Here is a 144,179-nt window from a genome sequence, read left to right on the forward strand (position 1 = left end):
ATAGAGAAAGAAAGAAGGAAGAAGGAGGAAAGGGAATATGGAGGAAGGAGAGAGAAAGCACATTATAAATGAGATTAGAAATTCACAGAATTTAGAAATGCTCTGTAATGATGCTGATTCCAAGAAGACCAGGGTGCGGCTGATATCAAATCAGTGTTGCTAGGATTTGGGGAATGATGAACTGAAAAAAAGAAAAAGAAAAAAAGAAAAGGTGATGAACTGAAAAAAGGTTGTACCATCAACTGGATTGTAAATCTGTAAGGGAAAACAGTTCAACAGAAGGAAAGATGTCTATCCATCTAGAAGAAGGTAAGCCAAAGGGATTTATCCAATATTTTAGACCTACCCAGGCTATCCAAAGGTGTCAATGGTAGCCTATCTGTTTGTGGAGAGAGGAATTGAAGGTTGGCATAAAAGATGGCTACATGCCTTAATGGACCTTCAATTATTTTTTGCTAAAGCTATATGCTCACCATTTATTTCTTCATTTGCCAATCCACTCCCTCCTCTAGAGTCTTGCTATACAAATTACAGTATGTGCAGTAGCCTGGCCATTACCTGCAAGCTTGCTTGAAACGCAGAATTTGAGGACCTATTCCAGACCTCTTGAATGTGAACTTACATTTTAACGAGACATCCAGGAGATTCTATAGGCATGTGAAATGCCGGGGAGGGCCTGGGGAGGAAGGGGCCACAGGACAGAAAAGGTCCCTGTCCAACCCCTATACCATTGTATTCTCAGGGCCTAGTCCAGATCTTCACACAAAAGCCTGCCACCTTTTTTAAAAATAAATCATGGCTACTATTAGTCACACATCAAGTCTGAAAACCAGCACTGGCTTTTTACCTGTCTCTGTCAACTTTGAGCTCTTCCCTACTAAACTCCTGCAGAGTTACTGAATGTGCATCTCCACTGGCACTGATGAGTATTATGTCATGTTTTGTTGGCTACCTTTCCATGTGCATGTGGCATTGTACGCAGGACATCTTTCAAGCTATCTAGAACATGCATATCCATGAAGGGCTATAAAACAAACTGAAAAGACTTACATACTGCAGGGTATGGTAATGAAGTAGGAGCTTAGATGCTAAACTAACCTGAGGTCAATTCTGACTTCTGCTATTTCTCCACGGAACACGTCATATACTCAAGCCCACTAAGCCTCAGGTTTCCATCTTTAGGATGGTGGTAGTGGCACATTTCAGAGAGTAGATCTTCTATATACACATAGGCAAAACAGCTAGTGCTACAATTAATCGGTTACTCCTACTCTACTACCTTTGGAGCTTTTAGCCCAAGGTGAGAAAAAGTAATGTAGAAAAGTATTATTATGCCATAAACCAGACAAGAAAATTAAATATTTTTGTTTTGGCCATGTGTAGGCAAGAGGAAAAATCAGAGGCTGCTATTGTATCTGATCACTTGTTTTTTGCAGAGAGTTTAATAGTTCAGCTAAGACTTCCTTTACATTGACAGAGACACGATTTACACTGTAATGTATCTACCAGTTCTCTTCAAGGGCCGGCCTTTTGTTTTTATGAATATGTATGTACAAAGGTTAAAGGTTGGTGCTGTGCAGATGTAACATCAACCACATATATTTAATTCATTGGAAAGGGTTTCTTGTGACTGGACAGACAGAAGACAGCATTTGAAATGAGCAAATTACAAAGGAAGGAAGAGATTGCAAAATTTCTTTCCATATAAGAGGACTACACTATTATTCTAATAAAATATTTTAATATTTTTTCCTCTTAGAGCATCAATTAGTTAGGGACTCTCTGGAGTTGATTATTTCCTCTTTTGAAATGTAAATGAACACTTGAAAGTTGAGTTTTATTCAATCTGTCTGCAATAACTTTTACCAGCTAATCAGATCCACACCTAGTTGAGAGATACAGCCCTCATGGGGGAAATGACTGAAAAAGAAGAGGAAATACATGGAACCAGATGATGGGCTCTCAGTGTTTCTCAATGGTGAAGCAACTCATTCTGGGTAGGTCATTTTTTTATCATGCAGGATCTTCCTTGTGCAACACCATGTTTAGTACCCTGGGCTCCTCTCCTTCATATGGTCGTGATGCCGCCCAGTCATTATGGCAACCCGAAGGACTCCTCTTGGGACCCACCTTTTGCTTTATCAAGAGAAAATAAGTACATCAAAAATTAACCTTGTTTATTATATTTTGCAATTTTGTCTAGGCTGGCCCTAAACCATCTCTTGGACCCCTGAAATAGCTCATTGACATGTAAATTCCCTAGTTGAGATACAAAGGATGTATGGGGACTGTCCTGAGCCTGATTTTCCTCCATTCCAGTCAAGCTAAAGTGGTTCCAACTTTCAATATCCCATATCTTTCCTTCCTGATCTCATTGCCTTTTTCGCCATTCACATACTCACCCTCTAACTCAACACTAGGAGGGAAAAGGAATGGAGAGAAGAGAAGAAACATTTCCTTTGTTACCTCTTTTGATCATCATGGTGCAATACACTTTGTCTTTCCTATGCAGGATATGTTCTCTGCCATCAGCCTTTCTCTTGTGGTTCAATATCTTCTGAGAAGTGCTGGAATGAATTACACTGCATATCAGGACACACTGTTCTTCACTATATTCTTATTATCACATCCTCTTTTGCATTTAATTTTGACAGCCTATACAGGATTTTAAAATACATTAACTCTGTCCTCAGATGGCACTTAGAAATGATGAGAGCCAAATGATAAATAACTGATATTATCAGAATGTATCCCAGTGTTTCTCAAAGGTGGTTTGTAGACCACTAGGTCCAAGGCTATGCTAACAGACACTACCGAGAAAATAATTCTGTTGTCAAGTAAGTTTGAAGAAGGCTGGGCTGAACAAATTACTTTAGTGCATGCACAGCTTTATAGAGTCTTTACTGTGTGAGTGTGGTCGGCTCTCAACGCAGAGATACAGAGTGATTTCAGTGTTTTCCAAATGTATTTGGCCAGGGAGCCAACTTTCCCACCTATTACTAGAACAATAAACAAGAAACAAATGATTCTAGTCTCTATGCCATTTAAGCTATGGGAATGCAGACTTTCAGGGCTGCTGAGGCAGCCTCCAGGCCGTGCACTACATGACTACAGGAGGTGGTGCCTTTTATACGATGCAATGTAAAGGATGCTATCTTTCAGTCAGAGATCAACCAAGGAGGAGAACTGCCAGGAGGCTCATATAGTAAGGAATCTGTCTCCAGGATTTGACCTTACACAATCTGGTGAGCTGGTTAAACTCTAGAAAGCTACTGGTTTTGCTTCTCACGTAGCTTGAAGTTGGAAGAGAGAGTAGCTGGGAAGAGAAGGGTCCATGTGAAGTAGAGGAGGACAGGATAAGCTGGAGTACCTGTGTCCGTTCTCACTCCCTCCTGATGAAGGGGCTGTCCTACAGGAAAAGTTAGTGCCCCTGACCATCAGTGGTCACTGATGAACACACAACCACCCAGGACATGGTGGAGCCGCAGGAAGATGTAGGGGAAAATGGAATGTTGCAGAATGGCGGCTGTCCACACCAAGGAAGTGAGCCAGCAGGTACGGAGGAACAAACAGGTACAAACAGTACCAGTCGCTACTCTAACCTTCCCAGTGAAAGGTGGTCTTTCAAATCTCCCACAAAAATATCTTCTGTGGCCCATTCTAACTGGAAATACACAAGGAAAGGAGTTCTAGGACACAGAGTGCAGCATAGCTAAGCTGACATATTTACACAGTCACCTCAGGCACCCTGAAGTTCTAAAGTGCCCAGCTTGCAGAACTGCATGGACCGGCCTGAGGCCATCAACCCTACAATGGTTTCATTCCGACCGTGATAAGAGCTGCAAAGAGGAAGTACACTGGGATGGAACAGACCATCCTAATGACACCATGCACTCATAGTGGGCCAGTTGGCAACTGGGAGAAATGAGCTGGTAGTGATGAAAGTTTTCCTTTCAGTGATCCTACTTAAAGATCCATGAGGCCTGAATGTAAATCCCAACCCTGCCGCTTATTAGTATGAAATGAACAAATTCATAATGATTTTGTTTCCTTCCACCTTTCACAATAACAAAAAATCTCAGGGTTTTTTTCTTAAATATGTGACTTACAATTCAAGAAGAAGAACCTGGTACTTTTTATTTCCCCCCAAAGCAAAGAAGATGACATCTTCAATCTACTCAGTGAAAGAAGAAATCTCCCCCTTTGTCACCTTCACCTATTCCTTCCCATATGCAACCATTGTTTTTGTAGGTCTCTGCCCACTAAAATTTTCTTATCTCTTGTCTGGAAAACCCATTTTCCCCCTTAGAATTTGTACATTAACAATTATGTGTTCTTAGATCACTGTGGCATTACCTATGGAGGACCTGTGTGGTTTTAACTTTATTAATTTCCTAATTCATGGATATACTGATATTCTTTTCCAATTAGTCTCTACGGCTCTTCAAAGAATTATTTTATCTGAGATAACATCAAATAAAACAGCTTACAATTTTTTATTTGCTTTATAGTTCTTTAAAGGATACAAAGACATCATTTGTGAATAGCTGATCAAATGTCAGAATTTCTCTTTGGATCCAAAAGTCCTGTTAAACTGAAATTGTATTTGAAGTTCAGTTTATTTAAATGTCCTGCTTTAAGACTGACCCATGAGAGGTGGTCTAGAGAAAAGACTGATCAAGATAAGATTTTTTTTTCTTTCTCTCTATTGGGTTTAAAAAAAAAGTGTCCCTCACTGATGTAGGTAGAAGACCAAGTACAGTATGAAAGAAATTATAGTTGTCTGCCCTACTTGGCAGAGAATATCTTGGAACTACAAAAGCAGAGACATAACCAAAAGATGACAAAGAATGGGGCAAAACAGGAGGAAAAGAACTGCATGCAAAAAAAAGAAACATTTCCAGATGTTAACATTTAGGGTAAATTTTACTGACATAATGTATTGATTACAGAGGACTTCGTTTTAAGCATCGTCATACCTCCATCAATAATATCTATTAGTTTGCATAATCATTTTAAATAATTACTAAGAATTTAGCAAAAGCTACTGTACTGTAAGAATCAATAAATCAATATCTTCTTATTAATAAATAATTTTAAAGTAATTTCTAATACAAACTCAGTAAACAATATTACTATATTACTGCAATCACTGTCATCCAAGTATCTCAAAATATCTAGGTTTTGAGTGAGAGAGCAACGCTGCCATTCCTGTAATTGATTTTTTAAATAAAATAAACTGAGTTTGCAAATGTACTAAAAGTTCACTATCTTTTAAAAAAAACAATAGTCTACATTTACAGGAAGGCAGTATGCCTCTTCATTTCTACAATATAATTTTGAGAGGTTAAGGGGGTAGTGTCTTGTCTTACTGTCTTTTTCTCCTTTAGAGGGTTTTCCAGCAGATTTTAGTTGATCAGAGACCTCATAGTAGTCAAATATAAAGATGAGACAGTTGTAAACTCCATCTGGATACCAACTAGTCCTTCAAAGGTAAATTTGTATGTTACAGGATAAAATTGACTCTGCAAGCTAATGGGTGGTATTTTTTTTTTAAAGTTGTATTTTCTTTTCCTTTTTTTTTTTTTTAAGATTTTATTTATTTATTTGAGAGAAAGGGAGCTCACAAGCTGGGAGGGAGGTATCAGAGGGAATAAGACAAGCAGACTCTGCACTAAGTTTAGAGTCCAACATGGGGCCAATCCCAGGACCCTGAGATCATGACCTGAGCTGAAACCAAGAGTCAGACACTCAACCAACTGAGCCACCCAAGTGCCTCCAAATTTTATGTTATTTTATTTAAGATTTTATTTATTTATTTTCTGAGAGAGAGAGAGAGTGAAACAAGCAGGGGGAGTGGCAGAGGGAATGGGAGAAGCAGAGTCCTCACTAAGCAGGGAGCCAGATGCAGGGCTCAATCCCAGGACCCCAAGATCATGATCCAAGCAGAAGGAAGATGCTTAACCAACTGAGTCATCCAGGCACCCCATATATATTCTAATCACAGTTTTATTTAAGATCTTTCTCATTTTTCCCTTAAAATGCTTAAATTTGATAAAGGCTAAACCCACAAATGGTGAAATCACAAACTTGCATACAACGGTTTCTAACAGCTTTATCTGTGCTATCCATAATGGAAAACCACTCCAATACCCATACAGGTGAACAGATCAACACACTTTGTTATGTCCAGACAATGGAAAGCAATAAAAATAAATGCACTATTGATACAACAATAGGAATAAATCTCAAGATCATTGAACTGAACAAAAAGGAGTTAGCAAAATAGAATACACTCTGTAAGCTTCTATTTAGATTGAGTTCTAGAAAATGAAAACTCATCTGCAGGGAATAAGAAAAAGAAGATCAGTGTTTGTGTGGCGATAGCGGTGAAGGGAGGGTTGGATTACAAAGGAAAGAGTAAACTTCCGGGTTGTTGCAGATGTTGGTTATTTTGATTCCAGTGATAGTTTTATGGGTAAATATGTAGTCAAAACTGACTACCACATGTTTTAAATATGTGCCATGTGTTGTAAACTTCAGCTATATCTCAATAAAGTTGAAGAACAAATTACTCAAAATAAACATACTTGCTAAGTCTTCATTCAACATTTACTATAGCCCAGGCTCCTTTCCAAGTTCTTTATATTCTTAAACATTTACCCCCCACCCCACACAACTCTGAGGTACATAACATTATTATTACCTCTATAATGCAGAGGAGGAAAATGGGATGGAGAAGTTGCCCGCTTTGCTCTCCCTCAGCTGCCCAATTTCTCCACTTTCCTACAAGCCAAACAGGCCTCCCTATATGATTCAGACAACCCTCACTGACTTAAACAGCAAAATCCTAATGACTGGATCCTAATTCAAATTTTGGGAGTGAGGATAGTGGATTGACCAGATTGAATCACCTATTTCTGACATAATCCATTATGGCCAAGGAACAAGGTCACCGAGTGCTGCTAGACCCACCCCTGCGAGTGATGGAGGTCATTATCTAGGAAGAAAGCCATTCTAAACAGGGCTCCCAAAGTACAGACTACATTGGTAAACTAACTCATCTTACAGCTCTCAGGAGAGTAGAGGGAATGGAGGTATAGAGCAAGGCTATGTGTTCAGAACAACAAAACACATAACGTTCCTATTTTTCTATCACTGATATTAACTAGGCCTTTGGGCCCACATTTATGATGACAATGAAAAACAAACTTACAAATTCAAGTTAGCTCAGTCTCTTCCAGCTTCAAAGAGAGGCTTTCAGGCTATATACAATTCCCTTTGGCTTTCCCTCTGAGAGCAAATACAGTACAAGATAGTCCTCTGTCATTGCTGCTCTTCACTTAGCTAATACTTCCTGATTGCCTTTGGGGATCATCTCATTTTTCACTATTTCTTCTCCCAAAGTTAGTAACCCCTCCATTGCCACTAGCTTGTATTGTCCATGCAGCATCCACTAATGGCACCACTTACTGTGATTAAGGGCTTTGCTCCTATTTGCTGGCCCTTGGCACTTCTCTCAGACTTGGAGGAAGTTAGGGATTCTCTCCAGGTTGTCCTCCAAATACATCATAGGATGAAAAATACTCGAGTCTTTCCACCTAGTTCTCCATCTGCTATTGATACTTAGATGGCACGTTGGATGCAGAGATTTTTTTCCTAAGTCTTGAAAACCACTAGAGTGCTTCTAGTAGAGTGGGCAAAAATCTATTCTGCTACTATTCTCCAGATCACCTGGAGATCCTACGGTCCCTATCTTTCTAGGACTATCTAAGACAATAATGCTCCAAATTCCTTTTTAATGAACTTTCAGCATCTAAACCATAGTCACACATTCTCTTCAAACTTCCTTCCTACTCACTTGTCAAAATTTAATTTGGTGGGGTGATTAGCTCAAGCACTACTTTTAAGCAATTTTGTATTTTTACCTAATATGTGATTTATGGCTTAAATGTGATCTTAATTCTTTGGTACTTATCATAAAAAGGACTTGCTTTCAAAACTACTGATTCTTCTATGAACTTAAAATAAAGTGAAATTTGAATCACAAAGATAAGTCACCCTTTATTCTAGGTTCATCTGCCCCGTACCAGGAGATGAGAAAGAAAGTTATCTCTGATGTCTTCTTGATTAGAAGGACAGAGGTAAAGGAATTTTTTAAATTCTTTCTACTTTTGGTCACAATGGAATAAATGATACTGTACTTTCATTACTTCATATATAGTTATAAAACCAGACAAAATAAATGAGGAAGCTATTTTTCAACATTGGACAACAGGCAGAATTATACTATAATTCTTGAGAGTAGGAAAACACAAAAAATAAACTATACATTTGCTCTATCTCTTGCCTTAGCAGCCCTTTCCCTACCATAGTGCAAGTAGGTGGAATGCACATAGAGTAGCAGATGTGCTCAACTAAATAGGCAGAGACTGAAGTTTGGACTGTTGAAGTGCCTAGAATTTTCAGGGCAGGATTCTGGAGATGAGTGAGCAGCATAAAGTAGGGAAGGGACAGAGTTCAACACTAGTACTCTTGGCTAAGGTCCTGGCTATGCATGCACAGGATAAGACACTGAATATCTTGCAAAAAGTAACTTTTATGGGGCTGAGCAATTAATGTGGCTACCATGGTTAATATAGCATTAGAAGGCCCCTGGCTCAACTAGAATGGACATATCTCACTGACCACTTTGGACATTTAGTTAAGACCTAGGAAAGCACATAACTGGCCATAACAACCAGATCTTTTAGCATGAGCTATATCATGAAACTAAGAAGAGAACTGAAATTGACCCACCCTAACAAAACATAAAACCAAGCCTGTAGAATACAAAATATGTGTCAGGAATTTAACTGTTTGTTAGAATAAAATTCAACATTCTCTCACAGAATACAGCATAGTGTAAGACTCTCTCATATTATCTAAAATGTCAAGGGTATAATAAAAAATTATTGCACACTTAAAGAATCAAGAAAGTGTAACCTATAACCAAGAAAACAGTCATTAGAAGTTACAGATGTCGGAGTTACCAGATAACGACTTTAAACTGGCTCTAACAGATACAATCGAGAAATTGAAGGAAAAGATGGTGATAATGACAGATAGGTGTTATCAGGAAAGAAGTGGAAGCTGTTAGAAATGACCAAATAGAATGTAAATTCTAGTATATCTAAAATGAAGATATACCTATAATTTAAAATATATCAAATTGCCTTAAGAGTAGATTAAGGACTATAGAAGAAAGTGTTACTGACCTTGAAGGCAAATCTACAGAAATTATTCAATCGGAAGAATAGGGAGCAAAAACTGGGAAAACATGAGCAGAGCTTCTGTGACCTGTGTGAAAATATTAAGAAGTCTAACATAAGCTAGACTTATGGGAATGTTAGAGAGAAAGAAAAGAGGGAAGAGGGCAGAAAAATATCTGAAGAAATAATGGCCCCAATTAACCATCATAGTCAGTCTGCTGAAAACCAAAGAAAAAGAAAAGAAAATTAAAGTGATCAGAGAGGGGAAAAGGCATGTTAGATGTAGGAAGGAAGGAAAGGAAAGGAGGGAGGAAGTTGGGGAGGAAAAAACTGGCAGTCAAGAATTCTATGTCTAGGATAAATATCCTTCACAAAAGGGAGTAAACTGAAAGGTTTCTATATAAAGCTGAGTCTGTCACCAGTTGAGCTGAACTTCAAGGAATGGTTAAAAAACAACAACAACAATGACAAAAACAAACCGAAACCAAAAAAAAAAAAAAAGGCAAACCAAAACCAAAACAACAACAAAATAGCTCTATAGGCTGAAGAAGAATGAAATCAAATGAAAACTAAGGTCTACTGAAAGACAAAAATGACAACTGCATGGGTTAACATTAAAAGAATCATCTTTTTTTTTCTTTTCCTAATTTCTTTAAAAGACAACTGACCATTTAAACACACACACACACACACACACACACACACTGCCTATCAGTTCATCACATTTGTAGAGTACAATATATGAAAATAATAGTTTAAAGGAGTGTGTAAGCAGAATTATGCAGTTATAAATTTGTTACATTTAACATGAAGTGGAACAATATTTACACTAAGTGGGCTGCATTAAGTTAAAGATGCATATCATAATTCTGAGGAACCAAAAATCTTCATAATAAACCCACTAGTGAGTGTCATTGACATATTTGAATCTTTTCTCAATGCTAGACAACATCTAAGTCAGTAGAAAGAACTCTGTAAGGTATAAAAATAATTTGGTAAAGGTAAACAGCTCTTTTTAATGATCTGGCATAAATCGAGGATAAAACTTAATGTATTTTATATCCCTGAGTGTTATTTCTTAAACCTTAACTTTTGATGAGATGTAACATCTAATAAATCCATGAATTGGTATGCCTGTGGTGTTAGCTCTAACCTTCTCTGGAAAAGTCTGTGTTTCAAATATGGAACTTTCTTCTTGTTTTATTTACCTTGCCTCTGATGTTTTGAACCAGTGTTTATTTACTCCATGTGCATTTTTGTACTGAGGCCAAAAAATCCCAAAGAGAATGTTAAAAACACAAAATATTTGATGGCATATATTGATCATTAGAATAGTTATTGAAAACATTTTAAGTAACTGTATAAATAATATAGAGATTCTAAATTAGATTATTAATTATAAATTAGAGTATTTAGATTCTCTAAATAATATAGAGATTCCATTCTATAGCAGAAAACATACTGCCAAAGAATAGCACAACTTCCTATCACATTTCTATTTGGATCCAATCCACTAATCCTTCAGTAAAACTCTGCTCTACAAATTATATACCTTAAATCCAAAAATCTGCATTGGTGACTTCTCTCCACATTGATTAATATCATAGTGATCCATTGAACATACAATTTCATTGTTTTAGAAAAAACAGCAAGTAACAATATAGTGATCTCAGAGACAACAAAAAAGACTAACCTGACAGCACATAATTATTTGGTAGTTTGTAAGTTTCTAGGAATTTGCCCATTTTTTCCAGGTTGGGCAGTTTGTTGGCATATAATTTTTCATAGTATTGTCTTATAATTATTTGTATTTCTGTGGTGTTGATTGTAATCTCTCTTCCTTCATTCACGATTTCATCAATTAGGGTCCTTTCTCTTTTCTTTTTGGTAAGGCTGGCTAGGGCATTATCAATAATTTTAATTCTTTTGAAGAACAAACTCCTAGTTTTGTTAATCCATTCTACTGATTTTTGTTTGCTTGTTTGTTTTTATATTATTTATTTCTGCTGGCTTTAGGCTTTATTTGTTGTTCCTTAAGGTGTAAAGTTAGGCTGTGCATTTGAGACTTTTTCTTGCTTCTTGAGATAGGCCTGTGTGGTAATATACTTCCCTCTTAGGACTGCCTTTGCTGCTGATAACACATAATTATTCGTCTGTTAAGGAAGTCTCCAGCTTCATACATTCAATTTTACTGTTTTATTTTTACAGAAACAAGAACATGAAACTTACAATGATTATAGGTTTTTCTCTTGGCAAAGATTGCCTTTTGCTGGATAGTTTGTCCTTTAAGTTTCTTCCTTTAATCAGATTTTGACCAGGAACCAGAAATACTGATGCACGATCAAAATAAAAGGAATGGAATTACAAGAAGAGCACATTCACACTCTCCTTATTTAGAAAAGAAAACCCAAACAGATTTTAACAAGACAACTTGAGCCTCAAAATCACATCCTTCGGTTTGAATTGTTTAGCTCGTTATTTTAAGTGGACACAATGAACACAATGGGGGGGGGTTCTTTTTCAAATACATTCTCTTTGAATTCTAGATAAACCAGCCCATCTTCTGAGGCTGGTATGTCACTTCTACCTTCATTTTGGACTACCTATTGTTTCCATGCCAGGACCGAGATTCATTAGACTTGGTCTCTCTTCACTTCCTACCATCAATTATGATTCATTCCATTCATCCTAAGGCTCAGTCCAGCTCAAGAGACTGTTTTGTGGCCCAAGGACATCTCTAGGTGAATGAATGAATAAATGGTTTGAAGGTTGGCATGGGTATGCACTACCCCTAATGCAACGTCTTGCTCTCACGGACACTAGGGATACACAGTTTGACACAGAAAAAGAGCTGCTTATTCTTACCATCTTTACTGATAAAGTAGAGGAAGGAAATTGAATATGATACTTATTAACATCTACAGGTCTCATGATGATGGCTGAAACAAAGACAAGAATAGAATTTGAAATGAGCTGTCTGATTTCAAAAAAAGGGTGCTCCTCCAAATAAAACAAAATTCCACACAGAAAATTCAAGTAACGTCAAACACTCTTTAAGATCAAAGCCAACTGAAAAGACAAAGGCAATATCGGAGGGCAGTGAGAGGCTCAGCAAAGAAAATGGAAAAAAACAAAATAGTACATATTCTAAGCATTAGAACATGTTGAAAATAAAATTGGCCAAAATTAGGTAATTCCAAATTAGAAATGGATTTTATCTTCATAAAAATTCCCTCCTCAGGACAACTCTTGCAAAGGGATTTTAAAGTTTGCAATTTACGTAACACTGGCTCTCAAATAATTGTATCACAGTAACCACAAAAATGAAGTGAGTAGAAAGGATGTAGATAGCAAGGATAATCAGAGAATAAACCAGAAGCAAGAGTAATCTGTAATCTCCAAAGTAAGAAACATAGACAGGAGTTTGAGTTATAGACTGCCCTTGGGAGAGATAACTAGAAAGTAGTTTAGATGAAATTAAATAAAATACATAAAGATGACCACAGAATCTGACCCTGGAAGCATCACAGGCTCACAGGTTAAAATGGGTTCCCTGCCTTAGAACTACATGGAAAAAGATGACTTATAACCCTAGAAAGATCCAAACTTCATTTTGAATCTTAAGGGGAAAAAAAAGTTTTATTAACTATATAGTCTGACACAAAAATATAACTGAAAATAAGCAGGGAGGAATAATACATTCAAACAGTGCTCCTGCTCTTTCATTATTCTCTTCTGGTTGCTTGACTCTCCTCCACTAGCTGTTTGTACCTTACTTTTTCTTACCTTCCCCATTGTCTCTGTTCACTGTTTAAAGAGCACCATAACTATTATCTATCAAATTTCTTCCAGACCCACTAATATATAAGCTTTTAAATAAATTAGATATATTACCATACGGGCCTATCTCAAGAAGCAATTGTCCCTTTCCAAAGGACAATGCCAAAATATTAAGGAAATTAGATGCGGTCATCAGTGAATGAGTAAGGGACATAAGATGCTACAACAGAACACACCCATTTAACAGTGAAAATCTTCTTTCTTCATCTCTCCCTTAACCTAACACTTTCCTGAACAATTTAATGAGTCCATTGTCCATTTTAATTTTCTTTTACTGAGAAGCCCCCTTTTCCAATGATGGGCCCTCTTCTTCATGGTCACAGGCCAATAAATCCAACCTCGTTGGGGGGGGAAAAAAAGTGCCCTAACTATAGGAAAGAGACAACCTAAAGGCATTTTATAATGGATGTATCCTAAGAATTTGGGACAAAGGAAAACACCATCAATTGTATGTGTTGGTTTTATTTCATTATTACTGTCGAATATACATTTCCAATCCAGATACGTATTATCTATTGAGGCTCTTATGCTATAGAATGCTCTCCTTTATAGGCAAGAAGACTACACAATTTGAGGAGAGGTACTTTTTAAATAATAATCATAAAAAGAAATGCATGCTGTAGGAAGTAATGTCTACCAATAGAATCGCCATGCACTGCAATTAGAGAAGCCACACACTGAACAAGATACAGAAAATGCTGAGATCTAGGCTGAGTGCTCACGGGGTTCACAGTCTTGGGAGGAAGATAAGACGGGTTTACGTGAGACCAAAGTGGATATGATTATACCAGGAGTCCCAAGTGGGATCAGAATAGGGAGCAGTCATTTCCAGGGGAGAGGCGTCAAGAAGGCTTCAAGGTGGGAGTGGAAATGGAATTTTGAGGATATATTTCTGGAATGTTAATAACAGAAATGGGCAAGTTTAAGGAATAAGAGCATTGCAATTAGTTTGGAGTAAAAGGTTAGGCACCTGGAGAACTCTTAAAACTCGAAGCCACAGTTTAAACACGATGCTGTATAGAATCTGACCATTCGAGGTATTCCTTAGCTGCCTGAAGAATTTTATGTCATTGCTAATGGGAGGAAGTGAAAGTTGTCACAGTATGAAAATTGGATCATCAAGGGAGTTTTTAAAGATGATGAAACTGGAAGCAAAGTACAAGAAATGTAGTTGGTGGAGGTGATGAAATGGGTTCAAGGTGATCAGAAAGCAGACAGTTGTCTGGGGACGCTGGAGGAGGAACACCACTTTGGGCCAAAAAATAAAGATTATTTTCCATGATGGAAAAGAAAAAAAAAAAAGACAACATTTAGGGGGCGCCTGGGTGGCTCAGTGGGTTAAGCCTCTGCCTTCGTTCAGGTCATGATCCCAGGGTCCTGGGCTCGAGCCCCACATCGGGCTCTCTGCTCAGTGGGGAGCCTGCTTTCCCTTCTCTCTCTGCCTGTCCCTCTGCCGACTTGTGATTTCTCTCTTCTGTGTCAAATAAATAAATAAAATCTTTTTTTTTTTAAAGATTTTATTTATTTATTTGAGAGAGAGACAGTGAGAGAGAACATGAGTGAGGAGAAGGTCAGAGGGAGAAGCAGACTTCCCATGGAGCTGGGAGTCCGATGTGGGACTCGATCCTGGGACTCCAGGATCATGACCCGAGCCGAATGCAGTTGTCCAACCAACTGAGCCACTCAGGCGCCCAATAAATAAAATCTTAAAAAAAAAAAAAAGACATCATGTAGGAATGATGGACCATTTATCATCATGCGTAAGTAAGGATTATCCATTGTGTTGTTAACTTGTGGTTGAAAACTGTATGATCTTTGACTAAGAATTTAATGACAAATCCTCTTTTAGAATGTTTCTCCAAATCTTTTTTGGATTATGTGGAGACTCTCAGAAGAAAAAAAAAAATGAAATGTTTCTTGTTGCCTAAAAAATGTTAGAAAAACTTGCCTTTCAAAATGTCAGCTGCAGGATGGACTTCTAGAGAATAAAACTTCGTAGAGATTGCCCTTCCTTTTCTTTTAACCCACATAGTCTATGTCTATTTTTCAGTATGTTTTTTCCCCACATCCTTTACAATTAACCCCCTAAGTGATGAATGGTGGGTATGGAAGGACAGGGACTAGAGAAACAGTCAATTTGAAAAGAGTTCATTATTGTACCCTATCTTGCAAAGTGTCATTTTAAATAAGTGCTAGCCTGGAAAAGATTTTTATTGTTTTGAACCACAGGCTTTCTATTACCTTTAAACACACACACACACACACAAAACCTCTCAGCCGCAAGTTAGATGTTTCTGGCAGCAAGACAAATCTAGCACCACCCCGGGAGGCAGCATATTTGCTTCTCTGCTCACTTCTGCCAGGGTGGAGGAATGCTGGACATCCAGAAACAACAAGGAAGACTGCCCAGAGCATCTTCAGGCTGCTCCCCCGTCCCGCGCCTTGGGCTTCCTCCTTTGGGAACACGCAGGTAAGTTACACTGAGGTGCTAATTCAAGTGGAGCGTCCTAGCTCACCGCAAGCAAGCCATTCAAGTCAAGTACAAATGCACTGAAAGGGCATGACTGGCCTTAGCACCTTCCGGGAGCTCCACTTGGCCTGACTTAGGTCGTAAGGTTCTCACTGGATCCAGTAAATTGCTGAAAAGGTCCTTTTGAGTTTTATTATTGGTTATATCTTTGTATATCATTTTGCAGCATGCTTTTTTATAGACTATAAAAAAAAGACATTAAAACAGCAACTGATTTTTTTTTTTTTTAACAAATCTGTGACAGTTGTTAATCTGTTATTCTTTCGTATGTGGAAATTATTAGATCTTATAGCCATCTTTACTGCTGGAAAATGAACCATCATATAAAGTTTAGTTCTCACTGTCAATGTTTTAAAATACTACAAATGGGTAAAATGTAAGACTTAATATTAGACAGCGAGCTGAAAAAATATAGAGATCAAATTTTCCTATAATATTGCAGTAGTCTCTAAATATAAAGCTCAATGTTATAAATTCGGGTTCTTAATGAATTTTTTATATCACAAATTCTGTTTCCACTTAGATGTCAGAAACTGAGCTGGAAAATATAAAAGTAAGAACAGCTGAGCATTTCGAAAATGATAAAAATAACATTTCTTGGTTAAAGGAAGGTAAGTCCTCTTGATGTTGATTTTCTATCAATGTGAAAAAATGGTGCTTTTGTTTATTAGTAAGAGGTAGTGTGGGACAGAAGGAGGAGAATGTCCCAGAAGTTCAAATAATGTTAGTACTTTGGGTTTTCTTTGTTTCTTCCTTTTTTGGGGGGGGGGGCTCAGTGGTAGTTTGAGTGTCTTTAGTATTGAAATGCTTTCTATATTCCCTATGCTGCAGTAAACACTGATTATTTTGTTGATGAGAGAATATACATTTTCACTTGATCTTAGCCAAAAGGCCGAGAAGCAATAGAGAATATACATTTTCAAGCTAGATACGTATAATCTGTGAGTGTCTTATGCTGGAGAATGCCCTCCTTTATAGCCAAGAAGACCAAATTATTTGAGGAGAAGTATTTTTTAAATAATAATCACAGAAAGAAATGCATGCTGTAGGAAGTAATGACTACAAATAGAATCACCATTCACTGCAATTAGAGAAGCCACCTTCCCAGGGGAGACTGCTGTCCGCCACGGGCCTTGCATGGGTAGGATGGTTGCTTGAAATACACACACAAATCGATATGTTCTCCTAAGATGAGTACAAATTTATCCACTTTTGAAAATATGAAGAAGCTCGTGATTGTTTACTAGAAGGTATGGTTTTATAATCTTTTCCACTTATGACTATCTTTAATGCCTTTTAAAGGAAACTGAATTAACATTTTTTCTCTATAGATGTGAGCCTTGTAGACTATTGCATGAATCTATCCAACTGTAAAGAGATTTTTAAGTAGCTGTCATTCCTCAAGAGTGTTGTCTAAGGTCATGGGGGACTTGAATGTTTATGTCGAGGAAGCTCTAGGATACCCAAACAATAATAATGACATCAACCACACTGAGGATGCGTATCCAGGATTATGCTGAGTCATCATACCAACCTGAGGAAGCAGTAGCTGTTCCTAATTTTCAGATGAGGGAAGAGAATTTCAGAGAGTTCAAGAACAGTTGCCTCAGATCACACAATCAGCAAGCGACAGAGCTGGGATTTGATCCCAGAATGTGGGGACTCCATAGTATATGAATTTTACCACCGCCTTGCGCAGTGTTTCAAAGGAAAGACACTTAATTACTCCTCAGGGCGTAGAAGAGCTCAGATGTTTTTTTTTTCCTAGAGTGTTTAAATCAACACCTTCACCTTCATACCCTCACATCTGCTCTTATTCTTAATCCCACTCCCATTCAGAAAGGGTTGACTTCGTAAAAAAAGATCCCTTTTGCGCCCCCCCCCCCCCCCCCGCTGGATGACCCAGTGATGGAAATCAATGGCTGGCGCTCATCTCTCCTGCAGACTCTGTCTCTGAATAAGGGCTAGTACAGACTCAGAACTACTCCAAAAAGCCACGGGGCAAGAAAATTCTCTAACTTCTTTTTACTCAATATTCTTAAAGAGAATGTTTTAAAATACGATAGGGAAATAAAAAAATTAAACCTGAGTCCGAGATCCCCGTTGGTTTTGCTTGTGAACTCCACACCCATGAAGACACGGGTGCTCTTCGCTACTACTTAGAGTGAAGTTTATATTACTTATTTTTGCTTTCGTTGCCCCAGGCTATACTTGTCTCATATAGAAGTAACGGTAAAATTGATAGAACAGTCAATTGTGTCCTGAAGAATTTTTTTTTTTTTAAATTGCATCCATTAAGTGAGATTTAGGCATTGAATTCTTGTAATCTATAAAATCTAATTTCCCAGGTGACCTGTTTTATCCCATTTGGACACTTCATTTAAGCTATAGTCAAATTATGTTTACTATATTTCATAAAAGGAAATTGAGCCAGATGCCAGATGACAACATCTTAATTGGGAATTATCAGGATGAGTTAGTTTTCAAACATAAATGTCTTTTTTTTTTTTTTAATGTTAAGAAAAAGTATATGTGCTGGCTTTTTTTTTTTTTTTTTTTTTAAGGCAAACTGGTGCTGTAGGAAGAACAGAGCATTTAAAGCAGGCAGGTGTGGTTTTTAAATCTCAGCTCAGCTATTTTTTAGCTTGTGTGACTGTGGCAGTTTATCTCACCTCGCCAGCCTCAGACTCCTTACTTAGCCAGGGACCAAGATACCTGCTTGGTGAGATGATGGGCTTGAGTTTATTACTACTGTGGGGTTTCTTTCCCTTTTTAAAGCATGATTCAAAATAATGTAACTATGTTTTTTGAGATCTTGATTCACACTTTGAACAATCTGCAAGAGTACCAGCACTGTATGTTTTTATAGTATTGCACATAAATTCCTTCATTTAGTCCCTACAATAATTGGTGGGGTTGCAGCGTTGTCCCCATTTTACAGATTAAAAGACTGAAGTTCAGAGAGAGAGGTTGGAGCTGTTCAAACTTTCAGAATAAATATGGGGCAGCCTGAAGCTTTCTTTCTTTATTTTTTTTTTCTAAAGATTTATTTATTTGAGAGAGAGTGAGAGAGTGCACAAGCAGGAAGGAGGAGCAGAGAAGGAGGGAGAAGCAGACTCCCTGCAGAGTAGGAAGCCAGATGCAGGACTCCATCCCAGGACCTAGTCAAAGGCAGATGCTTACCCCACCAAGCCACCCAGGCGCCCATGGCAACCTGAATCTTGAAACCCGTTCTAAACTCCATCCTTGGCCTTCATGCACTTTGTCACAGTGACTCCTCCAGTGGTTATCAATCCATATTTTAAATTTATCAAACCCTCACTTTCAAAGAAATGAAATCTGATGCTTTAAAGTTGTTCAAAAAAAATTTTTTTCACGAATGACAAAAGTACTTGCTTCTCACATCACTGTGTCCCGTGCCTTCCCCTGCAATCCTGCTGACCGCTCCCTGTTGTTACAATGTAGGGAACCCTAGCAATGCGTAATTTGGGTTGGGGCAAGCCTGCCCTGGGGTCACCTGCAGAAAACAATGACCTCAGTGTCTGGCGTCAAGAGTGAGTTTATAACCCACAGGGGTTACCACAGTCATTGCCAACCTGAGAACTGACAGTCGTAATAACTTCTCAACTTCAAACATAATTTAGTTCATCCTATATGATTCACATTTCTTTTCCTTTTTTTTTTTAAGTTTTATTTATTTATTTGACAGACAGAGATCACAAGTAGGCAGAGAGAGAGAGAAAGGAGGAAACAGGCTCCCTGCTGAGCCTGATGTGGGCCTGGATCCGGACCCGCGACCCTGAGACCATGACCTGAGCCAAAGGCAGAGGATTTAACCCACTGAGCCACCCAGATGCCCTGTGATTCACATTACATATTCATGGCATTACTGGAGACAAGGCATAAGCATGGTAAAGAACCATTAAAAAAAAAAGAAGTGGGGGTTATCTACTTGTCTTACTGTCTTGCTTTTGCCTGAAAGGCAAAGAGGCTCATATTTACCTTCCACTTGCTTCCGGATGGGGATGGATCTCCGGTGCCTGAAGGCCTCAGTCATGGGGTCAAAGAGCTGGTGAAAGCCACACCCAGAGCTGCTGTCAACAATTAGAGTAAAAAGGTTTTGAGAAACAGGCTGGCAGGCCTGAAAATGCACTCACTGTAAAATTAACTGAATCTTATTTGATTTCTTATCAAACCATCAGGCAGTCTTGTGTACCACTATTCGTCATCTTGCCTTTAAATGCCAGACTTTCCAAATCTGAGATTTATCGGATTCCTGGGCCCCTACTTAAAGAATCTGGGAAATATGGGAAGCCCAGGAAAAAATGCTGAAGAGCAAGATGGGTGATTCTGAAGTAAGGTGTGCACAGAACTTATGTGGAGACACTCGGTTTTAAGACCATCAGAGGAGCACAATATAATTTTGAAATATGTGCGAGGCATGATGAACCATGATACACAAGTGTGGACCAAAATAGGTGAGAAAGGAGGTCTTAAGGAGCTCAGGGCCTATTTGCACAGGTGGGGAGGGGGAGATAGACACGTGGGAGCAGGGACTTCGGGGCTGGAAGACGAGTGCTTTGGTGCAAGGGAAATGGTCCTGTTGGTTAGTCATCTGTGTATGGATTAACACAAATTGTGGGGAACGGACAGACTGAATTCCCAATACAAGCTAAGTCGCTGGATGCCAGTTCTGGGTTGTCACGACAGGCCTCAGGGCAGGGACGAATATACTGAAGGGGGATTTGGGGATATGATCTGTCACTGCTGTACAGAGCAGGAAGGCACAGGCAGAGGCAAGGTTAAAGCAGGAGAGATGGTAATGGCCAAGACAGCAAGGTATTCATTCAGTAGCCCGGAAGTGAGAAAAACAACCTGGATAAAAGTCATAACAAGGAGAGGAAGAAAATAGGCCCAAATGTGAAAAACTTCATGAAGGAAAAATTGATAGAACATAGAAATTGGGGGGAAAATTACAGGTGGAATAAGATGGCATGTAATACCCCATTAGGCCAGGGAGCATTCTGGGTAAGCATTTTAGTGCTTGTGCCTTACACCATTTGATACGGAAGAGAAACATCAAAATGAAGGGATGGAAGCCTTTAAATTGTTGCCATTTGCAGTTTAAAATCACAGCATCACCAGTGTTTGAATGGCACACAATTTTTTACAGTGTCTCTGGATTTTTCAGAAGATAGAAATCCGGATTTCTATGTGGAATCTCCAGATTTCCCTAGATGCAGTAAAAATAACAACAACAACAAATAAAAAAGCACCGGGCAGGACGAGGGAAGGCAGGTTCTGTGAGTCTGTTGTAGTCCGGAGGCTACCAGTTTGGAACTTCTGTCCCAAGAGCTTGTGTCTCTAAACAAAATCTATTACAATTTCCTAAAAGGCACATTCCCGTAAAAATTGCTGCATTGGTACAGATCTATCTAAATAAACACACAGATTTATAGGTATGAACAAAGACAAGTGTGTGACCTAAAAAAGGTAAAATTAAGAACCTTGAAATAAAACTTTGTCCTTCGAAAGAAGAGCTGTCTGTAATTGTTTTAATGAAACATTCTTTTCATGGCTGTAGTAAGAAGAGGGAAGAACAGAATTAAACCAAGTTGTAAGTGTGCCCTCAGTGTAACAAGCCACAGTTTCTTAATCTAACTGGGTGTTCACTCCATCCAACAGTTGTTAAATTGGGAGAAGCTCCAATGAGAAATTACACACTTCAAAATCAGGTGTGGTCAAATAACAGGAGAGAGGAAGGCAATGTACAAGCTTTGCTCTCATCTTCCATAAATCCCAGGAAGAAAAGAGCGTGAAAAATAAGAATTCTATAGTTATTTGGAATTAAGTATCACTCCTTTTCTAGAGATAGTTACACGGTGACTATGCTCTTTGGTGATTTCAAAATCATTACTAAATACATTTTAAAGTAAGCGTCCCTAAACTTATTTAACATTGAAGTAGAGGGGTTAGGTCACCAATGACTTGGCAACTTGACAGCACTGGTTATCATTTAATCAGAATTCATGAATATTAGAGGTTAGTAATCCAAGATACTGAAAACAGCCTAGAGGTCCCCAAAGCCATGTTCCCCAAATTCCCTTTTCAATAAAATGCTAAACTTCAAATCCATAATCCAAGAATCCCATCTCACTCCTGATCACTGTTTGTCTGCAAATGAGACAGCAAACAAGTGAGACTCTTATGTTTATTGACATTCACATATTCACTGCCCTTCCCTTGATTCTAAGTGAAGACAGTTTACTTCTTTTGCTCAAAAAATAATTTCAGATCATGGGCATTAGAACAGTTCCAAAAATGCATGTTTTATTCAACTCAGTAATCCATTTGATGAAGCTCTTCTTGAACTCACAGACAGTATGTGAGGCAAAGAAATAAAGGTGCCAAAGACAGAAGAAGCCACAGTCTCTGCGCCCCAGGAGCTCATGTATTTAGGTGCTTTACTATAATGATTAATGTTAATTGACGTTAATTGTTTCTCTCGGATAATCCTCATTTCTAAAGGGGCTTTCATCTACCTTAAAAATTAAGACATGCTAACATCCATTTTCAATTGTTAACCGCCACAAATAACATATCTTGAAAGGCCTTGTACTATGTATACCCACAAAATGGAATCATTAGCTCTTATTCCTGTACTCTTCATTGGCTTATAAAAACGTGTTCTCTAATAACCAAAACACAGGTGAGTAAAAAGTAACAGCCAACTAGAATGTTGTTTTGTTTTTAAACATAGTTGAAAGGGAAAATCCGATGTGAAATTATATCCTCGCCAGTCGTATAAATAAGAAAACACTAAGTACAAGAACGTGATTAATTTTACAAGGGTAACTATTTGGAAGTTTTGAAGCAAGATGATGTGATAGAGATTGGCATGGGAATTATTCTTTATAATCAGGAGAAATTCTGAGGGAGAAATATTTCAGTCAAGACCTAAAAGACCAGAGAGAGCCAGTGGTGCCGAATCTGGAAAAAGCATTCCAGGAGGGACAAGAGTCTGTCTAAATAGTATGGCTCAGCATGGTTGGAGGGAAAGAAAGGACAGAGGGAGGGAAGGAGGCAAAGGAAGGTACTTCAGTTGGAAATAATGTACGACCTTGTTGGCCACAGTCAGAAATTGGGGTATTTTTTTCCTAATTGGAATTAGAAGATATGTTGATTCCAAGCAGGGGAACATACAGTCACTTATATTGTATGAAGCCAAGAGTGTAGGCAGAAATAAATTAGAAGACATTGCAGTTGACCAAGCAAAAGATGATAACTGGGATAGGATAAAACTTGGAAGGTGAAAGTGGGAGAATAGGGGTGGGGATCTATTTTGGGAGATAGGACCAACTGAACTCAGTGGTGCATTCGTGTGGGGCAATCCAAAGAGAGGAGTCAAGGCTGACTTCTGGTTTGAGACACATGACAATAATGCTGAATGGAGAAGAATGAGAGAAAAACTGGCTGAGAGCAAAAGAATCAGAAGATCTGGGTGGGTCAGATTAAGTGTGAAATGTCTATGAGGCAACCCCATGAAGACTATCAGCTGAGCAAGAGGACATATGAGATCAGTTGTTCACTCTGACTAAGGCTGATGGGGGAAGTCTGCTACAGATTTTGCTTAGACCTAAGAATGAAAAGGCATTTGTGGATGGGGAGAGTGAAAAAAATAAAATAAAATTGCAGGTAAAGGACTAAGGCAGGAAAGAACATGTCATGTTCTTGGTGAATTAAGGGAATGAAAACAAAAGTGTCTGGAACATCTTGACCCAAAGGAAGGTTGGCATTAAATGAGTCTGGAGAGTTTGCTCAGGAACAGAGCTTCAAATCTTTTGGATTCCAATGCACTCATTACCCTGAAAATGCCTGCAAAAGATATATTTTATATTGTAGTAAAAATATCCCACTACATTTTATTCTCAAAAGAATGTAAGGTAAGAGACTAAAGAAGGACAACACAATTACTTCCAAAATATAATAATTTCAAAATAATTACAAAAAAGCTTTAATAGTTTTTATTAGTCAGGGTTCTCCATGAAAACAAAGCAAATAGAATGGATGGATGGATAGATAGATGATAGATAGATAGATAGATAGATTTATTATGACGAGGGAGGCTGAGAAGTCTTATGTTCAATTGTCTACAAACTGGAGGCTCAGGAAAGCCAACCTTTCCTGTATATAGTGCTCAACCAAGTCCAATTTCTGGTATACAGCTTACCTCACCTGAGTATAGTGCTCAACCGAGTCTCAATTTCTGTATATAGCCAACCTTTCCTGAGTATAGTGTTCAACCGAGTCTCAATTTCTGTATATAGCCAACCTTTCCTGAGTAAGGTGCTCAACCAATTCGCAATTTCTGTGAGCCAGAATTAAGCAAATCCTGGTCCAAGTAACAAGTTCCAAGAAACAGGAGTGAAGGGTCCAAAGGCACAAGAGATGGATATTCTAGTTCAAATAAATAGAGCAAATTTGCCTTTCTTCTGGTGTTTCATCTAACAGGTTGGATGATGCCTACCCACCCTGGTGAAAGCTTATTAAAAAAAAAAAAAATCAGACTACAAATTCAAATGTTAATCTTTTCCTGAAACACCCTCAGGGGTACTCCCAAAATAGTATTTTACCAGCTACCCGGTTATCTCTTAGCCTAGCCAACTGACACATAAAATTATTCATCACATAGTTCTTGAGGAAAAAGTAACAGACAGTGATTCTAGCTAAACTAATAAAATGAGGAACTTACTGGAGGCTTGGAGGTAGTTTATAGCCTAGAGGGAAAGTCCAGGTTCAGAATGGGTAGAAACCAATCTAGATCTCGTGATCCAGATAGCAAGACTGAAAAACATACTTGGGTCACCACTTCCAGAACAAATTGGCTCTACACTCTTACACTCAGGAGTCCAAATCCCACGAAGAAAGTTCAATAGCTTTGGCCACGAGTCCCCCTTGTGGTTAGGCAAGGCAGGGAACCCTGACTGCCAATTCCACAAGACTGCACCTAAAGGGATGGAGATGCTTCTTCAAAGGAAATTCAGGGTAATCAGCACCAGAATAGAGGGAGAACAGATACTATGTGGCCCCCAAATGATATTTACTCCACGAGCCAGTACGCATGATCTGACTTCCAGTGCTCTTTTCCATAAGGGAGCGTATTTTCTTAAGAACCTGACGTGTACTATCGATGGAGCACTGAACATTTCAGGAAGGAGAGTACTTACTTTAAATGTATTGGCCTTCTACTGAAGTTCAGGGGTCAGAATCATTTTGATTCTCTGATAACCTTATTTTATGTTTAGAAAGTTCAGTAAAAGATGAGATATTCTGTGTTCTCATAGGTCAACAAATTAAATTCCAGTGGCACGTCCTAAAGCTGACGTTTGAAATTTCTCTCCAACTAAGCCTATAAAGCAGTAAACTCATTTCTTATAAAATGATGATGTTGATCCCAATGGAATGGAAGGCCTACAAGATGCCGTGTCAGCCTTGAGACTATGACCAGATGAATTAATCAAAGCAAAGTCCCTATAAGTTGTTAAACAGCAGATTTAAGGACTCTCTTTCAACCATGATAGGGCAGTACATCAAGTCCAGAATGATCTTAGCTCACCATTATTAATTGCAATTTTATGAACTAGGAGTGAAGCAGTCTGTACAGACTGGAAGCCATCTCCCCTGTCTTAGCAGGAAGAAGAAAATTGTAGATAACTCGAAACTTCAAGAGATTTACTCCTTTCAGTTGAGATGTTCAATAGACACATTCGTTTTCTATACGTCACAACAGCTGTTGACGTGGTCCACTTAATCAACATTAGCAGAAAGAGCAGTCTTCGAGTGAGAGAAAAAAGTCCCTTATGTTCTATGCCTCAGGAATAAGGACATTCCATTTCTTGTAAATTCTACAAAGAGATACTTTATTTTTATATGATTATGGCCCATTTCTTTCAGCTTAGGAACAGCATTTAGAGGGAATATACTCTCTAATAAAACGCACCTACACTAGGTGTTCACCAGACCATTAGTAAAAAAAGAAATGTGAATAGAGCAAATGAAGACATCACTCTACAGACATAAATCACTTCAACCATTTTAGCCATTATTTAAGCCTGTCTAAAAGTAAATGTGCAGCAAAGACGAAAAGCAAGGGCAATGACAGTACTTTTGCCAGTGTCTAACTTCAAGAAAAAATAGAGAGGACAACTCATAGAGGCATAATATTAAATAAGACATCAGAAAATTCTTCTCTTGAGCGGAATTTCCACACCAATAGGGATTTGGAAAGAAATAATTACATTGGAGAAGGCAAGAAAGGTGCTTTGTGTTGTCCAATCTCAAGTAACAGACAATAGGAAAGGAAAAGTCTGCATTTTAGCTCTCTTCACTTACCAACTTTATTTTCTTTTTAATATTTAGAATAGTCAACATGACAAATAGGAAAACAAATTTCTTTGGGAGTTACCAAAAGATAGGTGCTAATACTAAACATCTTGAATATAAATTGCAAAAACACATACAAAGTACATATAAATAACCTCTTCTGGAGGAAAAAATATATCAAAAGTTATATCCTGGCCACAGTTAATAAAAAGGAAAAAAACGCCACTCTATGCATGTATCTTAAAACTGATTTCTTACAATACATGAGAAATCAGATTGATAAGATAAGCCATTCATACCATAAAACTAGTACAATATAATATGAAATTAAGTAAACCAAAAACAACAAATGTTTTTATTTCTTGCAAGGCACAGACTTAAACAAATAATATACTATGCCTCCCATGACCAAGGACCTTATAATTCAGTTGGGGAAAACAAAGCATCAACAGTACATCCTATTTGCCACATGATTCAGATAGGAGCGAGCTCGTAAGTAAGCTGTATTTGAATCATAGTGGAATGTACGCAAACCATTTGGATGGAATCTTTCAGTACCAAGTCTCTCACATACCAAACCATATGGGTCTACCCAATTCCTTAGGTAGATACAGATTTCTCTTAGGATTTTAACAGTGCTTTTTGGTTTGTCTCGTCTTTAATGGATTTAGCAGATTTGAATTAAAACAGTTTACTAAGGAGTCATTTGAAAACAGTCAAATTCATCTAAAAATATTAACTTAGATTCCCTACATAGTCTATTAAAAGAACAGACTTTTTGTGTAAATATCCTCTAATGTATTACCAACCCTTTTCCTTTCAAAGAGAGAGAGAGAACAACTGAGAGTCTCATTTTAAAATGAGGAAAAACTGTAACATAAAGAGATAGAGATATTAAAGAGATAGTAAGGGAGTTCATGTTTCCAAGGGAAGTTTTTAAGGGAATAACTTATTCCATGAAGAAGGAAAATTACACTAAGGACTTTTTAAAAAATTAAAGTAACAACACAACCAAGAGGCATAGTGTCCAAATTCAGTATTCTGTTAAGCCTCTAAATTCTTGTTCGTGAACATCTACTTATTAAAAGACAGGGACTCTCTAGCCTTGGTCTTTCAGGCTAAATGATCAAGTGTGAGAACTGTAACATAACTTGCTAACCAAAGAATGTGCTCTGCCTCAGTTTTAACTTAAGGAAATTAGTCTCATCTTGGATTCCCCTGGAACCAACCAGCAGAAAGAACCTGTTCTCATCATTGAGAGGTCAATAACGTTCCATAAGAACCAAATTTACATTTTGTTTACTTACTTATTTTTTAATTTTAATTTTTTTCTAAACTTAAATTTAAAAACACTGAATGGAAAAAACTTACATATTTTAAAAATTATATGTGTACTATATAAAATTATGTATAATATATAACTATGTGATATACATAAATATATATTATATCTATAAAAAACAATGTTCCTTGAATAAAATACTTTATTCCATTCTTTTCTCTGCCCTTTCAACTATACATTTGTTGACTGTCTTCTATTTGTCAGACAACACAGTTTTCTAGGAGAAGCAAACATATATAACCCTCAAGGTGCCACAGTCAATGTATGTGTGATTGCAGGGGAAGGTGGTAGGTAGCTAAGGCAGGTCCACCATAAGTCAAAAGATTTAAATAAAGCAGAAATGTTTAAGTATTAGATTGTTAATTGCTCAAGGGCAAGAGTATATCCGACTTGTTTACCTCTGTATTTTAGCATCTGGATAGCCCCTAAACACAGTAGCTGCTGAAAAAAAAAGATATGAATAAATGAATGAATATATGAATAAATTTCAAAAATCCTAAGAGATTCAGGGGTAGGAAAAAATACATGCAGAATTCTGAAAAAGTGGGAATTGAGCCAAGCTATATAAATCAATTGTAGGGTTTTAATAGGCATTAGCATTACAGACTAATGATCTAAAGTAGAAAATTCCAGGGCATACAGAGAACAGTAGTTATGTTGGGCTGGGTGAAGGGTATGTATGGGAGAGCAGGAAATAAACCTTGGCTGTATTTAAAAAGGCTGTGAATCCCAGGCTGAAGAGCATAAACCAAATACCCTAAGACAGAGAGATATGATCAGATATATGAGAGGCTGATGTCGGGAGAGCAGGCAGGACCTGAAGGTAACAGAATCAACTCTCTGCTCTAGAAAACATTTGTGATTTGAGGATCTTTATGAAGATGGATTGGAACAAATTGAGGGGAAGGATGGAAACAGAGGGACTAGTTAGAAGCTTGTTGTGTCCACAGATGAGGAAGAATGACTTCTGAATTGGGACACTAGTTGCCAGGGCAATGGAAACAAAGGTCCTAGTATCCAAGAAAGGGCTGGCCCCCATGCCTTGACCATAAACTAGTTATTAACGGGTAGGAGAAAGAAGGAGTTATCAGATATTACAGAAAGCCTCTGGATTGAAACTGGAATTTCGTGTGTGTGTGTGTGTGTGTGTATGTGTGTGTGTGTGTCTGTATGTAAATAGTCTATGTGTATTTCAGAAAACTCAGAAGATGTGAATAGCCAAAATCATTCCAAATCCCAACATTAAGAGATAGCCACTTTCCATCTTTCTTCTATATTCATGAGTCAACGTTTGTATGTGTGTTTGCATGGACACATACAAAATTAGCAATTAGTAATAAATTAGTAATTTTAATAAAATCTGATTCTGTACTATATTTAATACTGTGTTTTTCTTACTTGTAAATGAATATGCATTCCTTTCCAGATGAATATAGATGTATAGCATCATTTTGATGATGATACACATAGCATTCCACTAGCAAAGTAATAAGATATATACAACCAATTTCTATTTTTGGATATTCAGGTTTTTTCCAATTTTGTGCTTTTAAATTTCACACTACAACATCTACTAGAAGTTCCTTATGAGTGAACCAAGGACAAGCATCTTACAGAGTCCTCACACCTTACCTCTGGCTTACAGGTGACAGTTTTTCCAATGTTTTGTTCATCAATTTGCTTACATGACAACCATGTGCAGAAGATCTTAGCATGCTTTTTTTCTATAGATGAAGAACATTAAGTCAGAGATGTTTAGATAATCAGTCTTAAGTCTTATGGGTAATGAATACCAGGACTAGGTCTCATTCCAGGTGTTCTGATTCCAAATCCAGTGCTTTGCCATTAGGGTCTCTGCTCTGAAATACACTTGATGGTAGATAACCAATAACCCCTCACTGGCACTCATTTTGACAACTGAAATTGGAGGAGCTGGGGAATGTTTGGAGAAGTCATGCAGATGATGCATATTTAAAACTATTATTCATTTACCTAGTTTCTCTCAACACCTATCTTCAGCTGGTCATGGTGACTCGAATAGGAAGGAGGACTTAATTATGACATCAGGTAAAAATTCAGAAGCCAACTTATCTACAGATTGTAGTGATTAAATCGTTCAGGATGAATTATAAGTCTGTAATATACTGCATTCGTATTTAACAGATAGCAGTTGGAGTCCAGCTCCTATAATTTCCAGTCACTTAAGACACAAGCAAGTTATAAGGATTAATCATTTTAATATTGTCCTATTAAAGTTGGTTAACAAAAAATATGAACCATGGAGGGAAGAAGTAGATATCTTTTTTTGTTGTAGTTGTTGTTGATCTTTGTGAAACGAGCACTTGAAAATAAAACATATCACACTTCAAACATGGGGTGGGGGATAACTCTAATGGTAGAATCAACTAAGATCAATTATGAAATAGCAACATATTTTTGCATGGCCAGTAAACAGACCAAAAATCTGCAAACTAAAGGGTATTTAGATGTCAAATTTAACTTTAATTTTCAAATATCCCTATCTGGCCATACCATCTCTTCAGCAAGAAAATTGCATTATACACAGCCCTGTTTCTCATATTCAGCAAGTAGATCCCCACCATCAAACCTAGACATGACTTTGATTTCCTTGTTATATTTAAAATGTTAAAAAATTTGTCCCCTTAAATCTTTAAATAGTAGGATTTAGCAAAGACTAAAAGACAGCACTCTGTAAAAGCTGTAAGCCAGAAACAAATATACTTCAGATAGCCATTCCGGGTATGCATCCATTGTATTTTTCAATTATGAATTAATGTCAGTTATACATCAGTGATCAGAAGCCTGTGAGTTTACAATAATGATATGTTTTACCTAAAATTATAAAGCTTGGAGTTCAGAAAAGCTAGGTAGTCAAATGATACTTTACAAATTACCTGAATGTTTAACATCTACCTCACAGAAGGAAAACGGCAGTAACAAAGTGCATAAGGAAGGATTTTAAGTCCTCACTTTACATAAGGAGAAAACAAAGTCAAATACTTTTCCAGTATCCAAGAAGAAATGTAATGAAGCTCAAGGAATTGTGATTACCCAAATACGCTTATTGTTCCTCAAGGTACTCAGACATATGTAATAATAAGCATCTGTATTTCTGTCCAATTGAAACTATAGACATTACATTAATTTGGCATGACCAAGCAGAGAAACTAAATGAATAACTTGGGGGTTAAAAAAGGTACAGTCTAATGACAGCCCTTTAGTAGCTCAAATATCTGAACTGTTAATTTCCACCAAGACATTCAGTCTTTTTGTGGTTTGTAGCATTTACCTTACAACCTTTATCTCAACTTTCCCTAGCATATTTAAGTAAACAGGTAGGCTCTCTGGTTCTTTCACTTTGTTTTCATAAGGACTTATTTTACAGTAACTAATGATCCAGAGCCGGGCAAAAGAATTTGTACAGTTATTAAAATTGTCCAATGTTAAATTCAATAAGAGAAGTGTTGCTTCAATATAAGTTTGGTTTGTTCTCTTTTTTTAAAGATGTATTTATTTTAGAGAGACACAGAGAGAAGAGAGTAAGCCCCAGTAGGGGGAGGAGTGGAGGGAGCGATTCTTCAAGCAGACTCCGCACTGAGCATAGAGCCTGATGTGGGGCTCAATCAGAGAGAAGAGAGTGAGCCCCAGTAGGGGGAGGAGTGGAGGGAGAGATTCTTCAAGCAGACTCCGCACTGAGCATAGAGCCTGATGTGGGGCTCAATCTCACCACCCTGAGATCATGACCTGAGCCAAAATCAAAAATCAGACGTTCAACCTCAACCAACTAAGCCACCCAGGGCAATCCTTGTTCTCTTTTTAAAGTAAGCAGGGCTTAGAGAAAAATAGGTGTACATCATTTCTGAAGAAATGTCTCATAAGACATGATCAACAAACATTGGTAAAGCAAAGACACACTGGGGGACATTGACCAGAGCCTGGTAACACACTAAACCAGAGGGGCAGAACACGGTACTAAACAGCATGTGAAAGTAGCTATGCTACGGGTGATAAGAAAATGCTAAATGGCAATAACCACAGAGGGGCCATGATTGGATTTCCTTTGAAAAAGACCACCCTGGCGTAGCTGGGTGGCTCAGTGGGTTGAGTCTCTGCCTTCGGCTCAGATCGTGATCTCAGGGTCTTGCGATCCAGCCCCACATTGGGCTCTCTGCTCAGCAAGGAACCTGCTTCCTCCTCTCTCTCTGCCTCTCTGCTTACTTGTGATCCTTCTCTGTCAAATAAATAAATAAAATCTTTCAATAAATCAATAAAAAGACCATCCTGGGAGCAATGTGGATTGGAAAGGAGGTAAAGCTGATTGGTGGGTGGCAGGTAGGAGAAGGGCTTATGGCAGTCAAAGTAAGAATTAAAAGAATGACAATGTAAATGGGAAGAGAAATTGGAGAATACAATGAGTATTAGAACTGTTAGGACTTCCTGGTAAACTGGTGCTGGGGACGAAGGAGACAGAGACCTCAAGGATAGCTCCCAGGTTGCTGGGGAAACAATCAAGCTCTTTGCTCAGCTGGAAACACAGAAACTGTGTACACGCCACTGGCATGAATTAAATAACTTTTTTTAATTTTTTAAATTTACCTTTAGAAAAAATCTAAATGACTTTATCTGGGGAAGTATGTTAACTAACGTCAAAGTATTAGAAGTAATAGGTCAAGGAATTGGGGTTGAGTATTTTTCGGACTTTGATGAACTAAAACGAGGTCTATCATATTCTCTAGTAGGTTCTGGAAGCAGTAGTTGCTAGGGAGAAATTGTCAAGTGTAGTTTGTTTCCATCTCTTAGGGAGACAATCAGCTGACCATTTAGAAAAGGAAAAGCAGCATAGGGTATAAATTAAATCTCTCTGCATCCCATGTGTTAAACTACAACTTATTTAGGGGTTTATGGGAAAAGGAAATCTAAGGTTTGTAAGAGATGCAAACAACTCCTTCATTTTATCTTTGTCTTATTAAAAGTGAGGAAAATATTTTGATAAACGTGGCTTTTCCCTTTCCCCATCAGTAAAAATGCTTCTGCTTCGGATGTACTGTCAGATGTAAAACAGTTTTAGAATTCTGCTGGTGTCCTCAACAAGCTGCCCCCCAGCTTAGCTTAGACACTCACTTAAATGGTGGACAAAGAGGCTAGGAGGACAGTAAGACACAGGGCGGGTGCCATCTGCATCATTCCAGTAAAGATCTTTATTTTGTTTCATTTCACTTGGGAGAAGGTAGATGGCTAGTTGCTTTATTTTACTTTTTGTTTTATTTTGGTTTTGTTCTTTGGTCACTAAATTCTCCTCCAGATACTGTCAAGTTTCATGTGATGCCTGAAAGTGTGGAAGCCATCTTGTCACCCTAAAGTTTGTTACCAGACAGATAGCAGAGCTATACACCTAGCTCTCCAAAAAAATGGAGAAGAAATCTGTTATAAGAGATGTTGGGACATGGATTTGATCATCATTGAACCACCCTACTTATGAAGTGGCACACGAGAAATACATTACCTTATTTTAAAAGCCAGCTTCAGTTGGAATTTTCTGTTATTTCCAGGTGAAGTCTACTTTCCTGAATGGGCAAAAATGAATGAAAAGTACCAACACCCGATAATAACCACTATTATTATTACTAATTTTTTTTTCTTATGGCTTACTTTTTAGGTCTCTTCCTCCTTTTACCTGACCCTTTTGAAACCACCAGGGAATGTGTGGTTTCTTATTCTTTTCTCTGTTTCCCTACTTATCCACACAATGTCTGGCAATAGTAAGTGGTCATAAATATTGTCAAATTAAAATGAAATGGAATCTAAGCATCTTCATGCTGAATGATAAGATTTCATTAGCAAAAGGAGAACATGTCTTTTAAAGAATAGTATGAGATTAATCAATGTATTTTTCATTCTTAAGATTGATATATTTTTCATTTTAAAGAAAAATATAAATTCCCATGAACTGAGTTGTAAATGGTGGGGCGGTATTATTTTTGAACAACTGACATTTCTAGAGCCCTGAGAAAAAGAAACAGAGATGGAAATACTTGAAACATGACATTGTCTTCGCAAAACCAAGCTGCATCCTTAATAAAAGTTGATAAATATTAAAAATTCATTCAACTCTTGCCCATAGTACCATCCTTGATCTTACATTCATATTGCTGAGTGATAGCTTGGACTGTGTGTATGCTTCCTCCTTCATCAGATAACTTTGCTCTTTCTCTGGCTCTAAAAGCTTCTTTAGGTCTCAGTGAATAAAACAAAAATAAATGCAGTAATGAACTAGAACTTGGTACAGTTCATTTACAATAAGTAAACATAACCAGGCTCATAAGAAAGTCTTTTTTCTTTCTTTTTAGTAAGGTCCAGATACTCGTTCATCTTTTTTTTTTTTTCCTTAACACTATCTGGCTGAATATTAATGTCATTAAAAAAATCCTGTTACTTCAAGTGAAGTGTTCTGCCGAATGGGCACATGGGAAGGAAAGGAACAGACGTATTCAAAGTCTTACGTAGGGACAAAAACCAAGCTAACACCATCTTATCTCCCTCTAGCACCTAACTAAAGCAGAATTATTTTGATTTCACTGATCTCTAACTAAAATTTAGAAGTCCCTTCAATCATAAATATAGGCAATATCATAGTATTGGCAACAACTGTGATTTTGTGAAGACCAGAAATCACGGGTGTTTTCATATCACACTATAATTGTCACTGATATCTCAAAATATTCTTTCTTCTTTCTTATTTTAATTTTATTTTAATTCCAGTAGAATTAACATACAATGTTGTACTAGTATCAGTACTGTTTACTCTTACCTATTATTTGTATTCAATTTCTAAGTCTTATTTAACTTATTGATAAATACGCACATAGATTGCTCTTTCAAAAAAATTTCAAATGTTTTGCTAACTGTATGTAATTGGTTTTCTATGTATTTTATTTCATGCATTTAAAACATTATTCTAAGAAGGGGTCCATAGGCTTCATCAGGCTTCCATGGTGCAAAAAATTTGTTAAGGACACCTGCACTAAAGGAGAGCAAACAAGCAGTACTCTTCCTGGAATCTGAAAAGCAGGGGCGGGGAGCTGGGTTGGGTAACACTAAACTTTTGCCCCTTCCACTATATAATATGCTACTGATTTCCTGTCAAACAACACAAATCAAAGGCCCGAGATTACATGACCAACACAGTCTTCTGTCTTATGAGATAATCACTTCAATTTTTAGTAATCGATGATACATAGGTTTCTCTTATCAAAAACTTTTAAGTCATAAATATACCAAGCTCATTTTGAAAAAGTTGCTTATGTAGGAAATATAACCATGAGGATAATTTAGCCATTTAAGGAAAAATCTGAGAGGCGGATGGCTCAGTAGGTTAAGCATCATGGACTCTTGACTTTGGCTCAGGTCATCAGATCAGGCTCTGTGGAGCCTACTTAAGATTCTCTCTCTCCCTCTCCCTCTGCCATCTTCCCCCTAAAATAAATCTGAACAAAACTGCTATTTTTTAAATAATTTTTGTACAATTCCATTGTGTAATCATGAAAAGGAAGGGAATCCTTCCTTTCATCAACAAATGGTAGATAGATAGATAGATAATAGATAGATAGATAATAGATAGATAATAGATGGTAGATAGACAGATAGATAGATAATAGATAATAGATAGATAGATAATAGATAGATAATAGATAATAGATAGCTATATGGATATATATCATCAAATATATAGTTTTAAACATCTGTGTATCCTTAAAGATAATATTTCATAGATGTCATAACAGAAATGAATTTTATTTTTTGTCAAGTTATTAGGTGGCATATAAGGGCTATTGCTCAAAAAAAGAAAAAATGATACAAATACAAGACACTCCTACATAAAAAATACATTAAAATGTATAGCAGATACAAAGTACTCCTACATAATAAAATTTACAAAACAAGTTTGTAAACTTTCTTCTCACAGTGTCTCTCAAACTAAAGGAGCCAGACATACACATAGCTTGAATCCCGTCTTTGCAATTACTTCCAGATTCACTTAATAGTGATTAACAGTAATTGAGTTCACTATGTATCAGACATAGTGGCTGACAACAGCTATCAAGGGGAACAAGGCACGCATAATAACACTCAGAGGCCCCAGTCGAGTTAAGCAGATATTACATATTACAAATAATTGATTAAATACAATTGATATCGGTATTATAAGAGAAAATCACTGGGTGTATATTCTCATTTAATTCTTACAACAACTCTATGAGATAGGTACTGTGAGATAGGTACTAGTATCTTCATTTTGTAAAAAGAAGCTTGTATTTAGAGAGATGGGGATATTTGTCCCATGTCCTAAGGGGGCCACAGAGCTGCCAATATAACAGGGAGATTAATACACACAAAATTAGTCATACAGTTATAGCTTAGTACTTAATAATATTAATTATAATTACATTTATAATTAATAATATTATTGTTTACCTTCTTGGGGAAAGAGATATTTATTCATCTTAAAACCATCATGTCTCATATTTAATAGATAGAGCTCAACAAAGGAATGACTCATAATTAAAAATAAACCATGGGACAAATTTAAGTAAGAGATGGAGAATGGGAAAACAGAAAGTATTATACCCCTACATTTTGCCAGGAAGTCAACGACAAGATCTGCAGATGCAAACTACTCATCTTGGAACAAAGTTAGGTTCATCTTTAGTTTAAAAAAAAAAAAAAAGCACCATCTGGTTTATAATGGAAGTGATGTTTATAACGGAAGAGGCCATGCATGCATGGAGGCTGGGGGTTTAGGAAATCTCTGAACCTCCCTCTCAATTGTTTCATAAGCCTAATACTACTCTCAAAATTGCTTTTAAATTTAAAAAATAATAAACAAACAGACAAAGGAAATTTACGTTTCTCATTTGATGAGCAAGTATTCTGTGGGTAACAAATATTTTGCATCTTGAACTCTTTGGTCCTAATCTCCTAGAATGCTGTGTTGAAGAGGCTTCTGAGTGGGACAAGGGGAGCAACATTGTCTTGAGCATCAGAGGGAAGAATGTCAGCACATTTGCCAAAGAATTGCCCTTTTGGTCCACTCATGCCCTTGCTCTGTGCTAAGAATAGTGTCCCTTTTCAGGAGAATCTCTGTGTATATTGGCAGATAAGGGCAAAGAAACAGGAAAAACATTATATACTGTGACATGTACCAGACACAGCCAGTTCAAGATTGTGGGCCAGTCCAGGGAAGGGAGATAAGAGTTCTGCATGGAAAAATTAGTAACTTGATTTATCAGTCCTAACAAAAATAATAGTGCACACATATCATATGCTTACAATTTGTCTGCCATTGTCCTAAGCACATACACATTTGAATTCATTGAATTCTCTCAAAAACCACACGAGATGGCTGTTAGAATTTCCCTCATTTTACAAATAAGGCAAATGAGCTCTAGAAAAATAGAAGTAATTTGCCCAAGATCAATATGTGGTAAGTGGGAAAGTCAGGTGCTGACCCCTTATGGTCCAGAACCCTAGTTATTAATCATTAAAATAGGTGAAAAATACTTTTTTTTTCCTTCCTTCCTTCCTCCCCCCCACCCCCCGCCCCAGGGTATGTTTTCTACAGAGGAAGGTAAGACTACTTCAAGAATATTATTTTCCTTGGTAAGAAACAAGTAATTTAGAACTATAGTGACTAAGTTTAACCCTTTTAACACTGTCAGTAAAACTTCAAAAATGTGGATCAGCTATACCAATTCCATTTGCTCTTGTTGTTTGTCATTCTTCAAAGACTGCTTTTTTTGCTTTTGTTTTCATTTCCAAAAAGGTTAACATAAATAAAGAGTCAAATACAAATTTTGATAGTTTACAATTTAGAATTGAATTAACCTCCCTAGAAAATTTAGGGCAAAATTACAGAAAAAAAAAAAATCATAGGAATGAACAAGTACAAATATCTTGGCCTTGTCACTTTTCCTGCTCATTAATGTTCATTATGTCTGTCTAACGAGATAAAAACTATAAATGAAACACAACATGACCCTTGCTTTCATGGAACTTTAACTAGAACAAGGTGACAGTTTTAAGAGTTGTACTCATGAAAACCGTCTAATTGGGCTTTAAAATCAAGTTCTATTCAGGACGTTAAAAAGCCATTAGCCAGTATTTCTGCCACCCAAAGACTATGTAAAGGCCGTCTGTTTAAGGGGGGCTTACTAATATTCAAGGATCAGAAACAGAGCTAAGATTAATAATCTTGTAAGATTATTAACCGCACATATATTAACTACTTGATTTTTGACATTTTACACATTCTTTTAAAAATACATTATTTATTCACCACCCAGATTTAACAGATGTTAACATTTGGCCATATTTTCCTCAGATCCTTCTTTTTTTTCTTCTTCTTCTTTTCTCTTTCTTTTTAAGAAATAAGTATCTCATACTCTTTACTCTGTCTTACTCTGTATGAAATCAGGACTCTAAATAACAACCCCCTTAAAATTCAGACATCCAAACCCTGACCCTTATCATGATAATAGCTACAGAGAACCTGACCCAAACACCAATCCCTTTAATCTGTGCAAGGCTCACAGAGGGAAAGGGGTGACCCAATTATGTTCCTTAGACAGATTAGGTAACAGGAACAAAGAGAGACTGAGACTAGTCCTCAAAGTCCTTGTTCTTTGCATATGTCCATAGTACCCAGGAGGAATAATGATATCCATCAGTCTCAATAGTAACTATTCAGACTCAGCTACTGCCAAATCAAAGTCCCATTTATTCCACTATTATTGAGCATTTACTATCTGCCAGGCACAGTGCATTAAAAACACAGACCAACCAAAAAGCAATCACTCAGAGTACCTCCTAATTTTGCAAGGTTTCTACAAATCTGGTCCAGTGTCTTCCCTTCTAATAAAGCTGGGATTCACAGGCATCTCCTGCCATAGGACTGCTTGTGTTCCTGACCACCTAGTGCTGTTATCAGTGCCAGGATAAGTAGATCCAATTATTTGATTATTCACCACCCCAAAGCCATTGCTGGAGAGAATCCTACTGAGGTTTCTAAGCACTAGCTCCCAAATCCTTGATGATTGAGATATTCAACTGCTTCTTTAGTCTCCTGCTCCATTTGTCTTGTTACCAGAGTTAGTCTTGGTGACAGGTATATCTTGGATGCCAAAAGGTTATAAGACTTCTCTTTTATTTCCCCATTTCCTGTTTTGTACTGGTGAGAAAATTTTGGCAGATTTGTTCACTCTACAAATACTTACTTAACACCTCATTTTTTCAGCCACTGTTCTAGGTTCTGTGGAAGGAATAAAAAACAGTCGTATGTTTAGAGAATAGTAGGCAATCAACAAACAAGTATACAGAATGCCTGGTGCTGAGAAGTGTTAAGTAGTAGAAGCAGGTAGGTTATAAATTGCGTAGTCAAGGAAGGCTTCTCTGATTAGCTCACACCCTAGCAGAGACCAGAATGAAATGAGGCAAGAGTCATGTTTATACCCACAGAGAGAGAATTTCTAGCATGAGGAAGAGCCAAGTGCAATGTCCCTGAGTCAGGAGACTGCTTGCCATGTTCAAGGCCAAAGATGAAGGATGAGCCAGATTGAGCGGTAAGAGGGAAAGCGAGAGACTCAGAGGCTATGTGAGAGAGGATTTTAGATTTTAGTCAAGGAGGAATGAGAAATCATTAGCACGTGTAAGTAACACTATCTGATTCATAAAATTTAGGTGGTGGGAATGATACAGGTGGTCATTTGGGAATTTGATAGGAGAACACACCAGATTCTAAAGGATAGATGTATCTTCCTGAGTCATGTGTCTGGCTAGAAGGGCTTTAATTTCAAGCCAGGACTTGCCATGTAGGGTATACAGGGTATTGGAGCCGGTTGAGGAGCCTCCTGCTCTGCAATCACTCAAAGAGCTTTTTAGGCCTGAAGATTTCACAAGACCCACCCAAGATCAGATGAACCAGAATTTCTACAGCTGGAGCTGAAGAATTTGCATTTCAAACAAGGTGCCCTAGTGACTTATGAGGGTAAAAATTTTGGACAACTGCGAAGTAAAGGAAAGCTTAGCAAAGAAGAGAATTATTGAGCTGAGTTCCAAATACAAGAAAGAGCCCAGCTGTGGAGGCGGGCGGGGGAGCAGGAAGTAATGATGAGGAGGATCCCTCAAGGGGAGGAACCATCATGGATAAACACTTCAAGACATCGAGTCATCTGATCGTTAGATTCCTATCTGATAGGATCTGATATCATCTGATAGTTTGACACCACTGGGGTGACTTTTTTGTTTTTAACTTTTACCCTGTGCCAGACAGATATGTTGTCTCATTTTATCACCCCAATCAGCACAAAAGGGGCTTTAAGGCAAGTGAGGTTCAGTGAAACTAAGTGGGCTATCCGAGACTACTTAGCTACTAAGTGATAAAGGCAGAGTTGAAGTAAATGTGATTTAATTCTGATCTTAATTATTAGATTGAGAAGAGTCAAATAATGAAATCTGAGAGATAGGAGAACAGATCAGGAGGTCCTGAATGGCTACCTACATGCCAAGACACTAATTTGCTACTTGCGTCATTTCATTTGTCTTCATGGCAGCCCTTTGACTTGGGGTGTTTTGTTGTGCTTTATGAAAGAGGGATCTGAGGCATAAGGTAACGTAAGTTACTTTGCCAAGGCCCACATTTATCAATTGGTAGAGATAGAGATGTCAACCTAAATCCCTGTGATTCCAAAATTTGTGTTCTCATTACATTCCTCATATTATATTATCCACACATGCTCAAGTGTACATGGAAAACATATGTCAAAACCAAGTGTATTTTTCTTCAGTTTCCATACATGCGACATATAAAAGCATTTAAATTTATTAAAACAATAGTGCTGACAACACCAGATACTGGCAACAGCACAAAGCAACTAGAATTCTCATATGTTATTGATGAGTGTACATTTTGGAAAACTACTTAACAGTATCCACCCAAGTCTTAAAAAAAACAAAATCCCATTGTACAACCAGCAATTCTAATTTCCAAGTTTATACCCAACAGAAATGAATGTTATGCCCCTTGCACAAAAACATGTGCAAGAAAGCTCAAAGAAGCTTTATTCGAAATGGCCATTCACTGGGAACAGCCTCAATGTCTCCTAACAATAAAGGACATAAATAAATTGTGGGATAGTCCTGCAATGAAAATACTACACAGCAATAAAAAGAACGAACTACTGGTACCTATAAAAACATGGGTGAATCTTACTGATATGATACTCAGCAAATGAAGTGAAAGATGAAAGAATACACATTATATGGTCCCATTCATACGAAGAAGAGGCAAACGTCATCTACAGTGATAGAAATCAGAACAGTACTGTAGTTACTCTTGGGGCAAGGTGCTGACTGGGAGTGGGGGGTTGTGAGGGTGACAGGAGCTGTCTAAGGTGCTGAAGGTGTTCTACATTTTGAAGGGTAGTGGTTACCTGGGTCTACACAAAAAATTAAATCAATCTGTATGCTCAAGATTTGTGAACTCTTATACATAAGTAATATTTCAATAAAATTTTAATTTATAACATTGAGGAGCCAATAAAATCTGGCCAGCAGGCTATCAATAGTCATCTTCTTACTAAAACTGAGTTCCATCTTAATCTGATCTATGTCATCCTTTCATCACTTGTAACGAGCACACACTGGGACTCAGCAAAAATTTACATAACAAATGAGCACAGGCCTGTGACATTACCCAAGTTCCCACCCATCTTCAAGTGCATCCATCCCTTGTTCCTCATATGAACCATAGACCATGGTGGAAGCAGACCCTGCAGCCCAGGAGGTGATAGAACCATCCCCATACCTGGCCATACTTTCATTAGAAGAAATAAACTATAAAACCAAGCAGCAGTTTTGCAGTATGACACAGCAGTATTGCTTGCATTAGGCCAATTTTCCACTTATGACAGTAGTAATAGCACTAAAAGCCAATAAAAGCGGTCTGTTCGTTCAGAGATCGGCTTTTATGGCTTATTCTAAATATTATCAAGTGAATCAAGAGCCGTCATTATAGTGTCTAAAAAGCCTTCATACCTTGTAAGCAAACAGTGTGACTTTGACAAATAATCATTAGCGTGCCTGTGTGAGGCCAGTGCAGGGGGAAAAAAAATCAAATAACTGATATTTCCGTTTACATAAGTCATTAAGGTAATGCAGGTTAGTTTCAGAATAAACAAAATGGATTTCACATGTAAAATGACATACTATCGCTTTCCACAATCCCAGCATTTTTTAACTCTTATTTCTAGGCAGTGAGATATGGATGGCTTGTTATTCAAGTCTTCTTGGTCCCTATGAGCATATAAGGAAAGTCCAATAAAACTTCTGAGGGCTCAGTCAATCACACTGGCTCAGCCAATATTTCTCATTTAAAGTAAATCTCAATAATTCTGATCAGACTAATTTCAGATTTGGTAATGACTCAGGCATGTCAAATACTGAAGATGACTTGTGCTGTAAGGAGTTCTTTCAGAAAAAATAAATAAATCCAGCAAAAATGAAGACATGTTTGCCTTGTTAATGTGAAGACTTTTCTTGGATTATAGTTGAGAACATAAACTTTCTGGAGGGTAACATGCCAACATTAAAATTGACTGGATCAGTGGTTGGCCAACTTTTTCTGTAACTGGCCAGATATTTCAGCTTTGCAGGCCCTACAGTCTCTGTCCCAGCTATTCAACTCCACCATTGCAATGTGAGAGCACAGATAGTACATAAACTTGTAAATGTAGCTGTGTTCCAATAAAACTTCGTGTATTGGGGGGGAGGCAATAGGTGTGTTCAGCTCGCAGATGATAGTTTACCAACCTCTGCACTTAACTATACGATACAATGGGACTATACCTGGTATAATTCACCATGGTATTCCCAAATAGGAATCTAGTAGAGGGCACAGCTTAGATATTTGGTAAATATTTACTAAATAAATGCTGAATAAGTCATAAGCCTTAAAATTTCATCTAATTCATTGGTCAACCACTTCTAGGTGTTACTCTAAGAAAATAATCATAAGTGAAGACAAATTTTACTATGAGTTTTCATCACATTACTTGTTTATAATAGCAAGACAGCAGAAGTAGTGATAATGTCCAACATTGTGAAAGTAGATGAAGAAATATTTATATTAATTATATGGGATGTTAATCACTCATTAAAAATTATATGGAATATTGGAAGAATAACATTTAACACCATTAAAATATCTTCAAATACATGAAGTACAATTATAATTACAATAAAAAACTTTTTCCATTAAACAAATATTTATTGAACTCTTATTCTATACCAAGTACTATTCTACACACTGAAATACAACAGTAATTAAACTGGCAAAAATCCTGCCCACATACAGCCTATGTCATACTATCATAAATAAGTATGATTGTGTTTTTGTTAAAAAGAGCATATATGTATAAATGTTTTTGTAAAGTTGGAAATGTTCTTCATCAGAATATTTTTTAAAATATTGTGAGCAAGTGAGATCATGGGTAATTTTATCTATACATTTTGACTAAAAATATTAATAAAAACTGATTAGGTAATACATATTGCACCAGTAATAAATAATCTGAGGGTGCCTGTGTGGCTCAGTGGGTTAAGCCCCTGCCTTCCGCTCAGGTCATGATCCGAGGGTCCTGGGATCCAGCCCCGCATCAGGCTCTCTGCTCAGCGGGGAACCTGCTTCCTCCTCTCTCTCTGTCTGCCTCTCTGTCTACTGGTGATCTCTCTCTGTCAAATAAATAAATAAAATCTTTATAAATAAATAAATAATCTGATTTTCAGTAATTATTATCTAATTAAATACTCATAGGATAAGACACAAATTTTGGGATTTTTTGCGAAACAGTCCTTATTTCAAATGTAATTTATTTTATTTACCAGCTCCTCATATAGCACTTATACACACACACACACACACACACCCCGCTTAAGTACTTCACAAATAGAAACTTGCCTAATCCTTGCACCAACCCTATGAGGTAAGTATTATTATTATCCCTAATTTACAGAAGAGGAGACTCAGGCATGAGGACCTGGGTAAGTAACTTTCCTAAAGTTACAAAACTAACCAATAGCAAGGCTAGAATTTAGACCCAAGCTAAACAGTTCTAGGGCAATCATCATGAATCCTATTTGGAAACACAAAATACAAAGCAGATAATAACTTGTTAATTCAACTTTTTTGTAAGTTAAAATTCTAACATTTTTAAAATTATAAGATCCGTGAGAATAATGAGGTAATACTTCTGACAATTATAGGAATTTGGTTGGGAAGTGATCAATGACAGCTACAGACTTAAATCACCCACAAAGGGCAGCTTATTTCTGCAGTGAGCTTTCGAAGACAAAAATCATTGTTATCACAGAAAAGTAGTTCCGCATGGTGATAGATTTTCTTCTCCCTTTTTATATAACTCATTTTGTAAAACTGGTAAAAATCTCTAATGGAACTAACCCAGAGTTCAGAGAAAGAGTAGTAAGACCTTTATATTTAAAAATTAAATCACTAGCAGTATCTAATACATTTTACAACATTCCTTAGTGCTTCTAAGTTAGTCACTTTAACAGTAATTATCTGCAGAAAATATTCCCCAAACATATCCTGTAACACCCAACTGGTGTTAACTATTCATCAACTATGTTGTTCACCAACTGTGCATCAACTATGAACAATGTTACTAAAAATTACATATCAGGGCTCGTTTCTGTCAGATATTTATTCTATATTTTATGAGGACTCTGAACCTTGTTTTATTTTCAACAGTCATAATTTATTTGCAATCAAAAGCACCAAAATGTTATAATCTGAATTGCCTCATCAAAATCTGTGAGATTCAAAAGAACTCTACTGTCTTTCCAAGACATGTATGTGCTGCGTGCACATACACATAGAGGCCTCTTTTCATTTTACTTATAATATTTATAGCAATCTCTTGCTTCTGAAAGACCAATAAATTTTGGTATCAAAAGCAAATTCTGAACCACATTATACATTTCACTACTAAACAACTCTAGGAAAAACAAAAAACAAAAAACACCGTCCTTTAGAAACTGTGATCAATTAGTAATGCCTGCCATTGGCATCATACATTGAGAATGGTAACGTCTCCGTGGGACAAAGACCTATGCTTTGCCTTTCTCCCCACCTGGACAGGATCAAAATGCTTTTATAAACCAAAAACAAGACCCTGCACTTCTTTTTTAAAAAGTATCTTTATAACTCTGACTTTACTCAAGTATTGACTTTTTCCCAATTAGATGACATTATTGTATTATCTGGAGTTTACTGTTTTAGGGAGGATTTTTCTGGAGCATCTCCCGGGTGATGGCAATCATCCTAAAATACTCCCGGAGAGAAACAATTCTGTGATCTCATCCTGAAGCTTTTAAGACTTCCCTTTGGATTAAAGGTTTTAGCATCTCATTTTTAAGAAGAAAAAAAAAAGGTGATAAGTACTATATAAACACATATTTTCTTTAGAGTAATCTTCAGAGAAATTGTTGAGTCAAGAAAGTTTTAATGAACTAGCTGGGCTTAGCACACTTGTTATTCCACCTCTGGGACCAGCATTCACGTCTGCATGAAAACTCATGCATACCTTTCATGTCTCACTGATCACTGGGGTAAATCTCAGCTTTGGCAGTCCTCAGGATCTTATCCATTTTAAGACAGCCTTTCTCAGACAAAATTCGGGTGTCTGGCTGGACTTGCTTTGGCAACAGGTAGGCAGGACTGTGGAGAAGATTATTTGGAGGTAAAACGAGGACGGAGGACACTATTGGACACGGACCTTAATGGCCCCAGTCAGAAGGCACAAGCCTAGGAAAGCCTTTTCTGACAGGCTGTGCCATGGCCCTTGCTAGCTATCTCTTTATTGGAGTGATCTCAGATCTCTTTGCCATTTCTGCAAACATTGATTCTGAAACATTGCTGAAAGAAAATTCTAACTCAGTAGCACAGTAAATATTCATTTATACTTGTCAAGGAGAACTTAGAGGAAAACATGGGAGAATTCAGAGAAAGGATAAGAAGGTTTCTGCATTGCAGCCATGCTACAGAGTCTATCTAAACTCACAATTCGATTGTGAGACATATATAAATACATAGAAATAATATGTGATATATATTTATATTTTATAAAATATACTAAAAATCTATTTTTTTATAATGTTAAACATGCGATTACCATACAACCCAGCAATTTCACTCTTAGGTTATCTACGCAAGAGGAATGAAGGCATATGTCCACAGAAAGACCTGCACACGAATGTTCCTAGTAGCTTTCTTCATGTGATCCCAAAACAGGGAACAACCAAATTTTCATCACAGGAGATCAGATAAACAAAATTGTGGTTTATTCGTATAATGGACTATGCCTCAGCATTACAAAGGAATGAACTCAGTAACATGGATGAATCTCAGAAATGTTATGTCAAGTGAAATAAAACAGACACGAAAGGGTACGCATGAAATGGCTCTACTTACATGAAATCGAAGAAGGGCAAATTTAACCTATAGTGACAGAAAGCAGATTGCTGGTTCCCTGGGGCTCCCTGGGGCAGGAGAAAGCTTTTTGGGGAGATGGAAATGGCCTGCACCTTGATCCTGGTGGTGTTTTCATTTGCCAAAACTCCACCATACATTTAGAATAGGTACACTGTATTGTATATAAATTACACTTCAATAAACTTAACAAAAATAAATCACAACTCTTGGCTTGTGATGGAGATTATCATTATGGCTTTAAAAAAAAATGTTGGACTCATCACAGTTTTAACCTTTATGAATGAGGGCTGGCAGGTCACTTGGCTCTGTATTCTCATAGGTTTTTAGTGTAAACATTCTTGGCGACTGTGATTCAAGGCTTATCCCTGTCCCTCGCTGTCTGTGGGACCTCCTGGGTCAGCTAACATACCAGGGTCTCAGTTTTCTCAGTGTAAAATGAAGGTAATGGACCCAGCCAAATTTACAAACTGGTGACCTTGTGGTTCACACATTGGGTTAACATTTGCCAGTCCGGTGCAGTGTGATTCTTACAGTGAAATTTTTAAATATTTGAATTAATTACAAATTCTTAAAAATCGGAAAAATTTCGTAAAATTCCAGACTTCTGGCTTCTGTCGAAAAGCAAATCTCTGATGTGACTTAATCGGCATCCCAAATGGCACCAGCTAGCTAGAATTGATTAACCACAAGTCTATTTACCCATGTGTAATATTCTCCAGTTTGCCTGTTCCTACGTGGTCCTTATCATTGTCTACATACCTGCCTCGTCCCTGGTCATTTGGAAACCCTAAATCAGAACAATGATAAATAAGCAGTTCCCTAAGGTATAAATACAACTTGTAAGCTTTGATAAATGACCTAGGATCCAATTTTAGGGATGAACTTTTAATGTATTAAACATCAGTCCTGCAAAGTCACTCACTCCTGTGTATACACAGAGAAAGCACTCCAACCTATGAAGTTCCAGCCAACCTTTAGCAAACCCTGGAAAAGGATGATGCACAGCCACATGTGTACTAGAGAAAGTTTCAGTAATTAAAATAACCCAGGAATTACACTATGATCATCAACCACTGATCAAAAAGTGAATGAAACACAAAATTCAGGCCTGCAGAACCTGTTTTTTATGTGATGGCTGTTTTTCTTGTGTTGTTCAGCTCATCACTTGGGTTTCAGGATTTAATATTCTTTATAAAATAAAATTGGAAACTGTTCCTTTTCATTTTCTCTACTTTGAAATACTTTATAAAGTGCTGGCATTAGCAGTACCTTGGACATTCGAAAGGACTCATCTGTGAAATCAGCTGGGAACTGAGACCTCAAACTGTTTTCTCTCATCTATCCTGCTTGTCCACATACTCCAAATTTTTAAATAATCTGGAATTTCTAATTTATTTACATAACTCTGTGGCTTATATTATTATATTTCTCAGAATTTTGTATTCTCAGTATCTTTCCTTCCCTGCAGGAAAAATAAACTCTTGAATTCACTTTTCTTCGTATTCTTACTCAATTCAAGTTTTTTGCTTTTATCTGTCTTCCTCCCTTCTCTTTTCCTTAGGATCATTTTCTTTTTCAATTTCCTTGAAGTGAGTCATTATCTCTCGAGAATAGTAATTTTCCTAAATTAATGTTTAACGCGTCTTAAGGTTGGATATTCAGTATCACTGATTTTTTCCCCCTAAAAACAGTGTAATTTTGTTTTGATTTTTTCTTTGTCCTGACAACAATTTGGAGAACAGTATCTAAACTTTCAATTGGATGGGCATTTCTTTTTTAAACTGTTGCCATTAATTTTCTAATTTTATGTCACTGTAAAATACAGCCTGTATGTTTTCTGCTTTGGGAGGTTTATCAGTATTTTCTTATAATGTAGTATGTGATACATAATTAACTTTTAATTTTTGTAGTGAATGTGGATATTCCAAATAAATATTTCACAGATATTTTAAAAGAATATGTATTTTCTGACATAATACCATCCTGGAAGTTTTATTCTCCCAATCCTTATTTTATTTATGTATAAATATTTATAAATTTTAACTTTTGACAGATCAATAAGGGATGTTAGGATTTCATATGACGACAGTATTTTTCTAATTTCTCTTTATATTTGACCTGAAACTGAAGCTGAAACTTTTTTCTGGTTCAATGGAGAACACTATATTCTAATTGCTTCCATTGTTAATTAGTAATAGCAAGCATTTTCTGTGTGTGCTTCTATAAAAATAATTCTCATAAATTGAGAGTTTATAAATCTATTGATACTAAATATTTTATAATAATAATTTGAGGGTTTTTTAAATAAATGAAAGGAAAATATTTCTGAAGCAAATAATTGCAGATAAAGTGGACACTTTTGAGGTAGTTCTCTAAAGGAGTTGTCAGAATCAACAGCTCTTTTTCTAACCAGCCTAAAAAAAGTGGGGTAGGGGAAGGAGAAATACTAAGAATTTAATGGTTTGAAAGAGAACACTCAGAAATTAGAACCAATGCTCAAATTTCCAAGTCCACTTTTCAGAAGGTGCACTAATCCCTTGACTGGATTACTACTCATATCAGATTCCTATTTTTACTTCAGAATTTGTTTCCTAAAAAACAACTTAGTTCTCACCTGGTGAGGGTCTTTATCTTAAATTGTGTGCCAAGAATTTTCCATGAAAATGCTATTAAAAAAAAATCTGTATTAGAGATTAAAGTCCACAATCCTATAAAGTTAGAATATATTATTTTAGAACATGATAGAATAGAAATACGTCCACAATACTAAGATATATCTAACATTTTGCCCTTAATAAAAAATGAAACTTCCCTCACTATATGAGAAATACAGGGGTAATAAAGTATAAAATCATTGTATAATTGATCAGTGAAAGTGTATAAACTGGTTTATAACCGACACTCCCTTCTTTACCCTCCCCCCACCTCAAGCCAGAAATTTTGGGGAGTGACCCAAATGAACTGACACATCACTCAGAAGGATAGACTTGGTCATTCATGAAAGCTTGAATAAGAAAAACTATGAGAGGCAAATGTTGGCAGTGTTCATCCAAGCATGTCCATATGTGAAGGCTTCTCAGCCAACAAAATTCCAATATCTTATCCCACTGCCAGACCATGGCTCTTATGAGGATAGATGTGTAAGATCAATGTTCCCAAACTTCTACTTGCTTTTTTTTTTTGACATATTCATGTAACATCTGGACCAGTATTTACTAATTTGCTTTAAAACTTATTCCTGTTTCAAAAATTAGATGAATGTATTTTAAAGAAACTATATATCTCTGTGATAAACAAAACAGCAAAGCAGTTACAATTGCTGTAAAATGTTTACATAAAAAGCAACTACAGTTGAAACAAAATGTCATTCAACTTTATAAATGAAAAATTTGACATGTATAAATAATTAAATATGATAAAGGATGTAATCAACTTATAAAAATGCATAGCTAAAAATAAGTTATTCAGTGAAAAGAACATAAGTATTTATAAATACTTTGTAATAAAGGGACATTCTGTTTAAGGCTACTTAATTGAAATCAAAGATATAAAAACCAAATAAATATAAAAGCCGTTTCTGTTCAATAAATTTTGGGTCAAAAGGCAAACAGATCTCACATTCTCTTTTTCTTTTCAAAATGCCTACTCATCTTGAAAGGTCCAAAGGACACTATGGAAATGTCCCTTATCCACTTAATGTTGGTTTTTTTCCATATCAGTGAAGCACCTTGATTGTGTTTTTCCAGCGTCTCCACATAAGGTGCCAGGTATCTTTACATAGCTCCCTAGATATGTTTATGGTAAAGTAGTTCAGAGGAGGGGAAAAGCTTTTCTTATTTGTGTACTGCTTAACAAATGAATAAGTTTAAAGTATTTTCTATCAAGTCTCTTGGGTATTATCTCTGATGCAGTATAAAATAATAATGCTATCATTTATTAGCTACTCATTAGAAATAAAGCACTAGGGAGGAACAGGGGTGGCTCAGTAGATTAAGCAACTGACTCTTGATTCCGGCTCAGGTCATGATCTTAGAGTCATGCGATCAAGCCCCGAATCAACACCCAGCTCTCTGCTCAGTGGGGAGTCAGCCTGACATTCTCTCTCTCTCTCCCCTTCTCCCCCTGCCCTTCCCCCTGCTCATGCTCTATCCCTCTCTCTCTTAAATAAATAAATAAATATTTTTAAAAAAGAAATAAGGCACTGTGTTTAAACATACCTGATTTCAATCTCATTTAACCAGCTAATCTAAATATTACAATAATTACAAGAGATAGGCACTATTATTATCCCCACTATATACCCAAATATGCTGGGACCAAGATTCACCTAAGGCCATACAACACATAATGATTATTTTAACTCCAGAATTATGCTCTTAATTATTGCCTTCTGCTGAATCACACTTCGGGGCTAGAATTCGTCCTGATTCTTCCCAAGCCCTCTAAACAAATGGTTATGTTTGGGGCCCTTTAACATAGAGGGATACCAGAACTACTATTTCTAACTATCCCTACTCTTGATGGTTCAACCTCACCCCAAAAGTCACAGATGGATGGGAAGTTTCATTTATGAACTAAGTGTTAGTGGGTGCACGGAGGAGGAGGGGTGAGATGGCATGAATTGGGGCTGGGGAAAGGTGCAGTGGTGTTCATCAAAGCTCCACAGTCAAAAGAGATGACTGATTTCTCTGTTAGCTCTTTCTTCCTTCACATCTACTCAAAAACCTATACCCTACTCTGTTCTTACGTACCGTCAGTGAGAAAAATAACACGTGTTAAGAATACTTAACTAGGTCAGTTTTTCTGCTTTCTCTATCCACATCATTCTTGTTAAACCTTTAGATCTCAATTTAATATGACATTCCAGAGAGCTTTACCTATTAGCTTACTTAAGTTTCTCCCTTGATACCCAGCTCCCAAGGATGCCCATAGATCCTTATACATTTACTACCATAAGATTTATACAGTGCTTTTACCCCTTCTCTAATGTTTGACCCAAGAATTCTGATAGCACGATACTGCATTTGACCTGTTTACTGCACTTAGCAAAGTAATGGCATATTGTAGGTACCGAGTAAATATTTGTCATACAGATGAGTGACACAATGTATGGCCTGATGTCAGAAACTCTTTGATTGACCTAATTCACTTTGCTCAAATTCCATGCTCATAAATGAATCTTTAGGTTGTGTTTCTTACAGGGAGAGAATGCACTGCTCATGTAGACTAAGGCACTTTGATGTTCATGGTTGGTCTGTAAATTAACAAACTGAACTTCAATTCTTAGACATTCATCTGACAAGCCTATTGCTGTGAATAGGTCCCTGAAAAATAAATCCACTCTTAGAACATTAAACAAAATCACATTTCTAAGAACGTAAAGATGACAGAATACTGCAGTATGAAAAACTATAAAACAAACTCAACTAAGGAGACAACTAGTATCCCTCTGAAAAAAGCAAGGCCTTTTAGAGGTTAAAGGGGGTTCAGGTGTGCCTTAAGTCATTGCCATTTTTCCCCCTAAGGCAATCTATATTTTTCTAAACTATGAAGAAATACCAAGACATTTTGGAAAAAAATCTATGCTATGTATTAAATATTTATATTTTTAATCACTTTCAAAGTAATGCTTTATGTAAAGAGATAAAATGCAAAATGATGTGCTAGCTACAAGATAATTACAGAATTTTAAAAGTAACAATAATTCATAGTGAACTCGTTGCTTCTAGACTTGAGGAAATAAGAGGATCTGAATCATCCTTCCCCCTAATACTAACAACTAGAAAACTGGAAAAAATAGAGGCGGTAACTATTTTAGATATTAAATAGCAGGAATTTCATGATTTTGATCCCTGGGAAAAAAGAAACAAAGTACATCCAACCATTATGCAGACCTTCTGCTTAGGGGTAATTTCTGCAGCTATAGAAAGAGGAACCCAAAGGGAGCCAGGTAATGTCAGTGAGTTGAGGAACTAGAGACTGAAGACTGGCGAGGCCTAAAAGGATAGAATTTGTAGGTCAGAGAGCCCAAAAGACAGGACATATGCAGAGACATATTTGAGAAATTTACACAGGAGTCCCTGGAGACATACCATCTATATGTGTTAGGATGAAAACCCCATGAAGCTAGGCATGAAAAATTTTCCTGAAAGACAATAATTACTAGAGATATGAAAGCCAAACATTTTCCAGAAATTTCTTCCAGACTGAGAATTATTTGAATTTCCACCTGCCAAAGTAGAAAAAGCTCATGAACACATGAACAATCAGGAGAGACTCCACAAGAGTCACATTTCAGAAGAAGGGCTAAAATAAACCTAAGAGTAAATATTACTATAGGCCCACCCTAAAATAACCTAAAGAAAAACTTAGAAGAATTATGCTGATCATAATTAATTTAGTTGTCACTAGAACAAGTCTAACACACTTAGAAAAATATAAAAATATCCAACCCTTGATGACATAAAATTTACATAAAAACTTATTTTTATATGTAATATAAATAAAATAAAATAATAAAATTACATAAAAACTTATTTTTAAAATAGATAAACTTATTTTTATGTAAAATACATAAACTTATTTTAAAATACAAAAACATATTTTTATGTAAATTTATTTTTATTTATTTTATTTACATAAAATGTCTAGCATAAAATAAAAATTACTAGGCAGATGAGGAAGCAGGTAATCCATAACCACAAGGAAAAATCAATTGATTAAAAACAACCATAAATGACAAATATAATGGATTTTACAGTCAAGGGAGTTAAAACAATTATAATAAAGCTGCTTCACATGCTCAAAAATTTAAAGGAAAACATAAATGGAATTAGGAGAGAAATGAATTGCAAAGAAATAAACCAAATGAAATATCTGGAGGTGAAAAATACAGTATCTGAAATAAAAATTTCACTGATATAATTAACAGTAGATTAGACACTGGAGATTAAAAAAAGTAATGCACTTGAAAATATAGCAATAAAATTACCCAAAGTAAAAAACAGAGAAAAAATGCTGAAAAATGAAACAGGCTTATTGACCAATAGGACAATATCAAGCAGTCTAACATAAGTGCAACTGGAGTTACAAAGGAAAAGAGAGAGATGAGAGATAGAAGAAAATACTTGAAAAATAATAACTAAAGACCTTCCAGTTTGATTTAAAAATATGTATATAAAGCTACAAATCTAAGAATCTCAAATAACCCCAAGCAGGATAGACATAATGCATGTACTAATCTAATGTCCATTATGCAGGATACCTGGGTGGCACAGTTGGTTAAGCATCTGCCTTCAGCTCAGGTCATGATCTCAGGGACCTGGGACTGAGCCCCACAATGGCTCCTTGCTCAGCAGGGAGCCTGCTTCTCCCTCTGCCTGCTTCTCTCCCTGCTTGTGCTCTCTCTTTCTCTCTCTGACAAATAAATAAATAAAATTTTTTAAAAAAAAAAGGTCAGTTATGTGACACAGCATAAACTACAGAGTCAATAACTACTTGTTTTGAACCTAGTAGTACATTTTCTATATATATGTTACATATAATCTTGGGTAGAAAAAACTTTTAATCTATTTTATTTAACAGTAAATAAGGTGTACATGAAATGACCTTCCAGATTCCCCTAAGCCATCATGATAAATTCCTCTGCATTTCCTAAAAATGCTCTTATTTCATTTTACAGAGAGACTACCTAAGAATGTTTCTACATCTCTTAAAAAAGCTTTTATTGAAGTCACTGTCCATTATGCTTTTCAACAACCTAAACATAAGTAGCTACTTAGATTCCACTTAGATTTTTTTTTCCTCATCACAGCTTATTTTATCAGATGATGAATCTTAACAATGCATCATTTTCCATTTTGCTTTGGCCCCCAGGAATCTCAGTGTTACATTTTATTCTAAGTCCTAGTACCTATTGTGACTCTAAAGTTCCTGGTACAACTATTATCCATTCCCACTCTTTCTTTATATGGTCTTTTCATCTTTATTGATGGTTCTGTTGAAAGTAGAAATTGTTAAAAGTGATGAAGAAACCTCATTCAGTATGATCTTATGTAAACAGCTTTCATTCATTGAACTCCTCTACACCCTAAAGACTGTACTGAGGACTTTATTTACATGCAATCTCTCATTAATCCTCATAGCAACAGTGTCAGAGGTATTATTGTGTCATCCAGATGAAGAAAAACAGGGCTTTGAGAGGTTAGGAACTTTTCAAGTTCACAGGGCTCAAACTTATTTTGTCGGACTCCAATAGTCGTGTTTTTAACCACTATCTTATCCAGTCTCTGTACATGCTGGTTTCTTGAGTGTAATAATCACAAAACATTAGGGACAATAGTATCATCACTACCAAGAGAAGGAAATTCAAATTACATTAATGGGCAGGAGGCAGAGATAGTCAAGGGAAGTTGCATCTGAGATACTTAAAGGCCACAGATAATAGAGCAAGTGAAATGACTGAGGTTCTAGATTTAGCATATATATATTCACATGCACTTTTTTAAAGAGAGATGTGAGAATATGATGAAGAAGGGAGAAACCAGCAGAGTGGTCAGGAAAAAGCTACACTGTACTAACTCCCTTCATTTAAAAGCAAGAGCCATGCTTTTGATTTTAAGAATCTGGGATTGACTCAAGTAAATAATTTAAAGCTTGGACCAACCAAAGTCTTTGGGTAAATTTCAAACAATGGAAAAGAAAACTAAACTGAAATATAATATTTTCTGCTCATGGACATTTGAATTCATGCTTCCATCCAAAATTAATGGAATTGAACATTAAATACAACTCAAGTGCTTATATTCTTACTTTTTGAGTAAGATCCTTCTGCAGGTTTTGTTTGGTGCTGAAGGCAATTTCTCAAGAGATCTGGAGTCTACAAGTTCTGTACATTTTATGCCCTTGAGAATCTTGTCCCCACCTAAAAAGATGTTGAGGTGTTAGTCCCCAGTACTTCAGAATGTGATGCTATTTGGACTACAAACAGGCAAGTGTGATTAGTTAAGAAAAAGTAATGCTGGAGTAACATGGGTCCCTAATTTCAATATGAGAAGTGTCTTTGGAAGAAGACTGCCATGTGAAGATACAGAGACACACAAGGAGAATGCCATGTCATGAAAAAGACAGAGACTGGAACTATGGAGCTGTAATCCAAGGAATATGGAAAACTGCAAAATACTAGAAGGTAGAAAGAGCAAGGATTCCCTGACAGATTTCAGAGGAAGCTGTGCTCTACCAGCACCATTATTTTGGACTTCCAGCCGCCAGAACTGTGAGATAATCAATTATCTAGTTTGTGGTTTTTTTTTAAGGGCAGCCAAAGGAAACTGACATGGAAGCTCACAGATACAGCCCATACACATGGGACTTTCAGGGTTCAGGATGGTTAGAAAAGAGTAAAAAAGTAAGTCTGGAGGAAAAAATAAAAAGTATTCAGCAGAGGGATCATCTAGAAAGCCCTACTCAGCTCTAACGTCTGAGACAGAGATGAATAAAGCAGACAAGTCCTTGCCATTCAAGAGCTTCTGTACTAACATAACCTGGACCTGAGTACAAGATTTGCCTCATTACTTTCAACTGATAAAGTTCAGTTTTCTTGAAAGCTAATGCAAAATTCTAGCCCTTACTCTTTCTTTAAGATTTCTAGCCTTGACTATGAATAGAGTGCATCCTGGCAAATGGCTAACATTGGGGCTGTAGATCAAAGAGCCACTTGATAAAAGGCCCTGTCTGCCATCATGAAGAAGTTGGCATATAAACTGAGAGCTGCTGGGAGCCACTAGATAATTTTCAGCATGGGTTGACCTGATACCTACATGATCGTGATCTAGTTTGTTAGCACAAACTTCAGGACTTTCTCTTTTATCTCTTCACCTTTTTTTTTATACTTTGTTTCTCAATTTTACATTTAAATTTTAATTATAAAAAATAACAACTTCACTGTAAGGCTATGTCTAAAACTTTTTTAAGAAAAGAAAAATATCAACTACAACTATGATAGCTAGCCACTATCAGCATTTCTGTGTGATTTCTTCTAATTTTATATTTTATTAGATAAACAACATTGTATTGTAAGGTTCTGTTTTCCTATTAATGGCTATTTATATAATTTAAATTTTCATTATTTAAACAATGCTTCAAAGCACATTCATACAAGTTTCTTTTTACTTTCTATAAATTTCCAGTAGTTGAGTTGGGTTGGAGCATATGAATATTTTAAAAGATTGTCCCAATCAGTAATCTCCATCAGCAAATGACAGAAATTCAGAATTACTAACTTTTAAATGAGACTCTACTGGCTCCTATGACTGGACAGTCTAAGGATTGGTCTACAGTTATGGATGCATCTAGAGTTTATGAGAATATGTACCCATTTGTCTATGTTTCTATATATGTGCTTGTGCTCCTTTCCTCAAAGAAAGTTCTCTGTCAAGTGAATATACCATTAATAGTTTTTTCTTTTTTAAAATATTTTTTATATATGACTTTCTTTTTTATTTTCTTAACAGTCTTTCAAAGAGAGGTTTTTAAAAGATTGAAAGAGCATAGTTTTAAATTTGATAAGCCCAGTTTATTCATTTTTTTATAGTTCATGCTTTTGGTAGTCCTTGCCTACTCTAATATTCAAGTTGCAAAACCTTTCACTTATGATTTATTCTAGAAAATGATAGTTTTTACACTTATACCTATGTCAAATTTGAGGTTAATTTTTTGTGTATAATGTGAGGTGAAAGTTGGGATTTATTTCCTCTGTCCATATGAATATCCAGATATTCTAGTACCAATTGTTGAAAAGACTAACCATCTCCTATACTGAATTACCCTGGTATCTTTGTCAAAAATCAGTCATTTCCTAGGCTTTAGTGTAAAGGCCTTACACATACATCCTTAAATTTATTTCTCACTACTTCATGGTTGTTGATGCTGCTATTAAGTGGTATTTTCTTCAAATTTATTTTCCAATTCCCCTCTTTCCCTCTGCTTTCTCAGTCCCCTTCTTCCTTCCATCTTTCATCTCTGCTTGTCTATGATTCTTTTTTTTTTCCTTCTTGGGATATTGACTTTGACTTCTGCCACAAACAGTTTGTCTCCAAAGGAAAAAATGACCACTGGCAGTCCTAAACCTAATCCTTTAAATACCACTTAACAACAAAAAAGAAACCATTGCATATAATAACCTCTCATGTTTTAAATAAAAATGGAGGATGTTATATATGCATAAATCACATATAGAAGAAAGCATAAGAAACTCTGCATAATTTAACTACTATGGGGAGGTGACTGGACATCTCCATTGAGGTGGAGTAGTTGAGTGATGACAGGACTTTTAATTTCATTTTAGAATCTCAAGATTCTTGATGCCTGATTTCACAGAAGAAAATTGCTGTTCACTTTTTGGTTTTTCATTGCACTACCTCTGTCATCTCACCGTCAGAGAAAATACAGTTGTATTTACGGTTCCAAAGACTGCTAAGTGGAAATAAATTTTCCCCAATGTTTGGTGGAAGGGAAGTCTAAGAATGTCTCTTTGTACTTTTACATCTTTTGTATATAAGATGGGCTATTTTATTTCTGTTCATACTCACATCTGTTTATAATAATGTAAAACTTGTATAAAACATAATAATTTAGAATAACTCCATAGATTGCATAAAGATAAGAAATTTTTGAATGTTTGGGACTGACCTTTTTTAAAGATTCTTTTAAGTAGTCTTAAAATATGATTTTAATGTATCCATTAAATTCAACAGAATTCAGATAAAGGATTTATAACTGTTAAAATCTTCCTTTTGACACTAATGTTTTATCATTATTATTTAGCATACACTTTTTATAACCAAAACTAGGTTTTGTTGTGTAAGATTGCCCAAAAAATTAAATATTCTGAAAAGATTATTAAAAATATAAATATGCCTACTAAATACCTATTATTTGAATCAGACTATACAGATCAGTCTTATTTCTGCATTTACTAACCTCTTATTTTATTTCGATGAAATAGTTCTATTTTACCAACAACCAGAATAGAAACTCTTCTGGATTTTGTTTTGTTTTCTTTTTGGACATGATTGTGCATTTTTAATATATTTAAATACTGTTACATCCTGGAGCAGAATTTTTTCCTTTAGGTTTATTTTTTGCAAGAGTTTCAGACTTCTCTAAGTGGGTTATGGCATAGTCTTGTCGGATGGTTTGTTATTTTCTCTTCTTTTGTGTTTTTTTCTTCTTAGCACTTACAACAATCTGAAATACTCTTCATTTTACTTACTTAGTTGTTTTTTTTTAATGGTCTGTTTCATGAACTAGAATGTTAATTCCATGAAGATTTCTGTTTGTTTATTGTTGTAGCTACAGAATCTGTAACAATTCCTGGCAGATAGCAGGTGTTCCAAAAAAGGGCTTTTGTTTCTGTTTTGTTTTTGAATAAACAAAAAGCTATACAGGACCTGTATGACAAAATCAGTCAAAGCCAAATAGCTACCTCTTATAAATGGGGTATATGTTCTTCAGTTTATCATGGATGTCACATTCTTATTACCTAGCCCACTTTATTGATTTGCTTAACTTTTGAGATTGTAAATTTTGAACCATTCTTGTAACTTACTACTCTCCAACCTATAGTAAGTGAGCTCCTTAGCTTAATAATCCATTTAAAAGGTATTATTATAATAGCTTATATTACCAGTCGAGACTCACCTCCCCCTCTATCATCCATTAAAAAAATGTCATGTATCGATCCATGGAAGGTTTATGGAACACTGGTATGTCCCACATACCCCAGTGGTAAACCATGCCATGTGATAAACATATGTTAAACCTAAGTGATATATTGGGTAAGAGTTACACCCAGACTGTGTGTATTTCTACTTCATAAATTATTTCAAGTTTGCAAAAGTCTTCTATTTTGTTCTATTTCACCAAAATTTCTGGGCATTGATCAATTATGCATAACTCATAACTTTATTTAAGCTTTTCAAATCTGTATGGGCTGAAGTCAAACCGTATCTTCCAAGCTAGCATAGAGCTAAAAGACTTCATCAAGAACAGTGGAGATGTCTTCCTTTTGATCAGCACCTTCTCACCTATGTAGAATGTTGTTGTTTTTAAGGCACTGGATGAAGAAGCAGAATCAGGCACACTGTATCATTTGTGTAGATACCATATAATATTGCATTACAAATCACCTCAAATTTTAATGGCAAATGACAAAGAGCATTTCTTTCTTTCTTTTTTTTAAAAAAGACTTTATTTATTTATTTGACAGACAGAGATCACAAGTGGGCAGAGAGGCAGGCAGGGAGAGAGAAGAGGAAGCAGGCTCTCCATGGAGCAGAGAGCCCCATGTGGGGCTCAATCCCAGGACCCTGGGATCATGACCTGAGCTGAAAGCAGGGGCTTTAACCCACTGAGGCACCCAGGCACCCCCATTTATTTCTTTCTTGCATACCATTGAGTCACCTGCAGTTTGGCTAATCTAGGCTAGGGGCAATTGGGGCACAGGTCAAAGCTACAGAATGGGTCCAGGTCTGCCCCACATGTCTCTCATCTTTCTTGAACCACAACTATTTGGGCATGATATTCTCAGAGGAAAAGGTAGGCGTTCCTATTTGCAAGTATACTGCTCTTAGTATAGTCTTTATCTTGGCTATGTCATTAGACAACACTAAATTCTCCTAAAAGAAGCAGGGATGTATATTCTACCTAACATGAGCCAGAGCAAGGGCTTGCAGATAAAATGGTGTTTGAGAAAGTGAAAACTTTAGACCAATAAATCAATGTAATATACCAACTATTATACAAAAGTAGAACGAGACCTGATATATCTATATTCTTAGACCTCAGTATGCTTAATCCGAGAAAATAAAATTCCAGTAGTGCCCTTAACATGGCAAATATGAGTTATCAATATTGGATACGAAGACAGAAGACAGTAGCAAATCACTTTACCTTCTGGTCATTAAGTTCTAAGAACTCAGATGGTAGAACTGAAACTACAAAGCACAGACATCTCAACATCCTGAGATAGCAATAACCACAGAACCTGAGGAGTCACTTTGTCTCCAAAGATGTGGGCAGAAACCACCTTTTTGCAATTCTCTAATGGAATTACAATTAACCACAAACTTGTTGTGGACTAAGGCTCCACTGGGTATTACAAGTTGGCTTAATGAAAACAGTTCAAGAGTGTACAGCATATTCTCTACATCTCTCTGGTAAGGCATTTAAATGGTGATTTCACAAAATATTACTTTTGATCAAATCACATTGGGACTTATCATTATTTTATAGTTTAGCTTTCTCTAAATAGATTAAAATTCATTGAAGATCACTTTTTCAGCCAAATGTACTATATAGTTTTGATAAAGCCTTCTTATTATTTGACAATCTGCCCATTAAACCCAGCTTCCTTTGCAAAGAGCTGTGTGCTGAGAAGAAATGCATATGTTTATGTCGATAAATCCAAAGGGAATATACTATTTTCTTGGTCCCAAGTTGCATGATGCTTCCAGGACAAACAAAGAATTGCCAGTGGAAACTCTGGATATTGGTAATTGAAGTGTTGTGAGGAAGCTGGAAATTTTTGCGAAATAAAAACATACAGTAATTTAAAATTACACACATTCACAGAACAAACCTTTGCCAAACTGGCTGCTCAGAGACTATTTTTCCACCCAAATAGTTTAATGGCTTTTAAGTATTAGTTGAAAATATTTACCACCAAGTTCAAGAAATGTCCCAGAATTGATTAAATTTGGCTGGAAAACATTCTGAGTTTTTTTTTAAAAAAGATGATTCATTAAAGAAAAAACAATCTTTTCTTGTCAATAACAAAATCTGAAATAGGCTGTGGTTTCTTTACAATTACCTAAAAAAAAATGTCATTGACCTCAATAAAATTATAAATAATTTAGAAATTATGGACTAAGAAGAATTAATAAATCAGAGAGATTTAAGGTTTTAGCTATAGAGGATGAGAAGAATTAGGGTGCCTGGGTGGCTCAATTGTTGAGCATCTGCCTTTGGCTCAGGTCATGATCCCAGGGTCCTAGGATTGGGCCCTGCGTTGATGCTCCCTGCATCAGTGGAAAATCTGCTTCTCCCTTTCTCACTTCCCCCGAGTGTACTCCCTCCCTTGCTCTCTCTCTCTCTTCAAATAAATAAATAAAATCTTAAAAAAAAAAAAAAAAAGCTTTAAAGAGAAAAGAAAAAGAAGAAGAAGATGATGATGATGAAGGAGATGGGGGGAATTAAGAGACGCAATTCAAGAAGTTGCAAAAATGTCCTAAAACTTCAAACCTCTCAAAATATGCATTGAACAGAAGAGATTAACTAGCAACAAATTGAAAAAAAAAAAAAAATCCCTTGGCTTTAACCACTAAGTAGAAGAGGGGATATAAAATTTACAGAAACTTACCATCCTCTTTGTTTAAAAACAGTAATTTAATTTAAAAAAAAAAACTTGAAGCCAGTTCTTTCTTGATTTTCAACTGAAATAGCTCAACATCAGCTGGACTAGTAGATCCAATTACGTGCTATAACATAGGCTACTTGGTGTACAGTTCCTCTTTTTTGTTTTGTTTTGTTTTGTTTTGTTTTGGCCAAAAACTTCCCAGTCCCCTCAAGAATGTTTTTCATTAGAGTTAGCAAATAAAGAAATTTTACTTCTTTATTTTATGACCACTGGCATCAGTGGTTACAATTTAAATAACTACCGTATCTTAGCAACTCTAATCTTAACAAAATAAATACAGCAAGGAGCAAACAGGCTCCATGCCACACTAGTGTCTCATCAACATCCAAATAAGGGAAAGGGGGAAATAAACGGAGGATGACTCTCATCGTGCTGGTACTCTGGGCTTGGCAGCTTTCCCTATGGCCAAAAACATTACATTTCATTCCATTTTCACAGCAGGGGCACCTGCAATGATATATTTTAGGAAAAAATTTACTTAGACGTACAGGGGCAAGCATGAAAGAGGTAGAGAAAAGGACGGTTTATCAAAAAAGAAAGATGAGAGGGAAAAAATTGAAATTTAAATTCATTTCTTCTCCCTTTTCTTCTGGGACATGACTGTTATCACAATGATAGTATCTGGTGGTTGTCTCCTACAACACATCTAAAACAGTGCTTATACTTGGAGAGCATGATAAGTTCCTTCCCTTAGACACTAAAGCCTGAGGTAGCAACAAACTATGACAAAATTAAAAAGGAAGGCATTCAAGAAGTCTTGAGTGGATGAATGAATGAATGAATCCAATTCTGTCCTTCCAAGCTGGTTAGGAAATATCAAAGACATGAAGCTCTTGAAACCAATTCCTACTCCTGGATAGATCCCTCAAAGTGTGCCTGGTATAAAATTAAATCCTTGTTAACTTGGTCCAAACACACACATAAGTCTGAAGTCAACCTGACGCTACGCTTTTTAAAGGGAAGAACAGGAACTCTGTGCTTTGATGAGCTTGAAGAGAGAACTCCACACTATGATTTCCCAGCTTTGTGACCTTACAACAGTACATTTAATATTTCAGAGATCCAATTTCTTTTTCAGCCAAATGGGATAAAACCCCATAGGGGAAAAAGATGGCTATAAAGTTGTCCACTGCAACAATGTATGTAAAGTTACACAGTCCATTTCCTTATAAGTTGGTTTATCATTAAAAAAAAGCTAATTTACTTTCCTTCTCTTGATTTCCTTTCATCCAAGTCATACAGGCCACCATCAACAAACATATCACATATGGCAGCCACTCAATACAATCCTGTTTTATGTTAACCAGGTTTATCACCACTCTTCCAGAATGTTCAGCTGTTGAATTCTTTGGTTCATTAACTTTTGAATTTGTTATATCCTGTCCATCTCTAATTACAGATTGATACTTTGTTTAAGCTGTCATTACCTCTTGCCTGGATTATTGATTATAAGAGTCCAAACATTGCTCTTCTAACCTAATCTTGTCCCTTCCAATCTGCTGCCAACATTTTCCTTTTAAATTTGACCCCGTATTTTCCTACTTTAAATTCTCCTTTTTATGAGGTTTAAGGTCTCCAAGTTCTGAGTTATCCATATTTCTCAAGTCCCATTTCCTGGAACTCTTTCTACCCTGAACCTTACCCTCTAGTCAAGTGACTTTGCTTCTGATGCAGCTTCATGAGTCAACACTCTGGTAATTGTTGTACCCTCTACATAAAATATGATTTGTTTTCTGTTTTTTGGTGTGTGTGTGCGTGTGTGTGTGTTCTTTCTTTTTTACTTTGTTTGGCCAGTTGATAAATTCTTTCTGAACCAAACTCAACATTACCTCCCCAGTGAAGACACTCCTGTAATTGCATTATAAGGTTGGTAGCATTCTACTTGAGACTATGTCTTCACAATATCCTAAGTCTTTATAGCACTTTCTTACAATGCATTGCAATCATTTACTTCCTTGTGTGTCTCTCCCACTAGACCATGAGTCAAAAAGTCCTGAGGTCATCGGGCACCTGGCTGGCTCAGTTGGTAGAGCGTGTGACTCTTGATCTTGGAGCTGTGAGTTTGAGCCTCACCTTGGGTGTAGAGATTACTTAAAAAAAAAAATTAATTAATTAAAAATTAAGAAAACAAACAAAAGACAACAAAGGGTTCTGAAGTCAGAGATATGGCTTAGTACTTCCATTGTCTCCTAAATTAGGAGATACTTGATAACTGTTAGTCTCTCTCTTCTATCAGCCTCCTCCCTACTTTTTAAGTAATAAAAAGATAGATTAAATTGGTTTGTTTGGATTTTTATTTTGATCATCTTTACTGAAAACTCTACTTTATTAATATAATGTCTAGTCTAAAAAAAAAAGGAGTTTCCTTTCAACACACACACACATACACACACAAATAGATAGTTACACTTAAAAAAACGCAAGTTTGATGTTATTTTTGTGCTTGATGAATACTTCTGGTTTCTGCCTTCTTAATAACCAAAATCCCATGTGTTTGTAACCTTGAATCTTTTTTAAGGCTCTATCTCACTCTGCTTCTTGTTACACTCACTCCACACCTCTCTCACTTTATATTTCCTTGGGAAATGTCTATAGCATTATGCAATAAAAACAAAATCAATAATAATGAGGAGGAGGATGAAAAGACTTACTGTTTGTTATTAAAGCATCATAAAATTCCAAGTTTCAAAAGAGATGTAATTTTATATATCACTACTTTAATACAATGGAGCTACAACTTGGATCTGTGCTTCAAACATTAGCACAGTACCTAAGATCAAAATTCCATATATTTAGAGTCCTTTAAGAAAATTCTTATTTTCTCCTTTATATTGTAGATAATATACATTACATAATAAAGAATATATATGAAGTGCTCAAGAGTATAGATTAATTTCTCAAGTTTCATGTTTCTATAATATACCTTTCCTGGTGGGGTTATAAAAATACTTAACTAATTCTCTCCATCTCTAGGAGAATGACCCTTAACCATTCAGACTTATCTAAGAAACAGTTGTAAGAAATACTGCCAGAGAAATACTGTCTATACCTTACCACTAAAGTTGTATAACATCTCACCCTGTATATGCTGAAGAATATCTCAAAGTAGAAATTATAACATAGAGAGAAGATTATCATTCTGTGTGGAAAAGGAGGAAAAGTAGAAAAGGTTGGAAGAAAGGAGAGAAAATAAATTCAATGGTCAGAGAGTAAATGCACTGAAGCAATACAGATAGAGCTCCTACCATCTGCCTGGCACCATTTCCTGGTTCTCAGGAAAATAAATTTTAAAAAATTCTTTATCTTTCATGGGCAGTCAGGGAGACAGGTATTCACCAATTGTTATGATATAACTTGAGCCTTATATTGTTCAAGAATATTCTGCCCAGGATCTATACTTACAAATTTTTTAGCAGAGTCATGCTGAGTCTAATATAAATTACTATTCTATAAGGAGGAAGAGAGTTTTATAAAATTTTAAGTCAGTAAGTTTATTTTCAGAATAACAAAAAGATAAGCTACTTTTTATTTTTCTCTAAAAACTTTCTTTCCCCAATTATAAACTACTTTCTAAACAGTACACAAAGCCTTGCTTTTATAGTTAGGATTGCCAGATTAAATAGAGAATGCCTCACTGAATTTAAATTTCAGATAAATAATGCATAATTTTTTAATATTAAGTATGTTCTACATACTACATGGGACATATGTCTCCTAAAACTTATGCATTGTTTATCTGAAATTCAAATTTAACGAACATCCTGCATTTTTATTTGCTAAATTGGCAACCCTATTTTGGGGGGTGCCTGTCCAATCTTCAGACTCTTCACTCTAAGTTTACTGTGTGTGGTTTTAATGAATACAATGGATCCCACAGTGGCTGAGATACAAAGCAGGCTACTCGACCTTGTGTTTACAACAGTGCCGTTGTTCAAGTATGCAGACTCAAACAACTGTGTTCCCAGCTTACTTTCCTAAACTGCTTCTGGTTCATCACACAGGTAACAAAGTGTGACCTTTATCCTTTTCTTCCTCCAGAAGAAAACAGAAATTTTCCAAAGGGGGAAAAAATTTCAAAAATTAAAAATGACTATGAACTATTCTAGAATCCTAAGGCTGTCGATACTTTATGCTTTTAAATAGTTGCCATGGTTCACCCCAGAAGCATCTGCATATTTCTGTGGGTTTTTTCATGGTGTGTAGTGAACTTTGATATCTTTGGGGAATAAAAGAACTCTCTGTCTATCTACACATATATATTTAACAATGCAAGTTATTGTTATATAAATGTAGGCTGTTGTCAATTTCAGTTCCCTGCCATATCAAAAGAACAAAGCAGGCAGGAAGAGCAAAAGGATGATCTAATATGCCTACGCTAATAACAAAGCCAGTGTCCTAAATTGGCAATGGCAGCCCTCTTCTGCGGAGATTGTTTTTAACACCAGCAGTAGACATTTAAAAAAATTGGATGGTGACAGGAAGAGTACATTTTAAATTGTCAACCTTCATGATGTCCTTTTGAAGAATAGCAATTACATAACTCAGGGAGCTTTATTTTGCATTTGAAAAATATATATATATATAAAGCAGTTTGCAGGGTTATGCAAGACTCCATATTCAGAATTCTCTGTAGAAATCAAAGTTACTTACTCTTTACTGTAATCATTTGTCCTTTTATTACCCAATTGTTAGTTAAGGTTGAAATCAATATTGAGTATTAGTACAGAATGAAAACTGTCTTCTATTTCAGTTATTAGCAAATCCACTTAAAGAGGCTGTCAACCGTATGGTATTTCTTAATCATAGTCGAGGTCCAGTTTGTAATTTCCTAAGGGTCACTCACCTTTCTTCTTCTCTATGGCATTAAAAGAGTTTGCTAATAATATTGTAATATTTTGCTAAAGTTTTAAGTTGCTTCCTCTTAGGCAGTGAGAGGAAAATGTTATGCAAAAGTAATTTTATATCACCAAAATGTCATTTGGTCTTTTTTTTTTTTCTAATTCTCTTCTTCTTTTGAAATAATTTTAGGGAAAAAATTTTTATAAAAATACAGACCTAATGCCAAAAGAAATGCATTGCAAGTACCCTAAATAGTTAATGTATTTTCTAAATGAATGATTTAAAATAGCTATTAAAGGAGAGGAAATGAGCTTAGGTTTCTAGTAATGACTTCTCCTCTTCAAAATGAAATCTGTAAATCCCTGATTGCAATTCCAAATCCCCAAAGGACCAGCAGTTCTGGGACCAGGGCTCACTGGCTTTATGTCTAATAGCACCAGATAAGTAGCATGATTTTTATATATGTAATTTGGGAGAATATTCAGAATTTATAGACCTGGAGACAATTTATGAATGAATTTCCTTTTTAAAGTACATTATTCTAAAAATCAACTTTTCCACCCAAATGGTAAGCAGAGCACATAGGAATGTGAGCGGCATGGATATATACGTACAGAGACATATGTATATGTATTTATATATGCATGCACACACATGCACAAAATATAAGTAGCATCTTATTCATAAGAGCATAATGATTCAGGCTGTGATTGTTAATAAAAATGCATTTCTAACCATCAACTTTGAGTCTATTATTCTAAGTTAATTGCATTTGCCCTGAAGAGACTTACAGCTGGCTGTCAGCCTGTTTGTGTCAGTTTCATTTTATCCGTCAGTCAATCCTGTCTTTTTACATCCCATATATTGATCAAATAGATTTTTTAGCATACCTCCCCAGCTTCCTCAGCATTTAAAAAAATAAAGAATTATCTCAATATTATTATCAGATGAGTCTGATCATTCATTTGCATGTTATCTTAATTGCTATTTGAGTAGCACACAGATGCCCTTTTGACAGGCCCATAAGATTGCCCTTAAATTTAACAGATGTAATGCTCAAGGAGGCAGTGAGAAAAAGTTAAACGAAAGTTAAATGTTTAAGTCTACACTGCAGTGGTCAGTGGCATCCCCGCTTTTCAGGAGGAAGAGAGGGTACTCATCACGGTAAACGTTAATTCTCTACCGGAGTGTATCACAGAGTAGAAAGCATCTTGTTAAAATTCGTCCTCCAAAGAGGTGTATTATTAGGTGGTGAAATGGATTAAAGAAATAAATGGGTACCATGTTCCCATTTGAGCCAAAGAAAACCAGGGGGGGAAACAGAAGAGCAGGGAGGTTAGGGTAGAAAAGTAGCTTAGGTGGAAAATCTGAGAAGAATTAGAATCTTCCTTATGTGAGTCAAGTTGCACAGAGGAGAGATAAAGGGCATCACAGGGTGAGGAGATAATTAGCAGATCAGAAGCAAAGCAGTTAAAAGGTGACCCTTACCTCCTCTGTTACTCAGTCTAAGAAACTATAGACAATTATTACAGTATTTTCTCCAGGGATGTGTGATACAGTTCCTCCACATATCCTCCAAAATACAAAGCTCTCTCAGCATTGTCATTGCATTGCTTGAATTCAGTGCTTTTTATGGAAATTCCTTTACATCACGCCAGCCTTGTCTTTCAACCTTGCTTTAGATCAGTGATTCTCAAACAGGGTGATTTCACACCTCCCCCACCCAGGGGACATTAGAAATATCTGAAGACACTGGGGAAAGGTGCTCCTGGCCTCTGGTAGGTAGACCAGGGATGCTGCTTGCTACACAGCCCGCAGCGCCCAGAGCAGCCCCCCACAACAAAGAATCATCCAGCGTCAGGTCACAATAGCGCTGAAGTTAAGAAAGCCTGCTTTAGATGGATGACTGAAATGCACTTAAAGCTAAAAAACAAAACTACATCACAGTTCAGCAGTAGTGCAGTGAGTAGGATTTAGCAACTCTGAGAGGCAAAGCTCAGTACAGCCGCCACACAAAAGAATTTCACACTTGCCTATTAAATAATACAATTCATTACCTAGACCCCAGGAACAGTTGAGCAGAATACAACCCCAATTTTGAGGAGAACAAAGAAAAATGAAAATCATTGCTTGATAGGAGACATTTCAAAGACCTCCAAGACAAACCAACTGAAAAATCCCCAATAAAAAGACTCAGCAAGAAAATTGTGTCACAGACCCTAATCCTCAACAGACCTTAACAAGATGCTCATGAGCCAAAGACTCATGTCTGCAGAAGACAAAAGACATCAGAAGCAACGTCGTCTAGAGAAGGATTATCATTAAGACGCAGGAGAAAGATAAAACAGATTCTTCAACCTTACAATGAGAACTCCTAAAAATAATAACCACACATGTGATAAAAACCGTGTCACGATAACTGTTCTATCCTTCAGCTCCTGGGCAAATTAATATTTAGGTTAGGCCCGGGGCAATATTTTTAAAACCTTTATTTTTGACGGATGTTTTTTACCCCACCTGACCAGACACCCCTGCCACCAATCCACTCCCTGGCACAGATGGCCAAGACATTTGCTTTTTCAAATACTCCATATTTCCACAGCCACCCACCAGACAAAAATTAGATTACCAATGCTTGTGTAAACTTTCCAAGCTCTGACACAATAAGATTCCAGGAAATGTACATGCACAGCTAAAAGCAGCATTATACATAATGCACTGTAATTCCAACAGACAAGTTGCTATCTTCGATAGATATACACATTTTCCATGCCAAACACATGAACGTCAATACATTTTTCTCAAGTTAAAATGGAAACCATTTAACAGATATAATGGGCACAATGAATTTCATTTTGCATTACTAATGCAGCAGCAGTGAGGGAGGGAAGGTCTGGCAAGGACTGCAATGAGACCAAGAAAAACAGGAAACAACTTAGAAGCTGTCATTGCTGTCCAAGTTATGGCCCCAAAGCATGGTCATGGAGCCCGAGGGATACTGAAATTTCACATCCTCAAAAATCGAATTCCACATAAACAAATTTTCTGTTTATGGGGAAAAAAGTAAAATATGGACATTTCTGCAAAAAGAGCAAGAAAGTGCCCCCAGGTATTTTTCCTATGGTTCCTGAAGAGATGTTACTCTTTCTTCAGGAGTATAAGGGAGAAACATATCCCCCGACACCCTTTTTCATCACTGTTAGAAAAATGGCAGAAACAGGAACATGCATCATTGGTTCTTACCCTTATTTCAAGTCTTACTGGCATCTTAATTTATTCAGTCATTGCACACTGAAGGCATTTTTTTTTTCTATCTACTAGATTTAGGTAAGGAAACTCGAAAGGCCTAAACAAATGTTATCATGCAGTTTAGAATGAAGGTTTTGAGCACCAGGTTATTGGAATCGGAAAAACCCCAGTTCTAAGCCCATCACCGCTGCTTACAAACCAAGTGAGCTGGGGCAAATGACTCAGGCAAAATTTCAGTTTCTCCATCTTTAAAATGGGTACGTGTTCCCCATGTTGATAGTTTTTAGGAAGGATTAAATGCGATCATGTGCGTAAAGCATTTCGTATCTTAATGTCCAGCAGCAGTAGGGACATGATTAAATATTCTGGCCCTTCCAGGTTCAAATCCCAGCCCCCACAGCTTCTGGGAGCTTTGGTGTGTTAGTTAGCCACACTGAATCTCAAATGCTTAATCTCTGAAATGAGGATGGTAATAATAATAACTACTTAGGGGATTGTTATGGGGACCGAAATAATAAAAATATAAAAGGCTTTGTGATCTCTAATACATTTTAGTCATATTTACAAAGGGGATATAAACAACTTTCACATTGGGCTCTGCAATAGTGGTGGAAAGTATCTCAAAATGTAAACGTACATACAGAGGGAGACTTGGAAAGACACCGACTGGATGAAGAGCATGAGCTTTTCTTCCTTATGTTCGCCATGAGTTCCAGCAGCGATTTACCTTTCTTGGATTTTATTTTTGCCCTTAGAAAACAAAAACACCTCTCCCCGCAGTCAAGTTTTAAAAGTGGAATATGACAATTTCCAAAATATTTCCAAAATATCCCCACTCCCAGCAACTACTGACTTTTTCCTCTAACACGCCGTGTTGTGGTACATCATCTAATTACAGCAGTCAATACCGGGACAGTCCCGTGGCTAAAACCGTTATGACAGTGAATTGGTTTCAAAGTGTAAAAACTGGTGGACACAGAAAAAAATGAAGAACGCCTTTGGCTGTGAAGGGTCAAGATGAGTTAGTAAGCTCTTAACGTGGCTCATTTTTCAAACTTCCATGAGAAATATTAAGTGTTTCCAAACCCCTTATCAAGATCCTAATTCTGTCATCTTCCAGGCCTCTATGACTGAACATTCAGAACACCACTTAATATCCTAATTGTTAAATTGCCCTGGAGGATGAAAATGACTCAAACTTTTAGCTTGTTTCCATCTTCCCATGTACAATAAACTTTTCAAAGTGAGGGGCTTCTGAGGTGTACCATGTTTAGCCAGATGAAAGATAAACCAGATTGGTATGAGAGTCAGCAATAGAAAGACAAAAAAATTAAGTACTTATAATTAAAGCTTGAGGAATTAAAGAATTCACACTTTCTTAGAGCTATTATTTCAGACAGTCTGGTGTCAGAATTAAAAGCCAACCAGTGCATCTGTTTATATTGCCAAGGATTTTCACAGTAAGAAGGGCTAGGAAACACATATTTTTTAATTAGGGTCCAAATTCCAAAGAACACCAAAAAAAATAGTATGTCAAAAATATATGTTCTTGTGATTTGTATTGTTCAATGTCTAAACAAAGACCAAAAAATTATGTTTCTTTCTTCTCCTTCACAAACACAAGTGAAAGAATTAAAAAAAAAAAAAAAAAAAAAGTAATTCTGTTGCTTTGGCCACAGACTCTTTTTCTGTTATCCTGCTTGCTTCTGGCTTAGCTACTGCTTTTCTTTCCCAGGATGAAATAATATAGGAAAAGCCGATTAAGGAAGGCTTCATTCACACAGAAGGTTCACCAGGATGGCTAAGTTACCAAGTCTTAAGAGCTGAATTACAATGGCCACCTAAAATGACCATTTTACACTTTAAAATACATCTTTTATTTTAAAAATTTGAGTTAGCTCTTGGCTTATACTGAGCTTTCAATTAAAAGAAAGTCCTCTTTAAAAATCTATGCTGATATATAGCACACTGTAGTACTCAAACCTATCATTAACCTATTTTTACCTCTCACTTGCAAAATTGGAAGTACTTTTGGTCAACTGGGGGGGGGTCAAAATAAAAACTAATATTCTGTACACAAAAGTGAGTAGACTTCATTTCCTAATCTATTTATTCAACAAATATTTATTGATCATCTACTACTTGCCATACCCTGGGCTTACTGTTGGGAAATATTGAATTGAACAAGACATTACTGCATCTAGCAAATCATTGGCTGATCCGATCTCTAATAGGAGAGGTACAGCATTCTAGGGAAGCATTTGCCAGTAGAAAGGTTCTGACAGAACTGACAGATGATTGGCCATTATCTTTTCCTTGATGGAAGAGGAAACTAAGATTTGGAAAGCTTGAGTCACATAATCACAGTGCTCTGTAGTGGGAAAAATCACAGGACTTGGATTCACTTTTCCAAATTCAAATTTTGTACTCTCCCTATAGCAATATACTTCACCCCCAAAAATGCTATTTCCCCAAAACAATAATACCAAGTCATGAATGTCAAGACAGTTGACTAAAAGCTGGAAATGTGCTTTAAGAACAGAGACCGGAGTCAATATCCACCCTAATTTCACGGCATTCCAGATGGTAGAGAAGGACAGTTTAGAAGTCAGACCCAACTAGATTCTCATCTTAAAATCTATTAAACTTAACTAGCTAGGGAACATCAGGCAAGACTAGAACTCTGAAAATCATTTGGATTTTTTTAAGCAATTTTTAAACAATTGTTCAAGTCAGGGGTAAATTTCATCAAATAGTGGAATTGAGTAGGTAGTCAATATATGTAAGTTCCTGTCTACTCTTCTCACTGTTGAAAATTGAATAAAATGGATAAAAGACCAGGTCAGCAGAAATCACATTTCAGTTTCTTTATTTCTAACCAGTCATTTTAGCATAAGATCCAGCCTCCAATTTTAAGCCATTTTTGTAGATCCTTTTTGGCATACCTTCACAAAATTAAACATTTCCATTCTGTGAACATTTTGGGAGTTAGAAAGCAGAGACTAAACAATTAAATTTAGAGAATTTCATCACCATACATCCTCTAAAAAGAGACGGGAAGAAAATAGAGTCAGAAGAAATATTTAAAATTAATTAAACCTTCTATATCATTTTATGAGTCTTTCTCCATTATAGATATAAAATTCCTCTCGCTTAGGTAAAGGGAATTTGGAAACTCACTTACTTATCTAGGATGTCCAGGAGTAGACCAGCTTCAGGAGTAAGTAAATCAAGAGATCCAAATGATGAATTAAGTGTCCTGCCTATACCTTCCTTTCTCAGCTGTTTGGCCCTGATTTAGGCTTTACTCTGACTTATCCATGGCGGGAAAGCGGGTTTCTGTCAGTTAGAAGCCTACATTATCTTTCCACCTCATAAAAGAGGAGAGAACCCTCTACTCCCAGCATGCTCATCTCAAGTCACAGGGGACATTCTCATTGGTACAACCTGACACTCGTAACCATCCCACCACAGACTGCGTGGTGGCTAGCCAACAGAGAATGTGGGTTCCCATGTCATTGTGCACAGAGCAGGAGTGGGCAAGGCCATTCCACTCAAGCTACAGGCTGTAGGTCCTCCACCACAAAGCTGGGTTCTCTTTGCTGAAAAAGAGGGGGAAGGGATTTTTGGAAATGCAAAAACAAAGCGAAACAACAACAACAAAAATAATGGATGTCCATGTGAATAATCCTTTTTCATTTCTTTTCCCTTAGGTTTATCCAGCTCAATTCAAAATCCTCTTGGAGATCCTGGTAGGTTCATCCCTACTTCTTATTATAACTTCCTCTACTGACTGGTGGGTACTGTTGATACATGATACGGGAAGAACCCCATCTTTGCCCACGTCTACAATACAGCTGATATAGCCCTGACATGCAAACCATCAAATATCTGCATTAGTCAAGGCACGCTGAGATATGCTTTTACCTTGAAGATGCTCATAGCCTATCTATGCATACATGTCAGATCAGAAAAGTTAAAAATCATGTATTTGTTTACACAATACAAGCATTCAGAATTTACCACACATAGGATGCTGTGTTTAGTCTTGTGGTAATATAACAATCTCAGTCCCTGTCCTCAAAATTAGGGACTCTCTTAAAGATATCATTTTAAGAATGAATTAGCAGAGAGGACTCCAAGTGTAAGTTCACATGTGAACTGGGTTTTGCAGCCCAAGTAGAAGTTTCACTAGAAGGAATAGCAAAAAATGGCATGCACAAAGAGACCAACAGAGGAAAGTATGAAATGTGTTTTCTCACTCAGTTAAAAGATTATGCATCCAAGAGGAATGGGAAATAAATAGCAAGGTAGCTTTTAAGGATTCATCAATAAAATCTGTGTAACTATGTTATGGTGCTTCTGGAGAAGGCAATACTATGCAGTAGATCTCAAGGAAGAGGCAGATCTAAATGGGCATTCCTCCAAGACATATTAATAAGGGGAAAAGTCCAGCTTCACATTAATAAATACAGTAATGTGCACTCCCATAAAGTAAAAATCAAACATGCATGTGTTCATTAATGTAGGTAAAACGTCTATAAAAGAGTTATCCTTAACTGATAATAGAAATCATCTCTGTAAAGAATAGTAAGAATGAAGCAGACGTCAGTGGTGGAGTGGGGATTTGCTTTTAATTTTACACTTCCATGTTACTTTTTTTTTTTAACAATAAAAATGTGTCTACATGTTGTTTGCATAATAAATAGATAATTGTTTACAAAAAATAAAGTCTTCTATTAAAACAAGGGTCAAATCACTAGCAGGCTAAAGAATCTGGTCTTTTAAAAATTAACAATATTATTGCTTTTGGTTTCAATGGAACAGGTAGCTAATAACTAAAGGTACAAACTAGGATGAACAGTATTTTACAGAGGGCATTATCTTGGGGCCCATAAAAAATAAGCAAGTAGAATTCTTTGGAGGTTATTACAAATATATAATACATTTATTTTATATGTGTATATATAAATTAAATATACAGGTTAGGTCTATATTTTCATATAGGAGGCCATTGTATGCACATGTATAATAAACAAATATATATAACTGTAAATATATAATGGATATATATGAGTGAAAAATAAGAGAAGGAAAGAAGACTTGTTCTTTTTTAAACATAGGTATTTAAGGTATCAAAGAGATGTCTTGAGGATGTTATTTTGGGAGTTATCTTAAAGATAGGAAATCTGGATCTGAGGTCACAATGAGCTGAATCTGATTTCAGTTTAGACTTGGTAGTGATCTACATGAAGATGGATGGAAAATATGAATGAGGTCCAAAGGTCCTCAGGGATTAAATGAGGTCAGGAAGGGAAAGGGTGAGGGAAACTAAAGCCAAGCCTTTGGGAAAGATCATCCATTAAGAGAAGGGAAACAGTGCCTTTGCTCACTCATTCACAACTAATAGTTTTCAAGCACCCCAAGCTCAGCACTGCTGGTTTTGAGGACAGAAAGAATAGGAGGGGAAAAAAAGGCATGGAGACTAACCTTAAGGACCTTACAGCTACTGGAATGCAAATACTAACATTAAAGGTCTTTGCAAGGGCTTAATGCATCACATCGACCTTTAGAACAACACTATTATCACCTCCTTTCTATGGATGAAGAAAGGGCACTTTGTCTTAAGTTTTAACAGCTCTGAAATATCAGGGACCTGATTTGAACCCTAAGTTTGTCCTGCACCACAACCCATAAAGTAGAACACTGCTTCCAAAAAAGTGGCCAGTCAACCATCATACGAGAAACATCAGAATAAGAGAAGAACCAGAATTCTGTTAAAGACAACAGGGACAGAGTCATGGGCCTGACTAACCATGTATTAAGGAAGAGAAAAACTGATTAAAGATCACTGATTTGGTGATGAGAAAGTCTCGTATTCACTTTATTCATTCAACAAAGATTTATAAAGCACATAGTATCCGTATCACATGAACTTTGAAAGAGGAGTTTCATCTAAATGGGGATGGAACTCAATTATACGGGATTAAGGAATGAGTGAATAATGAAGTAACAGTGTTGGGACCATGATCAAAGGAGCGAGACTGATGCAAAGCGAAGGTCAAGCAAAGCTTTATTTTGCGCCAAGCATGGAGAATCAAACCGCCCCTTACAAAGAGGCAACCTCTCTCTGCCTTACAGACTAGCTTTTAAGGGCAAAGGCCATGTGGTTGGGCCTGGCCACGCACAGGTGACCAATGAGATTGTAACACAGAGAAAGCTGCACAGTCATGCTAGGTCACACATAAGTGACCAATTGAATGAACTGAATTACAATTTACCCTATAGTAGATATTTGAACTAGTCTATCATCTTGGTCAGAATTGGCACCCAAAAGGCGCCCAAAGGGTGGGGCTCACACTCCTTGGTAGCTAGGGAAACAGTATGCCCCCACTGATTGGATACCTCTACCTGGCCTGACCCACCCTTGTATTTGGGCTTTGTTACCTGGGACTGGTTTCCGGGACTTGTTTTTAAGTAAGTCCCATGGAGGGAAGGGGGACAGGGACGGTTTAAGTTTTACTGTATAAACAATAAAATCATTATTTAACTGGATGGAATCACTCTGGCTAAATAGGCACTTACATTAGGTGTTAAGGAGTTCTTTGAGGAAATGGATGGAAAAAATTAATGCAAGAAGGATTTGGGGTTTTGTTACATGTAAGCATACATGCAAGGGAGGAAGGAAGCAGTAGAGTGATACTGGAAATATAGGGGAAGGGGGCAATGGTAGACAAAGATAGGTCTTGTATATGGTGAAGACACAGGGATGCAATTCCCTGGTACATGCGTTCACCATTAAAAGGAAGAGGGCCTCTTCTCCTCTGATAGGATATATAAAATGTAAAGGAAGAGACAAATACTACAATTATATACAATCATAACGAACTGTACCAGTAAGATTTTATATGTATACTTTTGTGGGGGTGGTTGGTTTTAATTTTTATTTTTTATTTAATGATAAGTGACATACAACACTGTATCCATTTTAGGTGCACAACACAGTGATTCTATGTTTATACATATTACAAAAGGGTCACCAAGTAAGTCTAGTTACCATCTGCCAGTATATAAAACTGTTACAATATTTTTTTTTTTACTATATTCCCTATGCTGTACATCTCATTTCTACATCTTACTTGTTTTATCACTGGAAGATCTTTCTTCTTAACCCTTTTCACCTATTTTGTCCATCCTGATCTCCCCTCTCCTCTCTTGCATCAGTTTGCTCTCTGGACATCCAAGCACTGTTCCTGTTTTGTTTTGTTTTGTTTTGTTTTTCAACTTTAATTTTAATTTTTTTTATAAACATATAATATATTTTTATCCCCAGGGGTACAGGTCTGTGAATCACCAGGTTTACACACTTCATAGCACTCACCAAAACACATACCCTCCCCAATGTCCATAACCCCACCCCCCTTCCTTCAACACCCCTCCCCCCAGCAACCCTCAGTTTGTTTTGTGAGATTAAGAGTCACTTATGGTTTGTCTCCCTCCCAATCCCATCTTGTTTCATTTATTCTTCTCCTACCCACTTAACCCCCCATGTTGCATCACCACTTCCTCATATCAGGGAGATCATATGATAGTTGTCTTTCTCCGCTTGACTTATTTCGCTAAGCATGATACCCTTGAGTTCCATCCACGTCATCGCAAATGGCAAGATTTCATTTCTTTTGATGGCTGCATAGTATTCCATTGTGTATATATACCGCATCTTCTTTATCCATTCATCTGTTGATGGACATCTAGGTTCTTTCCATAGTTTGGCTATTGTGGACATTGATGCTATAAACTGTTCCTGTTTTGTAAATTCCTAATTTAAGTAAAATCATATGGCACTTGTTTTTCTCTGCCTGACTTATTTCATATAGCATAATGTCCGCTGGGTCCATCCATGTTGTTGCCAAGGACAAGATTTCATTTTTTTATGACCAAGTAATGTTCCAGTGTGTATGCATGTCTGCACATGGGTATACACATGACATCTTATTTATCCATTCATCTACTCATGGATATTTTGGTTGATTCCATATCTCAGCTATTGTCAATAATGCTGTGATGAACATAGGGATGCATACATCTTTTCAAATTAGTGCTTTCATTTTCTTTGGATAAATACATACAAAAGAAGTTCTAGATTGTATAGTAGTTCTATACTACTGTATAGTAGTTCTATTTTTTAATTTTTTTTAAGATTTTTATTTATTTATTTGACAGAGAGAGATCACAAGTAGGCAGAGAGACAGGCAGAGAGGGAGGAAGGGAAGCAGGCTCCCTGCTCAGCACAGAGCCTGATGTGGGGCTCGATCCCAGGACCCCGGGATCATGACCTGAGCCAAAGGCAGAGGCTTAACCCACTGAGTCACCCAGGCGCCCCTACTTTTAATTTTTTGAGGAACTTCCATACTGCTTTCCATTGTGACTGTACCAATTTATTTATGTATATATATATATATATTTTTTTTTTTTTAAGATTTTATTATTTATTTGACAGACAGAGAGGCAGAGAGGCAGGCGGGGGGTGGGGGGGTGGGGTAGAAAGCAGGCTCCCTGGTGAGCAGAGAGCCTGATACAGGGCTCAATCCCAGGACCCTGAGATCACAACCTGAGCTGAAGGCAGAGGCTTAACCCACTGAGCCACCCAGGTGCCCCCCAATTTATATTCTTAATAGCAGTGCATGAGGGTTCCCTTTCCTCCACATCCTTGCCAACATTTGTTCTTTTGTGTCTTTTTGATAATAGCCATTCTGAGAGATATGAAGTGGTATCTCGTTGCAGTTTTGATTTGCATTTCCCTGATGTTTAGTGATGTTGAGCATTTTTTCATGGGCCTGTTGGCCACCTGTAAGTCTTCTTTGGAAAAAAAGTCTATTCGGGTCCTCTGTCCATTTTTAATTGGATTGTTTGTTCTTTCAATATTGAGTTACAGGAGTTCTTTATATATTTTGGATGTTAACCCTTCATTGGATATATCATTTGCAAATGTCCTCTTCCATTCAGTAGGTCACTTTTCATTTAGTTAATGGCTTTCTTTACTGTGCAAAATCTTTTTAGTTTGACATAGACCCATTGTTTTACTTTACTTTTCTTGCCCTTGCATTGGGAGACAGATCCAAAAAATGTCACTCCAGATTGATGTCAAAGAGTTTACTGACTATTTTTCTTTTAAAAAACTTCCAGGCTTCAGGACTTACATTTGAATATTTAATCAATTTTTAGTGCATTTTTTACATACAGTAAAAAAGTGGTTCAGTTTCCTTTGTTTGCATGTAGCCGTCCAGTTTTCCCAGTACTATGTACTGAGGAAATTCTCTTTTCCCCATTGTGTATCTTTGTCTCATTTGTTATAAATTAATTGATTAGAAAAATGTGGGTTTATTTCTGGGCTCTCTTCTGCTCCATTGATCGAAGTGTCCATTTTCATGCCCATACCATACTGTTCTGATTATAACTGCTTTGAAGTATAGCATGAAATGAAGAATAATACCTTCAGCTTTGCTGTTTTTCAAGATTACTTTGAAAAACATTTGTGGGTCTCCTAGGACTCCATACAAAGTTTAGGATTACTGGTTCTAGTTCTGTGAAGCAGAGATTGATATCTTGACAAGGACTGCACTGAATGTGTAGACCACTTTGGATAGTAGGGACATTTTACAATATTAATTCTTCCAATCCATAAACATGAAATATCTTTCCATTTATTTGTGTAATCCTTAATTTCTTTCATCAATGTCTTACAATTTTCATAGCATAGTTCTTTTACCTCCTCATTTAAATTTATTCCTAGGTATTTAATTCTTTTTGATGCAATTATAAATGGGAGTGTTTTAATTTTGATAGTTTGTTATTAGTGATAGTAACACAATAGATTTCTGTATATATTTTATATTCTGTAACATGACTGAATTTATTAGTTCTAATAGTGTTTTGTAGAGTCTTTCAGGTTTTGATAACTTACAGATTATGACAGCTTTACTTATTTTTTTCCAATTTGGACGCCTTTCATTTGTTTTTCTTGCTTAGCTGCTATGGTTAGGACTTCCAATACTATGCTGAATAGAAGTGGTGAGAGTGAGCCTCTTTGTCCTGTTCCTAAACTTAGGAAAAGCTTTCAGCTTTTCACCAGTATGTGTAATGCTAGCTGTGGCTTTGTCTTATATGGCCTTTACTATGTTGAGGTACATTCTTCCTATAACCACTTTGCTGAGAGCTTTTATCATAAATGTATGTTGACTTCTGTCAAGTGATTTTTATGCGTCTACTGAGATGTTCATATGATTTTTACCCTTTTATTTTTGTTAATGTGATATATCAGGTTGATTGACTTGCAGATACTCAACCATTCTTGCATCCCTCAAAAAATCCCACCTGATCATGGTGTATAATCTTTTTAATAAATTGTTCAATGTGGTATGCTAATATTTCATTGAAGATTTTTGCATCTATGCTCACCAGGAATTAGGTGCTATGGCTTTCTTTTTTTATAGTACCTTGTCTGATTTTGGTACCAGGGTAATTTTGACCTTGTAGAATGAGTTTGGAAGTGTTCTTTCTACTTCAATTTTTTGGAATAGTTTGAGGAAAATAGGTATTAATTCCCCTTCTTGAAATATTCCGTAGAATTCACCTGTGAAAACTTCTGGTTCTGAATTTTTGTTTGTTGGGAGGTTTTTAAATTGTTATTATTACTGATGGAATTTGAAGTTGTCCAGTGGTCATATGATTGTAGTCATCTCTTGTCACAGTCTTTGTATTTCTGTTGTATCAAAAATTCAGTTCAGTTGTTTTTCATTTCCAATTTTATTTACTTGAGTCCTCTTTATTTCCCCATGAGTATGGCTAAAGGTTTATCATTTTTTTATCTTTTTAAAGAATCATAGTTTCATTGATATCTTCACTCTTTTTTTTAAGTTTCTATTTCATTTATTTCTGCTCTGATATTTATTATTTTCCTCCTTCTACTAACTTTGGTATTTCTTCTTTCTCTAGTTCCTTTAGGTATAAGCTGAGATTGAGATTTTTCTTGTCTCTTGAGGTGTGCTTTTATTGCTAGAAATTTCCCTCCAAGAACTGCTTTTACTACATCCCATGGATTTTGGAATATTGTGTTGTCACTTTCATTTGTCTCAAGGTATTTTTTTTTTTAAATTTCCTCTTTGACTTCTTTGTTGATCCACTGACTGTTTGTTCTTACATATGATCTATCCCGGAGAATGTTTCATATACACTTTTAAAAATGTGTATTTCAGTGATTTCAGATGAAACAAAAATTATATATCTATTAAGTCCATCTGATCTAATACATCGCTTAAGGCCAATATTTCCTTATTACTTTTCTGTCTCACCCACCCATTCATGTAAGTGGGGTATTAAAGTCCCTTACTAATATTTTGTTATTTTCAACTTCTCTTTGTGTCTGTTGATATTTGCTTTATATATTTGAGTGCTCCTATGCTGGGTGCATAAGTATTTATTAATATTATATCCTCTTGTTGGATTGATTCCTTTAAGGGTATTCATTATGTGATGACCTCTTTTTTTGTCTTTTGTTACAGTCTTTATTTTAAAGTCTATTTTATCTGATATAAGTATTATTACCCAGCTTTCTTTTCATTTCCATTTGCATAGAATATTTTCTCATCCTTCACTTTCAGTCTGTGTGTGTCTTTCAATCTGAAGTGAGTTTCTAGTAGGCTGCATACAGATGAGTCTTGGTTTTTTGTTTTTTTGTTTTTTTAATCAATTCAGTCACTCTAGGTCTTTGACTAGAGCATTTAGTCTACTTACATTTAAAGTAAGTACTGATACGTATTTATTGCCATTTTTCTCAATTGTTTTCTGGTTGTCTCTCTAGTTCATTTCTGTTTCTTTGCTTTTCTCTTATTCTTTTTCCTTGCAATTTGATAACTTTCTTTAGTGTTATGTTTGGATTCCTTTCTCTTTATTTTTTATGTATCTATTATAGGTGGGTTTTGGTGTGTATGGTTACCATGAGATTTATATATAACAACCTATGTATATAAGTCTATTTTAACTTAGTGTTCACTTAAGTTTGAATGCATTCTAAATGCACTACATTTTTACTGCCTCCTCCCACATTTTATGTTTTTGATGTTATATGTTAAATCTTTTTATTTTGTGTATCCCTTAACTAATTACTGTAGATACAGTTGATTTAGACCATTTTTGTCTTTTAACTGCTATACTAGCTATAACATGGTTGATCCATTATGTTTACTCTGTTGTCTTTACCAGTGTGATTTTTTTTTCCTTCATGACTATTCTTGATAATAATCAGTGCTCTTTCTTTTCACTTAAAGAAGTGCCTTTAGTATTTCTTTTTTTTTAAGATTTTATTTATTTATTTGATAGAGAGAGATTACAAGTAGGCAGAGAGGCAGGCAGAGAGAGAGAGGAGGAAGCAGGCTCCCTGCTGATCAGAGAGCCCGATGCGGGACTCAATCCCAGGAACTTGAGATCATGATCTGAGCCAAAGGCAGCGGCTTAACCCACTGAGCCACCCAGGCGCCCGCCTTTAATATTTCTTAGAGAGCTAGTTTAGTGATGAAGAACACCTTTGGTTCTTGCTTGTCTGGGAAACTCTTGATCTATCCTAAATTTCAAATTTACCAGATATGGTATTCTTGGTTGGAAATTTTTTCCTTTGAGCACTTTGAATATATATGCCACTCGCTCATGGTCTGCAAAGTTCCACTGCAGAATCAGCTGGAAGTTTTATGGGGGTTCCCTCAAATGTAACTAATTGCTTTTCTCTTGCCACTTTTAAGATTCTCTCTTTAATTTTTGACATTTTAACCATTACATGTCTTTTTATGGAACTCTTTGGGTTCATCTTATTTGGAATTTTCTGTTCTTTCTGGACCTGGATGTCTGTTTCCTTCCTCAAGTTAGAGAAAATTTCAGGTATTATTACTTCAAATAATTGTTCTACCCCTATATCTTTCTCTTCTCTTTCTGGGACCATGCTAATGCAAGCATTAGCATGCTTAATGTTGTCCCACAAGTCCCTTAAACCATTCTCATATTTATAAAAATTCTTTTTTCCTATTTTCTGTTCAGTTTAGATGATTTCCACTACAGTTCCTCCCAGACCATTGATCCATTCTTCTGAATTATCTAGTTTGGTGTTTATTACATCTAGTGTATTTTTTCATTTCTTTGCTATTATATGTCACAGCTCTGCTTGGAAGAATTTCCTGTTGGAAACATTTTCTATTTTTTTTTGTTGAAGGCCTCACTGTGTTTATCTATTCTTCTGCCAAGTTCAGGAAACATTTTTAGGACCAATATTTTGAACTTTTCATTGGGTAGATTTTTTATCTTCATTTTGTTTAGCTCTTTTTCTGAGGTTTTGTCTTGTTTTTCCATCTAGGACATATTCCTCTATTCTCTCATTTTGCCTAACTCTGTGTTTGTTTCTATGTATTAGGTAGTTTAGCTAGCTCTCCTAGTCTTAAAGGAGTGATCGTATATAGGAGATGTCCTGTGGAGCCCAGAAGCATCATCCCCGTGTCATTAGAGCCAGGTGTGGCATGTGCCCTTCTGTTGTGGCAAGTCTATGACTATTGCAGGGACATTGGTGAGCAGTGTTGGCCCCTGGCTTGACTATCTGCAAGGCCTGGCCACAACTGCTGGAACACAGTGGTGGGCAACATTATCATTCTATTAGCTATGAGGACAGTTAAAGTATAATTTGTACCAGGCTCTCAGAGGGGGATGACCCCTGGCATTCACAGTTTAAAAAGAGGATTCCAAAATGTCACCCATTAGTGCCAGGATCACCACAGCAGAACAAGATAGCAAAAATGGCTCCCTCCACCATCTCAGTCCCTGAAGAGAGGCCCAGGTACTGCCTGCCTCTTCAGTATGTGCTCCATGATTAGCAAGTGGTTCTCCTTCATCTATGGTCTATGCACTTTTTTCTTTTTTTTTTTTTAAGATTTTATTTCTTTATTTGACAGAGAGAGATCACAAGTAGGCAGAGAGGCATGCAGAGAGAGAGGAGGAAGCTGGCTCCCTGCTGAGCAGAGAGCCTGATGGGGGGCTCGATCTCAGGACCCCAGGACCATGACCTGAGCTGAAGGCAGAGGCTTTAACCCACTGAACCACCAAGGCACCCCGTCTATGCACTTTTCAGTCTGGTGTTTTGTACTGGTTTCCGGAGTGAGTGAGTCTTCACAGATGCTTTGAAAGCAGTTTTCCTTTACCTATACTCTGTAGTTTTCCTGGATGTATTTACTGTTGGTTTTCAAAGCCAGATGTTTTGGGACTCATCTCTCTTGTGTAGGATCTAACAGTTAGAGTGCCTGGTGTGGAGCTCAAATCTCTTGCTCCTCTGGAAATCTTTGAGACCCCTCCCACCCAATGAAATCTCTTCTTGGGTGTAGCTTTTCTTTTCTTTTCTTTTCTTTTCTCGAGACCATGTCTCTGCCTATTCTACCCATCTCAGTGCTGTCCCTTGTTGTGCAGGCTATGTTTGTCCAGCTCCTACATCCTCTTCAGAGAGAATTGTTGCATGCGAGGCTATAGATTTGCTGTGTCCACAGGAAGAGCTAAGTTCAAGATCTCCCTGCACTGCCATCTTAAATTCCCTCTATATGTCCACTTTTGAATTGTGGTTCTCAACCCTGGCTCTACATTAGAATCATCTTGGCAGCTGTCACAAATTTTAATCTCCACAGTGACCTCCAGACCAATTAAATCAGAAAAATCTTGAGGTTTCTTTGGGCGGAGTATGTTCAAGGCAGGTTTTAAAGAGAAGCTGGCAGGATTTAACTAGGTGAGAAGAAGGCAGGCATTACATATGACAGTGACTTGAGGAAAATTTTACAGGAGCCAGTGAAGAAATTAATTCACTTAAAACAAAGAAAGCAAGGAAGACATATGGAAGACAGTAGAAATGGTAGTATGTGGGCAGATCACATAAAATCACTATAAATTTCTAAATTGCTACAAGGTAGATATAGGTGTATCCCATTACTTACGATGATAAGCTATATTAAGAACAAAGATCTTTTCAGTACTAATCACTCTTGTATTCCCAAACCACTCTCAACATCCCTGGCATATAATAGGTGTTCAATAACCATTACTTGAATAAATACATTTAATAAGTAAACAAATATATAACTCAGATGTCATCCCAGGAATCTCTTCAGAGTCTAGATCCTTGTCTAGAATCCTTGAGAAAAGGAGAATTGCCTCCTACCCAACCCCAAATTGCTCATTGCAAAACTTTTCCACACCTCAATCACCTATCTGGGTCCTCAGGTAGCTTCACTGGATATGATTTCAATCTCTTTGTTCTTAATATCATCAACAATAGATTATATCTAATAGATTTGTACTCCAGTTGGAGAAAAGTAAAAAAATCGTAGGGACGAGGACTTTGTGATCAAAGTACTAGCTAGCAAGCAATTTTAAAATGATCTTAGATAGCTATGTTGTTAACTATGTCACTTGACCATTCTCATTGGCCATTATGCCATTCTGAGATCTTGCCTCTTGCCATATTACTACACTCCTATTTCTCTCAAACTTCACCAGTACCAACCAAACCACAAATTTCAGCTTCTTCTTACACAGGGCAATTTAACTAGGACCACCTCCTATACCATGGCTTGGGGGAAACTCACTTTAGTATCCAATCTCAGAAATTACTCTGCCAAACCAAACCTCAGCTATTAGCCCCATCTCTCTTAGGGCTTCAGATTTTTTAGCCAACTATGATTTTAAATGGATTTTTTTTTCTTCTCTTTATACAAAAGAATGAATCACCTAGGGAAGACAAGTAGAAAATCTCCAACCCATTAACAAGTGAGGACCCATGAGGGAATAAATATTCATTATCAGTAGTTCACAAAACAATATGTATTCAATGACTGGGGAGAGTAACCCTTCCCTTCCTTGCTAAGGAGTCACAAAATGAATGTCTTTGTCTTAAAATGTCATCACTATATCCAGTCACTTGAGTGGTGGTGTGAATACAGTGGGCACTCAACACATGTGCACTAATCATGAGGATAAAGGGTAAAGATGAGATACTCTCTGAGATTTTATACCTTATAATAATAGTGGTAATAATAGCTACTTTGTATGCCCAAAGTCGTTTAAAAGCATTAACATTTCACATGGCGCACATCCTCAGAAAGCAGATCAATATTTATTCTTCCAAGTGTGTCGAGTATACAGTTGGGGCACCTCGAGGTGAAATCGTCACCCTGCCAGTGTCAGCCGCAGAACTTGGAAATCACATCCCCCAGTTCATTATGTCAGAATAATAAAGTGACCCTGGCCAGTTGAACATACTCATTAATGGTTAGGGGGAAGTGGGGCGGAAGAAGCAGACAATAGGCTTCGGAGGCATCCAGCACTAACTAGCCTTCAAGAAAACAGGACTGTTATTTGGCAAAGCAGCAGTTTGGGAAGAGAAAAAGCCATGAAAACGCACACACACACACACACACAATCACAGCAGGCCTGTTTAGTCCTTCCAGATGAGAATTTATCTTTGTGACTCGCGAACCACGTAATTTCACTGCCACTAATTGGGAAGGGTAAGAGAGTGGAGAAGGGACTACCTTTTGCCCCATCTCCTTTCCCTCTGTCTCTCTCTCTCTCATTAGTGTGTGTTTAGCTGATTAAGCAAATCAACCTTAATTAGTAACTAACTAGAAAGAACTCTGCAAGGTTTAGTTAAGCAGCATCAAAACCCACAGCTTGTTCTCAGAGCCCATTAAGAAGTAATCATCCAGCGCAACTAACAAGTCACTCAGACCATACTTTTGTAATTTGGCTCTTTTGTTCTGTCAGTTTGAAGAGTGCTGCGCATGTGATGCAATTTAGAAGGGAGCTCTTTCAGAGCCTTCACTCAGGAAGGCATTGGGAGCTCTGGGGGTAGAGCTTAGCTCAGAAAAAGGGAAAGAATTCAAGTTTGCGTTGACAGCTTGATCCCAGAGAGAGATGACTGGCTGCTTGTCTAGCAGGTCCTTTGGGTGTGGATGAGGCAGGGGCAGGAGTCTTAGTCTTAAGTGAACATGTGCCGCCAATGTTAAAGGCACAATTACCTTCCTGTGCACTGCTCACCGTTTGCTACCTCTGTTTCCTTCAATAAAACCTCTTTTCCATTGCCACACGGAGCCTGTAAGGCAGTCATATTTTTCATGCACGGTACACATACTAAAAGCCCTTGAGTGTTTTTAATAAATTTACGGCTGATAACAATAGGGCTGTTTTGTCACGAAAGGTAAAAATGTATTTGTTACAAATGCAGAACCATGGCCAGTGTTGACGTGCCTCGCAGCTGCTAGTCCCTCATACGGGTCAATCCAGCTCCTGTGAGCTGGGAAAGGTAGCACAAGTAATCAAGTTGCAGGTCTCTTTATTCAAACACAAGTTTGTTATTTGAATAAAGAGCTTTGTTGGTTGAGACCCTCTTTTCCCCCCTGGGAGAAAGATGATAATGCCGGCCTGGGGCATGCAGAATCCTCAGATTTGAATGCATACTTGGCCCTTGCATTCATCATGGAAACTTGTCATGGAACCTTCTCTTCAAAACTCAAAGAGGATGAAGGGATGGGATAAATTGTTCCATAGAGTAAACCAGAGAGGAGGTAGCCATCGAAAAATGAGACTCCTTGACTAGTAATTTATAGATTGCTATGATCACAGCTTAGTTTTTTGTTAAATGAAATCATGTATTTACCAGTAAATAATAAATAAATGACTTCTATCAGCCCATTCCAAGAGAGATTTCTGTTGTTTTTCAAACATCCATTTGGCTAGACTTAAAAGTGTGTATATTCACCTATTATTTGCCTAATTAAAATGAGTTGGTAGAGGTTTTGAGAACCAAATGAGGTTCTAGTGGTCAAAAATAAGGGTTTTACACCAATCTATATCCAAATACATATTTTTATGAAAGGACATACTGGTGAAAAGAGTTTCTGTTGTTATACTAGGGGTGAAATGGATCTTCTACATTATTTTATGGAATAAAGGGAAATATGCTGCTTGTTATTCAACTGTGTTTTCTTTCTTGTAAGAAGTAATATGTGACATTAGTTGTTCAACACATATTATCAGATCTGCCAGTGGGACACAATATACTGTCAAGTGGGCAGTTGCATGGATTCAGATCTTGGCCACACTCTTGTTAATTCTATGATCTTAAGTAAACGTCTCTAACTCTTGGACCCCAATTTCTCAGTCATTATAGTGGGCATGGTAATAATATTACCTACCTCATAGCATTTCCTATAAGATAAGTTTATATAATAAATATATTCTGTTCAAATCCTGGAATTCAATATACATTAAATACTTTAAAAATTATTATTCTATAGTAAATACTGAAAACATTCATTAATGAATTCACATATGAGTTGTATTGCATATTATGAGCCAGATTCATTAAGAGTAGTGGCTGTAAAAAAAACAAACAGACAAACAAAAAACCCCATATTTCCGTGGCCTAACTTAATAAAAATTCATCCCAAGCCACTCAAAGCTCAACACAGGTAGATATTTCAAGTTACTGTCCCCCATCTGGTGACTCAGGGATCCAGGTTTTTTTAAATCTTTTTGCTCTGCTATCACCAGGGGCTCCCCAGTTTTCTACTGCATTCCTTTTTTTTTTCCCTTTAAATTCAATTAGCCAACATACAGTACATCATTAGTTTAAGATGTAGTGTTCAATAATTTATCAGTTGTTTATAACATCACATCATGTGCTCCTTAAAGCCCATCACCAAATTACCCCAGCCTCCACCCACTACTGCATCCTTCACTTTAAGCTGTCCATTAAATAAAGAATAAAACGTGGAGAACCATGTGACATAGTTTAGAAGACAAACTTGTAAGTGTGACACATCCTTTTTTCCCCACATCCCTTCTGCCAGAACCATTTGCATGACACCATCCAGATGCAAAAAGGTCACCGGAAAATGTTGTGTAACTGTGTGTCCAGAAAGAAGAAGTACATTCAACTCAGTAGGCAACCAAATCAGGATGTGTCACCAACGTAAATCTTTATGAGCTAAAGATGGTATATTTGAGAGTATTTTCCTTAGCTACACTTGAAGCAGAGGATATACCAATATATGTAAAGAAGGAATTCTCTGAATATGCAATGTTTATATATATATATATATACTCTCTCAATTATATATATATATATATATATATATATATATATATAAAATCAGCCCCATTGAGATACACACACACACACACGCACGCATACACACACTAGCCCCGTTGACCAGTAAATACTCTTACACACTGAACTTACTTGAAGGTCTCTGGTTTTTTCTTCTCCTTTGCTGCTCCCTCTTCTACAATATGTGCCAGGATGCTGGTAACAGAAAAAAAAATTTTTTTACCAAAAGTTTTATGCTTTTTGCAAAAGAAAATGTGCATTCTTCCTATCCTTCCTCTAGAGTCATCTCTTGACTTATCTTCTCTGGAAAGACCCTTTACCATGGAGGCTGTGAGCATCCCTCACTGGTATCCCCATAACCCCTGTTGTCACATTTGGTACATGGCTTTCTCAGTGTCACTTAACTGAACTTGGCTGTTGGAAGATAAGTGAAGACTGATTTGGGTTTTTTGTCTTTGGTTTTCTTTAAAGATTTTATTTATTATTTGACAGAGAGAGACACAGTGAGACAGAGAACACAAGCAGGGGGGAGTGGGAGAGAGGGAAGCAGGCTTCCCGCCCAGCAGGGAGCCTGATGTAGGACTCAAACCCAGGATCCTGGGATCATGACCTGAGCTAAAGGCAGACGCTTAACCACTGAACCACCCAGGCGCCCCTGACTTGGGTTTTCATCTGAGTTTATCCTCACCTGCTATAGTGTCTGCTATATAGTAGACAAGACCATTTACCAAACGAATGGATGCATTTGAGGAAATAACCCAGTTGTACATTTTCCTCAGTAAGGAAAATCATAATACAAATAAAAGCTGAATACTATCTATCAAAGAAGAAATGATTCATGAAAAACATCAGTGTGAGGAAGATACATTTTTTTTATTAAACTATGAAACTCTTTGTTTTTCCGTTTTTAATTTTTAACATTGAGCATCATCCTTTTCAAAAGTAAAAAATCTTGACTATTTCATCAGGATCCAGTATGCTGACTTGGGAACTATATTCCTTTCCTATGTGTATTCACATATTTTAGCTAGAAGACAAGGACAAATGATGGGGAGCAAAGGTCCCAGGGATCCTTCTCCCAGAACTTTTGTGCTATCATTCAAAAACCGAGACTATCTCTGAATCTCTATTAGTGAAACATTATTTTTTTGGCAACCTAACATTAGTCATAAGACAAACGGCTCCTTTTGAGGGATAGGAATGAATGCTTAAGCTGGAGATAGTTTAGTTTTCAAATTAAACTTTCATCAGAAACAAAGGATTTTGTCAAGGTTTTTTTTTCCATTTACAGTGAAACACAACATGATGCAACATTCGCTTTCTTCAGTATTTTTACATTATTGTAATATTTAAGATCTTGTTATAGATAGTCATCTTTGAAAAATGTCTTTCTTCACATCAAAACTTCTAAAACTTAAGGGAACTGAAGACTATGGCTAGCACCTTATCCAGTCCCAAATAATGAAATATTTAGCAAACATTATTCTAATAGTGGCAACCTATTCAAATTGAGATTGAAGTTTCTCTTTTGCATATAATATAGATTGCTTACTAATCACTATAAGACTACTATATTATCAATATTACCCATTACAATACATGTATTATGAGTGTTACTATTTACCTATGACATCTACTTTATCAGAGGAAGTACACTGTAATAGTTAAAACTCACCTTCTTTTCTGAAACCAAACTTCCTTGTTTAAATCCCAACCGTGCCTCTTACTATCTGTCATTTTAATTCACAACTTATATTATCCTTCTGTGCCCTAGCCTCCTCATATGTAAAATGTGGAAAGTAACAATGTTTAGTAAATTGGGTTAAGGTAGAGATTTAGATCAGCATCAAAAGCCTTATGGAATATCGGCTCATCAAAATACTCTAGAAATATTTAGTATTAGTACCTATTGAGAGAGTAATACATGTTCAGCTTTTCTATGTTCTTATTTCTGTTCCCCTCATCCTGTTAATCTGTCTTCTATTCTTACTCATCTATTGAAATTGTTTTAACAAACATTATCAGATTGCCAAAATCAGTGATTTGTTTTTCATCTGGAAATATTATTGCCTTCTCTGTAGCATGTAGTCCTTTCAACCAGACTCTTTTTCTTAAAATGTTTTCATCTCTTGGGCTAGGAGAAGAGGTGTGGAGAGACTCAGAGAGACTAATTCACAGTGGCTCAGAGAAAAACCGTGTAATGAGAAGGTAGGAACTGGTTTCCATGTTAATTTGAAAGACAGCAGTCGAATAACAATAACTAGAATCCTGGACTCCAGTCTTTCCGTAAAATCCATCCTTCATATTGGCCTTTCTGAGACAAAGATAAGATTTTATTTTATTCCTCCTTAAAACCTTTATTTCAGACTCAGTTTGGATGTTTGTGGGGGTAGGGTTGGATCACCTGTATCGTATGTCTGAATATAGTGCATTTTTCCAAGAGACGACCCACATATTCCCTTGGGGCCCATCCCTCCCAGATCAAGAACCATTACCCCAGAGGCTAAAGGCTAAAGAAAGATCTTACCATGCTCTGCTTAACACTGGTTTCCACAATTTGAAGTTTTATAAACTTTTTCTACTTCATGCAATGTCCCTCCTTTTAATTCCCAACTGGTTATTGAATACTAATTTTTAAGACTCAATGGAAATTTTATCTTGTCTTAGATATATTCCTGCATGGCATCCAGCATAACTGCAAATTCCTGAATTTTGCACCCATAGAACTGTGTACATACCTCAATTATCCACTTATCATATGCTCCGGAAATTGCCTGAATGCCCGTCGCCCCACAGAATAGTGAACTCTGAAGGCAGGCCCAGGTCTTATTTATCTGTATCTATCTACCAGCACTTAGCCTATTGCCAAGTACTTTATAAAGAGCCTATAAATGTTTCCTAAATGAGTGAGTGAATCTCTAGTTGCTGCCTTATTTCCAAATCTTCTGTTGGGTGAGGTACTGTGTAGTCTTTACTTAAATAAATGTTGATTAACTCACATGGTTACCATACCCTTCCACTTAGAGATGGATTCAGGAATGGAGTGCTATGCTTCACACCACTTCGTCATTGTTTTAGGTCCTGTCAATATCCATCAATAACCAACTTGGTAGTTGGTGAAGGAACAATGATTTGATGCCATGACTTTTTTTTGTTTTGTTTTGTTTTGTTTTTGTTTTTTTAAATATAACTATTTTATAAACATATATTTTTATCCCCAGGGGTACAGGTCTGTGAATCACCAGGTTTACACACTTCACAGCACTCACCAAAGCACATACCCTCCCCAATGTCCATAATCCCACCCCCTTCTCCCAAACCCCCTCCCCCCAGCAACCCTCAGTTTGTTTTGTGAGATTAAGAGTCACTTATGGTTTGTCTCCCTCCCAATCCCATCTTGTTTCATTGATTCTTCTCTTACTCACTTAAGCCCCCATGTTGCATCACCACTTCCTCATATCAGGGAGATCATATGATAGTTGTCTTTCTCTGCTTGACTTGACTTTTAAGTCCACAGAGGCCACTACTCTCTCCAGTGGCATCATCTGTCAAAACAGGGCTCATGGTGATGTTATCTCACAAGAGCCCCACCATCGATCCTGAATTGTTAGAAAGAAATAATGTAGTATAAGGCACATGCATGGCTAGAGAGGGAGAAACTGAGTCAGAAGCAAGCAATAATATTTTAAAAGACATAACTCTAAAGAACTTTTGTTCTTAACACTAAAGTATAGTTTCCCTCCATTGTTTCATCTTTGTGGATTAAAAAAAAAAAAAAAAAACATCAAACCTCTTTGGATCCACACGAGATACAAAATTTTCTTATGAGGGTGTATAAAGTTAGAATTAGGGATGCTTCTGGCATCCTTCGTACAGAGGAAAAGATTCTGAAGCAGGGAGAACATAAACAGTATACACCAACTCTTGACATACCATTGCTTTCTTAAACTAGAATAATAAAAATTTGCAAATGAACAAAAGAGTGGGAGGTAGATATCTGATTTACAATGTTTTTGAGATAAAGAACACTATAAAAAAAGATCAATGTGAATAATAAAGCATTGTTAACTGAGTCATGACATTTCTATTCTAGTGACAATTGAACAGCAGAACTGCAAATGAGCACCTTGTGCCACTTTCAAAGTGGGAAGAAGACATATAATTATAATTCTTACACTGACGAGAATTCGAGAAAATCTGGGGAAAAGTTTATTGAAAAACATATTGACATATCAGTATTATAAATTACTTTCTCTTATTAACCCCCCCCCAAAAAATTCTTTTGTTGGCTAGCTCATCATGGCACAAAAGGTGTTTCATGAAAAGACATCCCTGTCTTAAAAATCCTTTTCTTACATTGGAAAATATCTACCATATATTTATTCTGTAACTTTCTCAACATGCAAGCTATATCAGAGAAACATATTTTCAAACAGTTTTAACCTCCATTGTCTTGAGCTCACATATCAACATTGTCATGTCACTTACCGAAAATCCTTACAGAAACCTTGTATTTAGTCAAAACTAATGAATCTGTTTTAACACCCTTTGCGAACGTAAAAGAAGATATAATATTATGTTTTCACTTAACATACATTTTCATCCATCTCCTTTCTTTGTTGGATGGTTCACAGGGGAAAAAAAAACTTCAAAAATTACAGGGACTTTATCAACCGTTAATAAAGAACCGAATGGAAGATGGCATTTTGCTGAGTGAACTTCCAAATGAATTAAAATATATATATATATATATATATTTTTCTATATATATATAGAATATATATATATATATATAGAAAAAAATATATATATATATAAATATATATATATATATATTTTTCTATATATATATATATATATAGAAAAAGAAAAAGAAAAAAAAGAAGAAGGTGAATTTTCTCCTGATGTTTAACTCCGCTAAAGTCTCAGAGGGTAGACTCCCAAGTGTTGAAGGAAACTCTCTAACTGACCCCATTACTGCCTGTGGCACTTGGGAAGGCAAAGGGGCAGTTGTAAAATCAGACAAAGAGTGAGCATTGTGGAAATTATAGTGGGGCATTAAATGTGTCCTCTGCAGGGTGCTTTCCTATCTTCAGGGAACACACTCATTAAGGGCTGCCAACAAGAAAACGAAGCGTTTTTCTTTATAAAGAAGTGCCACCTTTTATGGGACACCTGGAGCTCATCCAAAGGGCTTCCAGAATGGGTGAAAGAGCGTAATGTAGCAAAATGGCTCAGCCGCTGAGGTTTTCACATCAGCTGCACCATGGAGTCATGGCTATATCGGAACTGGGGTTATTCACCTGTCATTATAATGTGCGTGGAAGACCCAGGAAGAATGCAGTATGTCTGGTCCAGGTAATGTCCTTAGCTGGCACTTGGAGTCAATCTGCAAAACGTCTGCTTACACACTTAGAGGAAAATATGTTTATAGTTCACTAAGCCAGTTTTATCCACACCCCATTATTTCTCCTCTGTCTATTAGTGATAAAGATAGATCCAGGGATTTGATTTCTACATTAACCTGGTGTTTTTAACAATGTCTGCTGTTATCAATAATGAATATTAAGACACGCAGGAAATATACAGACCGTACACATGACCTTCTTGTATATACCCACTGCAGAAAGCTCAGTTTAGACTCAAGAAAGAAAGAAAACCACAAGAGTCAGTGGAGAAAAGGAGGGCACAAAAGTCAGACTGACTAAGAGCATTAGAGAAAGAAAACAATAAAAGAGGAACAAAGATTAGGTCTTAAAGAGTGATCATAAAAACAAATTCACCCATGAGGGGGGAAAAATGCCAAAAGAGCCCCAAAGCAGCCCAGCATTGATTTGTATGTGAATTAAGCTGAATGCGTGGAAGCTTGTGGTTGACATGGTTCTGTTCTGTGGTGCTCTTAACCTTGGCTAGGACACACTGAAAAAAGAAATTTCTTAGAATTAAGTTTTGGAGGTGAACCTGGGGCAGGATACCAGCCTTTACAACTCCTTATGACAAGGCTGGAGTACAAGAACTTGTCAACCGAACCCTCATGTTTCTAGGGAAAGAGAACTTCAATCCTTCTGAATCAAGGTGCTACATTTAGTTTCCTTGAAATCTCAACAAAAAATGTTTGCTTAGAAAGGGAAAGGGACTCCTTTTGATTCTAACTAAAACTCTTTAATCATAAGTGGGGCCCAATTATTGGACTCAAGTGTTTATATCCACAATTTGGACTTATCTCAGCAGATTTTAAGGAATCTGTGCAGAGATAGATGAAAGCAAAAGCTTGAGTGGACTGGGTTTGAGGCCTGGCTGTGTGACCTTGGGCACAAAGTCAGTTTCAGTTGCTTCCTAACTCCAATAGGTGTACAATAAATGAAAACTGAGCCCAAAGTCTTGCTTTCATAAATTAACGTCCTGCTGTAAATAGACTAATAGAGGCTCATGAGAATCACTATGTGGTGATTACAGCAGGTGGCAGACGTGACCATAAGACACTCCAAGTTTCCCATCACTCTCTGTGATGGGAATTTACTTGAAATTAAAGTCCACCCCTAACACAGACTAACAGAATCAGAAATCCTGAGAGTATAACAGCCATCAGTGGTTTAATGCGCACTCCCGGTGATTCCGATGAATGCTAAAGTTTAAGAATCACTGCCCTGGTATTCTACAACAAGGTTTCAGTGAGCTCATGCCAACACACTGTATAATCTGTTTACATATTCTAGTTGGACTCAACAAGCTGATCACCTATAAAGGTACTCGTCTCAAAGCAACCTTGACAATAGCATATGTATTTTCCTTAAAACATCAGCAGTATCTTCTGGAGCTCTCTTAGAGGAAAAAAAAAACCACTCTTTCAGTCTGGCACAATTACTGAATTGGACTCACCTGGTATATTTATACTTGTTTGTATCACCAAGGGACAACTTCAAACAAAGTATGGCTGGCTCATTTCAGGTTTAAATATTCCATTAACTAAGTAGTAAGTAAGTTCATGTAACCCAGGAGGCCCTATGGTTCCATTTTAAGTATTATTCCTTTAGAATTTCTGTTACTGTTTTCAACTTCTTGAGCTTCTGCAAATGTATTTGGCATTCAGTTAAAGTGAGATTAATCCGAAGCAGATGCAGCAGTAGTAGGGAGCTGCTTTGTTGAAAGCCTGGCCATCCGAAGTACTAAATTACAAGCACACAGACACAAACAAATCCATAAATATAAATTATTTAAAATTATTTAAAATGCAGTTTTATATAACTCATTTGACAAAAATACAAATGCCAATGAGCTCTTAACAATGAACTACAATGACTAGTTTTACCTTTATGGCAACATAAAAGTATTTCAGAAACTGAAGACCTGGGAATTTCAGAGTCCCCAATTCCAGTTGCCAAGAATTCCAATTTGACCCAACCTCTGAGACTCTATTGCTATGACTGTACTCCTAGCTTAGATCTTAAATTTCCAGAGTCAAAAAGAACCAGCAGAACATCTTTGTCCTGTCAGCTTGAAGGGGAGCATGTGGAATGTAAAAGCACCTAGAGAAACCTAAAGCATAAAGGGTGGGCGTGGTTAATATTGTTATTTCCTAAACTGGTAGAGCCAGAGCACTTACCTACTAGATCTAGAGGATGTCAGCCAGGCGCAAGAGTGTTGTTGTGGTTGCTGTTGTTTCTATGACAACCTAATTTCTAGAGCCTCTTGAAGGGGCAATCAGGTGATTAATCCACCCAACTGATAGGATGAGAACCAACCTTCATCTTCGAACTGAGCCATGACCTATAAACATGGAAGATGGCCTTAACAATGATAGCTTGACATAATCATATGCATCAGAGTCCCAGAAAGTAGGACAATAGCTAAACTGTCTTATTTCCCATAATGCACAATCTCCTTTTCCCCCCTTTATTTGAACCTTGGCCTCACTGGGGAATTCTGACCAGACATTAGCTATTAAACAGAATTACACTGGCACAAAAATCAGGTTACAAATGGCATAGAAGTTTTGCCTGTGGACAATCTACCTGTTGACCAGGGTTGCTTGTGGGCAGTCTCCGTTAAAGACACCATAGTCCCCGAAGGCACAATTAGGTCTCACTCACTTTTGCATCCCTTGCATACACCACAGTGGTTAAGAGGGAAAATGATAGTTGCCAAAACCCTAAATTCAACTTCTTACTCTGATCTTTGCTAGCTTAGGAATGCAACAGTGAATAAAGCACAACCCCCTTCCTCACTAGGAAAGCTGAACTTGTAATAACTTCTTCATTGGGTTATTGTGAGGATTAAATGAGAATCCATTCAAAGCTCCTCATAGTGTGAAGCAAATGTTAACTATCATTACTTTTATTATTATAGCAGGTGCTAAATGAATGAATGAAGGGATGAATTGGTGTGCGGGAAATGAAACTGACTGACATCTACAGTTAATTCCACATCTAAAATTCTATAATTCTATTTAGTTTTCAGAGAGCTCCATCTCTGAAAACTTTTTATCTGAAAATATTGCACCCACGTTGGTTATTATCATGCCCGATTCGGATGCATTGTAATATATGGAAGTGCACAGGACTAGAAGAAGCCAGAGAACCATATTAAAGCATTCAGTCACCTGCCGTTTTTGTAAGCTGACACACACCTACATTCATTTGACTTCTATGCCAAGCACTGGGCTAGGCTCAGGGACACCAAGGTAGGAAAGATGCACTTAACACAGAATGGTATGGAAGCACAGAAATGACCTTCTTCTTCACAGGTTAGGGAAGGCTGAGATGTCTGTGAGGCAGAAATGGGTTTCATTCATCCTTGTATTCCCAGGACCTGGAAGGATTTCCAGGTACAGTAGCAACTGACAAATAGTTGTTAAATAAAGCACCATTTCCTCTGAGTCTTGAGTGATGATCTAGAGTTCATTCCTTCATTCTCTCTTCCTCCTTTCTTTGTGAAAATATTTTAGAAATTCACTTAAGAATAAAAATATACAATACTTGCCTTCATCATTTCTTTTGTTAAAAAAGGAAGTACCTCTAGCACTTTCCAAAAAAGAGAATGACCAGTGTCTACTACACTGACCAGTCTAGCCACTAAAGCTTCCCTTCAACTATCTTTGTTCCTGATCCACATCATGATGTTAGCACGTTTCGGCACTCATTTTAAAAATCCTCATTTTTAATTTGTCATTTATAAAGGGACTATCTCTTCAATGAAGCAATATATCCTTCTAAGCTCCAGGACAGCCCTTTGCATGGAAATGCTCATTTAAGAAAACCTAAGATTGAGAAAATTGGAAAATTCATGCTCAGTTGGAAAATTCAGCAAACTCTTCTGTGAGTGGAGGTTTTACTGGAGCATCTTTCTTACATGTCATTTCAAGGTTACTCCCACAATCAAGAATAAAAATTAATCATGCAAAGTTTTCCTTACTTTACACCCAGATACCATCCTAAATAAGAGACCAAAGACTTCCACACACTTCCTGGTTTCTGGCTTTGTATCCTCCAATGAAACTTGGTTTTGAATGCCGAAGCTCACCCCAACAGTATCCTTGTAATTCCTAGGAAGATCTGTCACCTTTCCTCACCTCAGCTTCTCACAACTTAAGTTCCTGATTTTGTTTTTGCTGTCTCACAAAGTGAAAATAGGATTCTAAGTAGTTTTTTCAAGAAAGTCTTCATTGCTTTTATCTGGGGTAGGACATTTTTCTCCTGAGACTGCATGATGAGAATGACTTATTGGACTTCTGCACAGAAAAGCCGAGTGGATTGAGGATAAAATGATCAAGGCAAAATTTTATTCCCTCAAAATCGAGAAAATATTGTGTGGCTGTTTTCTGGCACTTCGTTTTGTGCAAGAAGGATTAGGGGACAAACTCAGGACAGTTTTTTCCTACAGTTTTGCTTGTCTGCATGTTTGAAAAAAGATCTTTATTTTTGTAATTCAAAATATTTTCTAGGATTGTGAGTCTCTTTTTCCTAAATTTTAAGCAGTGAGGTACACATTCAAAAATTGTCTCTACTTAGAACATATACTTCAGGATTATCTTTTGAACAAAGCTTACGTTTAAATTGCTTTGGTTTCTTCTTTGGAAAACTTACTTATTAGGTGACAGCAGCATGCTTTGATCCATGTACCTAGTGCCATTTTTGCTATCATAGCTTGAATCCTGTCTTTTTTACCTTTGTACCATGGGGAAGTTGTTCATATTTGTGCTCCACATTACTACTGCTATTTTCTGCCGTGTCAATTCAGTGCTTTGCTGCTCCTAAGGCAGATTTTAATTCTCTAAGTACAATTTTGACTTTTTCAGAATCTTTAATTTCACCATGTCCCTTTGGATCTGTCCTGTAGGCTTTTTATCTCAATTTGCTTCTTGAGATTATCTTCTCCTTTCTTCATAGAGCTCTTCGTGTAACCTAATGAGAACCCTGAACAGTTTTTGAAAGTCTTCTTCTGTTTCTTGTCACAAACCCTACCTGGATTGGTTAGAGTGATGAAGAGTTAGAGCTCTCTGGTCAGGTCACAAAGCACACCTCATCAAAAGCCATGGCAACTCAGTTTTTGGGATCCTGAGCCAAGAACAGGGAAATAAAGACTGCTCATTTTCTTCTCAGCATAAGTGCCAGACTGATTGAATTCTTCCGTTCAATTCTAATAGGTTGATGTGTAGAGTAAATAACTCCAGGTCAATATAACATGTATTCTGTGGATGGGAGCATTTTTCTTTTTCTCTATTGTCGTTAAGTATTTTAGAAGGAAGCTAGCAGAAGGTATATCAAGGCTTGCTAAAAAGATATCTTAAACTGTAAACTTTGATTACAATGACTATTCGGTCTCTGAAAATGATTTTCAAACCTATCATTATTAATAAATGGAATAATTGGACACTTCTTCTAAAGGAGACTTTTTTCCCCTTCAAATGGCCCAAACACTTCATAGAATTGTCCTGTTATTTTTAAGACCTGAAATCTTAACCTAACTTTGTGCTAGCTTGTTTTAACACTCTCAAATATATTCAGAATAGTCTACCTTAACATGCGTGAATGTTGAATATTTTATGCTTGGACAAAGAGCAAACTGTAGGTCTTTCGCCAAGCACAGTCAATGCACTTGAGTATGGGTTACCAAAAACGCTGGAGATTTTTTTTTTTCTATTTATTGTTATAGCTCAAATCCTTGTGTCTCTGGTAGGCTTTAAGTGACATAAATATGCATTTCCATCTGCACATCCTTGTCAGGAATAGTTCTGCTGGGAGGTGTTATGCCACCCAAGTACTTCCAGAATAGAGTCTGTTAATCCTGTTACCACTATAGAAACTCAGAGGAAAAGTCTACTCAGGCCACTACTGCAGCTGCTGTGGCTGTAAATGTTCCAGCAACCACACCCTGGGTACCAAAAGGAAGAATAAGAAAATTGATTTTCCTTCAGGTGGAGGGGGACAGAGAGAGAGCTGACCTTAGTCTATCACTTAGACCAGTGACCTCCAAAGTTTTTATTGTAAACTTTTATTAGTAAAAAAAAGGGGAGGGATAGCAAGCCCATTACACACACACACACACACACACGCGTGCACGTGTGTGTATGCTTGCTTGTGTGCATACGTGTAGACATACACGCATGTAGATGCACACACAATGGACACATATGCTGCCATATTAACTGCTATATACATTATAAAATGTGCAAAAATAGCTACTATACTGATATTTTTTTAAAAATTAATGTAAATAGATGTTCTAGCCCCATTGGATAGTTCTGTAAATCTGCTAGGTCTATATATGCCACTTTGGAGACCACAGGGTCAACTTCTACCATGTGGTTCCAACAGGAAAATAATTTTTTTTTTTTTTTTTTACTACTAGGAAAATAAATCTTAACCCCTCAATTAGATTCATAGATTCCATAATACATTGGGCAAACACTGTGGGCAAAAAGGGGTTGTGAATAAACAGGTCATTTGTTTCTCCTGGTTACTTCTTGCCCTTCCTTCCAGTGGGGCTTGATTTCTGACCGCCCCAGGATCTCTGTGTAGAACACATCTCTATTCTCCATTTATCCAGATGTATAATTGATGGATACTAACTGCTCAAGGTCTCGAAGTAAACAGGGAGCCTCCAAAGTCTGTCACCTGATATGTCACCTCAGAGACCTTGTGACACAAAGGCAAGAACGAGCTAAATGATCCAAATTCAACTGCCAATCATTCAATAAACTTTGTTCAACAAGAGTTCTTGATCTACTACCCACTCTGAATAATGCAGGAGATCTCAGCATTACCCATGAATTTAGTTGTGGAAAGAAGTTTCCTCAGAAAGGCAGTGCATATGGAAACAAAACAAAACAAAATCTTCTACCTCTCATGATAGTGAAAGACTCTTTTTGGATTTAGAAAATTTGGAAACTTGACTCAATGTTCTTTTCAAACTGATAAAAATAAATTATTTATTGGTAAAATCTAGAATTGGCCTGAGAATAGCAAACTTCTTCCAATTACTATTGGTGTAAGTATAAATTGACATGATCTTTCTGGAAGGCAATAATTAGTACAATATATTCAGACCTTTAGAAATCTGGCCATTAATGCAATAAGTCATTTTGCATTAATTCAACCGATATAAACAAATAGATATACAAAAAGATTCATGAAGGTAATGCTTAAATGTACTCAAGTAGCAAAAAAAGGAAACAATCTATTTTTTTAATTAAATGGGGAAATTGTTAAGTACTTTATGATACAACATGCAAGAAATGTTATGCATTCTTTGACCCCTTATTCATTAAGTACCAACTATGTCCCAAGTCGTCTTCTAGGATATAGCAATTAATTAATACAGACAAAACTCTCATATTTCAGTCAAGGATAGAAGATACTTGAACTCCACAAGTGAACCAACAAACACATAAACAAAACATTTTCAGAATACTGGAAAGCACTATGAGGACAATGAGACATGGAATTGGCTGGTGGTGAGAGCCTGGGACTACTTTCTCTATGGATTTCTCAGCTTCAGCACTACTGACATTTGAAACCATAGTCTTTACATTTTATTTGGGCAGGAGCAGGGAGAAGGAGTTCTTGTGCCTTGAAGTATGTTTAGCAGTATCGCCTGGGCTACTCACCCAGTACTCACTAGTACTACTACTAGATGCACTCACCCCTGTCAGGACAATAAAACATGTCTCTAGCCATTGCCAAAATCTGCCCCTATTGAGAAATATTGCTTTAGATTTAGTGTAAGAGAAGACCTCACCCAAGAAGTGACACATGAATTGAGACCTGAGGATGTTTTTAAATAATCTTTAGGATAGAGAGAAATGCTCCTGATATAATGGTAGCATATATAATGTATTCGATAAAATCCCGATACTGTTTTTCTTGTTAAATCTCTAGAGGACAATAAAGCATCATGGCTAGAAGCATGGACTCTGGCGATGGCTAAGTTAAAAATCACAGTTTCATCCCTTCGTAGTTGTGTGACCTTGAGTAAGTTACTTCACATCACTGCGCTTAAGTGTCCCCATCCAAAAAATGGGCATGGCACCAGTAGTAACTACCACAGAGCTGCTGGGAGTATTAAATGAGTTCATTTATGGAAAAGTCCTAAAAGAGTGAGTGACACATCTTGGAAGCACTGTATGTAATATATATAATATACCGAATTGAATGACACATCTTGCAAGTAGTAGACATGTGATATATATAATTTATTAAAATTAGAACATATATATCCTATTCTAATTTTACTATCTGTAATATAGACATATTCCAGCTCTGACATATATAAAGATATATATACACCAAATATTTCCATTGTCTTTTTGTGAAACAAATATAATAATGTGTTAATAGTGGTAGAATTATAGGGGATTTTATTTTCTTTGTGCCTTTTTACATTCTTCACAGTTTTACAGATATCAATGCAAATGTTGCCTTCAAATCAAAATAAAAATTAATATGTATTTTAGCACAAAAGAGAATTTTTAGACTTTCATCAGGATTAACTGGCATATCGAGAGTGGGGGAGGAAGACCGATGGTAGATGTGCTCAGAAAACCTGTCCCAGGGAAAATGAGTCAATTGTCAACTGAAAGCTGAGACACCCCACATTCAATCTGTCAGTCAGTTCATCAGTCATCTGAAATTTATTTAACACTTGCTTTCTGCCAGACACTGTGCTAGGTGCCGGGAAATCAAAGATGAATGGAGCATGCATTTCCTCTAGGAGCTCACAACAGGAAGGGGAAGAGAAATACATCCACAATTAACCACAGTACAAAAAAAAAAAAAAAAAAAATGGATCTCAACCCAGACCTCTGGGGACTCCCAAGGGGAACAATTAATTTCAGTTGGAGTCAGGGTCATTGCAGAAAGCTTCATATAGAGGATGACACTTGCTTTGGACTCTGAGGGGTATGGAAAAAGCAGTCATTTGTTGGAGTTCTGGTTTTTAGCACACGTGCCCAGTGCCTCTCTTAATCAATGACTAGTGAGGTCAATTACCCTTGGAGAGAAAAACATCAGAAGGGATACAGGAGTTGTACTTCAGAAAAGTATTTTGATCTCCTATCAGAGTGCCTGGTGTCAGAAAGCGATTTGCGGACATGAAGTTTGACAGTCACAGGAATTAGAAGACCTAAGTGCAAGTACCAGCTTTGCCCCTTACCAGCAGGGTAATCTTGGGCAAACCACTAAAATCTCTGACCTTCCATCCATTTCCTCATTCATATAATAGTGATAATAATACTTTGCAAAACTGTTGTGAGCCTCAAATGAGATAATGCAAGAAAGAGACTTTAAGTGGCATTCGCTTCGTTGGGATGAATAAATTGTGATGGTTTTAACATAACAGAGACTATTTTGAATAATTATAGCTTAATTTTTAACATTTATATTTAAATACTGACAATAAAAAAGCAACCGTATATGTAATACCAATTAGGCATGAGTTTATAGCCTGATTGGCTGCGCTGAGTTTTTTAAAGCCCTAAACATATTACTAACCCAAGTGCATCAAGCTATAAAAGCCGCTAACCAATTTGTTTTTTCCTGAGATAACATCATCTTTATTTCTTGAGACACTTTATACAAACATTAAACTGAAGGTAACTGCATACAAATGAATGGGAGACCCATAATTGCAAACTGCTCCCGTGTCTGAAGATCCAGCCACCTCCTAGGACAGAATTTTTCCTTGTTACAAGCTTAGGATCTAGCTATAAAAGTATATCACTTAGCCTGCGTCTGTCTACCGGTGCCGAGTGTACCACAGGGGAATAGAAAACAGATAATGATCTAGAAGCATTAGGCCAAAAACCCCACTTCGGTCCCAGATGGTTGAAAATGCTTTGCAGGGTGTGGAGGAAGCTTGGCAAGGGGACTGTGTTCAACCTTTCTCGGTTCTTTTCCCCTCTTTAATCCTTTTCACCTTGAACGCTCACTGCTATTGTATCGGGACAAATAGTATTCTTTTGCTTTTACTCTCTTTAAAAAAAAAAAAAAAGATTTACTAATGCTGATTGAAAAGGATTAATGTCCCCTTGTCATGGCCCTCGATAAACATTTCATCTAATGCTTTTTGAGGCAGGGTTTTAGTTAAAGCACCACAGAAGACAAAACAATGATGTATAAAACTACTGCTTTAACTTGAAAGTCTTTAAAGGACATCTTCTCACCAGGGCTGGCATTTGAAAATTACAGGAAAAAAGTGTCTAATATCTGTACCTCATTGATTCCACTCCCTTCCAAAAAAGAGGTTTAATAAACTCAAGATTTTATTTTGTCCTCTCTCATAGACTATAGCAATGAAACATGCCATGAATAACTTATTTCCATTCCTTTGAAAAGGTGAGAAGAGTTTCATCCCTTAGTTTGAACAAATTATCCCCCACTTGGTTTCCAAAAAAGAAGATGTGTTTTGTGGTTTTGGTTGTTTTTTTGTTCTTGTTTTTGTTTTTGTTTTTTTAAATGCAGCTTCTTCAAGTACCGGTCAGCTTTCAATATGCATCTGTCAGTACTGAGAAATCCTCATCTTCCTAATTTTGTTCTGTCTCTAGCCATAAGTATCAGCTTCCAAAATTGTCCTCAATATAAGCATAATAGTTCTCTATACCTCTAGAAACTGTGATTCTAGCTCTTTCTCATAATTTCCAGCAATTTCTGTCATGCCGAATGCTCTTCAATTTTGTGTTCTTACCTACCAAGCTATGGAGAATACAACCCATATCCTCTAGTATTAACAACAAAAATTACTCAACATTTGTATGAACTTTATAAACTCTACATACAAAGGAAAAAAAAACACCTTTTTTTTCTTCTTCAGTGTTACTTCAATTAACGACATTTACTAACCATAATTATTTGTTGATGGTTTAGTAGCTTATATCTTGAAATGTCATCTGTCTGCTTCAATCTGATTTCAACCCCAGGTAATTACAATACAAAATTCTAAGCTAGAGGATAGTTTAAATCCAGGGGAAAATATAATTTATCATATAGCTTTAGAAATGGCCCATACTTTTGAAATATACACTGACTTTAAACATTTTGGTCCAGAATTTAAATCACCCTGTTTTTTTAATTTTTTTTAAGATTTTAATTTATTTGAGAGAGGGAGAGAGCACAGAGAGAGAGGGAGTGGGAGAAGCAGACTCCCCCCTGAGCAGAGAGCCCAATATGGGTCTCACACCCAGGACCCTGAGATCATGATCTGAGCCAAAGTTAGATGCTTAACCAACTGAGCCATCCAGGTGCCCCCAAATAACCCTGTTTTAAAGACTTATCTGACAATGTTTGTGTAGGCTTCTAGAGTTTACTACTTAAAAGAAAAACAACACTTTTTTCTATTTCTATTCTTTTTTTCTATTTTCTTATTTCTTTTTTTCTATTTTTCTATTTCTATTGAATCCATGGATTCAATAGAATACATAGATTAATTCAGAACAAGAGAATGGGAAAATAGTCTGGTAATAATGAGCTATTAACATTTGGTGTGTGCATATGTGTGTGTATGTATTTTGTTTTGATTTTTTAATGAGTAATATGATGAGAAGACTATTACTCAAAACATCGCTCCAGTTACAGTGTACACGATGTCTTGGAGAGGGTTGTCACCATAGCTGAGACCAATGGTGACAGTAATAATACAGATTGAAGAACCAAAAGGATTCATCTTGAGTGGTACTGATGGGAATGAGAAATCTGAGATGCATTTGTAAGATATTTAAGAAAAAAAATGAAAAAGAACTGGTAAATTTTGGGATGAAAGATGAGGCAATTCAAAGAATATTTTGAAGCACTGGGAATTTGTTAAAAATGACAAAACAATGAAAAGAAATTGAACTGTGGGTTCTCCAGGGATATCTCCAGAGTCACCCAGTTCGGGGAGAAGAATAAGGCCTTAGGAGAAAGAGATATACTAATTGTAAAGATTAGCTGATAATGGCCGTAAAATGTCCCAGTAGTCAGTTACAAGGGTGTGACTAGAGTTTGTGCTGACTACGGGCCTCTTGAAGAATGAGACTCTTTGCTGTTCTTCTCTGAATTTCCCAGAACCCAGTACGGGGCCAGACACATAGTCTAACCCTCAGTAAACATGGCCCAGCTGGCTGATGAACTGCACAGTTTTGGGGACCAGCTTTACAAAGAAAAATAATTAAATTGGGAGTGTGGACAAATATGACCTTGGAGGGTAGGGCACCAAGAGAGGAACTAAGAGGACAGAGAGAGGAATAAAGGGAATAAACATGTTGAAGGAACTGGAAGGGAAAAAAGAAACCAAAAACAGAGACTGTGCAGGTTGGGGAATTAAACTGAGAGAGAAAGAGGAAGGGAAGCGAAGGGGCCAGGGAGGGGAGAGGAGAGGTGATGGGGACTGGAGAGAAAAGCAAGAATAGCATGGGAGGAGAGGAGCCTGGGAAGAAGAGATGCTACTTATTCACAATTAGAATGCATGTGTATAAATATATATATTTATATATGCACTCAAATAGAGAATGCATGGATGCAAAAATTATAAAGTCACATTTAGTGAGCAAAAATGAAAACCATTAAAATGTTTCCTTAATAACATAAAGTAAATAAATTAATAGCTCCTGTCATATTGATTCATCCATTGCATGTGGGCACTCAATAAATGTTAATTGAATTAAATTAATAACATTTGCTCAATGGCAATAAAAAATTAATTAACTGCCTGTCTTTTCTGTTACTTAAGTTTATGCCCATTGGTTCTGCAATTACTTCTAACCCAAACATGAATTTTCTATTTCACTGACTTAAGATACACTTAAATTTTTTTCCCTTAGAAATAGAGTTGAGCTTCTAATTTTTGTCCTAATTTGGGTGTTTTTTTTTCTGTTAAAAAATTATTTTCTCTAAGTTAATGTCAAGAACTATGTATAACATCCCAAATATAGTTTCACGAGTTCCTTATTTAATTCCAAAATCGGGTTTTTTTCTGCAGGAGATGTGATACCACTTTTTATATGTTTCTCCTTTTAGCCTATGCTACTTTATAATACTTGGGATACAATGTCAAATAACACAGCAAGAGAGGAATCTGGGGAAATTTATTGTTAGCTTTCCATCTATAAAAGATGGAAGATGTCAGTAACATTCACCCAAAAATTGTGACTCACTTCAGATGTCAGAATTCTGGGTTGAACAGACTGGGGTCTGAAATGTGTGTATGTCAGATGATTTTCTAATGAGCAACAGATAGTTCCCGCTGGGGAATGAAAAAAAAAATAAAAATATAAACAGAGATAGAGAATTAAAATAACTTTATGAATGGCAGTTTAACTTCGCCACAAAATTCTCTCAGTACAAACCCAGTGGCTCCAAATGGTTGCTTAATGTAGCACACCACTTAGATTCAAAATGCTATACTTAAAATTGTCGCAAAATTAAAAAGAGAATCATATACCACTTGGCTGTATACAGTACTCTCCGCATGTTCTTACATTCCAGTAACCTCTATCCAACATTTTTTTTGTTACTGAATTACTTTGTGCAAAAGCAATTTAAATTACATGCAGCCTGACTACGTGTGATAATTTGAACTGATTGTTAATTAATTCCGTAAGTAAACAGCTGCCGCAATCTCTACACTCATCAAGGTTTCGTTATCTACCAGCTCTTTCTGAGCTGCTCTTTAATGTACAGTGTACAGCAGCTGTAACCAAAGATGCAGAATTCCCTGAGCGTGCAAGAAGGTAGTCTTGCTTTGCAGAGCTCAGGGAGAGAGGCAACGGGAACGTTAAGTAACCAGCGAGGCTAGATTTTGGGTGGGTGACGCATGGTGTACGGGACTTCGGGCTCAGCGGGGTTTGCTGATGGGCGGTCTCTGCAGCTAGGAAGCAGAGATAAAAGCGAAGGACAAATCAGAGATGATGCTGCATGAGACAAGGATGAGAGCTGAGCTTTGGGAATACACCGGGCCTGGATGCAAATCTTAGTCCTGCCATTTGCTAATGAGGACTACTGGGACAACTTATCTAAATAAACTATCTAAGCTTCGGTTACACTCCCTCATCTGTGTGCAGGGGACACCAGCCACTCCCCTCTGTTCAGGGAAGTTGACAATATCTGCCTCCTGGACTCTTTGTGATCTTTGGGTAAATAAGATTTGTAAGCGCTAGCTCTCCAGAGCTGATACAAAAGGCATGCCATGGAGTATGTGGGTGTGGGTATAAAGCAGTGGTTTGGATTTCCACTTAGGTGACTTTGCCCCGGAGGGGAAATTTGGCAATATCTGCACACAGTTTTGTTTGCCACAGCCTAGGACAACGGGTACTACTGGCATCTAGTAGGTATAGAACACAAGATGCTGTTAGACATCCTACGATCTCCCCATGACAAAAAATAATCTGTCTCCAAACATCAGTACAGCATAATGAATATTTATCTGTAATATTAGCTGATTGCCCAGCACTTTGATATCCCCCCCCAAAATAAACTATTATTTTGACATCATTATCATTACAACATTAATTTGCTGAATCTCTCTGGGGTTAGAGGAAGTCTAGAGTTTCCCAATCGGTTGAGCTAATTCCATCTATTCACGATTACGTTAATTGCTATTAATAAGTGGTCAATGTTTTCATGATCCGTAACTTCTACCAGTCCAGTTTAAAATGAATCAAACCACAACCAAGAGATTTAAAGCCAGCAACATAAGGGCTAGGGAATAAAAAGCAAACCTGGTTGAAAGCCAAGGCTGTTTGGAGGCTGAGAGAGAAACAAGACAATGGCGTGGGCTGAACAAACGGACAGCTCCCATGCCTTGCAGGAACCTTTGAAGGTTCACAGAGGGAGCTTCAGAAATCCCCTAGGGGCTGTGAGCTAATCTGCCAAGGGGTGGGAGGGTTTGCCTGAGCTTGAAAAAATTCTTAAGTTTTAAAAGATTTCCCAGGTTATTTTACTCTTTAGACAAGTCTCTGGGAACCACTGACTGAGGAGGCAGGACCCAGTAGAGATTTCCATCTGCCTGAAACAAAGTAACTTCGGAAAAGGTGAATGGATGCTGGGAAGAATGTACCCTTGCACTGAGTCGTTGTAAGTATGGTAAAAGCCAGGTTGGGGAGTTGTATTATTTACTCCAGTCACTCCATGAGCATTATTGGATCAAACAGGCATTGGGCTAGCCACAAGAATGCAAGGCTCCGGAATGCATCTTCACCATCTCCCAGGAGGGCCACCAAATAACTCAGACTGCTGTTGGTTTAGGGCTTAATGTGTCCCCAGGAACCAGCTGGTCTGCATGTTTAAGAGTATCTTCTATTATCTCTTCTCTTGATCTTAGGATTCTGGGCAATGGGTATATAGGTAAGTTATGACCCAGACTGGTTATGACCCAGACGCTAACATGATTTCATCTTCCATTGCTCTGTCATACACTCTTCAATATTGTGATTTAGCTATTTCTTTGCTAACTCCTTTGATGTTTGTGGAAGTTGGGGACCATGCTGGTCCTAGGTGCCACTATACTCCCCCATGCCCAGCCCAGTGTTTCTTATATAACAACCCATATATGATTATGGAAGAATGAATGAATGAATGAATGGATGGATGAATGAATGAATATGGGAGCTCTAAATTACATGAAGCACCTGGGCCTTCTTGGTCTTTTCTATGCCTCTCCCAACCAGAATCTCAAGGGTCAAGGATTTTGCCAAAAGTTCCCTTCCAGGTGGTTATATGGAAATAAAATAGACTCCAAAAAGCACACCCTCAAAAGCCATATGAACACTCCCCTGAATAGGAACCTAACAAATGCTAAGGCAGGGGAAGGGAAGCAACTGAGAGTCTCGGAGGGTAGAAACAGGTATGAGCGGATAGATGGTTCATTGACAACCACTTGTCTTATACAGAGGAGGAAACTGAGGTTTGTAGAACCAAAGAAATAAAAACCATTTGATTGCGAAAACCTACATTATTGAGCAGCACTGTCCATCCAGCATTTAAGACCGTTTTACTGCTTCTGGGATTCAGAAAACACTTGGACCAAAAGCTGACAACAAACTATGAACTTTTGTTGATCCAAGTGAATGAATTCTTTGATTCTCTCCACCCATCACTTTAAAAAAAAAAAAAAAAACACAGTGGAAGTAAGTGTTACAAATGTCTGTGATAGGGAAACTTGTACTGTGTGTAAAATTTTATGATTCTTGCCCTTTTCTATTCTTAACTTAAATATTTATTCAAAAAGTTTCCATTCAATGATGCTTCAATCTCTTAAGACCTTATTCTCACAAACGTCTTGAGTGTGAAACTTTCTGCAAATGTCCGTTCTGAGATCACTAGGTCATGTCAACTATAGTGGGTTTGTGTATGTGTTTTCTTTTTTCATCTAGATATGCAACTCACAAATGAAAAGCTTGCAGACGAGAAACCCATTAATGCTATCATTATAAATTCAGTATCTGAATTCAATATCACAGATGGACCAGCCAAGGAAACCCCCAGTGAGAAAAAACTGTCAGAATCCAGCACATCACTGTCCTCCCTTGAAGAATGCCAAACGAAATTTTCCTACCTCCAAACTGATACTTCAGTTCATCAGAGAGACACTGATGGTATGTTTCTCCGAATCAACCCATCTCTAAATAAAGCTCCCCAACCCCCAGTCCCTGTAAAATCATCACATATGCTGTTAGAAAAAAAAAAAAAAGAGCCTTTATGAATATTAAACAAGAAGACTTCGATTTGAAAACCCTGGTGAATGACACATGTCAAGGTCACTCTGCAATTATGAGGTGCTTGGCAGATTGTTTGCTCTCAAAGCTGGAAATCAGAGGCAAAGTGCTTTAAATAGCTGCAGTGAGGTATAATCGTGCTTGCTGTGGACCTGGGAAGGGGATAAAGAAGAATGGTAAAGTTTTCTCAAATCTGGGACCATTTCAGCCCATGACGCTGGGCTGAGAGGAGTAGAGGTAGAGTAGAATGGTATTAAAATGCTGGGAATGTATAGATGTGGACTATAAAAGATATCACGATGCTTACATCAGCAAACAGGGTTCGTTCCTCTAGGTGATATCACTTCCTGGGCATTCTGGTCAGTGCCAACCTATACCCAACCATCCATGCATATGACTATAAAAGGCACATTCCTTTTGCAAATCCAGTTTCAAATTGATATGGTGCTAAATGGTCATCGCAGTCAAGTTCAAAGTCATGCACACCACACCAAGATATATGTAATTTAACTCGGGTTGACTTTATAATGCCCTTTACAGGAGACACAAACCATTCAAGAATTTTGTAGCGTTCCATATCCTCATTTGCATTTAAAGAAAGCTTGCAGTTTCTCGAAGGAAAATATAAGAGGGTATAGTTTCTAGTCTATATTTAAATTAATATTTACTTTTTGAAAATAAGGAAAAAATAAATAAATGGGCTTTGTGTAACAGGAGCTGTGGAATCACATCTGTTTAATTCCTGGCTCTGAAATTTATTAACCATATAAACTAGGATAAGTTTTTTACCATCTCTGAATCTGAGTCTTTCAGCTATACGATGGAGTGAGGGTATTTTGAAGACCAAATGAAATAACGTGTATAAAGGATCCAATAATGGACCTGGCACATAATAGATATTAGATTTTTGCTTTTGTTATGGTTGTGGCTTCAAAAAGCAAGGGGAGAAATTTCTAACATGTGTTCCTTCTTTTTTTTTTTTTTTTTTTAAGATTTTATTTACTTATTTATTTGACAGATCACAAGTAGGCAGAGAGGCAGGCAGAGAGAGAGAGAGAGAGAAGGAAGCAGGCTCCCTGCCGAGCAGAGAGCCCAATGCGGGACTTGATCCCAGGACCCTGAGATCATGACCTGAGCCAAAGGCAGATGCTTAACCCACTGAGCCACCCAGGTGCCCCCTAACATGTGTTCCTTATGGTCTTGTAACAAACATTGTCATGGCTGCTTTAGACCAGAGGCTACAGAAACGATTGCTTGCAGGTGCCAGGAGATATATGAATAATGAGTTAGACTGGCAGTGAGCAACAGGGATTGGTGAGGACTGGGATAAAGTGAAGCACACTGCAGCTACTCAGCTCCAGCTAACTGCCGCCGGAAGGAAACCAAGGCTCAGAGTTGCCAGTTACAGAGTGTCTTGTGAAATCGCCAAATTTTCTGAGTGTTGGCAATACTTTGATTTCTTTTATGAAGCCCAGACACTCCCAACAACACACAGCTTGGGGATAACTTTGGCCAGTGGACTGTCAGGTTACAACCTCAAATTCAAGATGATGCCCACGTTTCTGGCTTTGCTGGAGTTTGATGTCAATCAAGAAAACGGGCGATACAGGAGAGTTCTCTGAGATACCAGAAAGCACTGTGACACTAGAGCATTTTGTCAGATTGTCTCAGGGATGCACGTAATGGATCTTGGTTGTCATGACCCCTGAATTAGGATTTGTCCTAGCAGGGATTCTGGGAGAAGGAGAAGGGCTGGTGCCGCTAACATGACACCCGAACCCCTGTATTCTCAGGGAAGGGCCAAAGGACCACTCCATTGAAATGGCAACTGATACTCAGGGTCTCATGCAGGAAATACAAGACTTACTGGTTTTTTGGGGTGGTTTTTTTGGTTGTTTGGTTTTTTGTTTTCAAAAGATCAAAGGAGACTCACAAGGACAGTTGACTTAGTCTGTTTTTCTTAAGCCTTGCCTGAGAGGCCGTCACAACCCAGGAAATCATGATTTTAGGCTGACAACACAGGTAAAAACCCACCATTCCCTTCCCACATGGTGAAAAAAATCCCCCCCATCGAGTTAAGAGTTTGGGATACCTGGATCAAAAAGAGAACAAAACATCCAAACGAAGGCCCACAAGTGTGTCTAAGAAGCTCTCATTATCTTAAACAGCAAACATCAAGGATCTCAAGAGTTAAGTCAGAGAATTTTTATAGTAATTAATTTAAGGATGCAGAAATTGAGAGCTGGGGTCATTGTTCGTACTGAGATAAATACAGAAATATCTTTCAGGAACAGCAGGGGAAACAGAAGGGAAAAGAGAAGATTGCATCCACTTTCATGTAGTTTGTGGTTAATTTATTTTCAAATGTATAAATGAGTGCATAGGAATGGATGCTTAATTGCTAATATCTATTATTTATATACATTGCCCCACTTAAAACAGAATGGAAAAGCCTCACACATGCAGATTTTGTAAAATGTGTTACATCCATTAGCACAGTTCATGGTGTGTGCTCTGATGGGAATTTAAAAGGATCTTTACTGCACATCACACACTATGTGCTGCAACATTACTTTATTAGTAAATTGTGGCTCATCCTGTGTGGTCCCTTTCCTGAATAAAATGGAAAAAGTCCAGAGCACTCTCTGTGTCTCTGTTTCTGTTGCTCCATTCTGATTGCAAAGGCAACCCTGCGGGTAATAAAATCAGGAATACACACAATGCTCGAAAACAGGAGCCTTAAAAAGAAGCCTGAGAATATACCTAATTGATGTATAATTTTGATTTTGAGACATCTCATCCAGGTGGAAGAGGAAAATCATAAATACAAGATACCTCAAAAGAATAGTCTTAATTACACCATGGACTACTGAATAAAATGATTACATTTTCTACACTGTAAATTTCATACAATTAAATGCAGTAGTGTCACCTTATAAAATGTTTCAATTTTATAATTATTTCAGTTCATTTGCTCAGAAAAAAACATAAGCACAAATTTACTAAGTATCACCCAAATCTAGTCAGCCTCGTTCTAAAGAACTGACTTGAACGTTAGTTGTGCTTGTCTGAACTTAAATAGATCTTGACATATTTAAGTAGCTATTAAAATTGATAACATCAGGGATGATACCCCAGCTAGAGAAAGGCATTCAGTCACACTTTATTTATTCCTATTCTACATTAGAGACTTAAAAAAAAAAAAGAACTCAGTAGTGTTGAAGAAGTGGGAACCAATTTTTCTACTTTGTGACCAAAAACTTGGAGTAGTTCATTGGAGTCACTGTGTCATGAATCTCAGGATTCTGTTGAATCTGCTGGGACAGCACGGTGACCATGAACATATTAGGATACTGGGTTGGGGCCACGTTTATTTGCCTTTTTTGTTTGTTTGGTTTTTGTCTGGAGGGTTAGGGAGATTATTGTTTCTCTGGAGACACTTCTGGAGGAACCATATTCTTGCTATTTTGAAGAGTGATTCCCCAAAGAGCAGGTGCTATGTTTCTGGAACTGAGGAAAGCTATGAGAACTCCAGTGGATGGCTAAACCTGCCTCTGTCCCTCTCTCCTCTTAATCCCAGGCATCACGGTGGCAGGATCAAAGGCGGGGAGGGCAAGCCCAGAGAGTTCAGGACCGTGACCGTGAGGCTGACCTCAGGTACACTGGTGGAAGGTCTTTGCATCGTTACCTTTTCCACTATAATTAAACATGATCCTTTCTAATGAGACAGATTCTCCCTCTTAATTAGCCAATCCCCAGCTGCACATTTAGCACAGCTGGAGGCTGCATTCATCCTTCAGTATCACTTGAGTATCACTTAGCACATTACAGCCTCGATGTCCTAATGTACCCTAGGGGTATACAAAGGAAATGAAACCACCTAAGGGCGGGGGAGGGGGTGTGTCATGGCTTCTTGTTCACAGTCAAGTACCACTTTGGGCTGCTTGTCCTGCAGGTCTTAGCTCATCCTGGAACCTTCCCTGACCCAGGTTTAACAAGGCAAGGGGAGGGAAAGAGCGATGGGCACCACTCTGAGAGCAGGCCAGGATGCCAGGGGCGTCATTAAAGGGGCTTCAACACGCAGAGACCGCCTAACAAGATATCAGGAGAGGTAAAAAGCCAAGTGAGGGAACAGTGAGGCCTAGACGTCAGCAACAAGCTCTGCCACCTCTTCCCTTGTCCCCTCCAGGCCACTAGTAGAGGACTAGTCCTGGACTCCACTCGTGGGCCACTAGGAACTAACCATTAATAGGCAGACCACTAGCAAGTGGCATTAACAAGAGCCGCAGAAAGGAAGACTCCAGAAAGAGGTAAAATCAAGGGGAAGATACAGGTACTGACTGAGACACGCTCAAAGCAGAGGAGGGGAAACACCCCTGGGATTCCCTTCTTTCCACCTTTCCATTTCCTGCCACTGCTTCTCACTGGCTGAAGCAAGCAGGAGGCCACTTGACAGAACTTGGAGAACAGATGTTAGCCTTCTCGGGAAGACAGAGCAGAGCAGGGAGAGAAGGGGTAGCAGGCCTTCCAGGAGCCAGCCATGTCCTGCGCCATGTTGGACTGTAACAGAGAAGTGGGAGCCTTCTGAAGGGCAGGCCAGCTGCAGGGTTCAGAGCTCTGGAGGGGACAGTTTGACTCAAATCATGGCCCCTCCATTTCTGTGTTTCTTAAATTCCCTGAGCCACAGTTTCCTGGTCTGTAAAAGAACATGATAGTACTCAACTCCAGTTTATTTCAGGACCTATGTGAGGTACCTACAAAGTGCCCAGCACTGTGCATTTGTTTCCAGTGTAACACCAGCTAAGAGAGCACAGACTTTGGATCCGGAAGGACTGAGATGTGAACCTCTCTTCCCCCACCCCCAACCACCCTACAGTTGAAAGATTCAGGACAGTCAGGGACAATCCCTAAGCGTTAGTCCTTTCACCCACAAAATGAGGATGACTTTTCTTATCTCCCATCACTCATTTATTCATTCATCCACTCAACAACAGACAGAGCTTTCTTGTAATTCACATTCTGGGAGAAACTCTGTATTAATACACGAATTAGTTTCATATCATTCCAATGGTCTGTACCATGAAGAAAAAACAGAATGCTATGAGACTTTCAGAAGGAAGATGTTTCAAGAAAAAGACTCAGAGGCTGAGTAAGAATCAGGTCAAGCTGTGAGGGGGAAGTATATAACACGGGCCAAAGAGAGAGCACGGTCAAAGTCTCTCCGATGGGGTACGTCAGGGTCTGATGCTGAATCAGTTCAGTGAGCAAGAAGGACAGAAGGATGGGAAGCCAGAAAAATAGGCAGGAACCTACCACGAGACTCGCAGGCTATGGCAAGGATGTGGGACTTTAAGGGGAGAGTGAGCTCTTCCCACCTACAGTGAAAAACATGACAGGAGCTGATGAACTTGAGCTGGACTCCTGTAAAAGCCATGTGTTAGATAGGAGCCTATTGCTTGTTGACCTGATGATGGCTGAGAGTGGCCAGAACTAAGGGGGTGGCCCTAGAGATGGGTAGAGGCTTCTGATTTTCACATACCAACTTGAGGATGGTGGTATCATGGGGAAAAGGGAAATGACAAGAACGAGTCCCAGCTTTCTGCTGATTTCATCTGAGTGTGCCCGAGTCATTGACAGGAGGAGGTCAGGAGGACAGGTGTGTGGAATGGGGTGAGAGGGGAGATCTAGATGCAATCTGGCCTCGGTAAATGGGAAGATGATTGAAGGAAGACATTGCCAACGAGACCCAAAGTAGGCAGAGGAAGCATAACGTACTCTTTTGGATGGGCTGAGAGCAGGGGTGCTAATCATGAGCTATGACTTTGGGTATCATGTTTATTAAACATGAAAGCCCCCAGAAATAGTGCAAAGGAAAACACACCCATTCCGGAATAGGGGAAGCCCAACTCTCTTTTCAAACAGTTGCAAATCTCCCCCCACTTCTTAGGCTACTTTTGTGCAAACAAAAATTGTCCATATGCAAAACAGCTTTGCCTGGCCATGTAGAACTATGTAATATGCCTTTTAGGAAAAGTTTTCAATGCTCTTGAAAGTTTGGAAAAATCTGTTTTCAATTCACCAATGTTGCCATGTTTTTTTGGGCAAGAGGTTCTGCCTTTTATAACCAAATAAAAAGGACTGACTTATACACAGAAAAGGGGGGGGAAAAAAAAGAGCTCTTCTATTCTCAAATGCAAAGTAGAGAGGTAGAAGAAAACAAATACCAGTTTGGCCAAAATACTAGGCCAAACATGTATGTGTGTGTGTGTGTGTGTGTGTGTGTGTGTGTGTGAATAAAATCTAGGGGGTACATCAGAAGTGGAGACCTCCAGAATCTGCCAGCTTGAGAAAACACTGGGAAGAGGAATTAAACCAAAAGATTATATATGCTCTCAGGAAAGTGTAGGTCCAATACCAATAGGTATTTCATACTTTGACAGGGAACACCAGCCCCCACCCTAACTTGCCTGCAAACCAAATTTTCAGCCTCACATCTCCATCTACAAAGGATGTGATCCCACTGGATCATTTTTATATGATCATAGCCTGAGTCAGTCTCTCGAGTCTCCAGCCTGAAGGATATGGAGAATATTTTCTACTGAGAACTTCTTTGCCAGGGGCTGCTAGCATAGCCTTCTTGGCATTAGTAAAATTTGATGAGATTTTCTGCTCCATATCTTTGACGACAAACATGCCCTCTTCAGAAACACATACATGAAATGGAGTCTAGGTACTGTGCTAAGTAACTCCTGAATTTTTGTGGGTGGTTTGCACTGACTTATATGGGTGAGTTAGCCACATGCTAGAAGGTGGCTCTAAGTGAATAAAAACGGTACCCCGTCTGGCAAAGAGATGAGTACATACGCCCTGGGGTATTATGGGATATGCTGTCTACCCCAGAAATACTTAGTAATGGCCACAGCACCTGCAACAATATATGGCAATTAAAGTCATCATAAAAGTCATGGTGAGGTTCTTTAACACCGTCTTATTGGGAAGAAAAAAAAAGGAGGCTGTGAGGCAGGGATGAAGGGTGGGGTGCAGGACAGGATGGAGGCAGGAAGATTTTTGTTTACCTATAAGCAAGGTCACTTTAGACCTTTATATAAGTATTTTAAAAGAAATCTTCAAAATATTTCTTTTCCCTTTTAGAGCAAGTTTCCATGTTCTCCCTCCTCTTACAGGTTAACAAATAGCTGAACAACAAAAGTGGAAAGGTTTTCTGGAAAACGCTCTTGGAAATAAATGAACAGGGCTCTAAGAATACTCAGAACCCTTTAGCGGAGGACTCCAGGAGCAAAATCACTCCTGCAGGCTTGTGTAGTCTCAGCCAACCGAAGTCTGAAAACCAAAAGTTATTAACATTAACATTCTTGGTGAAAGAATTATAAATCCCGATGAAAATCTAACTTTAATTGATGGATAAACCCATTAGGAGGAAGAATTTTTCTCCAATTCATGCCAGATTGTTACTTTCAACCGTCAATAATCTTCAGGATACTGACTTCAATTAATTACATGATGTCTCATGTAATTGCTTACCTACCCATTTATAAAATGCTCACACATTTTTGAGACCTTTATGACTAAAAAAAAAAAAAAGTTATAATTTTAACAAGAGAACTGCTACATCTTCTAACTAATTCCCTTTATGGAAACAAAAACTATAATAATCTATAACCCATCACAGCTGTTTGGCTAGAATTACCAATTACCTTCAATACCTTGGAGATACTTTTCAGATTTTCACGAGTCTGCATGGTAAATTTTTAAACCAATTTTCTTAAAGAGGATTGAGAAGATTTCTACTCTTTAAGGCATATGATGACACATTTCCATTTAACATGAACATAAAATCAAGGCCTCACATTAACTGGAGCACAAAGGATGCAGGGATCAAAAATAAAATACAACTAACATCAAAACTACAGCTATTTAAAAATCATTTGTATTGGATTTTGAAATGTGCTTTTTGCTTGCATGTGGAATATGGATGTGGCGGATTCCTGGGAAACCACACCATACAAATGACAAATCCTTGAGACAAGAAGCCAAAAGTTTGTACAGTCTCTCTCCTTGTCCCCAATCCTAATTGCTCCCAAAAGCTCTCTGCACTTGGGGAGGACCTGTTAGTTTTCAGACAGTTGCAAGGTTTCCAGATAGGTAGTGAATTGTGTGGTTTCCCAGCACCTCTGCAGGCAAAGTAAATAAAGGAGTTCAGAAGAGTGACAGCATTTTAAACAACCAGATTATGTGGAATCAATAGAAATGCTCAGGAAGTTAATAAAGCAATTACTTAAGCAGAGGGAGTCCTGCGTGGGGGGGTGGGGAAGCTTGAGAGAATAATGATGTACATTACCCCTAATATAGACAATTAAGAGTTGGCTATAAAGTCACTGCACATGCCTGTCCTTCAGAGATGCCCCCGTATGGGCCACTATTCATTTTCTTCTTCTTCTTTAAACAGAGGAGTGTGCCTCCCTTATCCTCACCTGTCTGTTTTGCCAGTTTTGGGACTGTCTCCTGATGCTCCCGGATACGTGCGAAACGGTGTGTACCAACCTGTGCTGCCCCTCTCACAGGTATCACCACACCTCGGATGAAAGCCACTCTCGGAACGATTGCAGTTGCAACTGTGACGTGGACTGCAGCCTGTTTGAGTCTTGCCACGAGACCAGTGAGTGTCTGGAGCTAGCTATGGAGATTTCAGAAATCTGTTACCGCTAGCCCAGTGAAATTAACCACATTCCTCCAGACCCTCTGGCCCCAAGGGGAAATTCCATGACAACAAGGCTGTGATTTCTATGTGCCGAGATGTAAGGACTGTACACATTTCTTGGATGCTATAGACCATTTTATTCTGCACCTGCCTGACAAATCTAATACTGTCAACTCTATGGTCTCATTCCAAATTTCGTAACCGCATGGCTCGTTGAAAAATAAGATCTTGATCACATGTGATGAACAAATCCTAAGTACCTCTTAACTGCCATAGGTACAAGGTATTTCTTGACTGTAAAAGAGCATGCTAACCCACTCTGGGTTACTGCATTCATTGGCTTACGTCATGGATTCAACTTCATTCACAAATCCAGGACAAATTAGTGCATTCTTTTCGAATTGACATACATTAGCTTGTCTTTGTAATGGACTCATGCATAAACATTATGCATTGTTGGTTATTATTAATAATGTATTGTATAACATGATTTCGTAATTAAAAATTTATTTATACAGTCTCTTAAAATTCACTTATATGTACAGTTTAGGTAGGAAAGGGAATTAAATGAATTAGAAACCATGTTCCTGTAATTACAACAGATGTCTCTAAGACATCTCCAGTGAATTTTGAATATGATGTACTTCAAGAGAGTACTGTAATTCTAGACCACATTATTATACGTCTATGACTATGTCATAACAGGTTATGCATGTTCTTAATTTGTTACAGAAATGCTCTTCTTTATTCCAATGAGCATAAATGGGAATTATATGCAAGTTTCAAGAAAATGACCCCAGATAGTCAATTCTTCATTTTCCTCATTTCTGTTTGTCAGGTACAATAAGCAACAGGATATTAAAACAGAATCATATCATTTCACTAAACTATTACTTATATAGGAACCTGAAAGAAATACATGTTTAGCTACTTACTCAGCACCTAGTTTCCTAATAAAGCATGTGCTTCAGAAATCATATTTTCTTCTTTTCTGATAATTACAGTAATTCATAATTATGCTGTGTACCTCCTCGTACTTACAAAAAAAAAATTTAAAGATGTGATATCAACTTGGAAAGTGATTTTCAACTCAAACAAATTAAAACAAACCATTTTGGGGGAAACACATCTAGGTTGGAGTTATTTCAGCATCTTCTTTTCTTTCAGTAGGCATGGCATTGCTCACTAATCTGTGCTTATATATTCCCATGGAGATGCCTCAATATATTCACTGAATGTACATATATATGTATATACTTATATATATTCAAACAAAGAAAACAAAAGTGAAGTAAAGAGTAGAGGGAACTTTCTACAATCTAGTGAAAAAAAAATCCAAAATAACTGTTTTTGCCCGACTTAGGTAATTTCAGGCAAAAGCAACATTTGTTTAATTTCTGTAGTAAACTAGCACATTTTTCTACTCTCCAAAAAAATTTCTCCAAAAACTGAAAACTATTAATCTTTTAAAAATGTTTTTAAGCTGTCTATAGAAAGGTATTTAACTGCTCCTGTCTTGTCCTGACGACACAGCGCATGTGTGGTTAATGCGGCTGCGTTTCTCTTGAACTATTGCCTTATCCACAAACCACAGAGCATGACGGTGCCCTACACTGCCTAGGAACCCCTTTGGTCTCCCTGCTTTCCAGAAGTTCAAGGACAACTCTACACTCTATGCATAGAACTTGGCAGCTCATTTCTGGAGGGGTTGGGGGGGTAGAAATTGATTCTTAGAACAGGAAGGGAACTAGGACAGTTCCGATCCAATAGTCTCATTCTCCATAAAAGAAAAGGGAGGCCCCAAGAACCAACTTATCCAGGACCACACAGTGAGTTAATGGAATTGTTAAGAACTCTAGCTGGTGGTCTGATTTTCTAACTGCACTTCACTGCTTAGTTCTGTACTTCTGAGTCCAGCTGGTACACAGTGGTACAGCTGCTCCAATGGCCCAAATATTAAAATACTACCAGACTGGCTCATAAACAGTTGTTACCTTGTACCTCCTTAGTGTTTCCTCTAAGCCCCCAAGCATCCTGGCCCCACTCCAAGCACCCATCCCACCGCACCATGGTCCAGCCCTAAAACAACATGTGGAGCACCAGGGTCTCTGGGCATCCTGTCCCAGTACAATGGTACCTGGTATTACTGATTAGGCCATGTTGAATTTGTGTAAAATATTTTGGCCATCATCACTTATTCCTTTCAGTCTATGAGCCCTTAAATGGTGCAAAGAGGATACATTTCAAATGTGAATCAAATGCTTGTCAATTAGAGACCTAAAAATTGCCAGGTCTGATTTTATAATGTGGTCAGAGTACTACAAGATTTTTCTGTGGTCTCTCCATGGTTAGTTAACTTGTTCCTCACTTTCAGAATTCACTGTGCTATAACAGAAAGGGTCGGTTATACAAAGTATGAAATTTCTTTTCTTTATAACCAATAATAAAACATCATCCTTTTTGCAAACATGAATGGCTCCTTCAATTGAATTCTTACAATAAAACATACACAGCTGGGAAAACGCACTTCAGAGGTAAGACAGATGAAAAAGGAATGTGGTTATTGATTAAATACAGGTATCAGAATCTGAAAAGGCTAGGATTTTTTTTCTGCAATGATGAAGGCCTGTGATTACAAGTAAAGACAATATTATTCTTTAGATGGGCTTTTTTGGTTGTGGAAGCACAATAGATTTTTAAAAATTTGAAAACATACCACATGTATAGCGAATGGAGAACAGAGATTTCTCTTCCCTCAGCACTATAACAACATAGTTACATTGTCTTTGCTTTGCTCAGTGAATTTTTATAAAACCATTGCTTCTCTAAAAGCCAACAAAATATGGGAAGCAAGGAAGCAACAAAGTTACATTTAACTTGCTAATGAAATCCTCTTATTATATAAACTGATAGGCCTACAAAATTAATTATCAATGCTGGACAAAATTAATAAAGCAAAAGTCACTTCATTTTTTTCCCAAGGAAGTAAGAAAGGGCAGGAGAAATTTACAAACAGGAAACATCACATGAAGGCATAGCAGCAAGTTTTTCAAAAATAAATATGTAGGTGGAAATGTCTGAAGGACAGAATTCATTATCCAATGCCTCCAAATCCTCCCTCCCTCTACAAAATGAAACTAAGAGAGAATATGTATACTTAAAAGTAAGGTAGTTTGACTAAGAGTTTTGCCCATGACATGGCGAGTTCACCCAACCACACAAACTGATGACCTAAGACAAAATTGAAGTACTTGGTTTAATAGTTTGCTAGGTGTTTTCTAAAGAAGAGATCTGAGCCCAAACCTCTAGATTTGCCATATCTAACCTCATGTGATCTATGTGGACAGGCAAAGTCAATACAGCATGAGGGCCTAGTGTTTATAATCAACATGGGACTAGAATTGTGTTGTTGGGATCCTCTGTCTAGGTCTACATAGCCCCTAACATTACTGGGAAGGAGCTCAAACTGGGGTGGGGGGAGGGGCGGAGGAATGAAGACAGAGGAAGGGCCTGCATCATTTTTTGGATCTATAGTTGACTCTTGAATGATGCAAGGGTTAGGGGCCCTGAGCCCCTGCCCAGTCAAAAATCCTCATATAACTTTTGATTTCCCCCAAACCTTAATTACTAATAGCTTACAAGAAGCCTTACCAATAATATCAACATTTGATTAATGCGTGTTTTGTATACAGATGACATGCTATATTCTTAAAGTAAGCTAGAAAATGTTACAAAGACAATCATAAGGAAAAGAAAAATACATTTACAGTACAGAGCTGCATTTTTACAGTACGGCGCTGTATTTGTTGGGGGAAAAAAAAATCCACATAAGAGTGGACCCACACAGCTCAAACCTATGTTAAGTGCCATGTTCTGGTGGCATCTTGACATGCTTCACATACCTGCTTCCGCCACTATCTCTAAAGCAGTGGTTCTCTAGTAGGTGTTGTGTTGCCCCCTCCCCTGAGATGTTTGGCAATATCTGGAGACATATTCAGTTGTCCCAATGGAAGCGGGGGCAATTCTACTAGCATCTCATGGGTAGAAGCTAGAAATGCTAGTAAACATTCCACAACACACAGGATACCTCTTGCAACAAAGAAAGAGCTCTGAGAGCCTTCCTAACAGTCTCAGTGAACTATCACCAAACTGACTGTTAAACATGGCTGAAAATAGAATTGCAATAGAATTGCCAGCGAACCCGGAGGATGCCCACTTCCCTTCAAATTTCAGATAAACAACAAATAATGCTTTAGTACAAGCATGTCCCAAATATGGCATGTGACACACTTATACTACAGAAACGATTCCTCACTTATCTGAAATTCAAATTTAGCTGGTTGTCCTATATTTCTATTTGCTAAGTCTAGCAGCCCTAGTTCAAAAGAGCCCACATTTAAGAGGGCTCTCTGGAAGGGATGATCTTCCAGCTCGCTCCCTGTCTCCGAGAGAGAAGACTTGTTTATTTCTCCTGTCAGAGGCCAGGACATTCATTGGACCCCATTTTATAATGTGGTATAATTTAGGTCAGGGAGCTTGGCTTAAAGATCAGCTCCAAAGAAAAACACTCATTTGCCCTTCTGTCCCAGGCTTACTCTATGACCTTCGGCTAAGCTGACCTCATCTTACTCTCTCTGCTTCACATTTCTGAGAAGAGAACTCAGCCAAGGGCTATCTGGATTCAAGGGGTAGAAAGCAGTAGTCTTTATTTACACCTTGAAAACTAAACCCACATTTTTTGGTTCAGTCTTGGCCAGAAAGACCCTTCTTGTCTGGTGTCTGCACACCTGAAGGGATACTTTTTCCCTATCTAGTTATTTTCCTTTCTGTATTGCCTGCTCTTTCAGAACTCTGAGAGGGAAAGGAGTGAGTGAGAATTTCTTGGGTCTGGATTGCAATACCATCTATTAACACATGAACTTCACCATGCACTCTTAGCGTATATTTCAGGGTTGACCAGAGAACCTGAACATTTTCCCTTCACTACATTATTCTTATTTATTTTACAGATGAGAAAAACATTCAATAGAAAATATTTGATTAAGTGCTTTATATACATTACCAAAGTTCTCCAAACAGCTCTTAAAATAAATTCTATTATTAATTCCATTTTCCTAGGGGAAATAGAGACTTAAGGAAATTAAATAATGTGTCTGAGGTCACACACCAAATAAGCAATAGTCGTGAGGTTTGAACTCAGGTCTCTTCATTCCAAAGCCTTGTTTCCAATCACTATGCTTAAAAGTTGTACATATGAAGAATGATCAAGCCAAGATAGAGTCCAAGTATTCACTTCTAAAGCAAAATCAATCAGAAAAATATAATGACTAGATTCAAAGAAAACCATTCGCTGATATAAATGTTTTAAAAGTTGTTATCCTATGCAGTGATTAGAATTTGGAACATCTTCAAAATGCTTTTAAGATATGTCCCCAATATGTAATAAATGCAAAGTCAATGTATTGCAATTTAATCTTTATGTCAGTAGCTTTGCCCCATTCATCTAAAGTTACGAAGGCTTACCTTTTAGTGTTCCATTTTAGCCAAGCAACTTTGATCTCAGCCTCAAAAATCCACCCTGCACAGAGCACCCAGGGCAGCCCTCATTGGCATTCCACAAGGGATACTAGGAGCATGAAGGTTTTTAATCAGTCAACAACACTACAGTCAACCAAATGCACTCTGATACTTAGACCTTTTATCTCAAAAGCTATGCGGAAACCAAGGTCACAGTAACCTCTTTTATGGTTTATTGTTCCTCAAATGTACTTAGAGTGGATTTACGAAGCCACAACTTATTGCGTGGATACAGAGCTTTCACTAGGTTCAGCCCTCTCCAGCATTCACTTTGTGTCCCCTTTCAGCACTTTCTGCCTCTGGATCCTTATTTAATATCAAGTTCCCGTAAATTTTTTTAAAAAATAAAACAAGAATATTGAACAAGATTTTCCCAGTAGCTAAGCTACTCATCATTTGTAATTGAGACTCTTCAGAAAGCTGCATTAACATCTCAAATCACTGCTGAATAGCTTTGCAATACCAGGGCAGGTCCCCCCAAGGGAGGAGGAAGACAAGAAGGTGGGATGGTGCCAGTGTGGTAACTCTGCCATTGTGACAGTCGGGTCACTGCCAAGGCGGGCACAGCAGGAAACCACCTTGGTCAGGAGTTAAGTTTGTGGAACTACCCCTGCAAGGTGAGGTGGGAAGGGGATTCTAACTGTTGTAGAACAGCCTCAACAGATCCATAGATCACATGTGGTTCACTTGCTTTTTTGATGACTCTCACTCTGAGCAAAACTATGCATAAGTACATAGTTTTAATCTAGAAGTGACATTTTTACAATAATGTATTAACAATGTGTTAGAAATAATTTTGAGAACAGAAGTATCTGTGTAGCACCCACATCTTCCTACATGCTACCCACAGTACTTGTAGAATATGCTGGTTCAACGAAAGCCAGGAGTGGGACCCATTCAGTGACTGCCCAACTTCAGTTAAGTCCTAGTCTGCATGCCTGGTCTAAGGAGGTGGGTATGAACTCAATTGTTGGGGAGGAAGGGAAAAAGCAAGAGCCATGTCTAGAAGGGGCCTCAAAGGCTAGTTTGTTTTCCTTAGGAGCACATGGAGAACCACAGACGAATGGCAAGGTATCGCATGACTAAAGTGGTATGTGAGGAAGCCCAGCCATGCAGCAGTGTGCAGGACAGATTACAGCAAGGAGAGACTGGAGACCTCCAAAGGAGAGAACTTGCAGGAAGGTATGGGGTGATGAAGGCCTGAAATAGGATGGTGACGGGGAAAACAGGCAGGAAGAGATGGATGGGGAAGAAATTAGAAAAGGACCATTAGTCCTTTCTCAAACTCTTCTTATTTTAAGACTCGAATATTCCCTACTGTCTATCACATATATGACTCATGAAGCCATTATTTTCATTAGGAAAGAAACGGGTTGGGGAAGGGGGGAGATGTATTCCAAGTGGAAAGTCAAGGTATATTTTTAGCTACATTAAGCCAGCCTTCTGCTGCTCTGCACACTGATGTAATTCCAACATAAAACATAATCTATAATATTCCCGGGGAACAAATCCAATTCTGGGTCATATAAATTTTCATATAAGTCCATCACAATTCATTCCCAAAACATCTCATTCTCTTTGAAAGCTGGAACTGCAGCAAGTGATCAAAATGAGTAGTTTAAAATTGCTCTGGAATTTCCAGAGATGCTAAATCTAACCTGCCCACGGTACAGGACCAATCCCCCAAACTTTAAATCAGAGGTAAAGCATTTTATGTTTTAAAAGATATATTCCTCAAAGTTTATCACAGTGTATTAAAGTCAAATGTGAGTTATTGCTCACCAAATCTGGAGCTGATGTCTCCTCTTGATTACCCTAGGTAGGCGAGAATAAGTATCTTCCAACCAACATATTTTTTACCTTTTCATCTGCCTCTTGCTATTTACAATAGAGTGAAAAATAATATCCAAGGAGTGACTTTGCAGGGTTGGACGAAGTGCAAATCCCATCTGACTCAGGCCTAAATTGTATTCCAGGCCCTTGGCAAGTTCTGCTGCATGGGGAAGAATTATGGAAACTAACTTCTCAATAGCTGGGTTGGTCCTGGAGGAATAATCAGTGAAAAGTCATCTGATGAACTTTCAGCACATTTGCATTGGCTTAGAACCTGGCATATATATTATTGGTCATGCCTGAAATGTACCTCTCTCTGCCCTTGCTGGGGTTTCTGCGTGATGGAAGTAGCTGGGCCATGAGCATGATACCCTGTGAAACCCTAGATTGATGCCATTTATAGCAGAAAAATTATTACTAGTGCCATTTATAGCAGAAAAATTTATTACTAATGCCATTTATAGCAGAAAAATTCCCCGCCAATTTTTCTCATCTTATCTGTTGTATATATAGCAACTGTCCAGAACTCAAGATTCCTCCTATGGGTTGGGAGAAGTGTGAGAACAGAGGACATCCTTTGGTTTAAAGCTATCTCAGAAGGATCAGACTTCCCTGGGGGTGTGACAGTATCACCTTAGCAGGCCAAGTCAGAAGAGCATCCTAGGGTACACAGTTTCAAGTGCCCTCCCTTCTGGTCTTTGAGGATTGGGGGCTATTAGGAGGCTCCTCTTCCAGAACACGCCATTAGAATGCAAGGGTATTCTACAAAAATACTTCATGTTAGCCTGTAATGACAGGGAAGGAGGTTGAGGTCTACCAACAGACTTGAAGCCGAATCCTGCCCCCCCCCATTTATGAGCCAAATACATTGAATTGGTAACTAAGATCTTTGAGCCCCAGGTTCCTTGTCAATAGACTGTGGTTAATAACACCCATCCCATGGGTCATGATGAGGAATCAAAGAGACAATTCAACAAAGCTTTTAGTCCTGGTTTAGTACACCAAGTACACTTACTGAATTTCAGCTACAATTATTGTTAGCATCACTACCCAGTTCATTTGTTTTCCCAATACGGGGGAGATGTCTACATCTTTATTTCTGCCCTACCCCATATCATACCAAGATTTTGAGACTTACCCCCTTTTAGGGCAAACTTTTCATTGTTCACTGATTCCTCTCCCAGGAAATGAGCACCTCTACTACCCGTATCTTTTTATTTTGCTTTTCTCTTGTGATACCATATCTTAGCCTCCAAAATTAGGATTATACTTATTACAGCAGGCAATCTTAATCACGCTTTACAGGTGCCACTCACAGTAGGAATGACCTCTCGGGCATTCTATCATTATATCTTTCTCAGCCCCCTGAGAAAGGTGGTATGATCCCCAGAGTACTGATGAGGAAAATCTGACTTGCAGCATTTAAATACTTTGCAAATGCCAAGGAAACATGACGGTAGAGGAGAGATTTGAACGTAGGAGTTTATCTGATTCCAAGACCCACGTTCCTAACCACTTCAGCTGTGCGGCAACTGTGGCTGAAGGCCAGGCTGGCCAATTTGACACCTCGAGGATTTAAAATGGTAGGGCAGTGGGAGTGCCCAGCCCTCCTCCCTACTCTGGTGAGAGAGACTTCAATGTGACCACACAGAGAACTGGACACACGCCCTTGTTTTATGGAGAAGAGGTGGACTGCATTGTTTCCCACCCAGGAAATCAGAGGGGTGAGCTGCTTTGCAGCTGAGTGACGGGGAGTGGCCTCAGCCAGAGAAAGCCCTGCTTTCCAGAGGGTGTCCGGGCAAGGAGTAGTACAGGTTAGGCCAGACACAGGGTCCACAAAAATCAGAGCATATTTGGAACACTACCTCAGCCAGAGGGAGCCAACGAATGTGGTCAATTTGCCAGTCCCTTACCAGCTGGGCACTCCGGTGAATGGCCCCAGACTCCTTTGGCAGTTGCCTTGGGCACTGCTTAGGCTACACAGATACCTCATAAGCCAGGATGTGGAAAGCTATGAGGACAACCTCAAGGTCTTACAGGTGAACCCAAATGTTTTGACAGACATCCTGACACCCACAAGGACCACCCATGACCATCCAACCCTCAGCTTACCACTGTCTAAGCCAGAGGGTCAACCCTTCTAGAACAGTCCAGCTGTGCCAAGGGGGACTGGCCAGGGCTAATGAGTGACCACCAGTCAAACCGCTCTGAGGTTAGCTCACTGGCTGCTGTAGTTTATTCCTTCCTGAGAGACTCTCGCTGGAGGAACACCATGCATACTCCTAGGAACCAGGACTCTTGAGGGATGTGGAAGGTTTCTGTCCTCTTCCAGTGCTGGGACCAAAATTCCTAGGGGTCCTTCTTTTTTTTTTTTTTTTTTTTTCATTTGTCTCTGCCACAGTGCCTTGACATGTATTTCTCAGAGTCACAGACAGGTATATCTAACTCAAAGAGCAGCCCTGTTTGGGGCAGGCCCAGAGCTTTCATCTGGTTCATTAGTATTTCAGCCTTCTCAAAAGTAGTATGCTGATCTGACCCCCAGTCCCGCACTTGCTCCTTCTTTACTGGGGGGGGGGGGGCGGTATAAGGGATGGAGGCACCGTGCCAAATGGGGGTTAAATACTCTACAACTCTAAAATCCCCACAGAGACTTGGATTTCTTTCACATCCTTAAGGGTTAGATGGGCTTGGACTGCATCACCCATGGCTTCTGAGACAACATGTGTCCTCTGTGACTAAAGACTCCCAAAAACTTTATGAGGCTGCGTAGGCCTGGAATTTTCTGTGGGTTTCCTGCTTATCCTCTCCTTCAAAGACATTCCAGCCAAAACTACAGCACATCCTGCAACAGAAGCAAATCTTGCCATGTGGACAGTACATCACCCGTGTCATGGGCTCATTTCACTGATGTGACCAAAGAGAACGGGCACCAGGCCTGGGGGCTACCATCCCATGTAATCCATTCTTCTTTCAGGGCAGTGGTAGGATCGGAGTTAGCAGAAAATTCTGCTCCTCAGAGTTTTCTCCATGAACCTCCTTGAAGAAGAAACACATCCACGGGAGCACTTTGGCGAAAGCATCAGAATGAGACAAGAGCTGTCTGAGGAGAGTTTCTCATAATGAAATCGACCAGGGAATTCGGTTATTTCTGGGGCATACATTTAAAAAGAAATCAATACATTCATTATGACTGATAACAATCCAGGACAGGTCAGATTTTTTAGGAATTTCACATAACTTCTAGAACACATATTAACCATTTCCATATAAATATTTCCTAAGGAAAGCTTAGCATCACTTACTTGAAAATGGTTCCCATTTAATGTAACATATCAATTAAGTCCTGATGAGTTTAATATCTCTGTGTTACAAGGGAAAAAAATAAATATTTTCAGATGTTCCTGGAGAGAGACCCCTGAAAATCCCAGTGTTAGTTCAAAGTCAACAAGACTTCCTTTAGAATTTTATTTAGGGGAAGTTTGTCAAAAATATCAAAAGGTTTGGGCACCTGGGTGGTTCAGCCAGTTCAGTGTCTGCGCTTGGCTCAGGTCATGATCCCAGTGTCCTCCAGGGGCCTAAATGGAGTCCCAAATCAACCCTGCTCAGCAGGAAGGCGGCTTCTCCCTCTGTTCCCTCCAACCCCCGACCCTTGATCCCCACCCCCACTCACGTGTACTTTCTTGCGCTCTCTCTTGTAAAAATAAGTAAATAAAATCCTTAAAACATATATTAAAAGGTTTTTAAAATATTTGATTGAATAGGATTATAGGTTATAGGTCACTGTGAAACACTGTTTAGCTATCCATCCAACCAAAATGACAAAGATTTCAAAGGCAAATACAGAAAGTTACATGGTTGCAAAAAAATAACTTAGCTCTTTTAATACAGAAGGCTCTGTTTTCTTTCGTAATCAAAGGCATGATCAAGACAACATGAAGCGTAGGAAATTATTTTGATGAAACACAGAATGTTTGCCAGACAACTTAAAAGGTAAAGAAAAACCTGCTACTATCCCATTAAGAACAGACCACTAGTCCAAGAAAACTTTGTCCTCCGAGCAGATGAAAGAAAATTGTTTTACTTTTACATGAGTATACTATTGATGTTTAAAACTTATTTTTTTTTAAACTTATTTTTTTCTTTAAGTCAGTTAAATAGAGCTATTTTACAAATTTATTTTGGCAATCTCCTCTGGAGGTAGAAAAACCAAATCCACGTAGCACATCACCATGGACAGACACAGAGACCCTGCAACTTTCATTCCAAATGGCAGTCCTTGATGAGGAATCATAGGCTGTAAGGAATCTTTGGGCAAGAGATCTTCCTTAGCAATCTAGGGCTAAAAAGCCTCCTTTCAGGAAAAAAAAAAAAAAGAAAAGGAAAGAAAAGAAAAGCCTCTTTGCCCTTCTACTCTCCCTTTTCCCCCAGTCTTTGTGGGCAGTCTTTTGGCTGTCTCCAGTGGGGTTTACATTTCAAAGACATGATAAGATTTACAACATCAAGAGAGAGAGAAAAGAATGAAAGGTTTCTCCTAGGAGTTTTGAGGGGTAGAGTCTCCTATTCCTAGAAGTCTAGGTTAATGGCTATTTAAAATTGTCCTTTGTATCAGGGGTCAGAAGGCATGGGACAGTCCATCTGTTTCCTCCTGGATCACCACAATATCCTCCTGTTTGTTTTCATCACTTTCCCATGGATTCTACCTCTTAGGTCTTTTTTTTCTTTTTTTACTTCTTAGCATCTTAATCAGGCTTTGTCATCATCGCTCAGACCTTTATCCTAGGCGGCTGGAACCCTCCTAGCTTTGCAGAACCACACACTAAGGTCTCCAAATCCTCATCCTACTCCCCCTTGCCATCTGCTGCCCCAGAAGCCAGCAGAGTAGGGAGCACTCACCCGTCCTTCTCTAACCTTGGCTCTACTTCCAGCTTTCTTCTTAGAGCCTCTACTCTGGCATCCGCGGTCAGCCCACTGTGACATGACAGCCATGTTTCCCTTGTCTTGGGCCACCACAGACCAGCAGGTTCCCTCACCCCGCCAGCAAATCTGAAAAGTTTCTATAGAAGTTAACTGGGTTCAGTCAGATATCTCATTTCATCCAGATATCTCAACATCACACTACTATCTCCAGGCTGTATTTTGGGGCAGCTTCTGGGAGCAGGGAAGGCAAGTGGAATGCACACTCCAAGGACAGGGGACAGAGTGAGAAGCACCTGATTGCCCAGGGTCCAGCTGACACATAGGCAGGTGGTCTCTTGATGACCTCCCGTGACAGAAGCTTATATAATATCTACATATGCTTTAGTGGGAAACATCAACCATTGGACATTTCTAGGCCTCTTAATTATAGGGGAGAAAAGACAGACCACACACTCATGGCTATAGCTTAGCACCTACATGAAAGCTTCAGGTGACTACCCCAGCACATGAAAGGGATATTCTGAACATTTTTATTATCACCTGCTGTTGGTTAGACACATACTGTGGATGAAATTTTAGTATGTCCCCTCTTTTTGTGGCAAAAACCGATTAAGGCTTTCTTTGGAATGGGGATAGAGCCACGTTTTGTGAGGCTTGATGCTTAAAACTTGGGAGAATCTTTCTAAGAATGAAAAATGCAAAAACATCTTAATTTTGCAATTTGGTAAAAATAAAAAACAAAAACAAAAAACATTTTAACAGGTTGAAAGGGGCCCAAGAAAGGACCCCCAGAAGCCTAAGTTTCATCAGCTTCAAGGTAAATCATATCTGTTTGGGATACAATAGAGCAAATTTTTCCTGCACTCTGTTGGTAGAAATCTGGAAATCAAAGAGACAACCAACTTTACAGCTAATCAGAAGGAGTCTCGGCAGGGCATTTGCACATGCTAGCATTCTCCTTTGGTCTAAACAGTCCTGTCTTACAGGAAAAGGGCACAGCAAACTTGGCCGTCATGCTTTCGAACAGTACACAACACATAGTCTCATCTGACAACTTAAGAAGTGAAATATGCTATGCCAAGAGGTAGCTCAGAATTCACTGCAGGATTCTTCCCAAGGATTCCCCATAAAGGTGACATAATTGCACATAGTTATTCCAGCAAGTGCTTACAGCTAAATTATTCAGTGGGAGCTAAGACTCCAAATTTCAGTTTTGACTTACCCTACTGTTTTCATTTCTTCTTCAACATCTTTAATTTATGGTTGTCTGAAAATCTAATTAGTTATTAATCCTTAGGAATTATGTGCTACAAGCATGATAAGAAACCAAAGAGGACTAAAGGAAGGTGAAAGAAGAATATTTAACTGAAAAATTTATTCATAATGAACTTCTATGTAGGTGGGGGTTTTGCTACAATTACCGTAACTACAATTAAAAAATAAGACCCTTTTTTAGCTAAGTGATGGTGTCTCAGCACTTACCTAAGGCTGTCTGGCAGCATAGTAGTTTCACACAGATATTTTGTGGAGAAAGCATTCTAAGAACCAGTGGTATAATATGACTCCTTCTTGGAGACGCATGGGGCATATTAAAGGCTCTGAGAAGTCCTGCAGTAAAAAAAAAAAATCCTGCACATACGTTTAGTTCAGCATTTTCCAAACATATTAACTAAAGAAACCCACCTATTAATAAGGGGAAATATATCTAAAACACTGATTTAAGCATTTATTTAACATTTCGAAAGCATCATAGATGATGCACTTCCTTGGGTAATATAATTCTTTTAGATAGTTGCACAAGACAGTTTTTCAGAGAAAATCAAATGACCCACCCCATCTCTGCAACCACACTGCTTCAAATAGGAATCTGCACCAACATGGAGCATCCATCTGCTTTAGCTCACAGAACTAAGATTTGGAAATCTTTTCAACATGACATCCAACAGAAGATTTTGATTCTGCCACAGGGAAGTAGTGACACCCCCTCTCTTCTTATTTTTCTCTTTGTTTCATGGTATGCGACTTGCTCTTTCCTTCCGTGTATCCATCCCTCTAAATATATATCTATGCTCTTATTATTATTATTTTTTCTGTTAACTGTTCTCAATCTGAGAACTGTAAAAGTGCTCCTTTATTGATTGATGTGGCTAAGAATCTAAAAGAGGCACAGCTCTGGGGCTGCCTCATTCACATGATGCCACTTCTGCTTCTTCCAAGGGGACTCTACCTTTTGGTCACAATTCGGGCAAGCCGGGGGACATGGGATAGCTGCTGGGCTTTCACAGAAAGCTACTCCCAAAATAATAAAGAAACTGTTGGTGTACCTGGATGGCTCAGTGGGTTAAGCCTCTGCCTTTGGCTTAGGTCATGATCTCAGGGTCCTGGGATGGAGCCCTGCATAGGGTGCTCTGCTCAGCGGGGAGTTTGCTTCCCCCTTTCTCTCTGCCTGCCTTTGCCTACTTGTGATCTCTGTCTAATAAATAAATAAAATCTTTAAAAAAAAAATAAAGAAACCGCAACTTCCATATTAATTAGTTATATCTGACATTTGGTTGCACATTCATGGATTTTTCTATAAAAGAATGGCCTTGACCTCCGAGAGGCAGAAACCCCTGCTCCTAGGGTAACAGGATTATCTTCATTCTAGGATAACTCATTTTACGCGAGCTGCTGAGAATAGAGAAAGGAGTGCAACATTTATTCTGGGTATTATGGAATATTTTGCTTTTTGTGGTTCCTGCAAACTTTTCAAAAAGGACCACACCACTCCCTCCGTTATGCACACTCATAATCATCTTTTCCACTTACAGGGTCGTGTAAATTCTCCAACCTTCACTTCCTTCGCCTGGTTCATACAGATCACATTCAGATCTCATAGTTATAATAACGATGAAATGAAAAAGTGCATGGGAATCACTTAGGAGAGGGGCAGACACATGGCAAATATACAATAAAGAATAATTATTTCAATCCAAAAGCATGAGGAGGACTCCAGTGGCGACTTTTTCCCTCATTGTCAGAGTAAGAGGGACTTTGTAGGTGCAAATTTCAGTTTCGATGAACTTGGTGGAGGCTTTCTTTTATAACATTTACATATAGTTGCCCCCCCCATCTAATTAGTCATGAGTCCTTTGAAATTATGAGCTATAGCATAAGGAACCAAAGAAGGCTACAGAGAGGGAGAAAGACAAATAGTTGGCTATTAAATGTTCATTCATAATGAACTTGCATGTAGATAGGATCTAAGCCACAGTTGCCCTAAATTAGCAAGAAATTTGCATCACTAAGAACAGTCCTGCCATTTCCATTACGCAGAACCTGTTAGATTTATGTTTGAGTAAAATGGAGCTAAATTGGGCTAAAATCACATTTGGGGGCCTCACTATAAATTAGCCTGTGAAATCATTGAGATTGAGGTGAAATTTCCAAAAGCTTCGTCTTCATTGGGAAAATGAACAGACCAACAATTCCTGAGTGTTAGCTCCTCCCCACTGCAATCTGTTACTTTTACGTCCAACGTCAAAGGCAAGCTCTCCTCATTCCAATTGTACCCTGAACACTCTCCCCCATAAAATACGGTTTAAAGGCCAGCTGCAGTGTGGAGCCTTTTCTCGGAGCCTACAGTTTCAAACAAACGACTGGGCAGAAGCCAGGATCTATATGGGCTCACGAAGACTGTAAAACATTTGGTGCCTAGTGGAAAAAGACGCCTGTGAGCTCTGCCAGACGTTTTCAGTTTTCTTGCACCTGTGCCAAGTGTTTTTCAGTTCCCCTACCCCTTTCTTTTGGGGGGGGGGAAGCAAGGAGTGGAGAGATAAGCAAGCTTTCTGAGGGCATATGCCATAGGAATTGAAAAACTTGTTACCACCATTAGACACTCATTTCCTGCCCGGTCCCCTTTCTGAAGGCAAAATGAGGACTTCCAGCCAATCTTGGTACTGACATTCTGAGCGTTTGTGCCTACTTGACATTCATTCATCCTATCCTATATCCCCCTGGATTCTGAAGAACACCCTCCTCCCCCACCCCCCAACCCCGGTCCCCTCCCTGCAGTCTGTCTGAAACCTCTTTCTCGAACTCGGAGTTGAATCACCCCTGCCCATCACAGACACTAAATTGCCAATTATTTCAAGGAAATAATTTGCACGTTGAGACAGTTTGTAACATGCAAAAATATGTGTGGAAGAAAGTATATGTTTCTTAAAGCAAGAACACCCAAAATGTTTTCGGATTAAAGTGTGAAAATGTCTAAACATAGATGACATGATACAGATCATGAGAAAGTCAATTTGAAATTACCCTGGAACCTTGTGATAATGTTTTCAAAAGAAGGAGAATTCAGGGGAAGGGAGGTCCTTTCCGGGCCCTGCACAGTAGCGTTGAATATAAAGAGTTCTACAATGATGTGTTTATTCCTTTGCACCATTTCAGTGAATTCAGCAACTCTGAGTTCCCCCTCCCCCATTTACAGATAAGTAAACTGAGGGTTAAGAAGATGAAGTACATGAAGTCATACACCTAGGGAGCAGGGCTTGGACTTGATCCCAGGTCTTGTCTCTGAGCTCTCACACACTGATAGGCTGGCCATGTTCCTCTCCATGAGAAGCCCCTTCAGCTCTTAGAGTTGTTGATGGAAGAAAAATCACACTTAGAGATTCATTCCTTTGGCTTAAACTTGGATCTCTGTTAAGATATAAATGTTCTCTCGAGACAAAATATACAGCTTCATAAACCACTTTTCTTACCAGGAAGGAGAAAATTAAATCCTTTTCCCTGGGCATGTTTCACCAGATAGAGAGGGCAGATGCATCCCTGGGCTGCTGCAGATGGCAACAGAGCAAGAGGATGGCAGCTGCAGATGGGAAGATGGTGCCAAAGAAGGGTCTTAAAAATGTAAACTAAAACTTGTCACGTCTTTGCTTAATATCTTCAATGTTCACCCATTGTTCCCTGATAAATTCCAAGTTCCTCACCAAACTCATGCCATGATTCTTGCACAGAGCTTCTAGCCTTAGCAATCCGTTTCCCCCCAACACAAGGAGCTCTTTTCTACCACAGGCCATTTGCTTTGGCTGTTCGTTCAACCAGCTAACTTTGATTCACACTTCAGATCACAGATTATGGGTCTCTTTCCCCTGAAGCCTCAATTAAATTAGGAGGCCTCTCCTTCTGTTTCTTAGCACCTTTCTTTTCCTTCATGACACTTAATTCAATTTGTAACTCCATTGGGGGCAGCAACAATATGTCTTATAGTCCCTGGTATGTAGACTCTGGTAAATAGTTCCTAGCACAGAGTCAGAATAGATTTCATATTGTGTGAAAGAATGAATGGATACAGGGCAGCACAATGTACTCTCATATTCCCTGATTGTTCAGTGAAAAAAAGTACATCTTGGAAGTTCAGCTAAGATCTTAAATGTTTGCTTGACTAGGCACTAATACAATTTTTTTCTTTTTTTCTTTTTTCCTTTTTTTGGAAACAGAGAGAGATCACAAGTAGGGAGAAATAGAGGAGGAAACAGGCTCCCTGCTGAACAGAGAGCCCGATGCGGGGTTCGATCCCCAGACCCTGAGACCATGACCGAGCCAAAAGTAGCAGCTTAACTCAGTGAACCACTTCAGACACCCTAGGCACTAATACAATTAAAGGAGATTCTTGCTTATGTGGGTCTATAAAAGAGACTCTGCCTTATAAAAAGGTCTAGGGTCTTAGATTGCAATTCTATTTTTTTTTAAACATTTATTGATTTATTTTAGAGCGCAAGAAAGAGAGCATGAGTGGGTGAGGCAGAGGGAGAAGGAGAGAGAATTGCAAACAGGCCACATGTTAAATGCAGAGCCTGACCCGGGACTGAATCCCAAGACCCTGAGATCATGACGTAAGCCAAAATCCAAGAGTGAGATGCTTGACTGAAGAAGCTACCCAGGCATCCCTTAGATATCTATTTTCTAAGGCCTAGGTGTTCTATACCTCTATATAATACCTACATATATACGTATTAGTACTTATGTTTGTGTTATATATACTGCCTATATGTAATACATGTATTATATAATATATAGGTAACAACGTGATTATTATTTCATTACTACTATCATTACAGTGCTTATTATTTATTATTATTAGAGTGGTCCCCACTGGCCTGAAAACTTGCTAAATACTAGACGCTGGCCTGGGCAATTTATATGTATCTTTTCAGTTCAAGTTTCACAGTAAGTAAATAAATAAAATAAAAAGTTACCACTACACTACCTTCATTTTACAGATGAAGAATTAAAAGACTTGGCATGATGAAGATATCTGACTGAGATCTCGTAGAGCCAGGATTAAAAGCTACGTTTATTCCAAGTTATTTATCTTCAAGGACAACTGACTTCCAGTTCATTATTCCAAAGCAAAACAAAAATCCAAAAGTAAACAACAAACAATCCTCCTCTTTATCCATCTTTCCACTTCTTACACACACACACACACACACACACACACACATACACCACACGCACACATCAAGCTTAAGTAAAACAGCAGAAATCTATTCTCTGATGAGAGAAAAAGAAAAGCAGCAGGACCACAAAGGCCACAAGACCGGCAGAACTGTCTGTGGGCATCTCGTCACCTCATACAGACTCCCTCCACTCAGGGAGTATTTAATATGGTGCCCGAGTGGAGACAAGATAGCGGTCAAGGGCAGCGGAATGGACAAGAGGCTGGCCTGCTCTTCCCCTGCAGCCTCCACGGCTCCTCCGTCTTAGGCACCGTGATCCCACAAATGTCTCCATTTCCACACATCTAACATTCATTCAACACACACAGAAGCCGTTCATTGAACACTGTGCTCCAGGGGCTGTTGAAGTGACTCAAAATTCCACTTCCTAAAAAGAGGAGGAGCAGAGGTTTCGGAAGGCAGAGGGGGAGAAGGAGGGAAAAGAAGAGAGAGAGGTCCGTGGCTCTAGAATTCTGACAACCCTTCCAGCTCTGACACTCTCAAATGTGGACTTGTTCAACCCTGGACACCTGGATCTGTCCATCTTTAAAAGGGGGATCACTCCCCGGGTGCGGTCGTCAAGAGATCGTGGTGATGTGTGATTCCAGAAGAAAAGAACTTAAGTGGAAACTGCTCAATTAGCTGTGAAGTTCTTACTGTTGTTCCGGGAGTAACCAAAAAATCTTTTCTCCTAGTGAGGCATCTAATCATTCCTCAGGACCCATGAGGGAAAAATTCTAAAGGCCCACCCAACGGTATTTGCAGATCTAGAAACTCCCAGTGAAGATATCCTTCGCAGTGCCATGCCCCAGTTGCGAAACATTAGTCCCTTCTCAATTTAACATATCTTCCTGGGTTGTAGAGACTCTTCCACTAACAGGCAGAGGTGCATTAGTGGGAGATTTATGCTAATATCTCAGCAGTGGAAATCATGAGGCTCGCTCTATTCTCATTCCATCCCAGACAAGTAGCCCGGGTACGTCCTTTAACAGGATTTCCAGGAAGGATGCTGTAGCTTAAGAAATGCTGATTTGCTGGCATTTATGTATTCCAGGAAGAGGGCTGTCTTAAGTGTATCAGAGCCTAGAGCAGAAAATTATTTTAATGCCCCCTCCTCCCTCCACACATCCCCAGCCTAAGAGAAGAGCAGAAAATATCCATTGGCTACTAAAATGCTGGCACTGGCGAGGGGCCTGGAACCGTCACGAAGAGCCCTCATGAGACAATAGGACAACCCTTCTGGAGAATGGGGGTGCTATACAACCCCAGCAACTGCTCCTAAGATGGCCCTGCCAGCATGTGTAACGGCCAACTGGTTCATCTTGCTAACTATAACGCTCAGCATATGGGGAGGGAGTGTTTATAGATATATACATACACCATACATTTTTCACAGCAAGTACATATAGAGACCATCCAACTGTATATTTTGCAGACATACAAACACGCACATATATTGTCCATATGTTCAGACAATTCTTAAGCTATATCATGAACAAATAAGGATCTCTTTTACAATAAAAGTTCCTAAAGGTACTGTAGTGGGCACTTTCGTGTGAGTATTTTAAAAATGAACAGAGGTGGGCTTGAATCCCAGCCTTACCTCTTGCAGCTATGGGACCTCTTCTATAAAATGGGAATAATACTGGGACCCTCCTCCCAGGATACCTGGGAGGACTGCGTGGGATTATATATAATTATATATGTGAAGCATGAAGCACATTGTTTAGCGCAAGGTAAATTCTCAGCAAAGGTTAGCATAATTAATAGCAGATGCCGTAGCGGGTTGTGACCAGCAAAATCTTTCCAAACTAAAAGAAGTCCAAAAAAAAAAAAAAAGAAAGAAAGAAAGAAAAAAAAGGCAAGATACTATGGAGGGCTCATTGACAGCCTTCCCCTTACTGCCTCTCCTCTCCTACTCGCCGTACCCCAGATGCCTCCCTATCATTCTACTTACCCTACTGTCAGTCTCTCCCTTCATGACTCCAGGACCTTCTTGAAGTCAGGAACTAAAAGTGTATTTTTCATCTTCGTTTTTCCAGCTACAGGGTCAGAGATTGGATCATGGTAGGTACTCAATAAATACTGATGGAATAAACTACTATGAACAGATAACATCCCCTGGGCAGACAGATCTGTAAATGGGAAGCGTCATATGCGGTCATTCAGGGAGACGGAAGAATGTGAATTATCCCAGTAAAAGCTGATTTCCTAAACAAAGAAGTCCGCATAAGGAAAAAAGAGTACAAAAGAAGACACATACTTTCTTCAAACATTTTCTTTCAGTGAGACTATATAGATGTACGTATTCTTTCTAATCTTTTAGGATCATGCCAAAGGACAAGAGGATATGTGATAAAGTCCAGCATCATTTTTCTTGCATACACCACCTCATTAACACATAATCGGAATGTTCAGCCTTAGCTCTTAAAGAGCGTACAGACCCTTCAAAAAAACAAAACAAAACAAAAACCCGAGTGAGGAATTCCTCTAGATATTCTAGTTTGTGTTGTGGTGAATTTGGTGAATCCAAATTCTTACCTGAAATGTGAATCCTTAATGCACAGAGCTGTTATGGCTATGCTGAATTTGAGTTTTGGAACAGAGACAGAAAGATCTCTAAATGAAATGTGCTCTTGAATGGCAAACTAAAAATGCAACCTAATTAGCATGAGCAAAGGTGTTTTGGTGGCCCAGTGTAAAGAGCAACTAGGAAAGGTCAGGACGCCCCATTTTAAAAACTACCTTTCTACCCTGGCCCCAACTTAGTACCACCATCAAAGGGGATTTTTAATGCTAAGATTTCCTTGTCCTATCCTTATGCAATAGTCCTGAGAAGCTTACCATATGAAGTCACTCTAAGCCATTAACACCTCATCAGGAATTCATTACCCAGTGATTTGGCAGAATTTCTGGAGGAGACTGCAGAGACAGCGGGGTAAGAGAAAGAATCAGTCCAAATCCTTGGATTAGATCGATGAAGTCACAGCCCACACTATTATTTTTTAGCGACACAGATCTGTAGACCTGGGTCAGCTTTCAAATACCCACTTCCCTAAGGAAAGGATTCCTTCGGATGCTCACGTGATTCATGGGACTCAGGCGAAGTTTTAGGGCCAGAGTCTGAAGAGAATAAACCAATCACGGTGAGGCATTGCCCTCGAAGCTCTGATTGGTCCATGGGTGGCCAGGTGACCTAAACGGAGCCAATCAGACTGAAAGGAAGAGGTCTTCGTTCTCACTTTCAAGTGGCAGGAGTAAGGAAGTGAGGTGTCCCGGTTGCTACTGACCACACCTGATGTCCATGATTAAATCAGTACCATACCCATGTTCTTATCATTGGCAGAGAAGAGAAAAAAGAACCAAGATCTCTAATATTGTTAAACTACTGTGTCAGTTAAAAAGCAAACCTATTCATCTCTAGATGTACCGTTAAGTGAGAGATAATTTTTTTAATAATTTTTATACTCAAGTCAATTCAATGCCAGCTTTTGTGATATAAAAGAAAAACTACTGCATTAAGTGTCCATATTGATTTTAAGATGTAGTTCAATTTGAAAACATTAAAATGTATATGGGCAGGTGGGGGGGTAGTACTTATTAGAATTTGGGAAATAAGCTATAATACAAAAATAAGTTAGAATTGGCTTGGTTCATGATTTTGAAATTAGAATGTCCACTTAGGATTTATGATCTATAATTAGAAGTGGTTCCAGTTCAGTGGTTATTCTTTCATAGAGGGCCGCCTAAAAAAATCGTAGGCCCTGCTGGTATTAATTGAGTAGATAATTGAAAGGATGGAAGATTAACCTTTTCTCGATTTTTCATTTGTAAGCATATGAATACAATAAAACTAGATCCTCTAAGAAAAATAGACTGTTGAGAAGACTTGGGAAAAAATTCTTTTTAGGTATCATGAAGTACCTCTAACTCATACATTTTTTTTTATAACTGATGTCTATTTACCTAAATCCAGAATAATTAAATAGTTGTCCCCCCCTTCCAGGATTCTTGATTTCCACACCACATCTCACTTAGTACCTTTCTTCCCCATGCCTTCATGTGCATTCTACTTTGGCTGGACTTTGAGCTTAAGTTTCAATTGCTTTGAGAGCCTAAGAATACTCTCCTTATTTAGCCACTTAAGCTCTTTTAAAGATATCAAAAAATGACACAATTTGCCATTGAGACAAGGTGAAATAATGGTTTCCTGCAGTAAAACGTTTCTCTTGTCGCCATGCTTCATACTGTCTTACTAAATATTCTGGGGTAAGAGTGCTTCACTGAGGGGTGCCTGGGTGGCTCAGGGGGTTAAGCCTCTGCCTTCAGCTCAGGTCATGATCTCAGGGTCCTGGGATCGAGTCCGGCATCGGCATCGGGCTCTCTGCTCAGCGGGGAGCCTGCTTCCTCTTCTCTCTCTCTCCTTGTCTCTCTGTGTACTTGTGATGTCTCTATGTCAAATAATAATAATAATAATAATAATAATAATAATAAAGTGTTTCACTGAAGCCCAAGAACAAATAACAAATCCATATAATCATCCAAAAATACGCCATTCAGTCAAAAAAACCGGAAGCTCACACATCACTTAGGAAAAATACGAGAAATTACACTGAATGGGATGCTTCAGGAAAGGAATGTTCAGCTAATCCAAGGGAGAATTTTATCCAGAGGTTCTCACTCCAAGTACCTCTCCTGGGGAGCTCATTTTTGTTTTGCCTCTTTTATTTATTTATTTTTTTAAACAGTCATTCTGAGTCCCCAGATGCACAGATAGGGGCACTGATAACATAGTAGGATACACTAGATCATGTCCCCATCCCTTTAAATGCATAAATTTTTTTCTCATGCTGAAAAGTTAATAAATAGCACCTTTAGGAGACGACGTTAAGACTCTTTAAAGGAAAGCAACCCTATTTTTTTTTTTTTAATCATCTTCAGAGAACAAAACCAAATAGGGACACGGTTTTTACCTAGTTAATGTAATTAAGACAGTGGAAAACAAATGCTGCAGAATTTCAAGAAGTATGAAGTTTTGTCATTTTGGCACACAAACACTGTAATCCATCAACAACTCGAAAAAAAAGTATTTAAAAAAGATTTTGCAAGAACTACCCAGTTTGAGCATTGAATTCTATTATTTATAAAGCACATGTTAACAGTAGTGGGGGGGGGGGTATCAAGATAATATGACACCCGCACAGGTGACTTACCAGTTACCATATAGACTCGCTTTTTTAGTGAAAGTGGTTTTTTGTTTTTTACTACTGTGAAAAACCTGGGCAAGTTTTGCCCCACTGCTTGAAATATTCAAAATATTAAAAATGGATTTAGATAAGGCAGGACAAATAGGTGGCATTTGATATGTTGTTTTAAGAATTAATCTGAATTGATCAGTGTAGCACCACGTCAGCCACATGACAAAGAGAAGAGAGACTATTTTAAAGGGAATTCATGCTGAAAAATTAATGGTTGAGGAAACAGTAGCTTGTATTACAATCTATTAAACTCTCAAAGCATTAATACAATAGGGTAATAATATCTCCATAAGTCTAAATTTAGGCCACTTATATTTATCCAAGAAGAAAAATGCGATAGGCTGTTAGTGGTTAAGTGTGCGAGCCATAATTTATATATCCCCCTAATCCCTGCATGGCGCTGGATCATCTAATGTAGATAGCTTCAACGTCTTCAGTAGGAGAGAACCAGTATGAGATTAGTTCTGGAGGATGCAATGAGGCACACTTAGCTAAGAGAAGAAAATTCTTGGAAAACTAAAGTTTCAAGAAA

The 144,179-nt window shown here is 37.8% G+C and overlaps 1 protein-coding gene across 1 annotated transcript; it reads left to right on the forward strand.

Annotated features, from left to right (window-relative positions):
- Positions 1-3,473: 3,473 nt before the first annotated feature.
- On the forward strand, positions 3,474-119,585 carry MDFIC2 (MyoD family inhibitor domain containing 2). The gene is made up of 4 exons (XM_045077460.1): positions 3,474-3,555; positions 102,055-102,147; positions 110,517-110,738; positions 119,326-119,585. Exons 1-4 carry the CDS (start codon positions 3,474-3,476, stop codon positions 119,583-119,585), a joined length of 657 nt encoding a protein of 218 aa, XP_044933395.1.
- Positions 119,586-144,179: the final 24,594 nt, after the last annotated feature.

The sequence above is a fragment of the Mustela putorius genome, unplaced genomic scaffold (assembly GCF_011764305.1).
Source record: "Mustela putorius furo isolate JIRA1106 unplaced genomic scaffold, ASM1176430v1.1 tig00000095_pilon_pilon_pilon, whole genome shotgun sequence".
NCBI lineage: Eukaryota > Metazoa > Chordata > Mammalia > Carnivora > Mustelidae > Mustela > Mustela putorius.

Excerpts from the sequence above, each read along its gene's own strand:
- MDFIC2 (XM_045077460.1), top strand. The coding sequence starts at position 3,474 with ATGGTGGAGCCGCAGGAAGATGTAGGGGAAAATGGAATGTTGCAGAAT. Across the intron at positions 3,556-102,054 it reads CCAAGGAAGTGAGCCAGCAG|AGGACAATAAAGCATCATGG; the intron begins GTACGGAGGAAC and ends TTAAATCTCTAG. Across the intron at positions 110,739-119,325 it reads TCATCAGAGAGACACTGATG|AGGAGTGTGCCTCCCTTATC; the intron begins GTATGTTTCTCC and ends TTCTTTAAACAG.